Here is a 144179-nt window from a genome sequence, read left to right as displayed (position 1 = left end):
TTTAATTTATTGTTTTTTATTTCTTTTGCTTTGTTTATTTTTCCCTTTTATTAAAATTGGATTCCTTTATCATATAAAGTATTCTGACTACATTTTCTCCTCCCTTTATTTCTTCTAGTCCCTCCTCAACTCCCCTTCTGAATCCACTCCCTTTCTGTCTCTTATTAGAAAATAACAGGCTTCTAAGATACAACAGCAAAACATAACAAAATAAGATATAAGATAAAAACTAAAACCATCACATCTGAGTTGGACAAGGCATCAAACAGAAGAAAAAGAGCCCAAGAAAAGGGACAAAAATCACACACTTACTTGTTCACATACTCATGAGCCCCATAAAAATGATAAACTGAAAGCTATAACATACATGCAGAGCATCTGATGTAAGCCCCTGCAAACCCTGTGCAGGCTGCCTCAGTCTCGGTGAGTTCACATGAGATTTGCTTAGTTAATTTAGAGGGCCTTTTCTCCTGATGTCCACTCTAGCTCTTTTGCTTGTTCTGCCTTTTTTTCCACGGAGTTCCCTGAGTTCTGTGGGGAGGGCCTTGACACAGATATCCTATTGAGAGCTGTGTGGAACATGGTTTTGTGACATAGTCCAGACTGCACTGTAATTCATAGCACTTATATTTAAAATAATATTTATTGTAGCAATTTTAAAAGATTTAAGAAATCTTTACTTTTGTTATTACATCTGTGATTGCTTGTGTTGTTGGCCTGGAAAAATCTGGAATCACAAAGTAAACAAGGAATATACCAATAAGGTTATGTATTATTTATGATTTATTAAGCTTGACTGAGGATTCAGAAAGCAAACTCAGCCACAATCCATAGAGGCCAGGCACACACCTTTAATCCCAACTGCCAGAAGCTAGGGGGTTTGGTACACACCTTTAGTCCCAGGACTCAGGATTAAGAGATAGATGGATCTCTGTGAGTCCAAGACCACCCAGATCTACACAAAAGTGAATGATCTAAATGAGAATTATAGCTCACACATTTAATACCAACATTAGGGAAGTATATAAGGTAGAAGCAAGGTCTCAGAGAGACATTCTTTCTCCAGTCACACTGAGGAGAGGCAGCAGTTTGAGACTTGATGAAGAGCTCATGCATGGATCAGCACTTTCAACCTGAGCAAGAAGTGAGAGATAGTGGCTGGCTACTTTGCTTGTCTGATACTCAGCTTGAAGCTCAAACCACAATATCAGTCTCTGGGTCTTTTATTTTTCATGCTATAAGGCTAGAAGTGGATGCCACTATTCCCTGGGCTTGGACCCTGGACCATAGAAAGAGAGAGCTAGGTGAGTGTGAGCGTTCATGTCCTCTGCTTCCTAGTGGTGATGCAGTATGTTGTTTCAAGATTCTGACACCTCGAATTTCTGGACATGATGGACCATGAGCCAAAATAAAACCCTTATCTCTTAAATTGCTTTAGTCAGAGAATTTTATCACAATAACAAGACAGGAAACTAAAAACAGTTTCTCTTGTAATAGCTCTGGTTTCTTTGGTTAAGAGAATTAGAAGGTGTGGTCACATAGACTTTTGGAGTCAACATTCAGGAGGTAGAGGCAGGGGTCTTTTTCAAGTTTGAGGGCAGAACAGGTTATAAAATAAATATTATTCAAGCCTTGGCTATATAACAAGACCTCTCAAAAAAAGCAAAAGCCAAGCAAGATGTCATGGTGTTAGCTTTTAATCCAAACTACTCTAAAGGCTAAGGCAAGAAGACTACAATTTTAAGCCCTACTTGAGCTATAAAGTAACCCTAAGGCCAGCCTATGTTATAGAATGAGTAAGTTCAAGGCTGGCCCTAGCAAATTAATTAGACCCTTTCTATATACTATAATATATACATATATATATATGTGTATATATATAATATATGTATATATTAAAATATCTGGATATAAGGGCTAGAGATCTGGCTCAGAAGTTAAGATTGGGTACTCACCTTACAGAGGACCCAGGTTCAGTTCCACACACCCAAATGTCCAAGGGATCTTCTGGCCTCTTTGGGCACCTGCACTCACATGCCCTCAGTGCACACACACATACACACACACATACACACACACACACACACACACACACACACACACACACACACACATACATACACAGACACACACACACAATTAAAGGTATAAAATATAAGTATTTTTAATATAAAATATGGGATCATCAGTAGAGCAGTTACAGCATGTATTGTGTATGGTGCTGACTTCAATCTCTAGTATTATATCAAACGACAGAGGAACTGAAGGTAAAAGATTTATTTTTCTAATGAATGCAGCACCATTTACTTGTATAATGTTTCTGATATTAATGTGTCCTTCTACTTAGGTAACAGAACACCTTTTCTCCCAAATCATTGTTAATTGTGGCAATTTATAGCTCCCTTCACTCTACTTTTACGTGCTCTTTGATAGAGGGATCATGAATCTTTGTCACAAAAAATTAGATCACTGTCTAAATTCTATTTTTAAAGTCTGCAGAATGTGGTGAAGAAAATAAACTGTCAGAAGTTAAAGTGTGCAGTAAAGTCTCAGGTCCCGGTTGTTTGGGGAGTGAGAGTGTTAAAATGATAAGGGAGAAACAGTGGAGTTTGAATGAAACTGAACCATTTGGAAAGAATGGCCCTGCAGTGAAGGACCCAGGATAGTGCCTGGCTGTGGTTGGGGTGTTTTGCTCAGAGCATGCCTCTGCAGCATCCGCTTTGTGCTGTTTTGAGATATGCAGAGCTTGGTGGAAACTAATTTAATAGGTCTCCACTGGCATCGGGAGCTGTCAGCACAGACCTACTCACTAGTGAGAATATTTCTGACCTTCTCTCTAGAGAATGAAATGTTTCTGGAATGGCAAAAGGGCACCTATTCCGAAAGAAGCCCTGTCAATTAGAGTCCTCCCCTGACAGTAAGAGGAAGAGTGAAACTCAAGGATGACCCTTCCCTTTATCACGAGCAACTATACCCATACTGTGAGGTCACCTCAGCCAGACAGATGAGAGACTTTAGTTCCTCATTTCCATGTGATCTCTCAGGGAGGGAGAGAAAATTGACCAACAAGACCTGAAATGTCTACCTGCCATCAATTTGAAACAAATTGCCCTTGAGTTTAGCAGTAATGAGAGGACAGAATGGAACACTCCTGAACAGAATTGTGCAGGTGAGTTTGGCATGCTGCTGCTTCCCATTATCAATTAAATGATAGCTTCTTCCTGTTGCCCAGACTGATGCAGATGAAAGGCCTCTGGGTGCTCTATGCTGAATGCCCAGACCTCTTACACAAGAAAAGCATCTACGTTCCTCTGTATTCTGTGCCCACACTGTCTTATACAAGAAATCCTCTTTACTTCTTTTCCCATCCCCCACCAAAATATTATTTTTATCAGAGAGTAGCACTATTTTGTAATATACTATGTATGCCTCCTCCACTTTCTAATGGTATCCCCTCTAGTGAGAGTGTGCTTAAATCCCGAGGACTTAGTCCTTTGTCCAGCTGAAACCTAGAATTACATGATCCATTTTCTGATCTCACACCAACTGCCAACAAACAACAGAGGTTGGATATTTGGCTCACCTTTCTGAATCCCAACACCATTGTTCCTTAACTTTATAGGGTCACCAGGTGACAGTTTCTTTCCTCATCCATAAAAAGATGTCAACAGATGGCTTCATCCACAAAAAAAGTTTCTGTTACTAAATTAGGTACTGCCTATAAGGCATTTATCTCTAGCACCTTCTCCTGATGATTTCATATGTGCTAGATGAGTTCTTCAAATAGAATTGCAAACTCCACCGTGTCAAATCTATGTCTGAGATCTAGCACAGAGGAAAGATACTGCAGACATACTAAACAAATATTGCTTCATTTGTTTTAAATACTGTGATGTTAAAAGTGTGTGCGGGGACTAGCAGGATAAAGATGGTATGAAGGGGGAGAGGCAGAAATGGTGAGAGAGGCTTTAATAGCTTGAGGAGAAGGAAGCCCATACAGAAGAGGGAAGAAAGAGTGCAGTGGTGTGATTAAGAATGGCCTCCACAGGCTCATATATTTGAATATTTGGTCATTAGGGAGTGGTGCTACTTGACAGGGATTAGGAGGTGTGGCCTTGTTGGAAGGAGTGTGTCTCTTCTCAGCAACAGAACACTGTCTAAGGGAAAAGGATAAATAAAACTAAGGATGATTGGAAAAAGCCTTAAGGAATCATAGCATTGTTTATTTACCCAAAATTACACACAAATACCCTAAATGAAGTTATTCCACTTGACAATGCTTCACACAATAGCTGTGACTATGTAACTAAAATCTCTGTACCAGACACAAGAAACCTCATGGGTTGTTACCTAGAGAACCCAAGAGACTCTCAAAATAATATAGGATATTGCTATGGCCCTGGGTTGCTTCCCAGAGGTTGAAGGTTAATCCTATTATTGAAGATACCATGAACATACCTTGGGACCCAAGACTCAGAAGATTAACAATTGGATCTGGCCTGCAAAATGTGTCCCTAAAGTCTAGCTTTCTTAATACCAGAGGTGCTATGCTAGCTACCAAGAGAGGAAAGCAATCAATAGTGGCACTCATGTTTTGGTGGCAGCCGACAGCAGCCTAACTGGACTTAAACCCTGCTAAACAAGAAGGAAATCTTGCCTGGTACTGGGAACCCAGACAACTACCCAGGACTAGTGAGGTCTTAGATCCTAGAAGAGACCCTATCACTGCCATTTTACTAAACAGTGTAATTCCTAACTGCCTTCTAAATACTTTTCAATATACTCACAGATAAGTGTAGCTTTCACCTCTCATCAAAGTAGCTTCTTTTTGAAACAGACTATTACTGAAAATCACTAGTCACAATGCAGAGAACAACTGACCACATGGTGCCCACTCTCAAGGCACACATCTACAATCAATGTCTACACCTAAGACTCAGGAAACAACCATGGAAAAGAGAGTGGAAAGATGTAAGGGTCAGAAGACCAGGAAGTCCACAGTGAGACTGTAACCTAGAAATAACAGAGAAGCTACAGCCATAATAGCACAACATCGATGCCTAAACAAGACCTCAACATTAACAACACCATGCTAAAGTAGAAGGGAGAAATCTCATGAACCCTACCTGTAGACAAAGAACTACAGGCAGCTAGTGACTGCTGCTGCTGAGAGAGGGAGAATTAGTCTCTGGGGATGAGACTTCTAATGAATTACCCAATAGCAAGTGGTCAATCCTGAAATCCTAATGGACTAACAGATTATATTCACATATTTATGTGTGTATACATAATAATCAAAGAAAAAGAGGCCATGAACTCGAGAGGAAGTAGGAGTGGATATATGAAGAGTGGAGGAAGGAAAAGGAATTATCCTTTAATTAAAATAAAGGAATTATCTTTTATTAAGATAAAAATAATTGTAGATTAGAAACGAAACATGTTTACCATGTCCAAATGGAGACTAACAATCTGTGACTTTGAAAATACCCTTGACATTCCTAGGCCGCAAAGTCTCAACTGATAAAAAGCAGAAATAGTCAAAAGTCGTAACATTTGTAGACATACCAAGTCATCTGTGAGAATTAAAGGACTGGCAACAAATCCAGAGAGGGAAGCTGACAGAATTATCATGTTATCTATTCTGTCTAAATTAAAAAGCATATGTTTCTTTTTATATACAATTGGAAAATAAGTGTATATCCTTTTTCTACTTAATAACAAAGAAAAACTAACCTCAGATAGACATGTCACCAGAACAGGTGAATGTTAGGAAGCTCAACATATGTCAAAATGTGTCTTAAAGACTGTCGAGGGGAAGCTGTACAATGTTGTGAGCTCTGATGCTCCAGGCAGCCTCTCACACAGCATGTTCAGCTTATGTGTACCTCATGCATTTTTAAGACTATGCTTCAAATGTAGGTTTATCAATAAAAATGTCACCAGAAAACATCTTTGAAATTTTAATCTCTTCCTGAAATAAAAGCTTTCCTCAAGGCAGGCCTGGCACAGATTGTGTTTGAATGCCATCCACTTTCATTACACAAGGAATTCTCCTATGGCTGCTGAGTCCTCGTTTTGCAAGGCATTAAAAAACTGCACCACTGTACCACCCTTCTTCAAAAGACACTGATTTGAGCCTTTTTTGGGTCAGCCATGAATTGTCTCTGGAAAGCACACAATGCCATAATTTCTAGATTAATAGGGATCCCTACAGCTACAGAGCAGATCATTGCAGTACAAAGCAGAGCCTAAAAAGCCAACCCATGAACCAGGGATAGAGCCTGGCAGGGTCTCACTGCTAGGAGTCCCACAAACAGACCAGGCTACACAACTGTTGCCCACATGCAGTGTAGCGATCACCCTTGACCAGCAAGAATGACGCAACACTGAGGAATCATCTTCTCACAGTTTTACTCGGGAAACTTGATTTACAGGGAGTGGCTCCGGGTCCAGGGTCCTGATATAGCCTACAACTACTAATCACCTAACCCCACGTGGCGCGCCAGGATAGGTTGTCTCCAAGCAGAATTAAGAGGATACGTGGCCTTTACCAAATTAGGAGTTGTTTACCACAGAGAGCACTCGCCGTCGGGCTGGCGGAAGGCAGAAACCGGCGCCATCTTGTAGGCGTGGTACTCTGCAGCTCCCAACAATGCAGAAGGCCTAGTTCTGTCCCATGCAGGCTCCCCAGCTGTTTGCCTAGAGTTCATGAGTTTGGATGCCTTGTTCAACCTTGGTGCAGAGGGAGGGCTTGGTCCTGCTTCAATAGAATGTGACAGGCACTGTTGACTCCCCATAGGTGGCCTTACTCTTTCTGAGGAGTGGATGGGGTAGGCTGGAGGGACAGAAAGCCTTGTTTGAGTTGATTTCTGCTCTTCAACTCATGCTCCATTCTGCTGAAAGAAAAGCTGCCCTTTAAAGATAAGTACACCCATGACACCCCCTATCCTGCCTCCCTCATAGTGTATTCTCCCTCATAGTAACCAAGTTAATATACAAGACTACGATGGTGTTTCACATCTTTCAGAGACCCTGTACTTACACTGCTGTGTGGCATCTCCTTTTCTGTGCGCCTTTATATATAGCCTGTTTCTAACCTGATAAATCTCTACTCCTACACCATTGCTGTTGTGACTCTATCAGTCACTCCAATTTCTCTCACTTTTCCATGACATTGATAGTATTGAATTAAACTGAATGGTATCTAATAATTTTTCTCACAAGTAACCACCTTTCTAAATAAATTACTCCGAGATATATGCAACTTCAAAAATTAACTAAAATTAACTACATAGAAAAAATTTTCCCGAGTTGTAGTGGCCACACATCAAGTACTTAGTATCTATGTATAGCTAATAGCTAATCAACTGAATTATGGGATATTATAAAGATAGACAGGACATAGACTTACCCTTAAGATCTGTTAGTGATTAAATGTACAAAGGAAGTATGTACATGAGCATAATAGATTCCTATCCACACAAAAATATATGGAATCTTATCATCTGCCATAATATGGATGGACCTGAATGACATCGTGGTAACTGAACTACACCACAAAGACAATTCTGAAGGAGCTCACTCATATGTAGAATAGAAAACTTGTTTCATAGAGGTTGAGAATATAATACTAGTTACCAAAATAAAAAGAGAACGAAGGTGGGGAAGGGGACAAGCTTGTTCAGTGGACTTCAGCACAGCTGGGAACATTAAATGGTGGTGAGTGCTACATACCATTAGCTATATTGTATTGTCTAAAGATGATGGCAAGATGAAGAAAGGCTCATGTTCAGTACAGATGCACTTTTTAAAAACTATTAGAATATTATTATAAATTTTTTTTAAAAAGCAAACAAACAAAAACCATCACACAGGGTAATTAACAAGACTCAAAGTCTATATATGTCTTTGGACTTCCATACAATTAAAATAGCCTTTCTGAAGCTGTGGAACCTCATATTGAATTTTATACTTTCACTATCAAATTTACTTTATACACTTTATCCACAACTACTACCCCTCAAAAATAAACCAAGAAAATCTATGACAGAGTTAAAACTAGAAAAACTATTAGCTTTATATTCTCTTTAGTGGATACATTTGTTTGTTTTTTAAGTTTTTATTATTTTTAATTACTCATATTTACATATCCATCCCCCCCATTCCCTCACCCTCCCCTCCTCCCATGTTCCCCACCCAACCCACCTGCCCTGACTCCTCTCCAGGGATAGTGAGGCCCTCTACCAAGGACCTTCAAAGTCATATTGTTTGAGGGAGGGTCTAGACCCTCCTTGCTGCATCTGAGATGCAGTAATACACCTCCATAGGGAATGGGCTCCCAAAGTCCATTTGTGCTCTAGGGATAAAGACTGGCTCTGCTGTCAGAGAAGCCATAGACTGTCTTAAGCTCCTAGCTGTTACCCACATTCAGAGTGTTTGGTTTGGTTCAATGCTGTTTCCCCAGCTTTATGACTAGGGTCTCCATTCTATCATTAGGTCAGGCCCACTGTTTCTGCAGGTCTCTCCATCCCTGTCTTGGTTTCTTTGCTCAACCCTCTTCCCTCTCCACAACTGCATTCCAGTAGTATGGTTCAGTGTTTAGCTATGGGTGTCTGTTTCTGCTTCGAACAGCCACTGGATGAAGACTCTCCTTCCTCTCCCTGTCCCCAGGCTCCAATTTGGTCAGGGGTTCTTGTCCCCATCCCCTTCTTCGAGGGACTATGCAATTTTCTATTGGGGTCCTCCTTGTTTCCTAGCTCATTTGGCAGTGTAGATTGTAGGCTAGTGATCCTTTGCTCTATGTCTAAAAATCAAAAAAACGAGTGAGGTAGTGGATACATTTTTGTGATTGTTATTTATCTCTTTTCCCAACTGGGATAGAAAAATGTCTTGGTGGCTAAGAGCACTCATACTGTTCTTCCAAATGATCCATAGTGAGTTTCCTGAGTTCAAGTCAAAAGTTACCTGCCTGTTACTCCAGCTCCAAAGGATCCAACATGGCCCTCTGTCTTCTACAGGCAACTGTTCTCATGTGCACATGCCCACACACAGACTTACAAAAATACACACATACACATGATTTTAAAAACTTATAAACAAATTTCCAATCCAATTTCAGCTGATATTGGTCAAAAGGAGCCCATGGCCTCAGAATCTCACTGTTTCTTTCCTGAGCAAATAGTTTGGCAGGAGTGTGGACCTGGGAAAATCATCTTTCTTCCCAATTCCCATGTTCAACTTGCCACTGTGTCATGTGAAAATTGATACGGTTCTTTCCAGGGAAGAGACATTTTTCCATGCTCTGAGAAATTTCTTGTCTTCCTCCCAAGCAACTTTAAACTCCCAGGTCTGCTCTGTGGCTGAAGGTGGCTTTCTAAAGCTACAGAAAATTTTAGTTTTGTTGTTGTTTCTTTGTTTTTCCCAAATGGGAATAGAGAAATGGCTCAGTGGCTAAGAGTCCTCACACGGTTCTTCCAGCTGATCCATGGGTCAGTAAGATCCATAGCTTATTGAGGTTTGCATCTTTTTGGTGGTCTTGTGGGTTGGGTGAGAGATGTCCCCCATGGGTTTGTGGGTGTGTTTGGACCCTTGGTTCCAGCTGGTGGTGCTTTTTTAGAAGGTTGGGGGTATTTTAAGAGGTGGAGACACATTGAAGATCACTGTGAGCCCATCTTAGGATTTTACAGCCCAGCCTCATACTTCCTGAAATGGATACTATGTGACTAGATGCCTCCTCGTGTTCCCACAGCCTGCCTCTCCCACCGTAATAGGGCGCATTGCTTCTTAAACTATGGACAAAATAAAGCATCCTTAAGTTGTTTTTCTCAGTTATTTTATCACAGTGATAAGAAAAGTAACTGACAGATGAAAGGAGTGTTATCCTTTCTCTCTAATTCCATATTCTTTCAAAATTTTCTTAGACTGAGTACCATCTCATAGGATGAGTTTTAGTCTCAGAGAAAGTTGTGAGATTTCGAATTCCTACACACTTACAACAGAAGTTATCCAAGCAGTCATGAAGGTGTAAAGATCCTGATTGCACTGCAATGGATATTTACCTGCTATGGAGTTAGGAAAACCCCTGTTTTTGTGTGCTAGTCCCTATTTATGCCATCAGTCCTACTTTTCTCTAAAATGTGAATTAAAACATCCACCGCATTGCTTGTTTCAGGTAAACTACACAGTAATCAGAAAGTATGAAGAATACAGTAGGTTCTTGATGTTTTCTGAGGTACTGTAGTCATTCTTGTTGTTACTGTTGTTGAAAATATAGGACCACCGAGATAACTCATCAAGTAAAGGCACTTACCATCAAGCCTGATGACTTGAGTCCAGTCTCCAGGACCAACACAGTAGAAGGAGAGAACTGACTCCTGGATGCTATCTTCTAACCTCCACTCATGTACTGGGGCAAGTCCACACACATACATCCAAGATGAAGTGTAGTCTTTAAAAAAGAAAAGAAAATTGAGACACCCACCATAGTGATCATGGAAGGAGGTGGATTTTGTAGAAATAAGAACAAAACTGTGTTTGGAAAAATAGGAAAGTCTTCTTAAGTGCATGAGGCAATGCTCTGAATGTTGTTCAATTCCAGAACACAAATATGGGAAGAATTCTAATCTCACCTTATGGATGAGCATTTCCTGAATACACCATAGCATTTAACTCATACTTCAAGCATGATAGATCTCAGAAACCCCTTCCACACAGCAAGAGAATGACATCCCCCAAAATGAAATATGCAATGAATTCATGAGGGCTTTGGGTGTGATTGGGAAATTTGAATCTCAGTTCTACCACCCACCATGTACTTTTTAATCTGTAATTGGCAGTGATATTATTGGAGCTACAGAACTCCCTAATGTTTCAACATATGTATATAGAATCTTTACAGTGTTCCGTGTGTTAGAGGCTCTCAATAAATGGCAGTACTTAAATCACTGTATTACTATACCTGATAGGGTCTACACCAGTTTATAGTCTGAGCACCAAAACTTATGTTGCTATGGTGTTCAGAATGCCATCCTCATCAGATGTTTCCTTCTGGCCAAATGAAAATCACCAGGACAACAGACACTATATGAATCTTACCACCAACTCTGCATCTGACACTTACATGGTAGATGCTAGTGTTAAAACTTTGGGGATATTTGACCATCGGTCTTTCAAAGCATGCTCTGGACAGAGAGAAGCATCCTCAGCAGTGTGGTCATAGAACAAGCTGAAATCAGCACCCTTGTGAATTTCTGTCCATCTTTCACCAGGGGCAGAATGCAGAGATTTCACAGGAAGTAACTGCACATAAATGTCAAAAAAAAGATGAGACCTGGGAGATTCATCTGGCAATGTCAGTGTATACTCTCAGGTACATTTTAGATTTGTTTATAGTCCTTTATTTCTCCCATCTTTCTTCTCTGTGCTTGGGTCTAGCTTGAAAGTTTATCACTTGCAGGACAGCAACATCATGTTTCTGCTTTCAGGGAGGTCCTATGTTCCCTTAGGCATAATTAGCAATCCCACAAAGGAAATGTCTGCTACATAATGGATCATAGGCTTGTGTCTGTGGAGCTGACTGAAAAAGAACTACATTTTAAAACCTACCATACTTGAATACCACTCCTAAATCCAGACTGCATCTTCCACCTGTGGTTCAATGGTCTCCATGGTGATAAAAAAATAAGTGCATGACTTATACGAGAGTGAGCAAGCCCAGCTTGCATGACGGTACCCATTGTGGCTCCTGTTCTGGATTAATTATTCTCCCTATTGTTTTTAAGAGTAATCAAACTATTTTGTATGACACTATTTTTAGTCCACTGCACACAGGGACGTTCATAATCAGGGCTTTTGAAACCCATTCTAACTTATCCCTGCTTCACATCAATATTTTGCCCTCTGCAGTTCCCTTGTAGACCCCCTTCCCCATTTGCGCTCCTCCTCAGTTCTGCCTGTGACATGAACACACAGGAAGACTCAGTTGCCTCCTGATGCCTCAGCATCATCTCTCTGCCCTTCATCCTGTATCCTTTCTCTATGTTCCCTTTCTATGTCCTCTATGTGGACTATTGTTCACAGCATGCTACTCTAGAAGCTCCAGTTGGTATGCAATCCAAAGCAAGTCACATGCTGCTTTGCACTGTTGCCCCACTGTGTCCTTCTGATATTTACAGATTGTCTGTAATGTGCTAATTCGTACATTTTAAACCCTTTTCTATTTCTCCCTTTTTCTCCCTTTGTGTCCTTTCTTCCTCCTCTTTTCTTTCAATCACAGTGTTGATTACTCAGCAAACACAAGCGAAGGATAAGAATAATTAGGGCATTTGAGATTATCAATTTTAGTTCCCTCGAATGAAGAATCCGGGAGGTAATTCCAAGTCCTTTCAAGGTTATCTTTCTATCTTACACATCTCAGAAAAGAGCTACTTTATAACCTTGTTCTTTCCATCTTAAATCAATGTCTTCTCAGTTTTGTAATTCTATGTTTTTTAAAACAGTTAACTAATTTAACTCTAGTGTCCATACTTTTTTATTACTACCTTTTAAGTAGATGTGATGATTTACTTAATCTTGCCCTACTGAGGAATATTTAGAATCCCAGTTTCTGCTCTTATTTTTAGTTCTTTTTCTAATGATGTAAGAAACATGCATTATCACATCACATATAATCCTGAGATCATGAAGAAGATAAACCACTGAGAATATATTCATGTTGGATGTTAGTATATATCCCCTCATATAGATACACTTTATATTTGCATTTATAGGTATGAGAGGAGCCGGTAGCATTGTGTGTGTGTGTGTGTGTGTGTGTGTGTGTGTGTGTGTGTGTGTGTGTGTGTTAGTTTTTTGAGACAAGGTTTCTCTGTAACCACACTGGTTGTCCTGGAACTTGCTCAAACTCACAGAGATCCTCATGTCCCTGCCTCCAGAGTTCTGGGATTAAAAATTTGAGCCTCCATATCCTGTGTGTGTGTATGTGTGTGTGTGTGTGTGTGTGTGTGTGTGTATTGTATCAAAGCATTTCATGTACATGGTACTGGATTATGTAAAGAGATTTTTTCATGTACTTGTCAATGTATTTCATATACATGGTACTTGATTATGTAAAGAGATTTTTTCCTATAAACTTACATTGTACTTTGAATACACTCCTCCAATATTCCCTTGCCCTCTCAATTTTCACCCCCACAACATGCATATTTTTGTATATCAATGTGTGTTACATTACATATTTATGTGGTATGTATTCATGTTGTCTGGATGCAGGGGTAGGCTGATTATTGACAACATGTGTCTTATTCTGTAGCTCTCCAACATGGGCCTCACTATTTCAGCTGTACAGGCTAGACAATAAGCTTCAGAGGCCAGCACTCAGTTTACAGACAAGCACTTCTGGCATCCAGCTTTTACTAGGAAGCTAGGCTTAAATGGCTGATAGTCTACTAAGTCATCTCTCTCATACACCTATGAGACAGAGTTTGTCTTTGGTTTCTCAGAGACCTAATGCATCAAATCCAGGTAGAGGAGACCAGCAGGCCAGGGTCACAGATAAAGTTAATGATACACACTAGCAAGCTGGTACTTTCAGCTCTCATATTATATATCCAGGCACATACTCAAATGCTTCCAGACACTGAGAAGTCTATGTCTTAGAGAAGAGAGAATGCCTGTCAGAAATTAAACTGATTGGATATTTCTTTGCATTTACATGTAGCAATTCTGATTTTTTAAATTATTTACTGAATCTTTGAGAGACTAAACAAAGATGGAAATCAAATAGCACTGGGCTGCTGAGAATGTAGGATGAAAGGAAACAAAGGAACGCAGGAGGGGGCAAAGACTGGACACAGGCATGACAGCACAGTTTTCACAGGGTGCATCTCCGGAGAGAATAATACATAATTCTTAGCAGGAAGTCCTATATTTCCAGGGCAGAGATTCTAGGAGGAGCCTGCTTTCTCCTGCTGCCAGATGGGTTTTATTATGTTTCTAACTCCTTCCCAAAAAAGGAAGAATGCATGAGCTGAAAGTATCTCTTAGGTCCATTTAGAATCAGCCCAGGATGGTCAAACAACAAATTGCCTAAATTTAAGAAAATAAGCAAACATTTCATTTCCATATTTGGAAAGCCCTGTAAAGCAAGTTTCTTGAGGAACAGCATGGGAAAGATTAATGGACATTAGGAGTAGTAGATTTCTGAGATATTTGATAATACATGAAGACAAAGCCACAGAATCTGTATCTTGGAGGGAAAAAATTAAATGATGAGAGAGGGATGAAGAAGCAGACTAAAATTTCACAGAGTGCACTGCGGTTCTAAACCCCTCACACCACCACTTCTCTGTGTTCGGTAGATGTTAGCCTGTGTTTACAGGAAAAGTGTTATGTGAAGGTGAATGAGGTCAGCTCATCTTCAAAAGGTATAAATGATTAATCTAGATCTTGCCCTGACCTATGACCGATTCAAGGTGTGGGTATGTCTGGGCATTTACCAGTGAGACCTGAGGAGACCATTCACGAAGGAGCTCATGTTAAAAATGTTCCTTCCATTCAAACCAGGTAAGTGTTTGAAGACTTTGTGCCTTCCTGCCTGTCTTTGGGCCTGACTTCGAAGATGTGATACTACACTTGATCTTAGTCAAAAAGCCAAGAAGTGATCGTTGATGCTCTGGTATTAAATTTCTCCCTTGAGAAATCTGACTTGGAACAAAGTGATTGACTCTTCTTGGCTCACACTTGCTCTAAAACAACAAAAGCCTTACTAGCAGACACCAATTCTCTGCACATGACCTTCATTGCTTTTCGATTCTCCTGGAAGAAAAGTCAGTGTTTCTCTAACCTGAAAGACCTGACATGGTCTAGACACCTGTCCCTCACACCACACCTCTCTGTACTTCTCTCATCCAATCTAGTGCATCTGGGCAAAGAACCAAGCTGTAGAGCTTCCTTCTCTCTTTTCAACATCCTGTTAGGTGTTCTTCAAATTATTACAACTAACCAGTTTTCTGTCTGTTCTTTTAAACCAGTAAGGTTTTCTCTTTAAAATGCATCATTTCATATCATATATATATATATATATATATATATATATATAATGTACATATATATATGTAATACATATTGTTAGATAGGTAGATAGATGAAAAAGATGATAGATTAGATAGATGATAAATAGACATATATCAGTATATATATATATATATATATATATATATATGGTATTAGTACATAATATACTCATATATATACATAGTATACATGTATACTACCAATAGGTATCAATTATTATTACATATGTATCTATTGCATGTCCTTTTTGTTCATATATATATATATATATATATATATATATATATATAGAGAGAGAGAGAGAGAGAGAGAGAGAGAGGGAAAGAGAGAGAGACAGTGTTTCATGTGTCCTAGGTTGTTCTCAACTTGCTATGTTGCAAGAGTTGTGTTTACTTCTGATTCTCCTCTCTCCACATCTTGAGTATTTTTTTACAAGTGAGCACAACCACCCTCAGTTTTATGTAGTGCTGGAGAATGAACCCAGAGTTTCATACATGTTAGACAAGGAATCTCAACTGAGTCCCACTCCTAGCCTTTTGCACACTGTAATCACACACACTCCTATGTAAAATACACAAGATCAAGGCCTTCACTCACTGGTATTTTTTTTTCCATCACCTAGAATAGTGTATGTCTTAGTAGCTACTGATTAATCTGTTGGCTGAATAAGTTCACAGGAATTATACTATCATTTTTCAAATAATTTGAGGCCAGAGTTTCCTGAGCTGTTATCTAGCTCCTGGGTACTACTGGCCAACTGATAACAACTGTCTTCCCTGCCTTGCTTCACTCATTTCTAAGAAGTGGAAGGGAGGAAGGTTGAAGGGGAAAGCTACTTAGATGATGAACCATAGTCACTGCATAGTTTCACTATAATTACTGGCTTATGGGTCAGAGAAATCTTAGGAAATTTAATTTGTGCTTTGAAGATTTGTCCACAAGTCACATATTTAACCCTCCTCCAGTATCTGTGCCTGTTCTTCTTAATCACCACTAGGTTGCCATGACCTTCTGTGGTTCAATAAGTAGACCCCAACTATATAGGCTCCTTGGTAAAGCCATTGATTCAAGTCCTCATTGATTTAATGAATTCCTGGCTTCAGATTTTACTCATATTATTTCATATGGTTTTAGCATGCAATAAAACTCAGCAGGAGTTATTGGATGAGTTCAAGAAAGGAGCTCAAATATGTCAACATGACTACTGTTCTATGATTGATGTTCAACCATGATATCAAGTTTGGAGAGACTGACCTCACCAGCTTCTTAGTGCCATATTCACTCTAGGTCCGACTGAGCAATCTCATTTGAAGACGTAATTCCCAGGACTATAAATGACAATGTGAGGATAACAGAGATTCTCAGGCAATGGCTCTTCCTGTGTGTATACATAGTCTCTGGAATCAGAACCACTCATCTGGAAAATACCAGAAGTAACTGGAAGTCTTTTTCATTAGAGTCAACAAGTATCTGCTAAGTGAGAAATCCATCCTGGAAAACTTCATCAACACATCCAAGTGATGTTAGATTTGGGTTACATGAAGTCTCTGATTAAGAGGGGATTCAAGCTCTGAGAACTCTTAAAGACCAATAAATCCCATGTTTTAGCTGTCACACAAACACACTTAACCATAAAACACTTTTCTCATGTCACATATGTAAACTACTGTTAAATCACTTTCTTGATTGTTAAAAGTTAATGTAAATAAGTTAATTACCACGTGACAGCTAAGAAGAAAGTGACTGGGGAGCTTTATAATGATTATGCCTTAGAGCTAAAGATGGTAAAGGTGAAGACATAAAACAGAAGCCTTTTCCACTGTGCAATGAAAGTAACTTTTTAAACACCTAAAATCAATCTGTATTTTGAGATCTTTATACTCTTAAAGTTCAACAACAATAGTGATTAAGGGCAAGATGGACTCCAATCACAGTTGTGCTTTAAACATTGGGGTGTTGCTTACTATATCTAAGAGGTATATTAATGTAGAAATGATGCTCATATTTCAGATGTTAGGATGCATGAAAAAATAGGTCAAGAGAAGGTCTAAGATAGGTATTTGTATAGGAAACACCCTCATGTTCTATAGACATTGCCTCAGTACAGAGTTCTAAGTTACACTAATCATTTGTTGTCCCTTTGTATCTAAGCTTGCTTATATATGTTTAACCTTTTTAATCTGCTAAGAAAGAAACATCCAAAAACTCCATGAATGTTTCTGGAGATGCCTTCATTGAAACTGCATCATTGATTGCCGTAGGCTGATGGAATCATATAAAACAGAACAAATATCTAAATTCCCGACAGAGGAAGAGTCGATGATCAATACATGTTGGTAGCTGGTAGGTTTTCACAAGCATTGCTTATTTTTAACACTGAGACTTTCAGTGGTCCTTCACAGTTCCTCAAGAGGCAGTGGGGAACTCACAGAAATGCAAGTGAAGTTTAGATGTTTTTTATGAAGAGGCTGGAGCCAACTCCACAAGATATCCCAACAATTAAATAGAATTCTTGGTTTCTTTTGATTATTAGGCTTACTATTTTCATCATTACTCCAACAGCATTCTCATGAACTTCTTACCTTGTTTGCATCTGTCATAGTATATAAATATCTTCTCAAGCTGCTCCCATCATTTTTAATGTGATTTAGGAAGGGCATAATAACTTTCACTCACATATGGTCTTACTTAACTTGTAGTCATTATTTACACAACACATTTTGTCTAACTGACAAGATTTTAAAATAACGGTTTACTGAATGCTTCAGATGCACTCAGTACTCAGTGCTAAAAAAGCTCAGTGACTTGCATTATCCTTGGGATACAATACAAAAACATAAATACATACAAATACATACATACACCTACACATTCATATATACATGTTCACACTTATACATGTACACCTACACAAATTCACATACATACATCGATATGAATATAAACACACACCTAAAAACATCTATACATATATGTCCACAGATACACACACATCTACACACACACACACACACACACACACACACACACACACAGTTCCAAGAAGGAGAATTTCAAAGAACATTGGCAGAGTAAGTAAATTTATTTTCCTTTATAAATAAGAAAATTGTTCAAGAAGATTAATTGTCTGCACCATGGACAAACCTAGGATCATGATCCAAGTGGGCCTCTGGGCTTTCAGTCTAACACTCACTCTGCTGCTTTTACACTGAGTCAAAATAACATTTAGTGCTTCCTGACACATTTATCATTTATTTATTTATTTATTTATTTATTTATTTATTTATTGGCTTTTCAAGACAGGGTTTCTCTGTGGCTTTGGAGACTGTCCTGGAACTAGCTCTTGTAGACCAGGCTGGTCTTGAACCCATAGAGATCTGCCTGCTTCTGCCTCAAAGTGCTGGGATTAAAGGCGTGTGCCACCAACGCCTGCCTTATCTTTTATTTTTTAAACTATTTTTTCACTCCCAATTATGAAGTACTATAATGGTATGGCCATCCTTTTGCCAACATAATGTTGTTTTCTGAATAAATTAATATAGTTCGTGTCTATTTGTATTTATTAAATAATTCACAGAAAAATCTGAGCACTTTTCCCCCAGAAATATTAATTATATGGATTTTACTACTGCAATATATTTTCTAGTTTGATGCTTAACATTTTTTAATTAAAAATAGTGAGAGCTTTCCAGGGAGCTTGCCTCAAGTATAAGAACTAGATTATATTTGGAGGGTGTGATTAATAATATTTTCTCTGTGGAGGCAGAAATCATGAGGGTCACAACCCAAGGGGAACACAAGACCAACAGTAAAAACTTCTCTTAATCCATTTCCAACAAATGTAAGAAAAAATATATAAACAGAGTAAGAAAAATGTATCTCACAAGAAAGGAATAAAATGAGGATTAATTAACAACTGAATTTTTGGATGTCATGTAGGAAAAAGGAAAGCAAGAAGAAAAGATGGAAACTTCTGGTTGATCTAATCTTGACTGGTTCTGTTTTTGAACAGATCACAGGTCTGTTTCCCTGAGAATCACCTTCATGAGAACTACCATGGAGAAATTGTTAACTACATCCTGTCTAACAATCGAGAGTTTGTCTGTTTCTCTTATTAAGTGGTGTATTGTCTATTGTGGCAGCTCAGGCCTTGAATCCCGGGTTGGGAAGAAGAGGTAGAGGCAAGTCAATCTAAATTTGAGACCAGGCTGAAGAAACAACTCAGCAGTTAGGAGTACATACTATTCTTGAAGAAAACTGGGATTTGGTTCCCAGAATTCATGTCAGGCAGCTCACAACCTCTTAAAACTCCAACTTCATAGGATCTATTTATTGCCTCTAACCTCCTTGGCTTTCTGCACTCACATGAACATACTCACACACTGACACATCTGAGCACAAATAATAAAATTAATAATAGTATTAGGCATTGCTCAGCCCCCTTATTTTGAGTGAACCACATAGCAGACTGAGCAAGCAGCAGAATCTGAAAGGAATTCCATAGCATTCCCTGGGATGAAGAGATCATGTATATGTAAGAAGGATGAAAAGGATGATAAATTTGTGGTTGGGCAGTTTGCCCCTTCTAAAACTCATGTGGCATTTTCTGTTGTCGCAATATGGATCCAAGGGACTTGTAGGCAGCAGTTATCACCCTCGTGGATGTAAGCAGTGAGTGACCCTTGATCTTTCATCATTTCTGTGCCCTTTCATTCTTCTGTCATGTGATAACATAGTAAGAAAGTATCCTGCAGGTGCAACTCGACACTGCTTGCACCAGTATCCATTAGCCAACACAATTTCATTGTCATTAATTAGCCATTTTTTTTTTTTTTTAGTATTCTGTAATGCATCCATAAAGCAGCACTGAGTGTCACTGTATAACCTCAGCTTGTTTCAGACATATAAACACTGGAAGACAAATACCTTGGCTTTTATTCATAACCAACTTTTATTGCCACCATTGTTTGAAGAGTTTTGTTTTGCAGTGTTGAGCAAAGCCAAGGCTCATTTGGCAGAGGGCTTATACTAAGGTCTGGGTTTGATCCTCAGAACCACACAAACTAGGTGTGGTGATACATGTCTGACTTCTTAGAATCCAGGAGGTGGAATGTCGTGAATCAAAATTTGAAAGTCATCCTCATCTTCATAGCAACTTAGAGACATCCTGGGATACATAAGCCCTATCTCAAACTTGAAAAAGAAAGAAAGCAAGAAAGGCTGGGGTGGGTGAACAGGGGAGGGAAGGAAGGAAATAAGGCATGAAGGAAGGAAGGAAGGAAGGAAGGAAGGAAGGAAGGAAGGAAGGAAGGAAGGATGGAAGGAAGGAAGGAGCACAAGGAGAGACCGACCAAGGGAAGGGAGGAAGGGACGATTGATTGGTGACACAGCATTAGGTATCTTTTAAATTTCTGTTTTAAGAACAAAAGTATGAGTTATTGCTCATGGTTCAAAATAAAGAAACAATAAATTGGGTCTTCTTTATGTTCTGTGAGATAAAGGACAATAATTAATTTGTGAATGGAACAAGATTACAGATGTATGAGATAAGGGAAAGACAAAGAGCCTGAGTGAAACATATAGACAGATTAAGATGTACATGAGAGAGCCCAGTAACTAATGAAAGCAGCCTAGAAGCAGATAGTACAAACATCTATCCAACCAACAGAGCACACCTTATACATTATTTTGCAAGTAGATTGTCTTACAAAAAGAACCGCCCCACCAAAATGGCACCCCCCTTAAACAAGCATGAAATAATAGAGCATTTGAATAAAGTTTGCTGATGAAAGTAAAAGCATGAATAGCAACATTAACAGAGCAATACCCATTTTCTTTTTAAAATTTGAATCCAGGGGGAGAGGAAGTAGCTGTGAAAAAATGGTTCAGAAAGAGCCATCCAGCTGAGAGCCAGATGGGGCAGCATTCATTTCTGGGCAGCCCTAGAGGTGCCATTTAATTACAGATCATTAGGCAAATAAAGGCTAGCTGGAGGGAATTATAATGGCAGACATTGATGGGAAGTAGTCAGACACATATCCCATCCAGAGGGATCCCTTTACTCCATCTTTCAACACGACCGTGGAGTATTGTTAAACTAGCAATTACTAGCACTCTTCTAGAAAATTCTTGGACAGAGGATAATAGTACCTGTTTCATCTACATCTTAGGCTGTAACCTGTTGGCCTAATTAAATACTTTAGAAAGTGAATTAGTGAAATATTTAAGGATGTGAGTTTCTAAAACACCAAAAAAAAAAAAAATAGGAGAGGGATCATTGGAGGGGAGGTAGAAATGTAAATTGTGGAATGTTTAGAAAACATGGCATGCAAGAGGAAGGAGGAAATACTGGAAAAGAGGAAGGAAACCAGAAATGGGGGAGGGGAGCAGAGAGGCAATGGGGGAAGGAGAAGAACAAGAATAAAGGATGATAATACCAAGTATGAAAATGCCACAGTGAAACCTGTGTCCTGCCTTAAGATAGTAATAAAACAAAATGAAAATCTGTGTTCTCATTTCATCTGCTGACTTTTGGAGACATGGCTGTTTCTAAAATGACATAATACTCAGTTTTTCACTGTCCCGGAAGCGATTTTAAAGTGTTTGTGAATGTGAACTCATAGTAGATAAGCCCCCAAGATCTGATATGCAATAAACACTGGAGAAATGATAGCTATCACTATAAAAACTCATTTCATTTATGACATCAATGCCTCAGACATTTCAGTAATTCCCTATAATACTTGGGAAATATTCAGAAACCTCGTGTCTCTCTTCTTGTATAATAGGCCAAACACGGACCACCCAGGGTCACATATTGGCAAAATTTCCTCCAGTAAGCCACGGTGTTTTTCTTTCCCTTGTTTGGTATAATAAATGCTTTCACACTCCAGTGTCTTTACACCCTCTGTTCTTCCCAAACCAATTTCTTGCCATTATTTTCTGGGGCGCTCATCCTCACCCTTCGATTCTCATCTAAATATCTTTCTCACATAGAGTCTTTGATTTACTCTGCAGCAATCTGTCCTCACATGTCACAGCTCTTCACACATTTGCCAGTTTCTAAAAATGATTTTAAGGTTTTTATGGTGGGATTATCTTTTTCATTGCATATGCCTTCTGCAAGCTAACACTTGGCTCTCTTGTGCTGAGCAGGAGTTAAGCCAGTTAGTTGAGTGACCCTTGCCCTTTGAATATCACTGAGGGGAACAGAGAGTTCTAACATTTACAGCCTGAAAGAGTTAGGGTGGCCTCCCACATCTCTGAAGATTATTCAGAACCAGGAAAAACAAAGAAGCAGCAAGACAGAATTTTATTGTTTCAAGGGACATTCCGGTCATGCAAATTATTAAAACTTAGGGTTGTATTATGTTTTGGTTTAGTAAATACTGTCAATTTTATTATCTTTCTGCCCTGATAATGTGTTTCTTTTCTCTTATATAATTTTTAGTTTTCCTTCTCAAATACACACACACAATTATATATATGCATATATATATATGCATATATATATATATATATATATATATATATTATGACTGTGTTTGAGAGGTAGTAAGAGAGAGGAGCAGGAAGGAAAGGAAAGGGGATAGGAGAGATGGAGGAAGAATTGTATACATTGAATTTTAAAAGGAACACAGATTTTAAAAGCCAGTGCTTATTTCCTGTCACATGCTTCCTCACTGACAGGTATGAAATTTCTCCTCTGTTTGCTCAGAGGACATGTTGTCTCCCATAAGCACTTACCTAATCAGCGCTGGGATCATATGGCACATGCTAGTCTATAATGGACACTCTATGGCTGCACTCTCTTTGCTTCATATAATTGACCCATTTTGAAAAGGTATCCTGACTTTCCATTACTCAACATGATATATGCTGTAATAAAGAACAGAATTTTGAACACATTTCCAGGAGGGAAGTCTCATTTTGTGTTTTTCTTCTGGTTTAGTTAATCTAAATCACAGACCAAGCTGAACAGTGTCAGTGGTCTACACTATAATTCATTAGCAATGGGAATCCAGGAGTACTGCAAGACACTTTCTTTCAAACAAAGCAGAGCTGTCACCAGGGGACAGAACAGGGCACCAGGAGAGGCAGACATGATACCCTAATAATCTCCACTCCAAGTTGTGCTCAGAGTAAAGCAGTACTCAGATTGCAGAGGAAACAATAGTTAATGGGGACAGAGAAGTGAGCAGTTCACAGGAAGATGTTCCTTAGCACAATACTGTCATAACAACCCCAAGCCCTCACCCTGGGTCAGCTTGGTTCTTGTCAAAACTGAAAATGAAGAGGGCTGTAACCTGCCTTCTCTACCTACCTCAGTGCAGTGCAGGATTGTGTCAGTAAGAATAATTCTCAAAACCCTTCATCTTTCCCAAGCATTGAGTCAGAGACAGGTTACTAGTTGTCAGGGCACAGCCCCTGCATGACCCATTCCTCTAGCATAACCACAGTGCCAGTACATTCATTCCCTCCACACTTCCATTTGGATGTCTCCAGCCACAGAATAAGCAGTGGGCTCAGTGCATAAGAGGGGCAGGCAGACATGTGGACAGATAGGAGTAGTAGTATAGATACATGTATCTGGGTATGCCTATATCTGTGTCTTAATTAAAGTTTATAAGAATCAATCTAATGGAATAGTAATAGACATACCTGTCATTGTCAGGCATGGTGACTCACACATGAAACCACAAAGTATGGGAGGCAGAGGCAGGGAGATTGCTATAGGGTTTGAGTTCAATCTGAGTTACAGAGGAAGACTAAGTTAAACACACACACACACACACACACACACACACACACACACACACACACACACACACACACCTATTCCCCAAAAATGAGAGAAAAGAAATTGGTATCAAAATAACAATTTCCAGGAGGTTTCTTGCCTCATTTGTATGCAGTGTTTACTTTAATTCCCACTTGGCAATGTGTTAGGTTCCAAAAGGCAAGGGCATATTCTGACTTCAAGCACAGATCTCTTTTTTTATTTTATCGAAAGAGACTTACTCACTTTGAAGTGGGGAGAAGTCAATCATTGCAATATCCCTGCACTCAACCAAAGCTCTGTGCGAGTATCAATTAATATTCTATCAAATTTTGTGTCCGTCTTTTATTCTACAATGGCATAAATAAATACCAGCCTGAGAATTGTGTTTCAGGATACGATTTTTTGGCAGTAATTGGATAACAAGATTAATGGATAAAACACATAAGATTATAGTTTAAGTGTAGTGACAAAAATACTAGAAAATAAGACAAAATGTGAGATTAAAAGCAAAAGTTATTTGTTGTGTAAACATGCAGAGGTGTGACAGCTGTGAATGAGAAGGCTGTAGAGAAGTGCTGTGTGATGCTCAGGTGACTGGAGAAGCACTGTGTGATGCTCAGGTAACTGGAGAAGCTCTGTGTGATGCTCAGGTAACTGGAGAAGCACTGTGTGATGCTCAGGTAACTGGAGAAGCTCTGTGTGATGCTCAGGTGACTGGGGAAGCTCTGTGTGATGCTCAGGTGACTGGGGAAGCTCTGTGTGATGCTCAGGTGACTGGGGAAGCTCTGTGTGATGCTCAGGTGACTGGGGAAGCTCTGTGTGATGCTCAGGTGACTGGGGAAGCGCTGTGTGATGCTCAGGTGACTGGGGAAGCTCTGTGTGATGCTCAGGTGACTGGGGAAGCTCTGTGTGATGCTCAGGTGACTGGGGAAGCTCTGTGTGATGCTCAGGTGACTGGGGAAGCTCTGTGTGATGCTCAGGTGACTGGAGAAGGGCTGTGTGATGCTCAGGTGACTGGGGAAGCTCTGTGTGATGCTCAGCTAACTGATCTGACAGGCAGGAAAACTAAATGTGTTTCCAACTTCACACCACACAGAATGCAACACAGGAATGCAGGCTGTGATAACACTTTACTGTGAGACTTAAAGTTGTCCATCTTTGATCAGGAGCTAGAAGAAAGAGAATTACACACATAAAAACACAGTGGACATTAGGAAATGTGTTTCTTTTCAGATAATGCCAGCAGTAACAACTAAAAAAAATGCTTCCATTTTCTGTGCTCAATTTAAAGACAGTAAAAAAGGAGAAGTTGCACTTAAGAATACACATGAATCTACACGATCAACAGATGACTACAATTCTGCACATACCAGAACTTCTCCAGATTTATAATCAATGGATAAACATCCCCCACAAGAAAAAGAAAGAAAACTGGCAAACCTAGCACAGCAGGTGGGGAAATTCTATTAACCCAAGGAAATGAAACCAGGCTTTACTTGCTAGTAATTAATCAGATACTAGCAACAATATTGAGGCACAGTGTAGTACCCACCACAACATTAGAATTTAAAACTTGAGACTGATGAGTTTTATACGACGATATGGCCCATGTTTTAAGAGAAAGTGCTTTGTGTAAATTTCTTGAGGACTGACGTCACAATATTTAGTAAACTTAAGAGTGTGTAAAATCTTTGGTTGTATAAGCCGGTGACTGCACATATATGTTAGAAGCACTCAATGTTGGCAGTGATGTGGTTTATGATTAGAAATATATAAACAGTTAAAAGTCCATGATCAGGACTGGAGAGAAGGAACAGCATTTAAAACATGGATGCTCTTTTAGAGGACTGAAGTTTAGTTTCCATCACCACTGTGTCAGTTCCCAACCATCTGTGATTCCAGTTCCAGGGGATGTGATGCCCTCTTCTGGTCTCTGCAAGTACCAGATACATGTGGTACACAGACATACATGCAGGCAAGACACCTGCATGAATACCATTAAATAAATAAATAGTCAGGCATCATTTAAAATGGGATGATTCAAGATAAGTCCATATGTGTAATATTCTCTGCTCCGTCAACCTAAGTGAGAATTTTGGTCTATTTGTACTTCCTTGTACAACGGTCTGACCCACCCTTCATATATGGCCATCCTCATTAACTTACCAAGTTCCTCATGTCTCACCCTTTCCCAGAAAGTAATGCCACCTTGATTATCAGGATGCTGTTCTATCATGTGCCAGCCATGTTCTTTTGTTCTGCTGCTACTCCTTACTCATTCCTACCTTGACCTCCATTCTGCTCCTTGGCTTTGTGGAGTCCCAAGCCAAGCCTAATCACTACCCCACTACAAATGCCTATCATTGTAGTCCCTCAACTCACTGAGATCTCTAAAACAAAGACTTCCATACTGCATTGAAAAAGCATATAGTCAGCAAGTTTTTCATTAACCAATCGTACATATATGTGCACATACAGATGTATGTAATAAAGTGCTAAACAAAACTTAAAATTAATACAACATAACTTCAAACATGACAACTAAAATTATTGAAATAAAACTTTACATAAGCATATAAGTGGTATCAAAATATGTTAGCAAAGAAAACATGGTACAAGCAATGCATGCATGTATTTGTATAAAATTTTCACAGTCTGTATTTTGACATTTTCTGCAGAGAAACAAATAGGTAAATAGGTTTGGAAATTTATCTTACTAATATTGCAGGGTGTGGGTGTCTACTTAGAAAGTAAAAGATAGGCAGGTCTGTAGAGATTGTACAGCAGTAAAGAACACTTACTGCTCTTCCAGAGAACTGGAGTTCAGTTCCCAGCACACAGGTCAGGTGACTCACAACTGCCTATAACTCCAGCTCCAGGATCTGATATCCTATATAAGACCTTTACAGACACATGTACACACATCACATGGCACACACATGCGTGTGTGCGCGTGTGCGCACACACACACACACACACACACACACACACACACACACACACACACACCTCAGTATAAATAAGACTAAACATTTAAAAATAATAATTTCAAAAAATATGTAAAGCCATAAATCTTACAGATGCTCTATATCTGAAGTGGGTTTTCACTGGCACACAGGGATTGCAAATGCTTCTGGAAACAGTCTGGTTCCTGGGAATCTCTTTTGCAACTGTTGTAAAATATTGAAGCTTGGTAGATCTGATTAGTGTGATTGTGGATGCCAATTTATTATTCTATATGTTTTCCATAAACATTAGATATTGAATATTATAAAGTGGAACTAAGGTTAAAATATAATTAAATCAATTAGATAAATGTTATAATAATATAAAAACTTCTTTATGCTATTAAACATTAAATCATTCAACTTTCATTATGCCTATCTAGCCAGGAAATGTTGTATAAAGAAATGTATCATATAAGATTGAATATAGCACTGTAGGTTTATCTTGTTTCTAGGGAAAATTAACCTTGTTGTAGTTTATCATACATATACTAGTGAAGTACTCATGACTTACTTTATCACAGAAAAATCGATTGTTGTAATGAGGCATACTCAAAATCTATGTGATAAGCTGAAAACACCAAACATAACAGGGCTGGGGAAATGACTCTGTCAAAGCACTTGCTATGCAAATATGAGAACCTGAGTTCAAATCCCCAGAATTCAAGAAGCTGAGGTAGCACAGTTTGCTGTAATCCCAGGACTCTTACAGAGAAAGCAAAGCTAGAGACTGAAGCATCCCTTGGAACTCAGCAGAAAACAATAGAGACAGGTTACAACCAAAGTGGAAGATGAAGACTGACACTCAAGATTGTCCTCAGACCTCCACAGATGTGCCATGGCAAATACATGCACACATTCATGTGTAAACTCTCTCTCTCTCTCTCTCTCTCTCTCTCTCTCTCTCTCTCTCTCTCTCTCTCTCTCTCACACACACACACACACACACACACACACACACACACACACACACACACAGAGTCTTAACAATTCTTGGTGAGCTGGAGGATAACAAATGGATCACATCGTGCTTTTAGTTAGATTCAGCCCTTCTCAACCCTCAGTAATAAACTATTAAAAACACCCCTCTCAGACCTACCTCAGCTCAACCTTTAGATGTTTTACTCATGACATCTAGATCATTCCTTTTCCATATTTTGGATCTCTTTCTACACTCCTCAGCTTTAAAATTAGTAGTCCATTTACCTCTAGCATTATTCATCAGGCATTCATAATATCAAGAATATTTTAAAAGAGCTTCTCTTGAAATGTTCACAGAAGGGGCTTTAAGACAGGTGATCACAGCTCCCCAGAAAGTAATACTCACCTGTCTTATGACAGTGCTCCAGTTTTAGTTTTCAGTTTGAATTTTTAAAGTAATCTTATGTGAGGTACTGAGTAATATCAGTTGTGTCTTTACTGTACACATATTACAAATGGGAATGCAGTGGCTCAGCAATGTTACATGACTTCCTGAAGAAAGGATGGGAGTTCAAGTGAAGAACATTTAATATTCAGTTACCAAAAGTGTTTCCTGCACATCTTATTCCTTAAAAGTAAGGAGAGGCAAACTGTTACAGCAATCCAGGGTTGTGGAAAGTCAAATGTCAAACTAATCATCAATAGATCTGTAGATAATACTAAAACATACTTTTTAAGAGTCCAGTATTTATAACATGGTACTTTCAGATATTTTCTTGTTATATCATAAGCATACACCAAATCTTAATTAAATACAGATGTTACATGAACCTAACTTAGAAATAAAAGCCTGCAAATTATTCTCACATTAAATAATTAAAAAATAAACATTTCTTCCTGAGACTATGAACATGGATGTCATTAAAACCCATCACCATTATATATGAATTGAAACATGGCCATGCTTTGGAGTTGATTAGTTTTCACATAGTAAATCTAGGGTTCATTCTCCTTGTCTGTATATTGCCTATTTTGAGCTTTTCAAGATTTGCGTGTTTTTTTCAAAATTTTAACAATTTCAAATCTTGGCCTGGATAGATCTTTCTCATGGGTTACCTTTACAAAGGGGTCAACAATTCACTTTATTAGAGGTCACCCCTCAAGCACTATGGGAATGCTCATCAAAAAGTAGAAACACTAAACACAAGGACAGACCCACATTTTGTATTTTATTCTACTTTCACTCCATTGCTGTGATAAAACACTGGCCAAGAGCAACTTGGAGATTAAGAGGTTTATTCGGCTTCCACTTCTGGATCACAATACATCACTGAGAGAAGTCAGAGGGAATGCAAGGCAAGCAACTGGAGGGATTGCTTGCCAGCTCCTTATGGCTGACACACAAGCTTAGGTTCATCTTACTTCCTTATACAGTCAGGACCAAGTTTATCTAGGGAATGGTCCTATGCACAGTGTATATCATTTAACAGCCAAGACAATCCCTCATAACCTGATGAAGAAAATCACTCAACTGAAGCTTTTTAGCAGGTGTTTCTAGACTGTATCCAGCAGAGAGCTAATGCTCATTGAATTTGTGTATCACTAAAATTCTCTCAAGAAAAGCCTGTATATTACCATTGATACTGAATTTTCAAGCAAGACGAAACATTTTTAAGCCTTATAAATTTAAGCCTTATAAAATTCAACATTTTTCAGGTCAAGATACTTGAATAAAAATGTGTATAAAAACATTCATTTTATTTGAATAAAGGACGCATAAAGTGATCTGAAGAAAATCAATCATCAAATTTTATATCAATATTTTATTAAGACAATGTATCTAAATACATGTATTGATAGAAATTTAACAGTGATATCAGATGTCCATTCCCTCTTTGTGAAGCATAAAAGGGTCCAAACACCATAAAACTTGCATATCCAATTTGTCTAGGGACCCTGACTAGCCCTGCTCTTTGGAAGTATGCTTGTTGAAAATCAAACATTGCTCTGAAATGTCTTCTTAAATGCTTTGTCTGTGCTGGGGGTGTAAGTCAGTGGTGAACATTTGTTTGGCACGATCAAGGCCCTACCTTACATCCCAGTACTGTGAAGAAAAAAATGTTTTTCCACATATCTTCCTTTAGGTAACATTCATTAGTTCTAGCTTTCCTGTGTTTTGTGAAAGTCATTGGGTTTTCATATTCATTGCTAGGTGTGGGGGATAGGACATAGATGAAATGAAAGTGGAGATGGGGTATGGTAATGGTAGAAAAGTTCAAACATGTAGTGGAGTGATAGCAATATGCTTAATCTAAATGAAGTGTACATGAAGAGACTGCTTGGATACTTATGATGCTACAGCCCAAGTTAAATATATATATGTCCAGTTAAGATCACTGGTTGGTCTTCTGGAGGACCCAGGTTGGATTCCCAGCACCTTCAGGGTGGCTCACAATTGTGAGTAACTCCCGTTCCACAGAGCTATGCCATCCTCTTCTGGCTTCCATGTGCACCAGTCATGCTTGTGCTACACAGAGATACATAAAAGCAAACACTTGCAAACATAAAATAATAAAAGTGAATTAAATATTTTTAAAAATCCTTTCCTCAAAATTTAGAAAGCTTACATTTCTATCATATTTAGAGAATGAAGAAAAAACTGCATGCTACCGCTTAATAATGCAGCATCGAATATGGATTTTTCCCTACATTTTAACAAAGTAAAACATTGTGAGATTTCAGTACAGGCATAACCGGGTTTGTCAACTTTTCCACAGGCCCACATGGGTCATTTTGTTTCCAACTTTATCTTCAGAATTTTGCTGTCTCTTGTGACTTCAGTCACATAACTCACGAAGAAAAAATTGAGCTCAATTAATCTATCTTCTAGAAATTGCTCACAAGCCATTACGTAACTGAAAAGGAAGATGGAAAAACTGAGACGTGGAACAAAGGAATAATGAGTTTTTTTTCATCATCTGAGCTCCTGTCCCACAAAGCAGAATCCAAGGGCCTCAGGCTGCGTGAAGGTTGAGAGCTTCCTATACCACACTACAAGGGTAGAAAACATCTAGCTTCCTTCAACTAAGTCATAGAAAAAAAATGTTTGTAGTCCTGAAGTAGAGAGAACTTATATATACCCTTTTTGCTATGAAAATGCCAGGGCTCTGACTTCATGAATTCCATACTATCAGCCACAGATGCTTAAGGAATTCGGCCTTGCATCTTTAAGTTTTCATTTTTTACATTAAGGTAAATCAGGTGGGGAAACATTAAAGAGACCATTTCTGACACTTACTGATTGCAGGAAACACTTTCATGTTATTTAATAGAAATGTCATCTTAAACTAGGAATTGAATACTTCAATTCCTCATCCAGAGCTCTTCTTTTGTTCGGGTCTCTACACAGAAAAGCAACAAGAACAACCAGTACTTGTGCTTAGTTTCAAATGGTAGCTATTGTTACCACTAACAAGGCTATTTAAACTCAGACCTGAGTTTGATATTTACAAGTGAATTGTCAAGAAAGTTTATCACCAAAGATCCTCGGTTCTTTGATCTGTTTCAGAATGAAGAAAATAACTAGAAAATGAAACTATTTGATTTTTACTAGAGTTTACACACAATATTTCCGTTGATTTGAAACTTGGCCAATCATGCAAAATGCCCTAAGATGACTGCGAGGGAAGTTTGTGTAGCTAACCCAAAGGGAACAAATTGTCAAGGTTGTTCCAAGCAAGTTCTTAATGTGAGTGAGGAGGAGGTGGAAATCTGGAAACTGTTAGTTGTCAGCATGGTAGTACAACCCCTAACCCTAGTGCTTGCAAGATGGAAAAAAAAGGACCAAGCTAAAAAAGCTAAATCATTTTTGGCCCTATGATAAGCTCAAGAGGCTATCCTTGGCTACATGAGTACCTTCTTAAAATGCCCCATTCCCGCTAAAACTAAACCGATGAAAGATTATGATGATACACCTAGCAAATTAGTGGGCCATTATCCTGGAATCAACACTTCACTCTGTGTTGCTGAAGTCAGAGATGTTCCTTAAGTCTCTGCCACCTTGAGCAAAGGAAAAGATAGATCCTTGATAAATGCTTGTCTTGAGGGATTGGTGTAGTAACCTGAGCCACCTACAATGGAGTCATTTCATTTATTCTTTTCCATAATCTCATAACTGTACAGCAAGAGATATCAGCTAATGTTCAGTAATACCCACATTAAAATTTGTTTAAACATTCTGTGTGTGTGTGTGTGTGTGTGTGTGTGTGTGTGTGTGTGTGTGTGTGTGGTGTCCATGTGCATAACATGGCTCCTGTGTACAGGCCAGAGGATGACTTGTTGGAGTTGGTTCTCTCACTTCCTAAAGTAGGTCCAGGATTGAACATAGGTCTTCAGGCTAGTGGCAAGCAAGCATGTTATTATCTTTATCACTGAGCTATCTCTCAGGCCTAATACCCTGCACTTGATTATGTTTCATCTCTCCCCCCCTGTCATCACCATTTACAAAGATGGCCTATGTGCTAACTCTATTTGGAATACTGCAGAAAGAACAGGTATTTTGAGAAAGTCACACATCATCAATATTGCATCTCTCAGTTATAAATTGGGGGTTCTCTCCGTATCATGGAGCACGGAAGGATGAGTTTAGAGTTACTAGTGTTAGCAGTGTGTCTCCATGTCCACCCTTATCTGGGTCACTTGCAAATATTCTTAAGTACCTTATTCCTAAGTAATTATAAAATATAAATAAAATAAAATTTCCCTTTATAATTTTGTATTATAGGCTCAAAGAATGGGTGTTCCTTTCAGTCCCCAAGTTTTGATTTCTTATAAGATATTGTTCTGTAATTATTACCCTTTATCAAAACTGTGTCCTGGGTGGGGTGTGCTGGCACAACAGGTGAGACAGGAGGATTATTGCAAGTTCTGTTAGTTGCAGCACCTTGTCTAAAAACTATTGCAAAGAAGGAAAGCAGTAAAAAAACAAACCAAGTTGTATGTCCAAAAGCAGTGGAAACTGCTTCACCATCCATCCTAACGCTACTGAAACTGTTCCAGGTTAGAGCTCAGGTCTCAGATGTGTCCATGCTTCTCTGGTTAGATGCCATTGTTAAATGGAGATAGAAGTGAATCTAAAACTCCATGGGAGCAAAAGTTTACAGAGTAGCTTGACTACTGCCATTTTTGTACAAAGTCTGAAAAAAACATTTGTTTATTTTGTTTCTTAATCAAACCTCTAGATAGAAAATCTCACACAATTTTATGACATTTCATAAAAACAAAGCTATTCTATTTAAAATTATAATTTCTAGAACTCTGTGTGGAAAACAGGAAAGATTTCTAGACATAAAAATCATCTTTATGAATGACTGATTAAAAAATGTTTATGAAACATAGGAGTAAGTAAATTCTGCCTTTTAGTCAAGCAAAGTCTAAAGTGAAGATAATCTTTCAAAAATATTAATTGAGATTTTATGAGTATTTATTAACAGTTGAGCATTAAATTAGAGCTATTATAGAAACCCTTGATAATAACACTCAGATCAAAGAAATGTAAGAAAAAAGAAATCCCAAATTTGGTGGCACCCCAGAATAATCAGTTACTAAAATGACATTTTAAACAGCACATGGAGTCTGCTCAGAAATGGAAGCAGCATTTGGAGCTAAAGGGCAACCTGCTTGCTGCAGATGCTCTGTGTGCCTCTCCTGAGAGAGCCTGGAATTAGTGCTTCCCAAAGAGACATCTGGCTTAACTTTCTTAGTTTCTGAAGACATGGTTTCTCAGTGCCAAGGGAGAGAGAAAGCAAGTTCCTAGCCTCCAGTGTCCAGCACTAGGCAAAGGTGAGAAGCAAATTGTCAGAGCAATTGCAGCAGGCTCCCGGTATTTGCTGACAGATCTGTAGCATCTTCGATCAAGGTCACAGTGAGTGGAAACAGACTTAAGAGCTGATCTTCTGAGAAGGAGCCCTGTTCCTTTTTGAGACTGCACATTGGGTCCTCATGGTGCATGCTAAAGGGTGACCTTGTTGATGTACATCACAGGTAGCTGTAGAGCAGTGACCTGTGAGTTCCCAGTATTTGCAGGAATATCAGATGGGGACTAGCACTGTAAGGACCTGGATGTGTCTAAAGGTGATGAGCCACTGCTATGACTGCTTCAGGCTCTGTCCTCCTTTATAGACACACAGAAAAATGAATAGAACTATCTCTGTCAGTCGTGTGATTGACTTCACATGCAAATGTCTGGCTCATCATCCTAATTTTTCAATAATAATCCCTGAGACACCATTGTTAAATTTGAATAGTATGTCATTTATTTTCCTTTTTACAAGCCAGAAGCCACTCTGGGCCTCCACCACTTGATGCTCTGCCCAAGTCAGCCCTGCATCATCATCATTCCTCTTTCAAACTGCAGCTGGATCCTTTATTCAAATTCAGCTGAAGACAGATCCTGAGGATATATTAGCATCATAGTGCTGGAAAGAGGCATGTGTTTGGTCTACATTTCGATGAAATGAGAATGAGCATATTAATTCTTTGAGTTAAAGAAAAAAAGAATAGATTTAGAATAACAGAAAGAAGGATATTCATCCCATAAAAGCTAATTTCTAATTACTGCTGTGTATATGCATGGGCAAACAGGCAAGCAGATAAGATTTTCAGTGACAGTCTGAGAAATAAGACAATTCTGATAAATCAGAAGACATCTGGGGAACAGCAGTCACCATTTAGAAAACATGTGTGACATTTGGTGTTTTTGCTTTTGTTAGCAATTCCAAAATACTTTAAAACATATACCTTAATTCAAACCTCAATATGTCCTAAAATCCAGGAAGACACAATGTAAAATTCCATGTCATATTCTTTGGAGTGGCCTTTACCACACAACATCTTAACCATAGTGCTGGGCAGATGGAAATATGTAAGCACCTCTAAGATGACAGGTAATATTCCCATGTTTGGAGACTGGGCTGTTTCTTTCCTTAATACTGTGACTGTTTATCTGCCAGAAGTAAGATGAGAAAGTGTTTATTCTGGCTCACAGTTTGAAGAAATAATCCATCATGCCAAGAGAAGGTGTGGGGAAGAGAGTGGCCCTTGGCTGTGACAATGGGCACAAGAGACTGTGTCCTCCAGGCTGGATGGATCAGGAAACAGAGAGAAGACAATAATCTCACAGTCACCCCACACCCCACACCCCAGACCCCCACTGCTTCATGCAAAGCTTTGCTCTCTAAATATTTTCCACCCTCCCCATACAGTATCACCAGCAGGGGATTAAATCTTCAATATACATGAGCCTGTGGGAATATTTCACAAACTATAATACAAACTATTCATAAGCTACTAGCAAACTGTAGCAGAGTCTTTTTTGCTTAGACCATGGAAGTATTTTCTTCAATGTCAGGTTGTTGCAAACTTTTTAAAATTTCTTTCCCATCTCCCTTCTTTCTTTTTCTTTCTTTCTTGATTTTTGGAGCCAGTTTAGTCTTAACTGGATTAATTTGGCCATCTTAGTGGTCAATTACTGTGCTTAGGAGTAAATATCCCCAAACACATCAAACCTCTTTACAGTGCTAAATGTGGTTACTACACTAGTTCATGTGTATTGAGTGATTGAGCAAAAACAAACCTTCTCCCAATCCTTTCTCTTGTCACACAAAAGGATTCTCAGAGAGGGACAATGCCTAGAACATAGACCTGCAAAGGAGTGGGAATCCTTGTGCTAGAGCATCACATCAAGATTTATAGAAGAAGGGAAGAGGCTCCCACACACTGTCTTCCACTGCATGTGTACTTACATAACCACACAGACATGCAAATCAATAAATGTTTTGATTTGGAAATAAAGGGTTTTCTTTTCATCAAAGTGACAGCACATTCAGAAAACGGTATTTGTTTCAAGACGATGTGTACATGTATATGTACAGTTGAGTAGGTACACATGGGTATATGTGTATATGTAGAGGTCATAGGTTGATGTTGGGTCTCCTCCCCACTAGTGGTTCTGGTGGTAAAGGTCACCAGCTCGTGCCAGAGAGAGATCCCCTAACTAGGACACCTGAAGGCCAGGATTGCAAACCCTGCACTATACTCTCCCAGCTTCTGTGTAGATGTTGGGAATCCTAACTCCAGGCCTAATCCCAGTCCTCACACATTCTTGGAGGTGCTTTATCTACTGAGCCATCTCCCAGGATTCCCAACCATAATTTTTCTAACATCAAATGCTTTTCTTTTATGGATTTAAATTCCTTAGTTGGAAACTGACTTTCAGAGACTGACCTTACAGCCTTCCTGTTTTTTTAATTTCCTATTTTTAGCATTCATTCATTCAATCTATTTAACATTCAATTACTACCCACAAAGTATTTTGAATTACTCTTCAGAATTAGTGTAGAGTAAAATATTCCTATCTTTGAAATATCACAAATTCTGTGACACTCTGTACAGTTGCCAAATTGAGAAGGAATACATTTGAATCACCAGGGAAAGAAAACAGTAAGATGTCATTTTTCACAGAATCAAATAAGTCAAATGTCCAAGGAGATAATTCACAGTGTATTTAGTTATAAGGACTGAATGCAAGGAAAGTGAAGTAGATGCATTTATAAAACTATCCAAAATGAGACAAGGAAACCAGTTGTTTGAGACAAATAAAATTAATTGTAGTCTTCTAGAAAAGTGGTTGAATTTATTAAATACATCTTCTTTGCAAAGAATTCTTCATTCACTGAGAGACTTAATAGTAGTAAGGTCTCCAGTAAACTGAGTCCCATTAGCAAAATAAACATAATTCTTTTTTAAAAGGTAACTTTAAATTCTTCCCCACATCTAACAACTTCTCCCAAATCCAAGTCATCTTAATCTTTAATGTCTACTTAAAGCGAAAAGATTTGCCACAGGGAAGTGCTAGACTGTATATGAAACGAAAGATTAATGACATAGGACTTTAAACATTTCACAGTCTATATGACTCAATAAAAGTGCAACATTGGAGAACTTACAAGGCCTGAGGTTTCTGGGTGTGGAACAATCATTATTAGTTACTGGCAAAGATTTCTCTCAGCACAGGGACATTTGAGGCACTGCTTAAAGATCTGTAGAAGGGTTTTTTCTTCTGTCATACAAATCACATAGAGCAGCACAACTGTGTAAGTTACACCCCAGATGGATATCTCACACTGAAGGAGTAGCTGTCCGTAACCTTGAAGAGAGAGAGTTATGTAAAGCTAACCCTTTTATCAAATGAATTCTCCAAACAGAGGGAGATTTGCACATCTAACTTAAACTATTCATGTTCAACAAAACTAAAGAACCCAAACCCTAGGAAAATCATGGATAAGCTGGGGCAAAGGAGAGAAGATAATTAAAGAAACCTAGGTTCTCACAGTCAGACCAGGTACTTTGATCATGCCAAGTCTGTAGTAGGAGAGATTTGCAGCCCAAGAGCCTGCAGAAACATACCTTGTAACTGTGGTGATTTAAAATGACAGATGCAGTACCTCACCATCCATTTAAAGTTCATTTCTGTTTGGTTTTGTCTCTGATTTACTTTTTGATTACAAACTATAATATAACCCAATACCAACCCCACCAAAGAATAGTCACAAGCAAAGAAACCAAAGCACAATTGTCCCAAACTAGAGTATACAAAGATACCAACTTAACATCAATCAAAAATAAAGAAACTATAACAAAACACCCATCAAGGTCACCATAGGTTGTTGTCCTTTTTAAATGACTTCATATAAGTATGCATTACAGTTTGAGGAAGAGTTTGTTTTATTTATAATTAAATAATTATACAGTTTATAATATTTATAGAATTTTCATAATTACTGTAACATAGATTTACTTTTTCTATTCTCCAAATTTAGAAACAAAGTGTGGCTAACAGCAACCTGTTATTTATTAGCTTAGCAACCCTGTCCTTCAGGGTGCTGAAGTTTCATGGCCAACAACTACCTGTAGAAGAAGCTATTCTAAACTAAGGCAGTTCTCTGGTCCTAAATCTCCCTCTCTCTCCACCTCCTCTTCATCCTTTTCTCTTTTGTCTCAGTCTTGTCTCACTCCCTCTCCCCTTCCTTGTGCATCTCAGCTGCAGAGACTTCAGTAAGTCACATTTGCAGCTGGTCATGAGACACAACAGCAGGGACTCTCCATGGGTGTGAATCATGGGCTTTAAGAATTTGTACTTGTAACACAAAAAAACTGAAAGACCCAGAGACAGATATTAGGGTTCAAACTTAAAGCTGGAGATCAGAAAAACATAGCAAGTGGCCATTAGCTCTTACTTCCAGCTCAGGTAACCCTGGCTCCACCAAACCTCAGACTGCTGCCTCTCCTCAGGGTGACTGGAGAATCCTGAGACTTCAGTATCTTCTTACCCTCAATGTAACTGGAGAATGAATGCCTGATACTGACTGGTGAAGACCCCTCTTTTATAACCCTCTTGTCCTGGGATTAAAGGTATGTGATCCCAGAAGCTGAGGTCATCTTTGTGCTATTTCTCTTTAGAACTGGATAAATCTTTTGTGAATCTGGGTGGCCTTGGATTAACAGAGATTAAAAACCCCAAATCTACAAAAAGTTGCTGGTGGCCCTGTAAAAGTTGCAGCATGTGGCAATTGAAGTTACAGAGGTTGGCCCACCAGGAATCAAAGAATTGAGGGCTTTGCCTCCAGGATGTCTCTTGCTACTGCTCTGCCTTTACATATTTACAATCTCAATTTTTCTCTGGTATCTGGTATGGTGTGAATGGGTGTGGGGAGATCCCCACTGCCTTTAATGCAGTGGGATTATATCATGGAAATATCCTGTTCTACTGGGAATTTTTGCCTGTGGAATATTATTATTATTATTATTATTATTATTATTATTATTATTGGTTTTTCAAGAAAGGTTTCTCTGTATACCTTTGGAGGCTATCCTGGCACTCACTCTGTAGACCAGGCTGGCCTTGAACTCACAGAGATTCACCTGCCTCTGCCTCCTGAGTGATGTGATTAAAGATGTGCGCCACCAATGCCCAGCCCTACGGATAATTATTAAGATAATTTTCTCTTAAGTTGTACTGTTTAACTGAAACAGTGGTTTTATATAATAATAGTGTTAGTTTAAATATGATTTAAATAGTTTAAATAGGATTGTGATGATTGAGGGTTTTTAATAAATATAATAAGGGATTATGATAGAGGTTAGTTTAGAGGAAAAACTAATATAGGTAAAAGCAAGATATGGTGTTGCTTCTGTCTATGATAAAACAGAGGCTACAAGGGATAAAAAAATAAGAACAAGGAAGTAGAACTTGTGAGTTTCTCTTGAGATGTCATGTAGACTGTGACTTGGGATAATGATTAAGGGAAGTAATCAAATCCCAGAAGCCCAGCTAGCTCAAGTTCTTTTAATTTTAACGTTGGAGATGTTGCAGGTTACCCCGCTCAGACACCCCTTGGGGGAGGGGATGAGAAGACACAGTACCAATGACTCAGGCACTGGGAATCAGTGAGAGCAGAGTGTGCTGCAGACTCCTTTATTAAAAAGTTAGACCTGTCTTTATACCTGCTCCCAAGGTCCTATTGGCTCAGGTAGCTGACTCTGCTGCATTGTCCTGTCCTCACTAGTGTGTCTGGGTCAGGTGTCTCTTGGTCAGCAGTCTCTGTGTGTAGAGGCAGGCATGGCTCATGGAGGAAGTAACTGCCACGAATGCTCATGCAGGCTGGTCTGGGCACCTGGGGAGAGTAACTGTTGCAGCTTGGGTAGACTGGCCAGCAGTTTCCCTGACAGGGAGATGTGTTCAAAGGATTTGGTGTGCTTCATAGATAAAACAAAGCTTCAAATAATGACTTAAGGTTAGGTTATGATATTTTTGTTAATAGCTTTGAGGTAAGAATATTGTCAAACAATTTAAAGGCATACCTTTAATAGCTGAGCAAGGGATTCATTGTGGTCAAAGAGCAGGAATAATGATAGCCTGGCTACTGCTGGCTGACATGCTTTTCTTGCTAGGATGGGTTGTGACCAAAAGTGATGATTAATTCCTTATACCCACTTTTGCATATATATATATATATATATATATATATATATATATATATATATATATATATGCAAAGTCCTCAGGTATGCACCTGAGGATTTAAAATAGAGCTGACTAGTTGTTTATCATATATATATATGTGTGTGTGTGTGTGTGTGTGTGTGTGTGTGTGTGTGTGTGATTCCTTTAAGATTTCTTATAATATTACCTTTTGAAATAAATAATAAAATGATTGGTCCTTTCTTTGTAACCAAAAAATGCAGTCTGTAAGCAAAAGGATGGACTGAGAAAAATTACTTGCTTGCTCACACTCTGTTAATCTCTAACAAATTTCCCGGGTGTAAATGTATGTGGGTTATTAGAACAACTTGTCTTTCACCTGTAATATGTAAAAGTGCTATTTGATGAGACCAAATAACTGTGGACTGAGACAAAGAGAAGTTATAAGTTAACAAAAAATAAGAAAGTTCAGAAATTCAGGAACTGAACATAAGGCAAAAGTCACTGAGTGGACGGTTGCCTGTAAAACTTCTCATTTGAAAGAAATGAGTCAGGGAAAAAGTCACCATAGAAGCAGCTTTGCACCAGATTCCTCCTGATAGAGCATTCTCTGAGAATGCCAAGTTAGAGACTCACACACATCAGATAGTTGATGCTGAAAAGGCACTGGGTGATGCCTGAAACACTCAAAGCTTGCTTGGACCTGGGTAACTTTAGCCACAGTGAAGTATGGGTCAAGCCCCCAAAGTAGAACACAGAGTGTCAAATAGAAACTCAGTGGAGTTGAGAGCAGTTGGCTTCTGAGCATGAAATTAAAAGGAAGACAATATGGGCTTTTAAAAATTGTGTTTCCTAATGTACAAATTGACTTAGTGGAACCCATTCTATGTGGAGAGATACCATGCCCAGCCTAGACACAGTAGTGTTAGGGTGGAGAGGTTCCTTGGTCCTGCCTCAACTAGATAATGAGACAGACTTAGTAGACTTCCTTTGGCAGGCCTTACCCTGTCCGTGGAGCAGATGGGAAGAGGGGGGAGTGGAGGGAGTGGGAGAAAAGGAGGGAGGGGGAACTTGGATTGGAATGTAAAAAATAAATTGATAAAAAAGAATTGTGTTTCAAAAAGCTTTATGTAACAATAGTCTAGAGGCTACCTTAAATGCCCTTCTCTGATAATGAGATTGATGACTACCTTATATGCCAACCTAGATTCTTCATCCAGTAGCTGATGGAAGCAGAAGCAAATACCCACAGCTAAACACTGAGATGAACTCTGGAATCCAGTTGCAGAGAGGGAGGAGTGATGAGCAAACGGGTCAAGATTAGGCTGGAGAAACCCACAGAAACAGTTTACCTGAACAAGGGGGGACCTCATGGACTCCAGACTGATAGCTGGGAAACCAGCATAGGACTGTTCCAGAACCTCTGAAAGAGGATCTCAGTTTGAAGGTCTGATTAATCTATAGTGCCTCTGGTAGTGGATCAGTATTTATGCCTAGTACATGAATGGACTTTGGGAGCCCACTCCACATAGAGGGATACTCTCTCAGTGTAGACACATGGGGGAGGGTCTAGGCCCTGCTCCAAATGATATAACAGACTTTGAAGATTTCCCCCATGGAAGGTCTCACCCTTCTGGGGAGCAGAAAGGGGATGGGATAGGGGGTCAGTGGGGGACAAGGAGGAAGGGAAGGAGAGGGAACTGGTATGGACATGTAAAACAAGCTTGTTTCTAATTTAATTATTTTAAAAGGAAAAAAAAGAAGCAGAAAAAAGCTTTATGTAAGCTGCTGACACAAAACTGTCTAGGAATGGATCAGAAACCTACTGAGTATCTAAGCAAAAATACATTACTTTTGCCAACAAAATATCAACAATCCTTGTTAAAAAGAAAAAGTCATTTTGAGGGCTTGAAAACTGAAATCACCACTAGACTGCCCAAAGTCCACAATGGGAAAACAAGCTGAGAAACTTGTATAACTTGTGGGATGATCAGAATCACATGTTGCCTGGGAAGATGATAAAAAAGGAAGAGCACCTGGGAGGGCAGATCCAGGGGTGCCTTGCTACAGGATGAACAGGGAGCATGTACAGACAGATGAAAAGGATATGACATAGTGCTTCCCTTACCAAGAAAGGCTCTTCATATTACAGTTGAATGGGATTGGTAATTGCCATCTCACTCTTCCCAGTGTGAGTTCTACTACAATTCTCAGCTGTGTTTAACACTAGTCTCAGGGGTGGGCATTGGTGTTCTAGTTTCATTGCCATTAGTGTGATGAAATTCCCCCAATACAACTAGGGGTGTTTATTTGCCTTATGATTCCAGGGTAGAGTTTATCATTACCAAAAAGTCACAGAGGCCAGAGCTTATGACAGATGTCCATACAACACAGTCAAGGACAGAAAGACACAAGGACACCTACGCTGTCTGCTTGCAGTGTGAATCTTGAAACAACAAGAATGAAAGAATCACACTTAGCTATTGAATTTCCTCACTGAAGTGAGAGCTTCCACCATCTGCCTATCTCTTATCTACCCAATTATTCCATGTATCTGTATTTCATTCAGACCTTAGTCAAAGACCAAATCTTTGTGAAGCCTGACAATCTCAGTCATGTATGAGTTGATACTGTACATTGCTAGAGTGAAAACTTGACAATGGACGGATGTGTAATTCTATTCCTCACACCCTTTCCCCTTAGAAGGATTTGACCTCCTGCTCAAGTTCCCCACAGGATCATTTAGTCTAAACCAAGAGAAGGAAACTCCAGCTAGGCAATTAAAAACCTATTCATGACAGGATATTGAGTAGCATGTGGGTGACCTTAGAGGAGACAGGGAACAAGTGTGGAAGCAGTGCAGCCAGGAATAATGACTACATTGCGGCTATGACCTTAAGCAGAGACCCCTGGGTTTCTATTGCGAAGACAGACAATCACAGGCAAATAGAGGTGCAACTGGAGGCTGCTGCTGTGGAATTCAGTTATAGCTGCCATGACTTGGAAAGTGCCTAGTTTCTGAATTCACTACCTTCCTCTTCAAAATATAGTCTGCTTCATAACTAAAGAGCAAGGCAGGGGCCAAAAGGATGGCTTAGTGGGGATAGGCACTAACTGCCGAGACAAATTAACTGAATTTTTTCTCTAAACCCTCATGTGGGAAGGACAGAACTGACCCCCACAAGTTGTCCTCTAACCTCTACACAAGTCCACACATAAATACAACATAAATAAATAAATAAGTTAATAAATACTGATAAAAATAAAATAAAAACCAAAACAGGAGGCCTGGGGAGATAGTTCAACAGTTAAGAGGTCTTGCTCATCTTTTGGAAGACTTGAATTCTGTTGCTAGCATCCACCTCAGACAACTCATCACCATCTGTAATTTCAATTCCAGGAGATCAGATGCCCTTATCTATACTTTCTGGGCATTACACTCATGTGCACAAGCCTGTGCACACATGCACACACAAACAGAGCATCATATACACATAATTTAAGACTTAATAAAATAAATCTTTAAAGTAAAGCTATTTTAAAAACTGCTGAACATGATAGCACATACGTGTGTGTGTGTGTGTGTGTGTGTGTGTGTGTGTGTGTGTGTGTGTGTGTGTGTATACACCTTTGAGGCCAGTACTTGGTAGGCAGAGGCAGGTGGATCTCTGTGACCTTTTGTCCAACCTGGTCAACATAGTGAGACACCATCTCAAAAAGAAAAGGCTATTTAATAAAAGGATCAAAAGTCTACCTAGGGAAGACTTTCAAGCAAACATTCAGGAAGTTTTCTAAACACATGAAATATGTTTTGGAGCTTGATATCCAAAAGCAATGGTCAATGCCTGTCACAATCCTGGGTGCTAAGGAAATTTCTCTGTAAAATGACAGACTAGAGAAACATGAGAGAGATAGGCAAGTTTGGTTACTCCTGTTCATTGACCCAGGGTCATGTAAATGACACAGGGTACCTGTAGAATGCTGTGCCACTCCCTGGAGTCCATCACAATCATTATCTCAGTCTGTCCCAGTTTAGCAGAAGTCACAGTCAGAGTTACTGAGAATGAGCTCTGATACACACTCTCAACCTAGCCAAACAGCAGAACAAGAAGCTTAGAGCTACGTAAGATGATGAGGAAAACTGACTAGGCCTCCACTATCAAAGGGAAATGGGCAATTAGAGCAATTTCCCTGATACTCCAGGCAAAAGTAGGCAGTTTTCCAGGCTCATCCAGGCCACTGCTTCAAACTCAGTCTCATTTTGCCCATGGAGAACTGTCCTATTAGCTCCAGTTCCCAGTGAGTAACTAACTCAGCAATGTGCCCAGGGTAGAAGTAGCCTTGTTTCTAACAAGTCCCTTTTTAACTATGTCTAAGTATCCATGATTTTTTTATCTTATTGATCCAGGCTGCATTTAAAAGAATAACCTTCGGAGATGGATAACCAATGCCATACACCTTAAATTGCTATTATGTTTAAAGCAGAAGGTGTCAAACCAAATGATGAAAAATGAGCATTGGGCTCTCTCTCTGGCTCACTCACAAAAGTCCCATTGACTACAGTAGGAATGAATCACCTGCAGTGACATTTAGTTAGTGATGCCATTATGATTAATGTGTCATTTAGGCTGCTCCTTGTTATGAAGGCTTGTCACATACCCACCTGTGCCTCCGACTTCTCAGTTTTGCCCCTGTGGTTTAGTAGGCACCATTATTTGGTATAGTTAGGAGGAAAGACTGATTTACAGGGCCCAGAGGAGATGCTGAGGAGGGTTTACAAACCCATTCCTTCCTAATAGCCAGATTCTTCCTTGTATACCAGAGCAAAGTAAGGGTGGTTCAGAAGCAACATGTCTCTACAAATAAAAATAGCATTCATTTTCTTTTCACCTGTTGGAATCATATACCACTTTAAGCAATGATTTCTTTCTTCTTGGGGGATACAACCTGGAATGCCTGACTCTCCCTTTCATCCATTTGATTTTTGTTTTTGTTTTGTTTTCCTTTGTTTTCTGATGCCATCAAAAAAGCATCCCAACACTGTAGCATGGAAAGCCAAAGTACTTTGGCAAATGGCTTTTTCTTATTTAGTTAAGAGGAAAGATACAAGAAAAGCCACACATTTTCACAGCTGTATAAGGAATATTCGTGTCAATTGCTATTAAGTGAAGTTTGCTTCTGAGACTCCAACAGCACCCGGGCCTTCTAGCTCTCTGGAGAAATTATTATTTACCAAACAACCACTTGATCCATCTAGCTTAACATCTCAACCACGGAAAGCAAGAAGCCTGGAATTAAGGGATGGTTGTTTACATGCTGAAACAGAGAACAAAACCAGATCCACACATCTGTGCTGATTTGAGTTCTCTAAGTCTTGCATCTCTTCCTGAGAGCTCAGCACTATGGAAGCACTAACTGGGATAATTATACGGTGCTCTGAACACCAAGCATAAGAACACTGCGAACGTCCAAGGGTTTCAACAATTCAGACTGATTTTGAATAGCATCTAATTGACAGTGAGGGTTTAGAGAGCTGCCTTCTCTAAAGAGCAGCCTTCAGCCGTTAACTTGAGATCATTATACACAGAGACAAATATCCACAGTCAACTCTGATACAGCTAAATCAGAACATCTGCAAAAATAAAATAATGGTATTGACATTTATCTGGGATTATCCCTATAAAGGTTTTCGTTTGTCATCAAGAGAGACAGAGAAGTTAAGCTAAAGAGACCCAAGGATAAAAGTATTTGTACAATGAGAAGACTGACATGAAGACTTTAAAATATTTAAGTTGGTTCGAATATAAAAGAGAAAGGTCATCAAACGTACATGTAGGAACAAAAATAAGATCAAATACATAAACCATTAAAATGAATTGCACAGTGAGTTTTAAAAATGATTTATTTTGTATTTTGTGTATGAATGTTTGAATGAATATATAGGCATGTAGTGCTTGTACCCAGGGAGGCCAGAAGACAGTGTCAGCTCCCTGGGAGCTGGAGTTAAAGATGGCTGTGAGCACCCACTACAAGCACTAGGAACTAAGCTCTGGTGCTATGGAAGAGCAGAAAGCACTCTACACTACTAAACTGTCTCTCCAGATCAATTTAAATGAGTGTGTGAGTCAACTGTTTATAGGCCAGTCCAAAAGAGAACATGATGAAGATTTGATTCATTTTCTTTTGTGTATCTGTGTATGTATGTGCTTACATGTAGATCAGATGACAACTTGCAGTGTCAGTTCTCTCCAGACATCTGACTCGGATCATTAGGCGTGGTGGCAGACACTTTTAACTCCTGAGCCATTACACTGGCCCAAAGTTAATATTCTTAAAGTTTCATTTTAGTAAAATTCCACTCTTTTCCATTTGATATGTCTTTCAAATAAACAGCCTTTTGTTATGGGGAAAGGGCTAATTTGAAGATCCAGAGACATTGTGGTTGCAAAATATTTCCTTGTCCCCACAAAACTATTAAATTAGGGCATAAAAGAAAAAAAAGTAGTAGCAATCATTTTTTTCTAGAATGAAACATAATTTTATCTCTTTTTAAGAAAGTTTATATCAATTCTAATTTTAAATAGGAAAGCTTAAGAAGGAAGCCGAAGTTATCTTGAAAACACATTAAACAGCTCAGCATGAAACACATACTTATAATCCCAGTCCTTGGGAGGTCCAGTGGAAGAGTGTGAGTTTAAGGCTGGCCTGAGCTACATCATGAGATCCTGTCTCTGAAAGAGAGAAAAAAAGGGGGGAAAGGAAGGGAAGGACAGGAAAACAAAGTGAGAAAAAAGAGAGAGAATAAGGAAGCAGAGGAAAAGGAAAGGAAGGGGAATAAATAATATGTGAAAATTGGCAAGAAATTACAATGTGCATGTTGAAACTAGCATACTGTTACTTTTATAGATTATATTGAATGTTTCAATAATCTAGTCTTCCTAAGAAAGAAATAACTTGCCAGAAATTCTTAAATCATTTAAATGAATTTCCTTACATTTAACAATTGAAAAGATTCTTCACATGGGATTATCATTTCAGTTTAATCTAGATTAAAATTTTAGTTGCTTCTTTCTTTCTTGACCTCAAAATGACTTCCTTAAATAATACCATTATAAGTCTTAGAAATAATCTACACAAATATTTGTGCAATCAAAAGCTATTTGACAATTTCCAACATAGAATCCTGCATTGAGGTTTTTTATTGGAGATTACTCATAGAGCAATGGAAGACCACAGATATTTGCATGGAGCCTCTCCTCTGAAACAGCCTCAGCCTTCCTCACTAAGCCCTTTTTTAAATAATATTTTTTCATTTATTTTACATACAACTGCCGTTTCTCCTCCCTCTTCCAGTCCCTCCCCTTCCCACGTACCCACCTCCACATCCACTCCTCCTCCATCTACAGTCAGAAAGGGACAGGCCTTCCACGGGCTAGAACAAAGCATGGCACATCAAGTTGAGGCAGGACAAGCTCCTCTCCTTGTGTCAAAGCTGGGAGAGGTAATCCAGCATGAGGAACAGGTTCCCAAAGCCAATTAAACTGCATGGTCTTTTTATATGATGTTGGTAATATCCCCAATGGCTACCATTCAAGAACATATGTTTAAAACTCTATCTTAAGAAGGACACGAGGGAAGTATCTGCTTTTTTTTTAATTGAAAATAGAGTCTCTCTCATACAATATATCCAGACAACAGTTTCTCCTCCCTCATAACTAGCTTCATCCCACATCCCCTTTCCCTTGACCTCTAATCTGTCTTACCTGTAGAATGTGCTGGTGCAATAATGACTCCGAACTTGTAGTTGTGTTTGCCCAATGTACAGTTTAACTTCAGGCCCATACCTCGAGAGGAAGCCAATGCTTCCAGGAAATGGAAACTGGATAGCCCAGAGACCTGGGGTAGAACCAAACATAATTGGCAAAAAAAAAAACAACAACAATGAAATAAGTCCTAATGATATTCTCCTGCACTCAGAGATCAGTGCCTTGTCAGTCACCATCAGACTTCCTCCAATAGCAGATGAGAGAAGGTGCAGAGACCCACAGCCAGACACTATGCTGAGAGAGAGTCTAAATTGGAGGTTTCTGCTGTGGCCCTCCCAGCTGAACTCAAGGAACCCCTGGGAAGAGGAAGGGGAGATTGGAGGAGTCAGAGGGGTTGGAGGGCTCCAGGACAACATGGCCCATTGAATCAACTAAATACATCTTGTATGGGCTCAAAGAGACTGAAGTGGCAAGGACAGGTCCTTGCATATATGTTATAGCTGTTAGCATAGTGGTTCTGTGGGACTCTTAACAGTGGGAGCAGATGTGTCTGGCTCTTTTACCTGCTCTTGAGGCTCTTTTCCTCCTATTGGGTTGCCTCTTGCAGCCTCCATACAAGGGCTTTTGTTTTATTGTATCTTGTTTTGTCATGTTTGGTTGTTGTCTCTTGGAGGCCTGCTTCCTTTTGGAGGGAAGTATCTTGATCTGCCTTATAAAGATCACCTTGTGGATTACGGCCCACTGACTTGTAGACACTTGCTCAACTTGTGTAAAGTGCTATATTAAGTTCCTAACAATGTCAAAAGATCCCAATTTATACCCAAGATATCCTTTAAAAATATTGTGAAAAACAATAACTAAAATGATAATTACATCCCTATCTATGTGCTTTGCTTCTTTTTGTGTAGGATTTGAGTGCTTTTACTGAATTGAAAAAACAAAACAAAACAAGAACGAAGTGTGTACCACTAACAGCTCAGTTTAGTTTCATACAGCAGAAAATAAAGTTCAGGGAACTCAGGACAGGTTGCCAGCTAGTAGAGAACAGGGAACAGCTGTCATTTATGTGTTCTATAGTTAATCAACATCCTATATCATTCTGCTATTTGTTAGCCAGCAATTAACATGGAGCTTCAACAAAAGGAAATTTATCTCATATTATTTCCCACATAGTGGGTAGTTTATTTTTCTCCTTCAAGTTCTCTGAAATGTAGCGTCCTCCACATCTTTGGAGATTGGTGAGGATCTCACCACAGAAACAAAAGGCTGGAGAGACCTAAGTTTCTTGCATAAAATGGGGTCACTTCTGCATGTAACCTGAACACACCCTCGCCTATAGTATTCATTGTCTCTGGAATTCTTACAACATCTAGTTCAAGGTAAATGCTCTATCTGTACTTGTTGTTCAGGGAGCAGTGACCAAGAAGAAATTCTACACATTCTCAGCCCAGGTGCAATTTTTTAAATAATTTAAATCCATGATTGGTTGAGTCTTGGGATACAGAACCAATTTACAGATCCATTGGACCAATGGTTGGTGTGCCAATCTGAGATGAAGCAAAGTGTGGTATACAGACAGTGAACATGCCTTTTGCAATACTGATGTAGATGGCTAGTCTACAGTTTAAAAGAATCAGAATTCCTCCTCTGGGGATTACAACCATTTCATCATCTTATTTTACATGAATATTAATCCATCAATTTGGTACCGCAAATCAAAAGGAGAGCACTTCCATCTCAACAGATTTATGACAATGGAATAGAACAGCCAAGCACTCACCAAATGTCCGTAAGAGGCTATGGTAAATGTTTTCGGCAAGTGATTTTGAAACCTATGTGAAGCAAGTGAGGAGGCAGTTAAGGCATGGAGGTGGGGAGTACCACATGTCCCTTTTCATTCCCTCGACTAGTGAGTCCCAAGGGAGGAGAGTCATTTCTTCAATGCTGTAGCCACTGATGAGTTGCCCAGACTTCAGTAAATAATCCCTCACCCTGGCTCATACCAGCAACCCTAATTAAACTCAGTGAGTCACATACACAAAGGATGGGGGGAAAATGCTGAGAAGGAAAGTTTCAAAGAGGGTCAGCAGAGGGTTTATTGAAGTGATAAAAAAGGAAGGCAATTTAGCAGAACTCAAAGAAAGTAACTCAAAGAAGACAATCTTCAAAACTATGTTTGTGAAATAAGCAATCATATCCAGAGGGCAGGGTGACTATAAGGGCCTGACTTGCCTGAAACACAAAGCAAACAGGTTTGCAGAGAAACAGCCTTTATCCTAAGATATAAAAATACACTGTCATGTACACAGTTGTCTTCCCTAAGATGAGTCATGGCTGCTGAGAAAAGAATATCCACCTTAGAAAGAAAGAAAAAAAAAACAGCATGCTTTGTCCTGAAAGGTTCTGACATATGTATTCGAAGAATATTTGGAAAAGACTTTTTTTGGAATTGTGAACTTTAAGGGAGAAGTCGAGTAGTTCTATATCCTGTATTTAGAGATGAGCATTTCATGACTGAAGTCATGCTAAGTATTAATGATCCTTCCCTTCAATGTGCTTGATACACATTGTCGTTGTGTTAATCCTGTGTACAGGTATAAAATGAAAAGCAAATTCACAGACCAACATAGGCACAGGCTAAGAAGTAAGATCATAGCATTTAGTTCAGTGAAGGTAGCAAAGAATGAGCAGGAGAGCTGGAGAATAAGAACATGTGTTTCCTTTGAATGTTGGGAAAGCTTTCAGATTTGTCCATGAAGTGCTGTCTAGTACTATTTCCTTAGACAATCTCAGCTAAGCCTCCATATTACATTTGAAAAGAACACCGAAAATAGCAACCAACTGAGTTTTAGTGAAAGCATACCTCTAGATTTTCAGAAACTTTTATTTAGAAAATACTTATGCCCTTGTATCTGATCATTTGTCATTTATCTTAATTCTAGAAGCTTACCTTACCAGCTTACATAAAAACTGCTTAGGACATGGATTTTGGATGGGTGAATGGCAAGAAATTCCATCTTCTTATGCAACAAGAACACTTTTATGCTACAAGGTAAATTAAAATCTGAATTTCAGTAAAATGAACAAATCAAAGAAGCAGTGGTGATCTCTTTTTCAATACCATTTGAACTCTCGTTTCATAAAATCTGATCCTCTCTTCTGACTTCCACAACAACAAGCATGCATGTGGTGTGCATATATACATACAGAAAACACTCATACATAAAATAAAATAAAATGATCTAAAAGTTTAGAAAATGAATATTGATAATTAGCTTAAATTTTGCAGTTGGCAGAAATACTTGGGTCTATATTTAGAAGAAATCCTGGACAATTATGTTTTTGTTCAGCAAAAATGTGTTCTCATTGGTAAATTGGAAAACAATACAAAAATTAACTAAGTTTCCATATGGATAGTTACTCTATATAAAAGGTTAATTAGCCTCTCCAAGAGATGACCCTTCTTATTGCTAATCCTAAACAAAGTGATCAGCCCTAAAGCATATATATACACCACCAACAAAAATGGACTCAGCATGCTGTATTTATATATTATGCATACAAATACATATATAGTACATATGAGTACAGTTGTGTGCATGTATGTGTGAAACAATAAAAATCAAAGGAAGAGAAAAAATAAGCTGTCAGTTTGAGAGGGTGAAGTGAGAAGTGGACTGAGAAGTGTTGGCAGGAGGGTGCCTTTGAGGGTCTAGGAGAATGAAAGAGAAGAAAAGGGGGGATATAATTCTATTTTAACTAAACTGTATTTGGGAGGTCTCTTTATTGAAAATAGGTTCTTCTCTCATACAATACATCCTAATCACAGTTTTCCCTCCCTTCACTCCTCCAAGTCCAAGTCCCCTCATCTCTCCTCTCCCCTTGATCTTATCCCTCTCCATTTCCTCTTCAGAAAAAAGCAGGCCTCCAAAAGACCACAGCCAAACAGAACAAAACAAGAAACAGTAAGACAAAGCAAAGCCCTCATGTGAAGGCTGAACAAGGCAATACAATTAGATGAAAAGAGCCCCAAGAGAAGGCAGAAGAGTCAGAGACACACCTGTTAATGCTATTAGAAGTCCCACAAACACACCAAGGTATCAGTTATAACATATATGCAGAAGACCTGATACAGAGCCATGCAAGCCCTATCCTTGCTGCTTCTGTCTTTGTGACTCATATGAGCCCTGATTAGTTGAATCACTGGGCCATGTTCTTCAGGTGTCCTATATTCCCTCTGACTCCTACAATCTTTCTTTCACTTCTCCTAAGGGGTTCCCTGATCTCTGTGGTGAAATGTCAAGAAATGTTTTGGTTGAATTTGCCTCAAAATATACATTTGAAAGGTGAAAAATGTTCAGAAGACCAACAGCTTCACCTGAAACATTCCTATATTTTTTAATAAAAGTATTTTTGAATGCTAAAACTCCTTTTTGGCATGAGGATGTTGGTTCATATTTTATGAATACTCATTGAAAAGGTTTTAGAATTCTATTATTGATTTCATATAGTCTACGATTATGTCCAAGAAGGATAACCAGACTTTTCTCAATGTTAATAGCATCATGAAATAGAGGTTTACAAAACAGAGAGAAAGAAGGCCTCATCGCATTCTACACATGCTAAAGTCAGAGTGCTATTTCCTTCTTTCACTGACTGGTCCCATATTTAAATATCTCTATCAGTAAAATATTATGTAAGACACAACAGAAGCTAAAATTCTTACTCAGACATAACCTTTTTCAGTAGTTAATATCTTAGTGAAATAATAAAAACCAAGAAAATATAATTTAAATTGAGGGGCTCATTTTTTTGTCAAAATGGATGTAAATGAGTTCTAATCACTGTCCCAGAGGATTGACAGGAGCTATTTTAATGTCTTGAGTACAGAACCGGCTGGCTTTTGGAGGCTACTGACAGATTTAAGTCAAGGTGACTTTTAGTAGAGGAGGACGAGCTTTTACCATATCTTCAAGGAAAATTTTACAGCAGAATAAACTAAAGAGAGGAGATAATAAAATGTTTGACAGCAATATCTTCCTGTGGACAGGAGAGTGGCTGACCTTCCCTCTCAAGGACTGAGTCATTTTCAGAATAACCATGGGCCAACTTTGAGGCAGATCTGCTGGAAGCCACCTATCATGCTGCTTTTCTTGAATCTATCTTCCCCAAGACTTAGAGAGTGAGGCAGACTAAAGGAAAGATTCAACCCAATCAAGTTTAGGAATCCAAGTGTTTACTATGGCACCTTACAAGAACATTGGTGGAGGCTCCTTACAGGAGCATAGGTAATGGATTCTTATAGGAGCATGGTGGGTTTTGGCTACTGTAGAATCTAAAAGCCTAACCTTGTCAGGGTAGACTAGCAAACTTACAGGCAACACACCACTGAAGATTCTGCTCTCTCTCAGGAGTTGTTTGCTCTTTAAACACCTGTGTGTCTTGTGAGATTTGTCATCCCTGTGAGCCTATCCTAACCCTTGATGAAGGAATATTAATTGACCCAATCCTATGGAGGTCTCATGTATGTAATCATAGTTGCTCTGATAGCCATGGTAATATCCAACCCAGAGGAAATAGCTATAAACCCAGTGGCCCCCATTAAAAGCCAGAACAAGGAAAAGGGAAAGGAAAAAGAGCACTCTAGCAAGTGATCCTTTGGATACTGCCTTAGTTCTCCTGAGTCATTTGAAGAGCTTAGTCAATCCTCTAGAAATATTCTGTCTTTAGATTCTCCAACAGACTGTATCTTTCACATTTTTCCTACAAGGATAGCAACAGCTAAAATCCATCCCTTGGCATCCTTGACACTATCCAGATTGCTAATACAAAGTGGAAGTTCCAATGGCAAGTCTTGATTGAAATACTCTACTCAGAAACAAAGTATATGAAAACTCTTTGGACAAGTTGGGAGAAAAAAAATCAACCCATCGGATTTTCTTTCTTATTTTAGACTACCCTGTAGGGAGACAATATAACCACGCCTCCTAAGGGCTGGCAACAGGTGTGCCTGACCATGCCTGTCAGGATGTGGTCAAGGTGATGTCAGGATGATGCGTGATAGGTTTTTTAGGGGCTGCAGGGCACATGTGGTCCCTTCTCTCTGGCCTTCCTGCCTTGCTGTCCCTGGCATGCTCTGGCTTGTGTTTGGCTGCTGTTTTTCTGAAGAAAGATATCTTAACCTTAAGGACTATAGGTCATCTCAAAATACTACCCCTTTATACTATGATCCTACATTGGAGGGCACATCTCAGAGGCAACTCTGGAGCTGATTTTGAAGTACATGCAAAGGGAAACTACATGATTTAGTGAGAAATTCAGTGTGGAGATGTTCATGTGCAAAGGCACAATAAGTCTGAAATCACAGAGATCATCTGGTAGGCAATTTGGACTGTGGGGAGGCTGGAAGGGTAATGGCAACAGAAGTCACTCTGGAGTTGTCCTAATATCCTAGAGCTGGGCTTTCTCCAGAGACTTTAGAGGTTTTGTGAAAGATATAACCAGGAGGAGTTACAAACAACCTTCATCAAGATCATGAAAGCCCTAATAAATATTGGCATTGAAGTCATTTTGAATAAATTAGTGAATGATAAAAGCTGTACCTAAGCCAGTGACAACAGACAAGCAATGAAAATAATAAAAGTATGTATTTATGAACCTTAAAAAAAACTGAGTGTAGGTTGGTGAGCTAGAGAAGTCAAACACATTTATATGAGAAAGCAAACAAAACAACCACCCTGGGCTTCTCGCTGCAGCTTTGCAACCATTTCACCCATGAGAATGAACTTTTGAGTATGCACTTGACGATGCTTTTCTCCCATCTATGGTGTTTATTGGAGCACCAGGGAGACAGTGGGTATGTGGGATTTGTTTAATATAACCTAGAGAGGACTCCTGCCACTTTTTGGATAGAGTTCCTCATTAAAATCAGGCCCTTAAAATTTATAGAAAAATTGGCATACTGTCTCAGCAAAAACAGCTGCTTTGACTCAAACAAGTTCATATAAAAACAGCAATTCAAGTTTCACCATGACACGAAAGTAAGAAGAAAAACCACAAGCATCCCACAAATGATAAAACAAGCTCCTTTGTGTTTTTTAAATTGTGTTTTAATAGCAATAGCAACACATGTTTAAGCAAATATTATTCATGTTCCTGAGTTACTTTCAAATGCAAATTTGTAAAAACACTGAGGCAAGTCTTGGGAGTCTCTCAACTTAATAAACTCAAGCTGGCAAAGGAAGGTTTGAGTTTGCACTGCTTTATGGAACCTCCTCTGATCTAAGGTAGGACTGAATGTGATAGAAGGACTCTAAGAGGGTTTGGGGAAAGGGAGGGTAAAGTACTTAAAATTGCTTTAGTTCATTTGGAGAACAGCCACACAAGACTCTGATGCTGTCATACCAGTGAACTCTGAGCAATCTTCTCACTGAATTTTTGAAAAGTAGGGCAAAAAAAGAAAACTCCTAACATAATCCACTTTTAATCTTGGAGGAGATGGGATAACAACAGGTTTAATTAGTGTTTAAACTGTTTTTAAGTATGTAACTGTTAATATGGAAAGTTGGCCAGATTTCTTGTAAGGAAGTGCAGAATATTAAATCTGTATGTAGGATAAATACAAATTATATCCTGTCAGAGAAACACTGTAATGTTCACAGACAGATTTCTGTGCTCTTCAGTCATACCCCTTGTTTGTCTTGTTCATATTTTCTGTTTCTGGAAACTTTACAGTTTGAAATGAGGTTATATTTACATAACATTACAAAAATGCCACAGGGAGTTCCCTAAAGTCCATCAGATTGCTTCACAGGATGCTGGCTTTCATATAACAATAGCAAAACTAGTAAGAAGCAAATCGTATTGCTACAGTTACTAGATTGCAATCCTTTTAAGCCTTCACCAAATTTTCCAATAATGTCTTTTTCTGATCCTGGTATCTCATTTTGCCTTCATTTGTAAGAATCATCAGTACAATATGTCAACATTAGGTTTAATGATGCACTGAAACACAGTATTTTCCTGTGATGTTCTTGACAAGATGCATAACTCCTATCCAACTGTGAGACAGCATCCATCTAACCATGGCTGAGGCACAGATGAATCAGTAACTCACCAGTTGTCTTCAAAGGCACTGAGGTCATGACACTGTAAATAGCTGTTTAAACTGGATGACACTGAGAGGGAAAGGACACACTCTTTTGCCATTGTTACTGTTGTTTTTATTCTTCTGGCATTGTAGTAAAGGGAGAATAAGGAGTAATGAAGAAACTGAATGCAGCACCATCATAACAAACCAGTAGAGAGGGTCACTAAAAGAGCAGGTTTCTCTTCATCACCCTTGAGGTACCGGGATTTATGGTGACCTTCCTGACTCTCAGGAATGTACTATAGGCAGAAAAGTGCCAGTCTCTTAAAATTCACACCCCAGTCAGAGTAGCTAAGACAGTGCAGTATATTCCACCCTGGAGAGGTGGGGGAGGACCCTGGAATTCAGGATGTCCATAAAACCCCCCAGGCTCAGAAGCTCACAAAACTTAAAAGAGTTGGCGGCTTATCAAGTTGTCCCAATCATCTTGTTCTTCCCTTCAGCACATAACCAGTAAGAAAATGGGTGACACTAGGACACTGTCTTTGGTAGAACTATCTACCAATTAGAAAAGTAGCTCCAGGCACATGGTTTTGTGGAGTGAGCTTTTTGGTGCTCCAGCTGCCTTTGAGTTTCCCAGGTTCTTGTAAGTATCCCCAAATATACTCACTGGATTACCAAGCAGTAGTAGGTTACACTAGGTTGGAATTATTTCTTTTGTCCATCAGTGCCCTTTTTAGGATTAAATGGATATTTCTTCATTTTCCCAGGGGAAAAATGCATACAACTGATAGATCAGGTCAAATCACTGTGGGACTGCAGATTCTGCAGATGATTACTGAATACAAAGAAAAATAAAATGATATAGTGATTACTATTTGTGTGTGTGTGTGTGTGTGTGTGTGTGTGTGTGTGTGTGTGTCCTATAAATATTTAAATGTGGAAGAAGTCTTGGTAGTGGTATTCAAGAAATTATATGTACTTTTTAATCATTTATTTATTTATTTTCCTCAAATGGCGTTAGGTAAGGTGAGTATAGAAAAAAATGAAAGTTAAAATCAGAGTGTGTGATCAGAATATGCAGGGAAAGTAGATTTGCAGGATCCTGGGGTGGGGTAAAAGTTCAAGGTATTTAAAAAAAAAAATCGGGCTCCAAATCAGAGAGTTCCACAGGCTGTGTGTACTCACGAGTCCTCCTGTACTAGAATAACCACTAACCTAGAATATTTCCTTAGTCAGAATGTTCTGTGGCACCATCTTCCAAATGCACTTTGAAGCACAATACACTAAAATGAAGGGACTTATGTGTAGATTGAGGGGGGCAAATAATGAAGTATAGGGCATATTGTGCACGATTTTCAGTCTGAATATGTGCTCAGCTTTCTGGGTCAAGAGTTAAAGCATCCTCAGAACTCAGTAACCCACCCCAGGGAAAGAGAAGACATGAGGCATCGAGTTACACCAGACTTTTGTCAATAGAAATAAACAATTCATCTTTCCATAACCTTGTACCATAACCTTTCCAAGGGAGTTTCACATATCTTTTTACCTAATTCTGATGGAAACCTTTTTTGAACAATTAAAGATAAAAAAAATGCTCAATTTCCTTCCTGAACCACAATGTTAGCAATAGGAAATGGCAGAATGAATGGCAGCTGTATCTACAAGATCCTTAAACCTAGAAGTTTTAAACCATATCAAGCCAGTATTTGACAGTGAATATTTTGTTGCACATGAACTTTTATAAATAAAAAGAAAACACAATCCTTTTCAATATGATAAAGGGTTAGCTTCCATCGCCCTAGTAAATCTATGGAAACTGTCTGTTTACCTAGTAGCTAGGAAGTCTTTAGAAACACATTTTAGCAGTCAGTCTTAAAGAAAATTGAAAAGTTTTCATGGTTATAAATTTCCCAGCTTTCTCCTCTGAAATGCTCACATACTCCTTTGCTTCCCAAATATTCTGTCATACAATTTCCATTGCCGTAACGATTTAAGATGGACCACTAATCTCACTGAAGCTAACAAACTGACTGTGCCACTGGAGCTCTGTACATGGTTTTGCCTGCAGAGTGCTCTATTGAATTTATGTAAACTCATACATCTTCCTACTGCATCACTAAAAGCTTATAGTTATAGTGGAATGCCTTTAAAATTTGCTATAAGAATATAGTGGCCTGCCTTAAAATTCACTATATATATATATATATATATATATATATATATATATGTATATATATATATATATATATATATTTGAAGATTGATGAGATGGTAGATACAAAAGAGAAAAACTCATATATGAATTTACTGTGCAAGCTGGGACTGCTCAGTCACAAAGTCTTTCCCTATAAGCCTGAGAATGTGCATTCTATCTTCAGGAAACACCTTTTTTAAAAAAAGGTGTGTTAGACCAAGCTAGGCAGAACCCTGGGGCTCACTAGCCAGGCAACCTAATGTAGGTGGAAAGCCCCAGGCAAGTTGTCCTCTGACTTCCATATTCAGCCACACGAGTTTATCTATATGCACATAAACACACACACACACACACACACACACACACACACACACACACACACACACACACAGAGAGAGAGAGAGAGAGAGAGAGAGAGAGAGAGAGAGAGAGAGAGAGAAACGAGGAAATCAGTATGTATAATCATCTAACTTCTAAAACAAGCCAGTATTCATTTAACCAATGTTCTAATTAATAACTTCTTTGTTATAAAATTGCCTTCAGTTCAAACCCAAATTGAGAGAAGATTCTATGGTCCCTGTTATCACATCTGTAGCATTTCCCACACTATAGAACAGTGACAAGGTTCCTGCTTGATGCCATGCATTCGAAGGGGGTTTAACATACATGGAGAAGCATGTTCCCAGAAACATAATATCCCATACAATAGATTCCTTGCTAAGACACCATCACTTCCTCCTTTCCAACCTCTAATGCCCATTTTGTATGCTCTTTTGCCTTTTTCTGGAAGACATCTAGGCCGAACTTTATAGAGTAAATTCTCATTTTCCTTGGGAAGAGGCTTTTAGTTTATTCCATACTATTTCATAACTTGATACGTCCAATATTTAGGACTGGTAAATATTCCATTTCAGAATCTGCTGACCTGGCCTGTCACCTGGAAGAATGCACTCAGGCAGTACTCTGGTCAGCCCAGGTGCAAAGGGACCCCTTTAAAAAAAGACCTCCTTCCACTTATGCTCTCTTTCTCCTCTCTTTCCTGCTGGTCCCCTGGAGCAGTGAGTGCTCTTAGCAGCTGAGTCATTGCTCCAACCTAGGTTTTGCCATTTTAAAATAAAGCTGCTATAAATATCCCTGTTTAGGACTTAACCATGGCTGTACATTTTTACTCAAGTAAGTAAATACCAATAAATGTAACAGCTAGATTTTATAAAGAGGTTATGCTCGGCTTCATGAGATCTCACTTAATTCTCTACTAAAGTAGCCTTGACCATAATATCAAAGACACCAGTGCTCTAAGGTAATTAGTAATTGAAAAAAATCTAAATAATTATTTTAGCATTATAAATCATACACTGCAGTCTTTTTTCAAGTCAGAGTTTAAAATGTATGGAATGGCCAACTCCACTTTGGTAAAGTGATCTATATTAAGTTCTAGTTTTATTATATTGCTAGGATTGAGAGCATGAATTCAGGTTACCTTGGCTGTCACCTAAAATCCCACCATCCATATTGTTATGATAAAGCTTGAGAGGGACCTTGGTGGATCCCATGGCAGGCAAGGGTGACAGAAGGTGGGGGAACATGCCAGGCAGACAGAGGTTAGTGAGAAGTTATATTAGAAAGGGAGGGGGAGGAAAGAGAAAAGAGGTAAAGAGATACAGAGACACAGAGAGGACAGAAGAGAAGAGGGAGACAAGAAAGGTCCTATCTGCCCCAGGGGAACAGCAGGAAAGAGAGTAGAAAGAGCGCATAAGTGGGAGGAGGTCTTTCTTTTAAAGGGGTCCCTTTGCACCTGGGCTGACCAGGGTACTGCCTGAGTGCATTCTTCCAGGTGACAGGGGGGCAGGCCAGCATAATGCCTGAATCCTTGCACACATGATTGCAGTGTGACCCTTGCACTAGTGTACCTGTTTTGCACTTATCACAAATAATGTCAATAATATCACATTTAACTTCATGTATCAGCAGATGCCACTGTCATCAACCACCCCATTCAGTTGTCAAAATAATGACTAAATAGCCACCCATACAACTCCCATTCCTTTTCTAGTCTTAAAAAGCAGTTACTTAACAATTTAATGAATATTTACCTAAACTGTGTTCTTAGGAGCAATATTGTGATTTAACAAATGTCTTTTAAAATTATTCTTGTTATCACAAAAACTACCCAAGGTAAATATATTCCCTCCTTCTTGCAGGAATTTGTCACAGAAAACTTCCTGCTTGATCATGTATGTGGCTTTAGCTTCCTGAGAACTCCAAGTGTCTTACAGGTCAACAGGGATGTATGGTTTCCTGGAAAGCAAGATACTTTCGTTGTGGACAAGCATCATTTCCCATATTAAGCTGATGATAATCTTAATATCAGGTTTCTACTTTTCCTTGTTTAGAAGTAATATTTTAAACTCTATCATGTTTCACTGCTAGGACTAGAGAAAGCTTCTGTACCATTCCCAGTTGTGTGCCACTCAAGATTGAGTAACATCATCCTAATGAAAGAAACATTAACTTCTTGTAATTCTCTGCAACTGAGAGAAACAATGGCAACCATTCCCAGGAGCTCAAATTTAACAAGCTGACTGTGGCTGAATTGTTTCCCAATCAGCCGCTTGGCACATAGAGAGTTTAAGCATCACAGCTGAGTTCTCTAAGTACTGCTGTCATTTGTGTAAACCTTCCCCATACAAAGCAGAACCACTATCAACAGCCAATGTGTGTTTTTACCAAATGCATCAGCCCCACCCAATCTTGGTCATTCACCACAACCCAGTTTTTTAAGCACTGCTTAGACTCCTGCTTCAACCTCGTGTTCTCATTTTGGCTGACTTCTCCAACAATTAAAGAATGTCTGGAGGCAACAAGCAAGTAAACTTGGATACCCACAGACCACTATCCCAAGTCTAAATTACCCTGTCTGTTTACTTCACCTCAAGTGAGAGCAAAGCCATCAATATCCCTAATGCGGGCATCCAATCCCCACCATGCTGGGAATGCGCTGTGTTATGTGCTAACACATGCAAAACACACATTCCAAATGTGAGGATGCTGACATGAGGTGAAGATAAAGCGGGCTATAGGAATATGGGCACTGTTATGCCATGTTTAAAAGTTCTTCATCAGCTTCAAGTTCTAACCTGCTTTTGCCTTTCTTGGACAACCTGGGATAGATAGAAATGATGAGATGGAAACATGAGATTCATGGCTTTGCTCTCCTTTAAATGAGACTTGAAGCAAATACAAGAGAAGTGGCATAGACACAGACCCAGGTTAAATGTTTAGGACCTCAGAACAGAGGACCTTAGATCAGAAAAGTGTATTCCATCTCTCTGTACTATTTTAGACTTCATAGAATCCTCTGGGAGCAAGTGGAGAACATCTTGCTTTGCTGTGGTGTAGAACACTGTAATTGGCACAGTTTACATCTCAAACTAATTCACACACATCAGCTGCTCCCTCTGACTCCATTACATAGCCAAGTTTAGAAAGCTCAACTCCAGGTTCAATCTTTCCTCTTGAATTATCACCATGCCTCAGAAACTTCAAGTTAGTTGCTAAAATGGCTACATGCCTTATACACCCCAGTTTCTAACAATACGGTTAAGTGAAGAATTTGCATTCATAACAAGCCAGTAGAGTACATCAAGGTTGCTGATCTATGGACTATACTTAAAGGACCAGAATGCCAAGGAATTCTAGGCTCCCCTAAAGGCCCATAGAGAAGACTTCAACTTAGACCTCATTGTCAACAGTTAAGATGCTAGGATTTCTGTATGAAGAGAAGCAGTATACTAAACCACTTTACCAAAAAAATATCATGCATAAACTGTCCCAAAAAAATTATATCCTACATGTGAAAAAAAGCAGGAAGAGGGGAGAGCCAGGAAGTTAACACTTTCCAGCACATCTCATTAGTGTCAGGTGAAGACAAAACGATAGTATACTATTCCTCCTTATTCATCAGTTTCTGTCATTTTAGTTGTATACTGTCAACCATGGAAAATGAAAATTTCCAGAAACAAGCTGTTGGTAAGGTTAAAGTTGCAGGCTGTTCACAGTAGGATGCATTCTTTCAGTGTCCAACTGTTGTTCATAGGGGTGTCAATGATCCATTTCTCTAGTATATCTAAGTAATACATGTTAGTCATCCTTTACACACTTGGGAGTTATATTTTTATCATATCAATTGCCATGGTATCTTGCTGTTTCTCTTCAAGCAGACCTTATTTTACTTAATATGGGTCCTTAAAGCTTAAGAGCTGTGGGAGGCCCAGGGAGAAGCTGTGAAGTTTTTAAAGGATGGGCTTGGTACTATTCATGATGTCAGGCAGCCACTGGGAATATAGAATAGACCCCCAGTGATAAGAAGCAGCTGTAATATGATCTTTACACTGAAGGCTAGGTGGAAGACATTATCTGGCTGAATGCCTCAGCCACTGCACTGTTGGTGCAACCTGAGAGTAGAAAGGAGACAAGCCTAGAGGCCTTAGCAGGTTCTGCTGCAGACAAGAGTCAAAGAAGGTTACTATTATCTCATTATATTGAGATTACATTCTCTAAAGAATAGAAAAGTTTCATGTCAGCAACTCCACCCAGAGTTTGTTAAGTGGGCACAAGCATGTGAGCTCAACAAACTTTCTTCAGGGGGTCCTCAGTAAGTTATCTGTGACAAAGGGAGACAGGCATAAGTTAGGACTCTCATTGCATCTGTCTTGAGCCTTTCTTTCTCAAATGTCAATTCCTTCTGACTTTTTCCCTGTGACAAGATCTCACACAATTCTTGGCTCTCACATGAGCTTTAGGGTTTAGAATTACTGCCAGTAGATTAGCTGAGTGACTGACTGAGGGAGCGCATACCAGCATAAAGTGCTCTAATACCCCTAATTCTCCTCTTGCCTTCTGCACACTGTGCCCATTTGGAATGATTGTAGTGCTTCCCATTTTTGTAATGGTTAGTTCTGAAAGGGAAGCGAGCCCTGAAACGCCTTGGTGCAGAGCAATTTGAAAAGATTTGAAAGCTTTTTCCTTGAAGCTGCAAAGTACGCTGAAAGCTTCTGATGGCTGGACTCTATTCCATCCCATATGGGCATCACCAAGCTCATACTCTGTCAGCTACCCAGAAACAGAGAAATATCTGTCTATAATCATGAAGTCATTCCTACCACTTCAAATGACTCTATTGCACCTGTAAAAGCTGAAATTATTTTCACTTGAGGAAGTTCAGGCCTGTGATTTCTTCTACTAAAACACTGGAGGCCACCAGTAAAATATTTCCTAAAAGCATTGGTTTGCATCTAAAAATGTGTCTTGTTGTATATAAATAAAATGTGAGGCCTTAATATATGTATTTATATGTGTATGTGCATTTTATATGTATATATGTATGTGTACACATACACATATATGTATATATACATATATATGGGTTTTTTGTTTGTGAACAAAAACAAAAGGTACAGCAGTCACCACAATCTTGAGGACAATATTGCTTTTGTCTCTAAATAATAGTGGAATGGGGTCCTGTGGTGGGTGCTGGAGACTCAGGTGGGTCTGGGCTGAGTCTGGGTGCTGCCCTGCTGCCCAACCTCCCCCATAAACCCCTGCTTCATTCTGCCTAAGCCCACCTGGGCAAGAGTGGACCTGCTCAGACCGGGAAGGCCCACCCTGAGTCTGGTCACACCCCACCCTTATCCACCCACCACCCACTGCCATCCTGCTGCCACCAGAGGCTGAGCTCTCTGCCTGCCACAGGAGAGAGGGAGAGACCCCACCTGCACTCACTGGAAGAAGGGATGGGAAGAAGACAGAGTAAGAACACACTCAACAACAGAAAAATCAATATGACACCACCAGAATCTAGGGACTCCACACCAGCAAGATCTGAAAAGCCCAACACAGAGGATGAAGAAGAGATGGACCTCAAAAATTATCTTAGGAAGATGGTAGAGACATTTAAAGAGGAAACAAGAAAATCCCTTAAAGAAATAGAATAAAAAAAAACAAGCAAAAAATTACATGAAAAGGAGGAAAAGACAGAATAAAAAAATTCAAGAAGTAAAAAAATCTCTTAAAGAATCTAAAGAAAGCCAAGAAAAAACAACGAAACAAGTGAAGGAAGTACTTGAAACAGTTCAAGGCATGAAAGCTGACACAATAAATAAACACAATAAAGAAAACACAAAAAGAGGGGATGCTGGACATAGAAAGGCTGGATAAATGATCAGATGTGAGCATAACCAATAGAATTCAAGAGATGGAAGAGAGAATCTCATTTGTTGAAGACTCGCTAGAGGATATACAGTCATCGACCAAAGAAAATCTCAAGTCCAACAAATCCCTAACACAAAATATCAAGGAAAAATGGGACACTGTGAAAAGGCAGAATCTAAGAATAATAGGTATAGAAGAATGTGAAGAAATGCAGCTCAAGGGTACAGAAAACATATTCAACAAAATCATAGGAGAAAACTTCTCCAGCCTACAGAAGGATATGCCTATGAAAGTACAAGAAGCTTACAGAACACCAAACAGACTGGACCACAAAAGAAGTCCCTTTGACACATATTAGTCAAAATACCAAACCTACAGAATAAAGAGAAAATATTAATATCAGGAAAGGAAAAAGGCCAAAAGGAAGACCTATCAGAATCACACCTGACTTCTCAATGGAAGCTTTGAAAGCCAGAGGGTCCTGGATAGATATCCTACAAACACTAAGGGAGCATGGATGCCAGCCCAGACTACTGTGCCCAGAAAAACTTTCAATCACTATAGACAGAGAAAACAAGATATTCCATGACAAAACCAGACTTAAACAATGCATATCCATAAATCCAGCACTACAGAAAGTTCTGGAAGGAAAACTCCAACCTAACGAAGATAACTACACTCACAAAAACATAGGCAATAGATAATCCAAATTTACAAAGCACAAAAAGAAACAGGAGGGTGAAATACACACACAATGACACCACCAACAATAGATCCAAAACAAACAAGAACCAACAATCAATGGACATTAATATCCCTCAATGTCAATGGTCTTAACCTGCCCATATAAAGATACAGGCTAACAGAATGGATATGAAGAGAGAATTCATCCTTCTGCTGTATACAAGAAACACACCCCAACTTCAAAGACAGGCGTTACCTCAGAGTAAAGTGTTGGGAAAAGATTTTCCAAGCAAATGGGCCCAAGAAACAAGCTGGTGTAGCAATCCTAATATCTAACAAATTAGACTTCAAACTAAAATCAATCAAAAGAAATGAAGAAGGGCATTTCATACTCATCACAGGAAAAGTCCATCAAGATGAATCTCAATCCTGAACATCTATGCCCCAAATACAAAGGCACCCACATTTGTAAAAGAAATGTTACTAAAGTTCAAACCACACATAAAACCATACACACTAACAGTAGGAGAGACTTCAACACCCTGCTTTCACCACTAGACAGGACCACTAGAGAGAAACTTAAAAAGAAACAAAGGATCTAACTGGAGTTATTACCCAACTGGGTTTAACAGATATCTATAGAACATTCCATCCAAACGCAAAAGAATATACCTTCTTCTCAGCGCCACATGGAACCTTCTCTAAAATTGATCACATAGTTGGCAACAAAGCAAACCTCCACAGATACAAAAGAATTGAAATAACCTCCTGAATCTTATCAGATCACCATGCTTTAAAGCTAGAATTCAACAGCAATACAAATTGCAGAAAACCTACAAACTCGTGGAAATTGAATAACACCCAATTGCACCATTCCTGGGTTGAGGAAGAAATAATAAAAGAAATTAAAGACTTCCTAGAATTTAATGAGAATGTAGACACAGCATACCCAAATTTATGGGACACTCTGAACGCAGTGCTAAGAGGAAAGTTCATAGCAATAAGTGCCCACATGAAGAAACTGGAGAAAAGTCACCCTAGAGAATTGGTAGAACAACTGAAAGCTTCAGAGCAAAAAGAAGCAAACTCACCACGGAGGAGTAGACACCAGGAAATAATCAAACTGATATCTGAAATCACTAAAGTAGAAACTAGAAAAACATTACAAAGAATCAATGAAACAAAGAGTTGGTTCTTTGAGAAGATCAACAAGATAAACAAAATTTTATCCAAACTTGCCAAACAGCAGAGGGAGAACATGCAAATTAACAAAATCAGAAATGAAAGGGGATATAACAACAGACACAGAAGAAATCCAGAGAATCATCAGGTCATACTTTGAAAACATGTACTTCACAAAATTCAAAAATCTAAAGGAAATGGACAATTTTCTGGATAGATATCACTTAACAAAATTTAATCAAGAACAGATAAGCATTTTAAATTGAACTATCACCCCTAATGAAATAGAAGCAGTCATCAAAAGCCTCCCAACCAAAAAAAAGCCCAGGGCCAGATGGCTTCACTGCAGAATTCTACCAGAAATTCACAAAGAGCTAATACCATTACTCCTCAAATTGTTCTACACAATAGAAGTAGAAGAGACATTGTCAAACTCTTTTTACGAGGCTACAATCACATTAATACCCAAGCCACACAAAGATCTTGCTAGATGCTGAAAAAGCCTTTGACAAAATCCAACACCCTTTTATGATAAAGGTCTTGGAGACATCGGGAATAACAAGAACATACCTAAACATGATAAAAGCAACATGCAGCAAACAAACAGCCAACATCAAACTAAATGGAGAGAAACTCAAGGTTATTCCTCTAAAAGCAGGAACAAGACAAGGCTGTCCACTCTCTCCATATCTCTTCAATATTGTACTTGAAGTTCTAGCTAGAACAATAAGACAAGAAAAGCAGATCAAAGGGATACAAATTGGAAAGGAAGAAGTCAAACTTTCACTATTTGCAGATGGTCTACATGAGTGACCTGAAAAACTCTACCAGGGAAATCTTACAGCTGATAAACACCTTCAGCAAAGTAGCAGGATACAAAATTAACTCAAACAAATCAGTAGCCCTACTTTATACAGATGATAAATGCAATGAGAAAGAAATCAGAGAAACAACATCCTTCACAATATCCACAAGCAACAGAAAATATCTTGGGGTAACACTAAACAAAAAAGTGAAAGAACTGTACAGTAAGAACTTTGAGTCTTTAAAGAAAGAAATTAAAGAAGATATCAGAAAATGGAAAGATCTCCCATGCTCTTGGATAGGTAGAATCAACATAGTAAAAATGGCAATCTTGCCAAAAGTAATCTACAGATTCAATGCAATCCCCATCAAAATCCCAACACAGTTCTTCACAGACCTTGAAAGAACAATACTCAACTTTACATGGAAAAATAAAAAACCAGGATAGCCAAAACAACTCTGCACAATAAGGATCTTCTGGAGGCATCACCATCCCTGACTTCAAGCTCTATTACAGAGCCATATTTCTGAAAACAGCTTGGCATTAGCACAAAAATTGATAGATAGAACAATGGAATCAAATTGAAAACCCTGATATTAACCCACACACCTATGAACACCTTATTTTTTACAAAGATGCTAAATCTATACAATGGAAGAAAGATAGCATTTTCAACAAATGGTGCTGGCACAACTGGATTCAGACACAGAGAAGATTGCAGATAGATCCATATCTGTCACGATGCACAAAACTTAAGTGCAAATGGATCAAAGATCTCAACATAAATCCAGCCACACTGAGTCTTCTCGAAGAGAAAGTGGGAGATACCCTTGAATGAATTGGCACAGGAGACTGCTTTCTGAACATTACACCAGTATCACAGACATTGATATCTGCAATTAATAAATGGGACCTCCTGAAACTGAGAAATTTCTGTAAGGCAAAGGACAGTCAGTAAGAGAAAACTGCAGCCCACAGAATGGGAAAAGATCTTCACCAACCCCACATCTGACAGAGGGCTGATTTCCAAAATATACAATGAACTCAAGAAGCTAGTCACCAAAACCCGAACAATGAAATTAAAAAGTGGGGTACAGAACTAAATAGAGAATTCTCAACAGATGAATCTGAAATGGCTGAAAGAAACTTAGAAAGTGCTCAAAATCCTTGGCCATCAGAGATATGCAACTCAAACAACTCTGAGATACCACCTCACACCTGTCAGAATAGCTAAAATCAAAAACACCAATGAGAATCTATGCTGGAGAGGATGTGGAGATCCTCTGTGCTGGTGGGAGCGCAAACTTGTAAGACCACTTTGGAAATCAGTATGGTGGTTGCTCAGAAAAATGTGAATCAGTCTACCTCAAGAACCAGCAATTCCTCTCTTGGGCATATACCCAAATAATGCATGTCCATACAACAAGGACATATGTTCAACCATGTTCATAACAGCATTGTTTGTAATAGCCAGAACTTAGAAGCAACCTACATGGCCCTCAACTGAAGAATGAATAGAGAAAATGAGGTACATTTATACAATGGAGTAATACTCAGCAGAAAAAAAAATGGAATCTTGAAATTCACAGGCAAATGGATGGAACTAGAAGATAGCACCCTCAATGAGGTAACCCAGTCACTAAAAGACAAACATGGTATGCACTTATTCATATATGAATTTTAGACAGAGCAAAGGATTACCAACCTACACTCCTCTTCACCAAAGAAATTAGGAAACAAGAAAGACTCTAAGGGAAAAATGCATGGACCCCAGGAAGGGGAAGGGGCAGGAACTCCTGAGATAATTGGGAACATGAGGGTAGGGGAGAGGGAGCTGCCAGAATGAGAGGAAAAGAAGAAGAGAGGAGAGGAGGAAATGGAGGAGCAGAAATATTGATTTTGGGGAAGAATAGAGGAGAGCAGGATGAGAGACACCATATTAGAGGGAGCCATTATAGGTTTGAGGAGAGATCTGGCACTAGGGAGATTTCCAGAGACCTACAAGAATGACAGGAACTGCCAATCTAGGCAGTGGTGGAGATGATAGCCTAAATGCTCTTCCCCTATAATGAGACTGATAGCTACTTTTTATGCCATCCTAGAGCCCTCATCCAGTGGCTGATAGAAGCAGAGGCAGATGCCCACAGTATCTAATATACACTGAACTGAACTCTGGAACTTTGTTGCAGATAGGGAGGAATGAAGATCAAAGGGGTCGGTACCAGGCTGGTGAAACCCACAGAATCAACTGGCCTGTATAATGAGGAGCACATGGATCCCAGACTGCTGTCTGGGAGGCCAGTACAAGACTGATCCCAACCCCTGAACATGGATGTCAATTAGGAGGCCTCAGTACTCTAGGGGTCCACTGGTAGTGGATTAGTATTTTTCCCTGGTGTAAGAAGGGACTTTGAGAGCCCATCCCATGTGAAGGGATGCACTCTCGGCCTGGACACATAGGGGAGGGCCTAGGCCCTGCCCAGGATGATGTGGTGGACTTTGGTGAGCCCCAGTAGAGGGCCCTACCCTGCCTGGGGATTGGAGGGTGAATGGGATGGGGAGTAGGTTGGGGTAGGGAAGTAGGGGTGAGGGGGAGGGGTGGGAGAGTGAGAAGGGATTAACATGTGAAACAAGCTTGTTCCTAATTTGAACTAATAAAACAAATTACAAAATGAAAGAGGGGAATGGTTATTGTTGAGATGAGGGATGATAGACAGCCACAATAAACACTCACTACCCTTTGGTATAAGATAGTAGCTGCAATTTCTTTGTTGCTCTGCCTTCTAAAGCCTTTATTCAGAATCATTCATCCTGGTTGTGACTTCATCTACATATGTTCATATATCTGCTGTGGTCTCTAAGTCATGAATTTTAGGATAATTATTTGAAAAGAGTGCACACTGTATTGCCCTCCTTATGTTGTAAAGCTCAAGTTGAAATTTGTCTTTTGTTCTCCATGAATTAGTCTAATGCTTGGATATACATTGTAATATACATGTAATACAGACATTCCATATTACATCTGTGACCTAATAATTGTTATAGAGAACATTGTATGATTTCAGCTAGAACCGTTTTCCATTAATTCATTTAGCAGCCACTCTGGAACATTGTTGACCATCCACTGCATGTTGGGCTCTGTGATCATTGAAGTGGATATAATATCAAACAAAGTAGCCATAGCTTCATGCTTCTATGAACTAACATCTATCCAGTAGATTGACTTTCAGACAGCATATCTGATCATCTACATTTCTTAATTAGACTCTCCTGCTAATGTGATTATTTTTTCAGTTATTATCTAACTTTGGTGATGAAGGTTAAGCAATTAGAAATTCTTTCTTTAGTATCCAGGATGTGCCCCCTCCTCTAAGTCTTCTTTGCTTTGTCCTTATTTATTATGTAGATTTAGTATTTCTTCACTTTTTGACATTTGGTCACAAACCAACAAATGTAGCAAATATCAGTTGTTTATTTATTCTTATCCTCTCAGTATGTTGAGAGTTCTGCTCTTGAGCACAGATAAACGGGTTTTCATGTGAAATGAAATGGTATTCCTACCTATGCACTTATCAAGTGCAGAGATGTCTGCAATATATTAAAGCATGATGGATAGATGGGTGGATGGAGTGACAGATGAGTAAATAGAAAGATTGATAGAAAATAGGTTTGTGGAGGAATGGAGGTAGTCTTGCTAAAACAACAAAACAAAACAAAAAATAAAATGCTACTACACTCTCACTTTATTAATATCACTGGCACAGCTTAGTGTGTATGGTGTCCTAATGAGTCTAAACTGATCTACACTTCCATTAATGAAGTGTTTCAGTCAAGACAGAGCATGTGTTCCCTGTTTCAATCCACAGAGGATTCGAGGTAGGGGATACTTTTCTATGAAGGAAAACTTGTCTATCATAGAATCTAGAAAGCATCTCAGGAAACATTCAGTTTACTTCATGCTTTTCAAAGAAGTCATCATGAGAAATAAAATATTTTCCAAGCATTCTTTGAACCTATCCCAGACCTCCTTCACATGTGCAGTAGGGATCACATTTATAAATAAGAAAACATAAGGGAACATGATGAACTTCTTTGATAATTAGCTAAATATACCAGTGGGAAGATGGTTCTCCAGATCTCTTGGAGGCAGGCCAATGGTCTGGAAAGATTAGTGGAGCACCTTGAATTTATATTTCTTAAGAGGCTGGAGAATGCTTCTCCAGAACATGTGCCTGATGCTGCATTTCCCCACCTGCCTTGGACTGAGATTATGCAGCCAGCCTCAACACAAGAACTTCAGTGTATTAGGAGAAAAAAATTAAAATAATCAACAAAATACCAAGATCTGGGAACATCCAACATGTTACTGGAACCATCAAAGATGCCTAACTTGTAAAATAAGTGTAATATGTAAAGTAGCATAGCACCAGGGGACAGGTTAAATAGTGCCAAAAAGCATTGTAGAGAAGTAATGCATGCTAAAGGAGTGATTGTCTCTTTTCTTACTTCAATCAGTGTTGAAATTGTGTTTTTCCTTTCTCTAGACAAGTACCACATATAGGTAAATGAGTTTATATGATTTTAGAAGCAAAGTGACTCTTCTTCATGACCTAAAATTCATAGATACTAATTGCAATATAAGGATTGTATAAATCTGGTTTGGCATATTCTATAGGTTTGCTATTTCTTTCCTCAGAAAATTATTAGATTTCCTTAAAAGAATCTCTAAATTAAGCTGTCTTCATGAATCTGTGTTCATCTTAGTTATGATCTTCATAAGATAAAGAGTGATATAAGCTTCAAGTGTAGTTTGCTTCTTACTGTTTCTGGGTAGAGCATGACATTTAGGGAACAGAAAATCTAAACTTCCATCATAAACTAAAACTGACTTAACTTTCTTCAAGTCATTCAGTTTCTCAGAACACTGGAGGTAACTCTTCTCAAACAGGAGTATTAATGCCTTACCTGACTTAATGCTAAGAAATGAATAAGATGCTCTTCCCTAGTCCCTATAGACTGAAAAGCTCTGTGATTCTTTGGGAAAAGTCAACAAATAACACTTGAGAATGACATGATAATAATCCTGTGATATTTCAAAATGTTAGCATTAACATAAATGGACGACTGGTCTATTCATTGAGAGTAAACAAATTGTCACTGCAACACAAGCCAGAAGAAGGGCATCTTTCACTCAAAATTCCATATTTTGTGTCTCAATCAATCATTGCATATTGGTGAGATTAGATTGAATGAGAATGTTTATGAGATACATGAGTTTATAAGGAACAAGGTATAGATATTCGTAGCTCTAAATAATTATACACAAACAATTATACTCTACAAATGCATTAGATATTTAATATGAATATGCAGGGACATTGTTATCAACTTGATTATGCTGTTAAAAAAAACTGATTTTTTTAACTGATTATTAAGTTGTTTGTTTTGTTGTGTTAAACATATATTTAACATTAGGAGCTGTTCTAATAGCCATGATTTTAAAATCATTTATTTTGTTTATTTATTTTTTAAAACAGAAGCTTCTAGATAGAGAAGACTAAAGACAAAAGAATAAATGAGTCTGCTCAGGAATGAGTCTACTGAAAGTATTTGCACTAAACGCTGACCCATAGAAGGGGATTATGCAGATAAGCTTTCACTCATACATGGATATCTATGGATTCTATCAGCTTCAAAGAGTAATGGGGATATTTTCATGGCAGTACAAAGTAAGGTATAACTGTGTTACATAAACACACACAGGGAAACTGCAGATTTGGGCATCCTCTGTGTATTCACAATAGTGACAGCTAACAATTCCCAGGGTAATGAAGAACAGAACAATAAGAAAAGATATAGACTATAGAGGAAGTCCTACATTTTAAGAGTTAGGTGGAAAAGGAGTTAGGAAAAATAAAAAAAAAATATGATCCAACAGATACAAAAAGAATCAGAAGGAATGCCCTTTCCAGCATGAAGAGAGTTTGAAAATTGAATCACTTTACATAAAAATATCTGGTAGATTAATTACATTAATTATTGGGAGCTACCATTCAAGTGGCTCTTGCCTTGTTATAGTAGTTATCATACTGGTGGCCATTCTAAGAGGATCACAGTAAAAGAGGCCATCACAGCCTTCTAAGACCAGTGGATTTACTGTACTACACATAATGGAAGGAATGAGGCAGTGATTTTGCTAGCAAAGTCATAAAGTGCATGACTGCTTCTCACACAGAACCTTTGGCACACTTGAAAATAAGCCATATGAATTTTGCTGCTGGATAGAGCCTAAGAAGGTAGAGAAATGTTCTCCCCTATGTCAATATGAAACTGCCCTTGTACCTTTTCTATGGGCCTTGTTTGTGGCAGTTTAGAGGCCAGCTATACCACTAGGAAAGAGGGAACAAGAGGTGTTTTTCTGACAATAGATTGTCTGTATCACAAAGATGCCCAATTATTACTATCCCTGTATATAAACTTCTCATACGGTAAAATATATTCATCCTTATAACAAAAATCCCATGTAGTTACTTTATGTTATAGAAGTTTTATATTATTAATGGATATTTCAACCCCCTCTACTTGACTATAGTTCCCAATATACAAAACTGGTTCAATAAAATCATCCTTTCAAAGAAACTGAGTAAGGAAAATTGCAATAGGTTAATGAGACATTTCAATCCTGAGGAGCAGGGTTCACAAACAATCCCTGCACATCTGTGATTCATGGTGGCCTGATAGGCAGCCTTGGGAAAGGTTCTGAAGATAAATAGTGGTGCTTAACAGTTTGGTGAAAACATCATAGCCTTTTTCCAGCATGTAGAACTCTTAAATTGTACATGCTCTTGATTTTTTTATACCAAGCCACAAAATCATGGCTTGACTTTTTCTTTCTTATATTTCCTTCATATAATCCACAAGTGTGTGCTACCAACAGAACATGAAGCTTTACTAGAGCCAAGGTATTGAACTACTATCTACCATCTAAGTTATTGAAGAGGATTTTCTTAAATAATATATCACAGAAGTCACCACCCTTGTAGCCTGTCATGTGTGTGTCCTTAACTAATAGCTAGTTAAGGACATTGCTAGGAGGTTTGTTGCACCATTTTAAATCTCATCTTCTCAGTTTTCTTATTAGTCCTAGTACCTATCAATTGCTCCACAAAAGACATTGCAAATTAATCTAGTACATTAAGAAAGTTAGAAGTCTATTTTTATCACAATAACTAAACACAAAATTCCTAAGTGAGTGGTAGGTCTATTCCATGCAGAAAGTGATGAATGTGGGTAGTATCCAATTTGTACCTCTGCACTCAAAATACCTTAGATAAATAACTTGCATTGTTTATATCAATAAGCCAAACATATTTGTTTAGCCCTTCTCCCTTTGGCCTTAGATGAGACAGCTCATCATGGTAGGGAGCACATGGTGGAGCAAAAATGCCCATCTCATGGAGGCCAGGAAGCTAAAGGACAAAGGAAGAAGACACTGTCAGCACAGAATTGTTTTCAAAGGCATAGCCCAATAACCTCATTTCCTCCCACTGGGTCCTGGTATTCTCTATGGACAAAAGTTTCTATTCTGCCCTGTTCTCCAGCCATTCAGTCCAAAATAAACTGTTTGGCCTATTGCTCAGGCTTATTACTATCAAGCTCTTACAACTTAAATTAGCCCATAATTCCTATCTATGGTTAGCCATGTGGCTTGGTACCTTTTCTTAGTAAGGAATTCTTATCATGCTTCCTCTGCATCTGGCTGGCAACTGCATCTAAGTCCTTCCTCTTCACAGAATTTTCTTAGTTTGACAGCCCCACCTATACTCCCTGATTGGCTAGTGGCCAATCAGCATTTTATTAAACCAATATGAATGACAAATATCTACAATGTACAAGAGTATTTTCCCACATCACTTCCTAGTCAACCAGCATACATTAAAAAAGTCTCTAGAACTGGGTGGGACTTTAGAGCATGCATAATCCAAAATACAACAAAGACCTGCAAATTCATATAACTATGAAGCTGAAATTCCACCTGAAGGCATTGGACACACATAGCCACCATACGAGGACTGTTACAGGATCCTACTTGACACTGAAATCTATAGATATTCCAGTCTTACCTAAAAAGATGAAGCATTTGCATATAAGCTACAACAATCCTCTGCAATACTCTAATCTCTCTTAGATTCCTTATACTATCTAACACAATGTAAATACCATGAGCATAGTTATTAGGTCATATACTGTTTGGGTATTAGGGCAAGAAAAGAATATCTTTGCAAATTCAATGCAATTGCAATATTCCCAGGATTTTTATTCCTTTCTTGGGAAAGAGTTCCTATATTGCCCAGGGTATCACCTGTTTGTTCTTCAGTTTCCTTATTTCTTACAAACTCATAGCCCACCCTAATTAGCTGCTTTTTTTCTTCTGTGAAGAAAAATGACAGTTTCTCATGTATGCTCTGCAGCCCTCCCTACTACAGAACACACAAAATTTGATTAGTAGAAGAGGTAAGAAGTAGAGTCATGGCAAAGCTTCATAATGATTAGCAATGCTTAGTTCACAGCTCCATAAAATGGATTCAAGTCATTCTGTTAGTATAAGGGTGATATTTATATTCTTTGTGAACATCCTTACTTCCTGTTTCATTCATAGAGGTATTTTTAATGTATTTCCCGGGGTGGGGGGCTAGGCAATGAATATAACCAACACCGGTGGAGGAAAGATCAAATTGTTATCTATAAAAGCAGAGGGTAAAGGAGAGAGAATCAAAATGAACAGTTGTGTAACCAGCAGAGTGTTTCTGTGTGGTTTGAGCACAGGCTGACTTTCCCAGATCTGTCTGAGAGGAGAGCTGCAATAGGAGACGGACATACTTAGCGCTCTATCCTTTCTACAAGCACAACATGCAGCTGTCGCATCCACTCTCCTGTATATTAAATTTGGCTCTGAATTCTGTTTTGTCCTTTGAGAAGAAATAGTCAACTTACTTGGGGCATTTCATGAGAAGGAATAAAGGTGACTTGATTTTTCTTTCAATGAACAATTCCTTATATGTGAGATGGGATCCCACCATGCTTCACTCACGTAGGCTCTCCTTACATGGCTACGAATGGGTGATACTCTCACTTCCCTCTGCTTGCCATGAGGGCTTCCTTGCTATGAGTCAGCTAACAGTAGTTTGGGCTTCAGTTCATTCTTTTTGGGTTGAGTAATCATGACTTTATCTTGTGTGACATAGAAACCTGGTTTGGGAACAAGGTGGTCTTTCACACTTGGGCCTCCTAAGGTCACCTCAACTCAGTATCTGCCAAGCTCAATGCTTTTCTCCACCACCCCAACATACAACTAGAACATTCAAACTCTACTGCCATGCTTTAAGTTAGATACTCGGTTTCTCAACACAATGTCTCCTATCCTGGAATCTTCAAACAGAAGTCTTAATATACTTAGTGACCTGCAAACATATGAATTTGGTCCTAGAGGATCATATATCTACATCCTTTCTGCCATCAGTACTGAATGTTGTACCTAAGGCTCCACACATGCAAGACAAACATGCTTCACCCTTGTCTCTCTTTAAATTATTTCTAAATTCAAGAAAGGTTCTGCCAAAATTGCTCCCACTGACACACCTTGCACTAACTTTACAACCCAAAAAGGTATAGATATTTAGATCCTCCAGTCTCAAGTTCCCAAGTAGATGGGATTATAGGCTAGTAGCACCTGGCCCAATATGTTGAGAACTCTTAACTATCATAACAAAATATATATAACATATACACATCTGCTTAAATTAAATTAAATTAAACTTGAACATAATATGCAACATTTTCCTTCTCACATATTTGAAAAGACAGTGTCACATTCAACAGTGCATCAAAGCCATCGAAGTACACTTCTAATGCAAAACTGATGTTAAAATTAAAAATCCAGAAGATAAAAATACTAAAACTATAAATATGATCCTCAGACGAGGCTGTGGAAGTCACACAGCCTAAGCTTTTCTCGTTTGTTTTCCATTCTTCACCTGCTGTATAACATGTTCACACTTCCAATTTTAGTCTTTATTTTAAATTCATTTTCTCTATCTTGTAACACGTGGTTTTTCTCAGATAATTTTTATCCACATTAATCAATCAATTAATCAACCAATCAATCAGTGGATCTCTTTACAAAGTTTCAGCTTTTAAATAGGGCATCACAGGACAGAAACCACTATACCCCAGAAACACTACTCCTACACTCAAGATGTGCTTTAGGTTGTTGGAGAGTTCAGTTATAAACACACCACTGTCTCATGTCTCACCCACATACTGCAGATGCTCAAGAAATTCGTATTGTATGATAAAAATTTTACTGACAAATAATGACAGCAGAAACATTTATGCTAGTGGTGAAATGCCCATGGTGGTATCTCCTAGTCTGTGCTTCTCACAGAGTTATAGACCTTACCATAAGGAAGAATTTATCTGGGTGATTTCACCTGGGCTGCAGATAATCCGTAATTCTCTCCCTGCCTATTTAAAAACAGCTCTACTTCCCTCTATACTGTTGATATGTCAAAGAAACCATTAGCAGGTTTTAGCTCCTTTCCCATAAGCTAGCCAAAGCTCTTGCTTGGGAAACAACCTGAACAACTGTATATGGCACCTTTGAGTGTGAAGAAACTTAAGGCTACAAAGGTACTTAGAAGTTCTCTGATTAATGTTTGATTTTTCAAGTTCCATGCCTTTCCTACCACAGTCATAGCTCTGTCTTACTTAGAAAATTATATCCATTCATGGTTAGATCTATCCTATATGTGACCCAATAATAAGCTTTACAATTTATTTTTTATTTTGATGTTATCTTTTGCCTTATCTTTTTTTTTCTTTTGCATCCATGATTTAAACAGCAAATGTCTTGACAGAAGAATATACCATAAACCGGCTATCAGGGAGCAAGCCTGTAATCCAAGCTCTTGGAAGGCAAAGGCAGAAGGCTAGTCTCCACTTCAGAGAGAATGAAGGCTAGCCTGATCTACATGAACTACTGCCTCAAAAGAATCACAAGAGCACAGAATCATCGTAAACATGTGTGCTCAGAGGCCTTTTCTGACTGCATCCATGGTCAGCATTCTCTTCCTCAATCTTTGCTGTTGTTTGTTTGTTTCTTTGAGACAGAGTTTCTCTGTCTTAGTCTTAACAACCCTGTGTTGGCTAGAAAAGACTAAGAATTCTGCTTTACATGTGAGAAAGGTATGAACATATATTGTCACATACCTTGGCTTTTGCAGTATGAAAACCAGGCCTGGATTTGAATGTCAAGCCTCTACATTCAAATTCCTGAATAAAAATAAATTGTTTCCTGTCTTCACTTTCAACCTCCCAGTTCTTAAGGTATTCATCAAATAAATATTGAATGAAAATGCAATTCATTTTGAACTTATTCTGAGGAACTGCCATGAGAGATATGTAACCACAGATGCTATAGAGATGTGAGAAAAACTAACTCTCCCCAAAACTCGTATAGCTTGAGCTCTAGAAGGGAGATAGGCAGCCAGAGAATCAATATGAGTGATGGTTAATTTTGATTGATACTTTAATTAGATTAATAAACTCCTAGGGGATTAGTCAGGCCAGTCTCTGGGAGGATCTTGGGGAGTGTTTCCATAGAGGATTAACCCTATTGAGGAAGACCTGGCATGAATATGAGCAATCCTGATTGGGGACCTAATAAAAGGGGGTAGGGAGTTCTGCACACCCACCTACCTACCCAACCAACCACATGCATGTAATCACAGACCACATGCACAACTATTTAGGCTTCTTTGATGAAGTTTCTCATATCCTAGCCTGACCTAGAACTTGCAATGTAACTAAGGAGAACCTTGAACTTCCAATTTGTTTTTCTCTGAAATGTTCTGTGTGGTGGATAAATATATTTTAATTTCCCTCCTATGGAAAGACTGAACAGTGCTTTTGAAAGAATGTGGTTGTGTATATTCTTATTTCTTTATTAAGGTGACATGCTGGAGTTTGAGAATTCAGTGTCTAACCACTCTGTTTATTTACCTTAGCTTTCCTAAACATTGTCTGAAAAAAGGATATTTGGGTGTTCACATGGTCACTAATAGATAGCATACTAAAACATGAAATTATTGGTGTAGAAAGAATTTCAGTGAACATGTAATACAATGTTTCTCAATTACTTTTAATCCACAACAGTGTCATGGCTAAGTCATGATTATGTGACCTGGGAGATGAAGAGCACTTTCTTTTTTTCCCCCATTTTTTATTTGAATTAGAAACAAGATTGTTTTACATGTCAATCCCAGATTACTCTCCATATCCTCCCCCCATGTCCCCCGCAACTAACACCCTACCTATCCCATATCCTTTCTGCTCCCCAGGGAGAGTGAGGCCTTCCATAGTGGGTCTTCAGAGTCTGGAAGAGCACTTTCTTTTTTTATTTTTATATCTATCTATCTATTTATTTATTTATTTATTTATTTAGAAAGAAAATTGTTTTACATGTCAATCCCAGGTCCCTCTCCCTCCCCTCCTACCCTGCCACCCCCTAACTAACACCCTACCTATCCCATATCCTTTCTGCACTCCACTTTCTAAAACTACATGATTAAAAAATCCCAGCACTATAGGTTTCACTATGAAAAAAGCAATAATAAAGTAATGCAATATATTTTTCCTCAAATTGACTTTTGTTGTTACATCCATTCACTAAATCATGTATTCAAAAAAATGATAGCATATAGTACCATAGAAAGCCACAATATATATTCTTAGAGTGAAAATAGAAAAAACTAAAGTCTAGTTTTGAATCCCTCTATAGCAGGGCATACAAAATGTAAGTAAGTCAAAAACCTTCCTCTTAGGATGGTCACCCTCTAATGATGTCACACCTAAACGGTGTCAATATCACACAGAAAACAGAAATTTGAGTCTTTGCTGTTCTTCACATAGAAATGAGGGAAAATATTCATTTATGTGTCTATGTAAAAGCATGTGGTCCACCTATTCAAAGATTCAAAACATCAGTGTTTTTATACACACTTCACAAATATAGTTTCAGGAAGGAGAGATGTGTCTGTCAGTAAAGCAATTTTGATCCCCAGAACTCAGGAAAAAAAAAACATGTATCATAATTGACATTTCACTAGATTTAGAATCATCTAGAAGATAAACTTCTGGCTTTGCTTGAAAGTATTTCCAGAGACTGTTTAGCTGAGAAGGGGAGACCCACCCCCAATTAGTCTTACCGTTCCTTGGGCCAAGGTCTCAGATGAAATTCAAAGAAGGGCATGAGCTGGGTAATAGTATTCATCCCTCCTTGCTTTCTGACTAGGGACACAGTGACATTGTCACATTCTCACTGCCATGCCTTGCTTCCTGTGATGGACTGTATCCTCTTAAATCTTGAACCAAAATAAAATCTTTCTTCCTTAAGTTGGTTTTGTCAGGTATTTTGTCACGACAAAGAAAAAAATGGACTATCATGTTATCCAAACTTCTGAACCCTAAATAATTCATTTAAAAATGTAGGTCAGTGGTACATGTGTCGATTCCTAGCACTGAGGAAGTAGAAGTAGACTCAGAAGTTGAACCATTTTTAGCTATATAGCAAGACTGATTTAAGTCTAGGCTATATGAGATGATACAGTTAAAACAAAACACAGTAAGTAAGACAGACAAAAAAACCCACAATAAATAACTTCAGCATTCAACTCATCAAACAAAGATTTAAAATAAATGAATGAACACACACCTCAAGAAAGACTTTTTATTCCAGAAGTAAATGTCTACATTAACCATCCTCCCAGTAAACAATCTTTCACATAAATGCCTATTATTATCTTTCAGGCTGCAGAATGCCAGACAAGTTGCCAGTTTGTTCTTTACAAGAAGTTGGGAAGAGCTTTCCTGGCACACTGTGTACTGTCTGGAAGCTTGTGGAGGAAGAATACAATTTGACAAAGCCAAGCCAGGGAAACACTGCTCCTTGGCAAGCCAGAGGTCAGGCTACAATTTAAGCATCAGTTTGCTTGTCAAGAGCTTGAAGCAGGGAGAAAACCAATCCTCCAGAAATCTTTTCATGGAAAATTTAAGTCAGAATAGAAATAATGGACTTGATTTGATTTTCTCTTTGAGTGGCCAGAGCACCACTTTGTAATTGTGGTTCTGACTGCATAAGCTTTTTGTGACTTACCCTTCTTTTTGCTCCCTCACTCTCTCTCTCTTTCTCTCTCTCTCTCTCTCTCTCTCTCTCTCTCTCTCTCTCTCTCTCTCTCTCTCTCACTCTCTCTTCGGTCTCAAATTATATGGAAGACTGATTGAATAATAGACCTTAGAAATCTTTCTCCTGGGGGCTGCTTTGATAGTTGTTTTAATAGTTAAAAAATCAAAGACAACCTGAATAGTTTGCATACAAAATTAACACTCACAGATTCTATATAAAGATTTTATGTCAAATGCCCAGTTTTGAGTTAGGATCCAAGGACTTTGATCTGTGTATCTTTGGGAACAAGATATACTTTCAGTAAAGTACTTTATGATGATTAGAAGACAAGTGGCTAAGTGCTCTGAGTTCCCTCTCTGTTCTCTTGAAAGAGTTTAATCTTCAGTTCTAACCCATCTATGTAAAAAGAGTTCTATCTTTTGAACAAGGAAAATGTTGATTATGCATTTGTTATTAGGATGTATTCTGGTTACATTTTTTTTATAAAGTTTTCTTTATACACTACTGATCTGATGTAATTAGCCATAATTTCTAGATGTATAGAAATAATATATTATTGTTGATTTTTTAACCTGAGTTATAAAAACTATACACCCCTATGGCAAAGCAAACAACTGAGGAATAATGAACAGTATAGAAAAGACAAAACCACAGCATCAATTCTAATATGTGTTAACTAACTCTTGTCTCAATGACTGCTCCAACAGCTCCCTACCTGTCTCCCAGTCTCCTTACCTTCTCATATGTTTTTTTCTTCATGACAAAGTATCACAAGGTGGCTTCAATTTGCTCAAAACAATGGAAATCCACCTGCCCCAGCTTTCGAAGTATAAGCCACAAGTATAAGTATAAGAACTCTGGTGGCTGCTCTAACATTTTTCTGTCCTACACAGCAACCAGAGAAATCCTGTTAAATAAGAAAAAGAAATCACACCACCCAACATTTATTCTCCAAACTCACCCATGGCTTCCAGTTGCACTTAAATGGAATTTCAGCCTTTCCTAACACTGACAAGTCCTTATCCCCTCACTGCTCCAGACACTGCAACTGTTTGCCTTCCCTAGTTCGGAATTTTTGTGGTTTCTTAGGCCTTTCATGGGCATTCCCCACATGGCTAGTCTGTCCTTCCACCCTTCTACAGGCTCACCTGTAGGAAATAGCAGTTTCCTTCTCTCCCTAGTCTCTTAATTAGCTTAATATTTTTTCTAATAGCATATTATTGATGCTGAATTTTGTATCTTTTTTGCATTATGTAATCTGAATTACATAATGGGCAGAACATGTTCACAAATGTTTTCTCAAAGTGTGATTAGATTGTGTCTAACCAACAGTGAGCATTCATTATGCACCCCACAAACGGTACCACAGTGATGCCTTTAATATATAGTCTTCAATATTCCTCTATATACCCTCTACATAAAAGCAAATTATATGTCAGAAATAAAATGATTACAATAATACTGCTGTCATAATGTCACTCTTTGCATTTACATACATGCATGAACGTCTATCTGCTATTCCCACATCCTTTCTTTTTTTTAACCAGAAAACGTGTAATGTAATGTATTTCATCAATATATCCAAGCATTTATCCCATAGTTACCAGGTCTTGCTCAAATCCAAGGTCACAAAAACATCAGAGCACAATGCACAGACACTGAAGAAAGAATGGGGAATTGTTATTGTGAGTTTGGTCACTTTGTTGTTCGCAAGGTACTTGATGGTGGTGGCCAGCCAAGAGATGAGCATGCACAACACACCTTCCAGCAGCAGCAGCAGCAGCAGCAACAACAACAACAACAGCATGTGTACATATACAACACAAAAGAGCAGGGGCCTTGCGCTCAGAATAGTACTAACCAATGTCTGTTGGACACACAGTGCTGGTCTTCAGACTGATTTGCTTTGTTTTACCACCTTCGGTGAAATAGAATTGATTGTAACCCTCTTCCCCATCAGTCCTTACTTTCACTTTTTCTCAGGACAAAATCCTTGTGACCAACTCAAATACCAACACTGAATTGTTTCCCAAAGCTATATGGGTTACATTATTCTCATTCCAATTAAAAAGCCCCATGATAAAGATTCCTCCAGTTCAGACCTTGTGGACTATTGGAGTCATTTTGTGAGTCTCATTATGGAGTCCAGTTGTGAGCCTTATTTTGTGTCCTAATCACCCTATACACTCATATTTGCTTTATCCATGTTGTTCCTGTTCCCTATGGAAATGGACTCTCTTCCCTTCCTGGATGTTACACTGTAACTGGATCTCACTTCCACCATCATGTGATACTTGACTTTATTCTGTGATTATCAGTCTGTACACATTAAACATTTCTACATAAGGGCTTCCTTTGAACCCTGGGTGCTTATACATTTTCAAACTTCCCGCTACTCTGAGTGGTCCTTCAGTATGCAGAATATGGTTATATCCTTTTTGCATAGATAATACTTAAATATAGTTAACCTATAATATAGATAACATTTAAAATGTGGTACTAAGTAGGTACTTATAAATTAGTGAACTGGAAGGATCCAGCCTTGCTTCTGTTTTGTCTCTGCTTTTTAGCCTCTCCCTCCACACAGCAAACAACACCTCATTGTCAGTGCTGTCTTTGCACTCACTTCCTTTTCCTGGGTATGTTACCATTTCTGTTCCCCATATGCACTACAGTCAGCTTCATGTGGGGGACCTCTAATGCATTGAACTGCTGGTTTTCTTTTATTCACAGTACCAATAGCAAGAAAGGATCAGCCCATTGCAAATGGCAATGGGGGAAAGGATATCTTCTTGCACCACTGGTGGAAGTATGTAGTGCTTTGGTTATTGAAAGCAAGATGATAGAATCAATCCTTATTAAAATCTATCAATTCTTCAAGAAAAACATTCCATTATGTAGATCTTTGCCATAGAAACAAAAGTTACCTAAGATGTTTACATATGAGGATATTAATTACAGCATTATGTATTGGGATCATCAAAAGAAAAGACAAAAGATTTAGCAAAAACCCATACATCAACATCACAAACTCATGAAAGGATTCATCAATGAAGGAAGAAATATGTAGAAAATATTGCAGATATGCTTTTGAAGTAATACTACTCCATGTCATACCTGAATATCTAGCTTTTCTGTCATGTACATGCTCATGCTACATTTCACAGGTCATACATGAGGCTAAGTAGATGGCTATTGCAGAATCAGGCAAAGACTAGGTGTAAAAATAGCTGCACAAGTTACTGTGGTGTGAATGAAATTCCCATTGATGGAATCACAGGAAGAAAGTAGGAATGAAAGAAAAAAGAAACCTTTTGCAAAGAAAGCATATGTTTCTTGTAAAGAAATTATCATGTCCCCACGTCTAGATAAAATGAATAGCAAGCAGATCATTTTCACTGTTCAATAGTGAATCGTGACTATTCACTCAGTGTTGTTCCACTGCTCCTATATAATGAGCCTGTCTGGCAGGAATGGGCTTATTCTAAAGAGACACAGCACTCCCCTCTTTGACTAGGAGGTTACTGAAAGAATGAACCTCAAGAAATTAGAATTTTCCCCAGGAAATTCCTGTGGGAGAAGAAAAGTCTGAATCCCAGTGGACAGCCAGAGGAGAAACTTGCTTAGCCAGAAGAAGAACTTGTCTCCTGGGAAAAGATACCAGATGATCTTGTTGGAGAGAGCCGAGAAAATGGTGGGCAAGCTGGATTCCTCAGCTATACATATTTCTTGTCGTCCATTGAAATCTTACCCTCATATTGGGAGCCCCTAAGGAGGACTGATGGACGGGGTGCTGAGGAGGGCTAGTTCTCTTTGTTTCTTCCAAATACAGCATCTGCTTTTCACTAATAATTTGAATCTTTTAATTGGCTTTGTCAAGGATGGGCTACTGAATGTGTTTTTTGGGGGTACAGACTGTGATTTGTAAACTCAGTAGTGTGTGTGTGTGTGTGTGTGTGTGTGTGTGTGTGTGTGTGTGTTTGTGTGTGTGTGTGTGTGTGTGTGTGTGCGTGCGCGCACGCGTGCGTGCATGATTTCATTTTCCAGTAACTCCATGAAGTCACAAAGTGTATAATGTTATAACGCCCATTTTTTTACAGATGATAAAATTCAGACATATAGAAGTTAAGCTACCAAGTAAAGTCACATAGCAAGGAAGTAGCCACCCATATTCTAATCCAGACAGTATGACTCCAGAGACAATTCTTTTACCCATGCACTTGCTGACTCTTGGAGCACAACACCTAATAAAAGAAATTAAAAGCAGTTCTTAAACCACCAACATAGCACAGAGAGTAAAGGTGATTGCGACCAAGCCTGATCTGATTGACATCCATACAATCCACATGGTGAAAGCAGAGAAATGGCTTCCACAAGCTGTCCTATGACATCCACATGACCACTTCCCCTTGGCATGTTTTAATACATATTAAATACATACATTAAATTTGAAAACCCACTAAGCAAATAAATGTAGAGTGAAAAATTCAGTTCTTAAAATTTTACACACACTGTGATAATGGACAAGTAGAATTTCTTTTGAATTGGGCATCTTACTAAGCTAGACTAATTTCTCCCTATAATTTGAGACAATTGCATTTCTTTCAATTACTTGATTTAACTATAGTCAATGTGTGTTAACAGTACTCTAATTCCTGACTCCTGTTCTGAAGGGGTTAAATTCTGAGGCATTTAATCTGTCACACCTGAAGTGACCTGTCCCCATAGTCACCAAAACATCAAGGATCAAGGGCCTCATTTCAAGAGCTCTTGATGGAAGCGACTGTTAACTGCTTTTGCACAGGCTCTCAACGTGTGATTCTCTTCTTCAGTGAAATTAGAATCATTAAAAGGTTTCTCTACCTCTGCAATGAAAGAAGTCTCCTATGACTAGTGAGGGACACTGAGTGGGCTCCAGAGTCCTTTCCACACCACCTTTCATTTAGTGACAAGGAGCAGGTGGAGGGAATGATTCTATTTGAAATTCAAGTCAGCAAAGAGCAACAGGAAGGAAGGAAGAAAGGAAGGAAGGAAGGAAGGAAGGAAGGAAGGAAGGAAGGAAGGAAGGAAGGAAGGACTTATTATAGCAAGAAAAGAAGAAAAATATGGGTTGTGGGTGTGAGGGCAGGTTTGAGCAGACTCTGAAGTTGATCTGGGTTGAGCCTGAGACCTTCCACGAGAGTCGGCTGCATCCTGACACTGCTTGGGGCCTCATTCCTCTACCAGCCTTCAGTTCTGCTTTTCTGCTGAATTCACCTCAGCAACAGTTTCTTCCTTACCCAATAGAGTTGCTGATTATGTGAGAGGTTTGGCAGAAATGAAGATACTCAAAAACAGTGGTTCTCAACCTTCCTAATGCTGCAGCCCTTTAATACAGTTCCTCGTTGTTGTAGTGACCATAAAATCATTTTCACTGCTACTTCCTAACTGTAACTTTGCTACTATTATGAATCATAAGGTAAACATCTGTATTGCAGGATATCTGACCCCAAGGGGGTTATGACCCACAAGTTTAGAGCCACTCCTCTAAACATATACCTGTGTCTCTCAATTTTATTATCAGATATTGAAACAATGGACCCCAAAGAAATGGGATTTTTCCCAGGAACCTCATACTGAGAAAACAAAAAAGCACCAGCTAACAGGAAAATGTGTCTCCTGCTCAGAGATTTCACACAGTTAAAACAACTTCCCAAATGACCTCACAGGATGGGACTGAAGTGTGCTGAAGCATGGACAATGGTGGGGCAGTGGTGGGCAGGGCCACACCTTGACTAGGACTACTAAAATGTGTGTACTCTTCACCCTCTACTTGACTGAACTCTCACTTCAGGATCCCAAAGATGGACTTGGAGCAGGAGCTGCTCCATCCTTTTTGTCCCTATTTCCAATGTGACCACATTGAATACATGTCTTTTTGTGCTTGCCACTATTAATTTGTTCATTTTAGTTGTTTTGTTTGGAAGGGTGCAAGACCTGAATTGGGACCCTTGTTCTGACCTCTGACTTTGATCACAATTCTGTCCATCTTCCACACTCAATCCACCCTCTGACATGCTACCTTCCAAACAAGGCTTTTGTGAACCTGGCTTAAAAAAAAACACATCCGCCAAAGCTCCCATCTCCCGGAATATGCTGATAAAATAGATAATGTGGGCTCACTAAGTGGAGGAAATTCTACCGTGTTTTCTCCTAGGTCTAGCTGGGGATCCAGCCTTCCCTACCCCCACTGTGACATCTGTGAACAGTGTCTCTCAGTGAAAGGCCTCTGCCCATGAAACTGCCTGTCTTGAAAGATTCATCTGTATCTTGACATGCATCAGAATGCATATTGGGGCTTCAGAAGAGTGATGCCTGAGGTGATTCTGAGTGAGGGGACAGGAGACCAGTGCAATGAAAGGATCTTTCATTCCTAAACCGATCCCGCCTGCATTTGAATGCCTGGAGGGGAACTCTGATTGACAGAGGAGAGATAGATTGGGACAGAGGTTAAGGGTGGCAAGGGAGGTTTCAGAATAGTCAATGTAGTCATTGTCACTGAAGCATTCAGCCAAAAGAGGCCACTAAGAAATGGCGAGAAAGGGAAGGAAGCATATGGGTCAAGGACAGCCTTTCCTGAAAGAACTGGGAAGGGGTGGTAAGAGAGAGCAAAAGGGGGCGAATAGAAAAGAAGCACATGGGCGATGAATGTATGCCACCAAGGAGAAGGGCTTGCAACTAACTGAAGAGTGGATGGACTGACATTAGGTGGGAATCCATGGCTCTTAATTAATGCCACTCCAAAGAGTAAGGATAATGGGGGTAGAAAAATGAATGAGTGTAAAAACAGGGTCATTCTGACCTAAATCGTTTATGCTCCCATAGATGCTCAGGGACACTCTGCTGATCTAAAAATTAAAATGAAGAGAAAGGAAGGAAGGGAAAGGAAAATAAAAAAAGCAGAGAAAATACTGAGTCTATGAGTGGTGAGACATGCGCACAGGACAGCAGCTCCTCACTTCAAGCCAAGTAGTCCAGTTTCATAAACTAAGTAATTACTGTTACTACACATCAGGGGATGGAGGGTTAGGTAATGTGTATGCCATGACATATGATGTATAGCATGGCTCCATCCTCAACCCACACATGACATTGATCCTACAATCATATAAAAATAACTCTGTAACAGTTCAAAATTCCATAGGGCTGAAATATTAACATACCAATTTTGAAAGAAAGGTTTATCCTATTATAAAAGAGAACTAGTGAAGATTTTATTTTTAAAATCTTGCAAGTGCAAGAGATAAAAGCTAACTAGATCTTCATGAGGAACAGTCCTGAGGGGTATAAGAAATGGAAAGGAATACCAGCTTCAGACACGAGCAATGCCCATACCCTAGCAGTTTAGGGGCTCAGATGGCAATATGGGGTATATATTAATAAAATAACGACTCTGATGGTGTCATCTAAGGGTGACCATAACAAAATGAAACAAGGGAAGAGAAAAATGACACTGCCTCCAGTCATACAGTATTCTTGTTTTCTGTCATCCAAAAAGAGATGCCAGAGTGCTAAATGCCCCAGGAAGACACCATAAAGTAGGAATTCTCACTGCCCATCAGTGTTACAGTATATTCTGATATAGTATGACTTTTCTTAGGGAGATGTAAACAGACATCTCTACACCCCAGAGAGGGCACTGATGAAAAACAAGGAAATGATTTCACTAGGCTAACTTGGTGGAGTAGTGAATTTACTAGAGTTACTTAGAGAAGCATGAGGCAGCAGCATCTCCTAACCATGCATGGGTGATCACTATAAGACTGCTTCCTTGGAGTTCTCAGCATGCCTTGCAAGCAGCTCCATGCCACAGAAGGGCCACTCCCCAGCAATTGTAAGACTTTTTTTTTTTTACAACTTTGGGGAGGCATTTTATGAATAGTACAACTTTCCTGAGATTCCTCCATCTTATGGCCCCTCTTCTCCCTCTAGAGGGAAGTGGCCAAATTTAAAGGAAATAACCACATAAGCATTTTAATTTTGAAGTTCTTTTAAGGATGGTTAGAAAAGTCAATATTGGGGCTAGATAGATGGCTCATCACTTAAGCATACCTGTTGTTCATGCAGAGGACCCGAATTTGGTTCCTAGAACCCACATAGTAGCTCACAACCTCACATCCATCTGTAACTCTTATTCCAGGTGATTTGATGTCATCTTCTGGCCTCTACAGATACCATGCATGCACACAGTATCCTAATACATAAAATAAAGTAAATCTTTTCAAAAAGTAAATATTTAGTCATATAAGTTTACTAACTTAAACCTTAAATACTATTACAATATTAATATGAAAACCTGATGTAGTTTTTGTTCTCATCTCAGCATCCAGGAAGCTGAAGCAAGAGAATATCCCCTGAGTTCCAGAATGGTCTGTCTATACTGTTATTTCTGGGCCAGTCTGGACTACAATGTGAGATACTATCTCAACAAATAAACAAACTAGAATTGGATTAACTTGACTACTAACTGATGACCAAGGGAAATTTTGTTCTATGTCTCATCCTTACACTATTTTACACTCATTTCTCCTTAATAAAGTTAGTTGGTTAGTCTACACACAATTGACAAGCTGAAGGGTTGTAATATTACTTCTAGCACTTTGACAGTTGAGTATAAGCTTTAAAAAGTTGGTCGTGTGTAGAAAGTTTACCTTTCCATGGTTTTTTGACCCTTTTTCTGTTAGATTTTATGTTCATTATTTCATTTATTGACTGCTGGATTGAGCCTCACCTTTACTCAGTGTCCCCTACTGCTAAATCCTGCTTACTACCAATACTAACATGATCATCTTCTACCTTTACATATGTATAGTCAGGAAGAAGTGATCAAATTCTAAGCAGTAGATCTCATATTTCCTAGCTGAGGGCAATTATACTCTAGTAGTATAATTGCAATGAATATTAGTATTAGAAACCCTTAGTAAAGAAACTGTAAGAAAACATCAACCATGTCTTTGTCTCTATAAGATGAGCCATTATTGCAAAGAAACAACTATGTGTATTATAACATACCAAGGGCAACTCACTCTTCAGCCATGATTCTCTATTTGTCTTTGCATGATCTTCTTTTGAAGTAGACTTGGAGGTGAAGATTGTCCTGGTACAGGTTCACTTGGCCATGCAGTTTAAAATACCAGAGTAGGAGAGAGTGGAAGAGATGACTGCAGTGCAGGTTAGCCAGAGGCCTCACTGAATCCTCTGTGCAGTGCTCAGTCTGTAGAGATGCTCTTAATCCAGGGAATTCACACCACGAATGGCTTCATGCAACAGCCAATAGTCACAAGTAAGACACATGGCAGCTTTACACCTATGGTAGCTTCTGAGACTGTCTTTCTCAGACTGTCTTTCTCAGATGTTTGAGTCTCATCCCTAAGTCTTCTCCTGTAGCTTTTCCACTGTCCATTTGCCTTAACATTCATTTGGGAGATGCTATTAAATGCTCTATCCATTACTTTGGTTTCAAACCTAGTCCCTCTTGCTCTTATTGTGTACTAGCAGCCCTATCTTTTCCTAATGAGTTGTGTCAATTTAACCCATGTACATCTTTCAGAATAAGTGCCAGAAAGACTAGATTAACATTTAGCATATCTTTTTTGTACTTTTATTCATTTTTGTAGTGTGCATGTGTGTGCATATGTGTATGACTCTCTGTGTGTGTGTGTGTGTGTGTGTGTGTGTGTGTTGTGTTGTGTGTGTGTGTGTGTGTGTGTGTGTGTGTGTGTGTTGGTCCAGAACCAGAATAGACAGAATACAACAATTTAGGTTGGGCTGGCTGACCAGTAATGCCCGGCCATCACAAGCTTGTAGATTATTCATGGCTTTTTTTGCACAGGATCTGGTCCCTTGATTGTGCAGCAGGCACTTTACCAATTGAGCTAATTCTTCATCCCTTAATGTGACCCAGTGCATTGCCATAGCAAAGTTATTTCTGAGAGCCAAGACCTTCTCCTCAGAGAATAATTATTGAGACTTGAATGGGAAGGATTTCTCAAATGTATCACTAATGCAGATGAGAAACAAGGTCCTCTACTGACTCCAGATTCATAGACTCATATTGTTTACTGAGGACACAGCTCTCCCTCACCCACCCTTTCATGATCAGGCTGTCATCCCATCTATAGTACACATTCAAAATGATATTTCATCACTCTGCCAGACAAATGGCTTCCAGTTGCTTTGGTGTGTAACAGAAGCAGTGGATCACATAGTCAGCTGTCCACTGTCCCTCCTCCTTTTGTATATAGTGGATTACTTGATTCAAGGCACTTCTGTAGGATCCATTTTTAAAAGAAATTCTCACTAGTAAGGCTCTTTGAGCAGTCAACACAAATTTATATTCACAATATGGGCCAAGGTAAGTCAAGATGCAAACCTATTTCTAATGGGAAAGAGTCTAGTATCAACTGACTGCCAAATGGTTGGAGAGTCCCCTCAATAAATGATATCAACTCAGAGGCTTTATTTGCCAGCTGAGATGTTGAGGGAACCCTTGTCTTATGCCTCCCTCTCATTTAACGAGCTCTAGATGTTAAAACTGGCCTGACTTTCCACTGGTGTGGTTGCCCAAGGCTGTTTATTATCTGCCTTCTATTTCTTCTGATTTTGTGCATTAGGAATTGGTATTAGAGAGTCACTGTAAACTTTGATTTTGGAAAGGCTATGTTCTACTAAGTAGCCCCACAGGTCTCTGCAGGCCAGGGCCTCATAGATCCCAGTACAGTTTCAGTACCTCCTATGAATAACGACATCCATGTAAATGCAGTTATTCAAGACTTTGATGGTAAATACTATTACCTGCCTATTTATTTCAGGATCTTACCTTGTCCAAGAGCCTACTTCCTTTACAGCATCATCTCCTTTTATAGCAGTCAGAAAATTATCTCTGAGCCTCTGAGCTTCTTGGTAATGTTGATGTCATTTGGGGAAGTAGATTCTAAGGACCCCTCCTATGAAGCATATCCATCTGATGGATTTCCACATTGTGTGCTATTTATAAAGAGCACTTGCAGCTCCTCTCAGTCTTTTTTTTAACCTTCTACTACAACAGTACTGGACATTTTAATTTAATGATTGCTTCAGAAGTCAGTCCCATTATGTGTCCAGATTCTTTACTGGAATTCCTGTCTAGGTGTGGCTTACTTAAGATTTCTATTACTGTGAAGAGACATCATAACAATAGCAACTTTTAAAAGGAAAACAGTTAATTGAGATTGCAGGTTATATTTCAGGGGTTCAGTCCAATATCATCATGGCAGGGAGCATGGTAGCATGCAGGCAGACTTGACATTGGCTACATCTTGATCAGAGTTAACAGGAAGTTGACTGTGACTCTGAGAAGCCTGTTCATACAGTGACACACTTCCTTCAACAGGGCCGTACCTACTTCAACAAAGCCAATAGTGACACTCCCTTGAGCTTATGGGGGCCAATTATTTTCAAACTAGCATAAGACATCATCTTATCTCAAGAGAGAGGACTTGATTTGATCAGGTACATTCACCATACAACTCTACATACATTCTTCTGGCTTTTGCTGAGTTATCCTAAGTTTGTTTTGCATTTCCTTCAGAGAATTAACTTCTTAGAATAGCCCTTCATCAGCCAAAAATTAGTGACTTACCTTAGTTAATAATGTAATGGCCAAAAGTACTACAGTCCTTGGGACTGAGTCTGAATTAATTGTCATACCTTGTCCTGAATGACAATATTCTGCACTGTTATCAAACACAGAGGCACAGGCATCTTTAACAAAGAGGATTGGGCTACTTCTATTGATTTATAGGAGTCATAAATGGCTAAAGACACCAGTATTTTGTTTACTTTGAAATTTGTATTCTCATTCTAAGCCTCAGGTGACTCTTTGTAAGTTAGAATGCTCACCTTGTCGTACTGACTTTTGTGGTTTAGAATCCAGCCTTAACTAGAGCTCAGTTATCCTTTTAAGTTTGTATTGAAACTGCTTTGCAGTTTGTTTGACCTCCCACTACAGAAGATGAGGAATTTTATTTTCCACTCTGTTTTACTCTGCTCTGCATTGGTTAATCTCCCAAAGAAGGAAATGTAAGTGTAGTTACCAAATAATAGAGAAAGAATCCCAACTGGGCATCTCTCATAACCAATTTAAGCCTCCAGTTCTAGGAGCGGGTAACATCTAATTTAGTTGTTTGCAAATGGGGCCCATATTTCCAAGACTATTACTTACTTCTAACAGAATGATGGTAAGGCCTTATTCCTGAAGACAACTTACTGAACACAGAGAAGTCAAGCTGATGCCTACCTAGAGCTTTCATCACTATTGAAGAGTAATTGAGATACTGGAAGGTACTCTGTATGCTACTAAAGGAGAAAGTAAATGTTCAGCAGGCTACAATCCCTCCCATTATGGTTTCCAGTATTGTGTTGTTATGGGATTCCTTTGTGTATGATCCTGTGTGTTGCTGTATCTAAATGCTTCTTTTCTTCTCTGTTTCATACTATTCCAATTTGTTGGTTTTGTTTTATTACTACATTTTAGGCATCTGTTGCTTTCTAACAGGAGAAGATAGAAAGAGCGTGGATTTGGATGGGAGGGAATGTGGGAAGATCTGGGAAGAGGGAAAATCTATAATAAGAATGTACTGCATGAAAAATTATTTTCAATAAAAATATAAAATTTCTCTGCATACATGCTGTTCCAATGTATTAGTATGACCCAGGAACAATCATCTAATACTGTAGGTTCTACTTCCCCAGAACTGTCCAGGACTTGGAATGTCTACATGGCTGTGCATTTCTCCAAGCTTTTCATTAATGAAAGCATTTCTAATACAGCATCACCTTCCAGGGGTTATCACTTCTATGTCTGCTGAGAGTGACAGGGCCTGATGTTACCAAACTAAGGACCTACCTCAAACCCATCTTCATATTCTGCATCCTAGGACTACTTCTGACAGTAAGTGTTTTAAGTTGATGTCTTCAGAAACAAATACTAAGATGGGTATTGACCTTTAGAAAATGTAGTTGGGCTACTCTGAAAATCACAATAAACGAAAGGAGAGCCAATGTTGTAGCTGGAGTGGTTACTCAAAGCTGCAACTGTAACACAGGCCTCAGTAACTACAAAGATAGCCTGGCAGCTGAGAGAGTCTAATAGAGATGCCTGTAGTAGAGCATTCAGGCCCCAAATTAACTCCGCTCATTGAGTTGTCATTGGCTGCAGCCTGCCGCATGCTATTATAATAGCATAGAATATGCTTCCTCCTCCTTTTAGCTGAAGCAGTGCCTGGTGTGGGAGGCTTGTACTGTCACCACATACCATTGCTTAATATCTAGGAAAAGGAACATCTTAGACCTGAAGAGTAGATCTACACGGAGCAGCCATGGCACCCAATGTGTCCCAGCCTCTTAAAATGTGCAGTCATGTGACTGAATGAATTGTCACCAAAGAGCTGGCCACAGGAAAATGTTTCTGAATGTACAACCACCAAGAGTAAAGCAAAATTAAATGCATAATGACTCACTGATGTTTATGAGTGATTACCTGTGCCATACCACACACCTGAACTACAGGCTTAGTATGCACACAGGACTTGTGAACTTCTGCACTGCATGCTGTCATACCACACAATACCTTGGATAGTACATAAAATTCCACATATAGATCCAAGTCTATTTTACACTATGAATTCCAAAGCACTTGTTGTACATTTTATGTTTCTCTAGAAGCATAATGGTTTCATTGTGGAAAACAGACATAATATTTTCCTACCAGGATCCCTCATTCGAGTTACAAGTTAGTACATTTTTGGATTGGATTGTGTTAAAATATTTGGTTTTAAAAATAAATGTTTTGGTTGCCGACTAAAATTCATTTAAAAATCATTAAATTTTGGCTTGAGATTGTGATAGAATTATGAACAATTTCTGAAGTAGCCTTAGACGTACTTCTGTATTTGTGTATGCTTTTGTATTGATGCCAAATGGCAGTCTCAACAGTGATGATTTTAAAATCAAAATATCAACCAACTCTGTAAAACTTTGAAGATGTTCTCTGTCTTGCAGTATCAAATATTCATTCAATATTTAATTCCTTATGTTAAAATAAGTAAGTACATTCATCTCATTTGTATGTACATTTACTTTCATCTTAAATAACTTGTAAAATGGTAGGCCAAAGAATTGTTTTAAAACAAATTCACTTGTGACTTATTATTATGGTCAATTTTAATGTCAACATGTACAATTAGAAACACCTGAATAGAAAGCCTCATCAGAAAAACTGTCCTCACTGCTTTGATTGATGTAGGAAGACCCACCCCAATTGTGAGTGGCACCTGCAGGGAACAGCCCAGATTTAAAAGATGTGTCAGTCAGAAGGAAGATCATCTCTGCATTGGCTTTCTTGGCCTTTTCTCTTGCTGTCATGTTGATTTGTGCTATTGTTGCTGCTGCTACAGCTACTGCTGTTGCTGAACCTGATCCCTTTGCTGAGAGCAGAGCCAGTGTTTCCCAAGCTTCCATCATGGACCAGGGGACCAGCAGCTCTCCAGGAATAATCCCAGGTTTTAAGAGCCAGGTTAGAATTACAGAGGTGTCCCACCTGGGGACTTAGTAAGAAGTAGTTTTTTTGAGACTACACCAACTGTTGAGGAACCAAGGCTCAAGGACCAGGTATTTATTGGCTTCGCAGCAGCTCAGGTGTGATTTGGTTGGTTGTCCTTCCAATTTTAAATATTATATATTCACCCCCTTTGTTCTATTCCCCTAGAGAACTCTGACTAAAACACCGTTGATTAATAAATTATGACACATATGCCTTTTATATACCTAAATACAAAGATCCATTCCAGATTTCTAGGAGAAACTGGTTGTGAGCAGAAAATGTTTACAAAGTCTTGCACTTTGAAATCAAGGCAAAGGTGAGAGAATTGGGCCATCTGCCACAACTGTGCCTCACCGTGAGGATTGCAATGCAGCAGACCTGCCCTTCCTAATCATCCAGGAAAAGGTGCCTTCACCTATACCTTTCCACAGAAGATATTACCAAAAACTTGTCAGAGACACATCTATAGTCTTCCAAAGTGAAGGCCCTCCATAAAAATTAAAATCAAAACTGCATGTCACCTCCAACATGGCTCTGAGCATGCTTCTTGTACTTCTTGTACTCTGAGTTACAACAAGGTGGGTTACAGTATTCCTCAGCTCCTGCATTTTCTTTTCTTTTCTTCTTAATTTTGGATGTGAAAAGTGTCACACATCTCAAAGGTTCCAGTGAATTTGTGAATCTTCAGCAAGGCAAATGCTCCATGTGGGATGCAGTTAGGGAGAGCCTGCCTGAGGATCAGATTGAAAAAGTGTAACAGGTCCAGGGTCACTTTTGAAAGAAGACTCATTGAAATCATGAAGTCTGTGACATCCCAGGAAATTTCCAGGTTAAAACTCTGTGTTGCAAAGATGACCTAAAGTTTTATTGTTGATTTAAAAATCCCCCTCCTGTTCCATACAAGCTTCAGATATCAATTCGTGAAATCCAAAATTTGAGATTCAAATAATAGAAAGATGCTACAAGCCGTAAGATCACACAGCCACTGTATCATGAGATAACTCAGAAGAATTAAGGATTTTCCTGATGGCTGATACCAGTACAAAGTTGTACTTGGCATAATAATCTTGTGAATGAATTGACTATTTCTTTCTGTAGATTCTTCCTGTAGCTTATTCTTTTCTGTAACAAACTTGAGATTTACTTACCACAGTTTAGTATTATCTGATCATTTACTGGGAACAAATTTCTCCCATGCATGTGGAGTTTTACTGATTACACTCCCTAGGTATATGTAAAACCTGTTCTCCATTAACAGGTCCTAGTTTACTGATTACATTCCTTAGCTATGTGTGCAACCAATTTCCCATTATGAAGTCCTTGTTCCCCTATTTGTTGCAATTGCAGAGATCTGCCCTCCTGCAAATATCTTTATTGACAGGCATTTGGTCAGTGCTTAGGACCCCGGCAAAAACCTCCTATCTAAGATGTTCCTAGATATCCAAGGACAAATAATTACTACATATCCAAAGCTGTTGATTCACAGCTGCCTAGATAGATAGAAAAATAAGCATGCCCCTAGCTTTACCTCACTGACAGATAGAGAAGCATTAACCTAAACTAACCCTGTACTAAAAGATAATCAAACTTCGTGTATTAACTCAAGATTTTAGCTCAGAGATTTACTGCTGTCTCCTATATCCCCTGAGAAGATAAAGACAAAGGTAATCAGCACATTTGCACATCTTCAGGGAAAAGTAAACTTTCCTGAAGGCCTGTGTCACCACTGAGGCTAGAGCTCTGGAAGGCACCAGGTTTTGTTTCTTGTGCAAGTTAAACTTAGACCCCCTCTTTTACCTACATCCTTAAGCAATTGATCCTAAAAGTTTATCCTAGAAGTTTTAGTTTATTGCTCTGTGTGTGAATCTTATCTGCCTTGCTGACCCTGAGAACCTCAAGCCTCACATTGTATTGTAAAAAGAACTAAGAACTGTAGCTATAGACTGAAACAGAGAAAAGGAGAAACAGAGAACACCAAGAGAGATAGAGGAAAAGAAGAATAAAAGAACATGCAGAGGAGCAATTGTGTGTGAATCAATTCCTTTTTCCCTCAGATTTCAGTTCCTTCACTTATTTATAGTTCCTTTTTTTTTTTTTTTTTTTGAGCCCTGAGCAAAAACCCCAGAAGCTGGACTTCTAGAGTTTTCAATACAAAGACATACTTAACTCACCTGGCACCTGTTGCATGCTTTTTCTCATCTAAGACAGGTCATCAGTGACACAGTCAAGCCAAGCTCTGTGAACTGATGAGTTTATTGGAGTTGCTTACACAAGTGAGAGGTTAGTTATAGAAACTTGGGTGGTTCAAAGTTAGCCCCTGATTCTAGCACATTTCCTTATTTTTTTTTTTTTTTTGCATCTTCCCAGCCCCCCTCCTCTCTCCAGGAGGGCTGTCAAAATTTGGAGGAAAAAGCTACACAACATGACCTTTCTCTGAATAACAGGTAAGCAGATAAGGACAAAGCAAAATCTTTCAGACTTCAAGAGAGGGCTTTCAGGTAGGTAGCTTTCCTCACCCACAACAAGCTTGTCATCATTCTGTCACTGAAACACACACCTAAGACAAATAAACTTATAAAGAAGAAAGTTTATTTTTATTCACAGCTCTGGTAGATTTATAAAATTACAACTAGTACTATTCCTTGGGATTGTACTGGTGCATGATGGTGGGTGCGTGTACCAGACAGGGCAAGGCCATTTGCTCAAGGATGTGAATGAAGGAGAAAGGTCTCACAATCCCCTTCAAGGGTAAGCCCCCAATCACCAAGACACTTCCCATCAGGCCCCACCTCCTAAAGGTCTATCATTTCCCAATAGTGCTAATCTAGGGACTAGGCTTCAAACTGGGGGAAAGTCTAGATGCCAAGTACAGCACCCTTTCGGCCAGGTAAAATGGGAAGCCTTTGTCTTCTTAGGGCTGAAGTCTCTGCATTTCCTAGTCCCTTATATGATATGGATCTACCAAACATCATATGTGGTTGGTCTTTGTTCCTGCTTCCTAGTGTAACCAGGCTGGCAGAAATGAAGTATTCTAAAAAGACACTTGTCTTGTGCTCCTCAATATGACTAATTGAAATATTCAAACTCAAGAAAACAAAAAACAAAAACAAAAACAACACGAATTTCCTCAGGAGTCTCACGCTGAGAAAAGGGAAAGAGCTAAGCCAAAGGGAAAAGTTGTCTCCTGGAAAAACATTTCACACAGTTCTAATAACTTGCCAGACCACCTTACATCATGAGACTGAAGCCCAGTCAATGATAGACCAAAGGTGGACTTGAACCACACCTGGACCAGACATAGTTAAATGTGCATAGCTTCTGCCATCTATTTAAACTTTACTCTCACTTTGGGACCCCAAAGATGTACTTGAAGTTCTCACTGGGTCTCCTTGTCCCTCTTCCAAATGTGAACACGATGGATGAATCACCTTTTTACTGTTAATGTGACTGTTTTATGTGGCTTCTCCAGGACTGATAGCCAAATGTGGCTTCTTGGGATACAGACTGTAACTCCAAGTTCTGTTGAACTAACACAAAGTTCTGCCAAGTGCTGAGAGTGTCTTTTGTATGCTAATGATTTCACTGGCAGGTTCTTTTATGCCAGATGTGGGAATGGCTTCATGGACAGCCAGAGTATGATAAGAAAGTGGAAACTTTTATCTGCAGTTCCCAATCCAATCTGTAAACGTTTCTAATCTCAGGGTTTGCCCCCTATAAACTCCCCCCTTGGCTATTGTTTGAGTCCCATGTCTTAGATGGCTACTGCTTCATTAAACACTGTGACAAATATCTGTAACCTCCATCCTGGGTGTGCTTTTGTTTGTCAGTCAGTGGTAAGCAGTTTGTGTCCTGACTTGGTCTCCATCAGTCCATGCTACTCACTTCAGTGTGCTAGCTGCTGACCAAGGGTAGGAAGCCTTGGGAGACTAGAGAAACCACTCCTGTATAAGCCTGTCTTAAGACTCCAGGTCACATTTTCTAGCATACCATTAGTCAAAGCAAGCATGTAAAGCCCAAAGTTTGAGAACATATTTCTTCTTGGAAGTGGAGAGAGGAGGAAGTAGACACTTTAAGAAGGGTCTTATATGCTTTGTTAGTTATATATGCATGATGAGTGACATAATACGCATATTGTGATGATGAACCCATATGTCCTTGCCATAGCTTCATTGGACCTTCTCAGTGAGCCTTTCTTTCTCTGAATTCATTCTTCAATTATTCTAAATGTTCTTCTGTTTCTCTAAAGATATTTTCCCCTTCGAGTCTTTTATTCTTTTGGAATCATTTTTTCCTGAACTTTTTAGTTCTTTATTATTCTTTTCACCAATCTTTTGGTCAGTATATGAAGAGACAGTCTTTCTTGTGATGTTTTCACACACATATATGTCATTGTACTTTGTTCTTTATTTATAGTTTACCACTTACAGGTCATCTGAAAATCACCCCCTCTCTTTCAATGTCCCTTAGTATTGTGCATTTCTTAAAGACACAAAGGGAAATGGTGACTAAAGAAACAATTTAGTCATTTCCTTTCCTACTATCTCTGATTATCTGTATCCCACTGCTAGGTATAAAGTCTTGGCAGGTGAGGATGGATTCTTGTTTGTTTCTATATCACTAATGTCTTGCGGACAGTTCCTGGAGAGTCAGTAAGTATTAATTATTTCATATGTGAAAAGAATGATTAGCATAGAGAACATCAGAGTTTTAAAAGTCTTCAATGTGCCTTAAAGTATATCCCCTAACCCTCAATCTTATCTTGAGATCTGTTGGAATCCTTCATCCATCTAATTCCAAGCAATTTACAGAAATTTCTTGGTGTTATTTAATCATTCTGCTGCAAAATTGGAGGGCAGAGCAGCTGCATTATTTTGTTTTCTTGTACTGCAAAAGCAGGAAGTCTATGCTTTCACAGAACTTACAGTTAAAAATCTACTTCATAAACATCAGTCATTAAACCCATGGTATTTTTGAAAATAAGCAATATTCCTCTATGAGATAAATGAAAGGTAATATCATTTAATAAATGAATGAGAACATGAATAATAAAGAGTAGTAATGCTGAATAAGAGAATGTAAAATCAAACCAAAAACAGAGAGATCAAAACACAATTAAAAAAAAAAACAGGTTTCATATGACACAAAGATCTCTTAAAACTTATTTCAAAATCCCAGTTTAAAAATGGGCAAAATATTTCGAATTTCCCCAAAACTTAATGTGAGAGACCAAAGCACAGCTTTGAGAAACTGAGACAACATCGATAAGGACAAATGCAAACTAATAAAAATCTAACCACACACGTATGCAGTGCTCAAACTGTAGAGAAATGAAGATAAAGAAAAAGTCTGAATGAAAACTGTGTGCCATTTATATCAAGGGCAATAATTATATCTAATTCATTGAAATCACCCAAAACTTAAAAGTAAATGTTTTAGAACTAATAGAAAAACAACCAAACAAATAAAAATTTGACTTGCAATTTTATACCATGTGACTTTTTGAAGTAAGGGAGATATAAAATATTTTGGGGACAAAAGTTGAAGAGGTCTATTTCTGGGAGGATTGACAATAAAAATATCTAAAAGAAGTTCACTAAAGAAAAGACGATGCTGTGGATGAGTGTTCATATGAAGAAAGGAAGGCATGAGAGAAGGAGTGTGCAGGTGAAACACATGCATTTTTTCATTTTTGTGCTTGAACAGCAGTATGTTCATGTACAGTGTACATGTGTGTGCACATGAGGACATATATGAATAAGAACAAAGGATGGCAGCAGTGATTTATTAGATGAACAGGAAAAAACAGGAACACTTTACCAAAAGACACATTGCACACCAGAATTGTGCTATGCAAAAGTTCAATCACAGCCAATGTTTTTTTTTTTTTTTGTAGCCTCTAGACAGCCATTAACTAAATCAGGTTTTTATTTTTGTTTTGTATAACTCACACAAATAAGGGAGAGAAAATGGGATCCTATGTGTCTTAGATAGGCTTTCTATTTCTGTGAAGAAACACTATGACCACAGCAACTCTTTTCAAGGAAAACATTCAATTGGGTGGCTGATAGTTCAGAGGTTTAGTGCATTATTATCATGGTGGGACATGGTCAAGTGCACGCAGACATGTGCTGAAGAAGGAACTGATAATTCTTCATCTTTGATCCACAGGCAACAGGAAGTTATCAGAGACACAGGAAGTGGCATGCTTTCTCCAACAAGACTACACCTCCAAATAATGTCACTTACTTTGGCACTATTTTCTTTCAAACAACACATTATGAAATGTTCAACTAATACAAAAAATACAAAGAAAAGGATTATAAAAATAAAAGAAAAAGAAAAAGACAGAAACAACAGCACAGGCAACAATTAGAAAGCAGAAATGTGGTAGATATTCATCAGACAGCAGCAGCAATCACAGTGAGAGTGGTTCATGGTAGCAATTCAGAACACAAATTGTCAGACTGGACCAACAGACAGAACCCAGACATGTGCCTTCCACAACAAAACTTGACTTTAAGGACTCTGAGATTATAAGTAAATGGTTGAAGAAAAATACATGATGCCAACAATACTCACAGTAGTTCTGCTAACTTTACACAAAGCAAATTTTTAAATGAGCAACATTGTTAGGTATTAAGACACATAATGCACAAAGACAAAGGTATCTGTTCACAAGATGTAACATGATTTTGCCATGTGTGCTCAGCGACAGAACTTTTAGGTGAGCTAGATCAACCTGCGGCCATGGGTAGAGACTTCAGTGCTCTGCTATCGGGAATGGGCAGATCCATCTCTCTCCCTTCTTGACACCTTGCCCTTCCCTCCTTCCTTCCTTTCCATCAATTGCTGCTCCTACTGATAATATAGCTCCCCACAGGACCTCAGAGCTCTGTGATGGGGATTTTGACCTCCATATTACTGTGGGACAAAGAATTGGACAAGTTCAAGAAGCCTGGCACTACCCCACCCCAGGACCTCCAGGATACTCTTGCATGACACCCTCAAATCTATTCTGTTCACACAAAACCTGTCTTCAGTGTATGAATAGGGTTGTATGAATAGGGTTTCAGAGCTTGGTACCATAGACTGTTTCTGTTAGTATCTATTGCGTTAGGATCTGCTGCTGAGTGCCGTGAATCACCCAGTCTGAGAACTGAACCAGGAACCCATGAAAAGACTCAGGCAGCCAGACTCCAACTGAATGAGGATTGGAATAATGCTGCCTCCACTTCTGTAAGGAGTGAAGTCCTGTGAGTCCCTTTCTGCATCCTTTTTATGTGTTCTTCACTTCCTGCTTTGCAATCACTCAGCTTACCATCAACACACATTTCAGCCTCAGCCTTTTTTGAGCCCACCTATTCTTTATGTCCTACTTGGCACATCAGGCAGTGGTGTTAAATTGATTCTGAATTGGCAGGACATCCCAGTGGTCTCATAGTTGGAATATAGCTTTGTCTCATGGGTCTCTGGGATGCTGCATTTCCAGAAGCTTTTCAGTAACCAACTGTTTTCTGGGAAGAATGTGACCCCTTTGCCCCCCCTTCAGTGCTCTGTCATCAAAGAGCTTTTGAGTAGAAATGTCCCTTTGAAAACTGGCAATGGGGAAGAGTCAAGCCTTCTAAGTGGTTCAAGGTTCTGGCCCCTACTTTTCAACTTGTCTACCTGTGTGTATCCATTGCATGTGAGTGTAGTATTGACTATGCAGAGAGTCTATGCCTGCAGGTTTGCTTAGCTTTCAAACTTAGTCTCCCAGACTGGCTGCTCTGACAATGCACCTGAGGATCTTCTAACAGATTTTTAACAAGGGCACTAAGCAGCCTGTAGAGCCTTCGGTCTTCTCTCTGCATCATGGTTTCCTTCAATGTCAAATGCTAACATGTTTTTCACTTCACATTCACAAGAAGAAATGTGGTATTCTAGGAGTAGCTAACTTACACCAACCTCCCAAAGAATAAGGCCTGGCTTGGCATTTTGTACAAAATTATTCACAAATGTTATGCTTAAAAAATACATGCTGGGAGGCAAGTTAGTCATCAGTTCAGGTACAAAGCTTTGACTATGTTGACTTACCAGTCCATTGGGTAAAATGGTGCCATTCACTTAGAAGTGTAGGGTGTGATACTGGTGAGATAACCAAGGTGGCATGAGAGCTCTTTCAGACAGAGGAACATTTCTGCCAAGTAAGCTTAGTCTAGGCTTCACTGAATCAGGCAGTTGCTACCCTATGTCCAACAGATGGTCTAGTTATTCATAAATCTGCCCTGGGCTGACATCTTTGGCTCTTTGCTTGCTTCCTCACTTTGGAGAGTTACCTAAGATGTGTGAGCAATTATTTTGGAAACTTACTCCTTTTTGTAAAAAGTGTCACTCCAAAGCCAACAATCAGATTGAACATGTGAATCATAAATGAATGGAAAATTCTTTATAAACTATCCAACCTTACTTTATGTTGAAATCATGTAAAATGGGAACTGAATGAAAGAGAATACTGTGACACTAAGCTGTTAGAGAGGCACTTCAGATGTCCCCGATTTATATAAAGCTCTTTAAATTTGTGTGTCCTCCTCAGGTGCACAGGCAACTCAATCTACAGCTGTGTCCTCTGGTACTGTTACGATAAATCTTTTTGCCAAAAGCCGCCTGAGCCCCACCGCCACTGCGAGCTTTACGCCAGCCGCCCGCCCAAGTTGGGCCCAAATGAATACACAGAGAGACTTGTATTAGTTTCAAAGCTGCTTGGCCAATGACTAGGATTCTCATTTGTTAGCGCAGTCTCAATTACCATACATCTATATATTTTATGGGACTTATCTTATCAGACGCCTTACTGGCGTCCCTCCTTGCTGGTGAATCACATCGTGCAGGAGCCGAAGGGAAAAGAGAGCCCTTCCTGTTTCTCTTTCGCTTAAATATGAGTCTCCTTGCTATGTCACTTCCTGCCTGGATCAGCACTTCTCTACTACATTTCCCAGAATCCTCTTTGACTCTTAGTTCTGTCTAACTTGCTGTCTCATTGGCCAAACAGTATTTTATTCAATAATCAATAAGATAAACATACACAGTAGTACATTCCCCATCATGGTACCACTGAAATTACATTATTTGGTGCATCAGTAAATACTGATGGATAAAGCAAACAAGAAATAAAAACCAAAATGGTAACAATAAAAGAGTAGACAGAGTCCGAAGGTACAAAGTCAGAGTACAATTGGTTTAAACTGAATTACCTGTCAGTTGCATGTAATTAATGGCTGTGTCTCATTCACCCATTAACAACAGAAAATACCTTCTTCTCAAGCTCCCTGGGAAAAATCACCAAGGCAAGCAACATTTGACCACACACTACACTTAGACAAATTTAAAAGTGTGGAGGTCATCCTGTGTGTGATCTAGACTCCAGTGGACGGACGTGAACCAGCCAGTGAAAGAAAACTGGGCTTTCTGCACCATGTGGCGATGAGAGAACACATGTGGAAATACCACAAGGACTAGGGAAGAAGAGCCACAAACAAACAGAATGTCAGGTAAAAACATCCACTATATCTACATGTGTGAAAGTGAGTGAATGTATTAGAAAACTACGATTTTTACCATTCAAATACATAAAATAATCTTTAATTTTCAAATAATTTTAGACTATACTGAAATTTTAATCACTAATTAACAATAAAATCTTACATATACTTGCTATCCTTTCTCCTACTGCTAACTTGTTACATAACATTTCTTGGTATGTTTCTGTTAACTAAATTCTAGACTTTATAGAGAAAAAAGTGAAACATGGAAATATTAAACAAATGAAAATATCATATATTGAAATTAATATGGTTAGGCTAAAGCAGAGTGGAGAGGGAAATTTGTAGCAGCCAATTAACAGAATAGGAGAGGAAAATCCAGCATCCTCTACAAAAATAGCAAAGGAGAAGTGTTAATCCTCTCCCAAAGAAGAGAATATGAAACCCAAAAGAATCAGGATGACAGAAACAATGTTAGAAGAGACGTGAACGAGACAAGAGCAGGAGGAAAAAAGACAGTAAAAGCTGGGTCACAGAAAAATATAACAAAAATAATAAATAAAAGAATGACTCTCTAGTGATCAAGAAAAGCAGATAGAGGACATAAATTACCCACACAGCAGAGATAACTGGGGCTGTCATTACTGCTCATGTGGCCCTAACCCCAGGATAATGACTGCACACCTTTGCATCTGCATGTTTGCTAACCAAAATGAAACTGGGCAACCCTCAAAGAACACAACCTGTCAAAACTCACACAAGAATAAATGCACAATCCAGAAAACAGATATGGACCTTAAACTTTGGATCTATAATGTAGCTTTCCTAAACAGAAATCTCCAGGAAAGATGAGTTCGCCAATAGATTACATTAAACAATTGGGGTTTTGTTCATTTGTTTAGTGAGGGGTGGGGCACAGGTGCCACAGCTGTGTGTGGAGGTAAGAAGGTAGCCTGATGGAGTTGCTTCTCGCCTTCCATCATGTGGGAGGATGGACGTCAGATCGCCAGGTTTGTAGGCAAGCACCTTTACTCTCTGAGTCATCTTGCTGGTTGATATCAGATAATTAATCAGTTCTCTGTGTTCTCTTGCAAATCACACACAGATTTACTTCCCAACACATCCTCTGAGGCTCGACTTATTTTAACATCCCAAAGAAACAAACTCACTTATGATCTGCTCAGCCTAGAAACGGACTTAACTGGTGCCTAGAGTGATGAAAAACGAAGAAACAATGATAACACATATAATCAGGTGGGGTGTGTGCTCTAATGGAAGCTTACTAGCAGCAGCTTAGAAACTCAGTATGTTTAGTTTATATACTTAAATCAAGGTGACAGGCTTATTGTAAAAGCTGAATGAGGAAATTGGCTAATGTTGCTAGGAGTTCTCTGTAGGGAGGAGTCTCAGGTTGTAAACAGCAGGATTTGGAGTCCCTGGCATGGCTGTGCTCTTATCAATAACACACAGTTACTCAGGCCTCTCTTTGCTCTCCATTGTGACAATGAGAAAAGAAAACAGCAGACCAATGTCTTTTATGAAGTACAAATGAGTTTCATAAGCTGGATTTATTTTGAGTCACAGTCTTTAACTGTGGATGTGAAATAGCCTGGAAATAATAAATGTCATAAAAAGAAGTTATTTACAAACAGAGGTAGTATCGCCTGTATGCTCTGTTGTTGGCAAATAGACAACACCACCATGAGCTGACCCTCATTACTTTTTAGATGGTAACTGAGTTTTTCAGTAGCACTCTCTAACTGACTACTCCTCTTTTACTGAATTCCTTTGTAAGATGGGCACCGGAAGGTCTGCAGCTGTGCTTGGGGGTCAGAAAGCAGCTTTGTGAGTCTGTCTCCTGTGAAATGAATATAAACAGGGTTATAGAAGCTGCAGTTCTTGCACCCGGGGGCATGTACTGGGAATGCTGTAATGGCTACCACCTGATATGTGCCTAGGGAAAGCAAAAAAGAAAAATGTTCCGTATACCTCATGCCTTTTTGAAAGAAAGGGGAAAAAAAGGTGTGGGGGTATCATTTTCCCACAAGACATATGGAAACAACTGCTTTCCTGAATATGTAATGTCTCAGGGCACAGACCAAACCAGTCAGTTTGACAGATAGCAGAAAGAAGAGAAATGTATGAACATTTCTCTTTGGGCCAAGAAGCAATAATGTGTCTTACTAGAATTACAGCCTCTATTAAAACTAGATACAGGATATTAATTGTGTTACCTAGGAGTTGGGAATGAGGGCTAGAACACACTCCAAAACAGCATGGAAACTGTCACTTCTCAGCTCAGCCTTCCCTAATTAAGTCCCAATGGGGTCCCCTGTTCATTTTGGTAATGTGTACTTCTCAGGATAAATGATATTTAAATGCATAGACGAATTCCTACATTTAAATTGGTCACCAATTAAATTCTTCCCAGATAGCAGTAACTGCAAATTGCTAGCCATGCCTCCAACACCCATTTGTTTACCAGTGTGCAATGGTGAGTGGAAGGATCCTCTCCGCACCTTCAGAGCAAACCATCACTGTAGTGAACACAAGCATCCTCAAAGGGTTTCTCAGGACCAAGTGCCTAAATTCAGTATGAGGTCAGGTAATTTGACACCTATCAGCCTTCCCAGAATTCTGGAGGCAGGAGTAAGAAGATGCCTTTAAGTTCAACAATGGCCTGATTGACATAGTAACTTCCACACAAGTCAGGGTTCCATAGAGAGAACTTTCAAAAACAAAAATAGAAATTCCATCTCATGAGAACAAGATCCAGGATAGTAACTATTTTAAATCCACATCTGGAATTTTCAGTTTACATAGCTTGAAAAGGATTTCTTTGCCTTCAATATTTTCATCTGAGTTTGGCAGGGCATTGTTTGCCTTCAAATATAAAGATTTCCTATCTATAGACCCAACAAGTTATGGGCAGGTTTATTAGAAAACTCACTGTGCCTGAACTGGCAAAGCACAGTGTGGTACTTTAAATGTAATTGGCCCCCATAAGCTCATAGGGAGTGGCACTATTAGGAGATGTGGCTTTGTTTGAGTGGGTTCAGCCTTGTTGGAGGAAGTGTGTTACTGTGGGGGCAGGGTTTGATATTTCCTATATTCAAGATACTGGCCAGTGTCTCAGTTGACTTCCTGTGGCCTGCATTTCAAGATGTAGGCAGCACCAAGACTGCCTGTATGCTGCCATACTCAGCACCATGATAATTGACAGAACCTCTGAAACTGTGAAAAAAGCCATCCCAATTGAATGTTTTCTTTACAAGAGTTGCTGTGGTCATGGTGTCTCTTCACAGTAATAGAAACCCTAAGATTTTTATTTCTTGTCATTATTTCCTAAACAATACAGAGTAACAACTGTTTACATATCACTTACATTTTTTATTATATGTAATCCAGAAATAAGTTCAAAAGGATTTTCTGAAAATTTCAGCAGACCCTGCAACCAATCCCCTGTAGACCCTGAGGTTCTCCCTATAGACGAACCCCTTCAGAGAGTGAAGCCCTGTAGGCAATCTCCGACAGACCTTGAAGTCCTGCACCCAATATCCTGTATTTCCTGAGATATGGCACTTCTTAAAGCACTCCCAACCTTGACAGGCTGCTCACTACAAATAGTGTGTCCTATGGGGCTCCTTTGTCTTAGCTGAATCTGTATTCCTGTGATTTGTTACACTTCTGTTTACCTCCCATTGGGAATTTTATTTTCATCCTAAAGGTTGTAATTGCATCTTTTTCATAAAATAAAAAATTATGAATTCAGATACAGAATTAAAATTAACTAAATTATAAATAAAGGCTGTCCGTTGATGTCCATCACAGGTACACACACACACACACACACACATACACACACACACACACACACACACACACACACACACACACACACAGAGCTACAGAAACAGTAGACCCTTGATAAAACAGATATGACTTTGTAATTTTTGTGTATATTTGGGATGCTGATATGCTGTCTAACTTAAACCAGAAGAGATAACCCCCACACACAAAGCAAAGCTTCACCCAACATTAAGTTGGCCATTTTAATCCTCCAGGGCCTTGCAGGCCTTCCTGCCTTGCTATTAATAAAACAAGCAAGTCCTAAGCATACATCTATTTTATACGAATATTCCACAGGGTGCTGTCCTGGGTTAATAAAGCCTCATTAGCAATTGCTAGCAGAGCCCCTCAAGCTCCTAAGAATTCATTTTACAACAATGGAAAGAGACTCATCATCCCTCCCCATTCCAATTTCAAGTGCCCTAAAGTGAGGAACAAGAAGTTGGGAATACAGAAAGGTAAACAGGTCAAAAACAGTCATCCAACAGGCTACTGTTAGTAATGACAGTTACTATTAGTTACTGAGCAACATATGTGGATTCAAAGAGCTACCATGGTAAAATGCATTCTATTATTGTTGACCTGTGGAGTGCAATAGTTTGTCAAGTAGGAAGGGTCTACTGATTTTACTTCCTTTTGTTTTTTGTTCATTTGTTTATCTTTTTATCAAATTAGCTCCCTGGAAAGTTCTGGGAGTTCTCCATAGGAGCTATGAGGTTAAATTTTTAAAAATTAAGATTTCATTTTGAATTAAATACATATGTATGTGTATATAGAAATATTCACGTGAGTGCAGTGCCCAGGGAAGCCAAAAGAGGGCAAAAGATTCCAGATCCAGAGTTTTAAGGCAGTTGTGAGCCTCCTAAAAACTGAACACTGGTTCTATGAAAAAGCAGTATGAGCTCTTAACCACTAGACCATTTCTCTAGCCCTGGAGGGCTGGGATTATAGATGCTTGTGTGTTCTACAACATCCAGTTTTACATAGGTTCTGGGCATTATAACTCAGGTCATCATGTTGGCACTGCAAGCCAGTAGGTAGTTACTTCTTGAAGTCATCTAGCATAGGCATCAATGGTCATTGCTCCCTATTTTGTTTATTTTGTTGTTGCTGTAACTTTAATGCTGGGTCCTATTTATTCAGGTGAACACAATGTGATTCTGCCTGGCACTTACTTAAAGCATTTTCTTTGAGAGAGGTTTATGATTATGACTGTGTGCTCTCTCAATAATTAAGAGATAACTAGGTCATTAAGAACTCATTAATCCTCAGAATTTGTTATCCCATGGGGGTGATGTGAGATGTGCAGGGGTGGAGGTTTTGCTTTTCCATTGGAAATGAAATAAAACCAGTATGATAATGAGCCAGAAAATGTACCAAATCCAGTTTATATTTCAACTGCAAAGCTCCCTATTAATTTGAGCTCTTTCTTTTTGTTTAAAAAGATGACCATCTTATAACAGTGATCTAGGTATGAAGGTTTTTGTTGAATTTATATTGAAGTTGGCCAAGAACATTATAACTTTCCACTGTAGATTTATAGACAGTTAAGTACTAAAACTATCCTGATTTTATTATCAATTCCCCATCATTCTTTTCACATGTACATTTCTTATTCCTTCTCTTTTCTCCTGATGGAATTATTTGGTCTCCACTATATCTAAAAATTTATCTGGCTAGCTCCCATTCCTCCAAGACACAAAGCTATTCTGTTGTGTTAAAGCACAAAATTAATTTCCTTAAGGGCTGAAAGTCAAAAATGTCTTAGCATCAAGAGTGAAGACTTTTCATTGTGTGAAATAGTCACCATGGAGTGATATCTTTCTTACAGAGTTGTGAATTTCTGAATCTTATGGAAGGATCAAAGGCACTCAAAGAAACTCCCAGAATTTTCCTACACAATGTATTTAATGAAATAATAATCTTGCAAGATGTGTGCCTGACCATACAAGAGAGATTTTTTTTCTGATTAACCATGGGGTGAAAGTAGGTTGGGTCAGCAGCAGGACAACAGTTTCTACTCGTGACTTGAACAAATCAGCCAGCGCGCAAAATGAGCTGCCTCTTCTCTCTGCTGAGCAGGCAACACAGCTCTGGATAGCACCAGCTCAGAGGATGCCAGGGTTGATGAAGAGTCTAACTTGAAGCTGGAAACTCACCAGCCTGCTCCCAGGAAGCACCATTAGCCTTCAAACTCTCCATGTCTCCACCACCCTAATCAAGGCCAAATCAAAAGCATATCCAGGAGCACATTATATATTCCCAGTCATTTCTTTGGCTCAGCATCAGTAGTAAAACTACAAATCAAGTCTGCCTTATGTCATACTTACACACATACACACACACACACACACACACACACACACACACACACACACACACAGAGAGAGAGAGAGAGAGAGAGAGAGAGAGNACACACACACACACACACACACACACACACACACACACACACACACAGAGAGAGAGAGAGAGAGAGAGAGAGAGAGAGAGAGAGAGAGAGAACCTTTATCTCTTGTATTTCCTAGCTCAAGGTTGTGGGCTCACTGCTGCAGGAAACATTTCTTATAAAGACTATTTATGAATAAGTGTGATGTTTGCTTAGTACTGAACTTGTGTGGGAATCCAATGGGAAGATGTATGGTAACAGTCAAATACAAGATCAATATTTTTACAGTCAGCCATGCCACCAGCAACACTGTATACATTAGCAGTTGGCAAGATTCCAGCATTAGAGCAATTTTAATAACCCCATTGTCTAATTATTGTGAAAGTAATTGGTATTAGCAGTGTATTAGCTACTTTCTTCTTGTTGCGATAAAAAGCCATGACCAAATGCAACTTATGTAAGAAGGGGTTTAAATTGGCATATAGTTCTGGAGGGCTAAATTGTCTATCATGGAGAAGAAGTATTGCAGCAGGCAGCCAGAGCAAGAAGTTTAAAGGTCACACCTTCAACATAAGCAGGTAGCACAGAGAGAAAACTGAATGTACTCTCAAATCCCATTGCCAGTGATGTGCTTCCTCCAGTAAGGCTACACTACCTGCCCATTCAGGGTCACTAACAGGGAACCAAGTATCCATATACTTGAGCTAAGTGGGGGACATTCAAAGCACCAAAAGCATTAAGTAGCCAATGAGAATATCTCCCTTGAAAGAAAGCCCAAGTCTCTATCAGGATGCCTGACAAAACTCTTGTGTTTGTGAAAGTCATTGCAAGCCACCCAACAAAACCACCATAAATGTAGGTAAGCTTATTGCCCCTCCAAAAAATAAAAATAAAAACCCACAGCCCCCATAACCAACCATATAAGAAAAAAATGAGTTGTCCTAGTTTGCTTTTCTATTGCTATGGTAAACTACTGACCAGGAGGAAGGAGAGGTTTTATTTCATAATACAAATTATAGTACATGGTTGAGACAAGTCTGAGCAGGAGCTCAAGCAGCAACCTGGAATCAAGAACTGGAGCCAAGCCCACCAAGAATGCTGCATACTGGCTTGCTTTTGATGTTGGCTCAGCCTGTTGCCTTAGACAAATCGAAACCACCTGCCCAGGGCTGGTGCTGCCCAAAGTGGGCTGGGATCTCCAATATCCATTAACACATCAAGAAAATGCACCCACAGACCAATGCACCCACCCAAGAAAATGCAGCTCACAAGCCAATCTATGGAGGCAATATCTCAACTGAGAGTTCTTCTCCCCAGGGCACTCTAGTGTTTGTCAAAACACTAATCCACACAGGGATAGAAGGAGATTCAGAAAAGGAGTATCCTAATTTCACAAATTTTCGATTGATACGTAACTGTCTTAGGGTCACTATTGCTATGATAAAACATCATGAGCAAAAGAAACTTGGGGAGGAGGGAAACTATTTCAGCATACATTCAGGTCATACTCTGTCACTGAGGAATGTCAGGGTAAAAACTCAAGGCAGGAACGTGGACTCAAGAACTTATGCAGAGACCATGGAGGAGTGCTGTTTACTGGATTGTTCCTCATAAATTCAGTCTGCTTTTCTATGACACTCAAGACCACTAGCCTGGGGGTGGCACTCCCAAAACAGTGAGCTGGATCTTCCCATATCAAGAAAATGCACAACAAATTTGCCTACAGGCTAGTCTAGTTGGGGTATTTGCTCAACTGAGATTCCTTCTTCCAAAATGACTCAGTTTGTGTCAAGTTGACACAAAACTGGTCAACACAATGGCCATGGTGACAAGTTTATGTGGTATTTCCACAAAAGATGTTGAGATTAGAGATCATTTAATTATTGTGTGTATTTGCATCTTTTTCTACTTATAAGGAGATAATTACAGAAACATCACTCTAACCATGAGAGATCTGTTTCCTTCTCAAGAGTGCCATGTCTTGATGAGAAGTTATTTATCTTTAGAATTTAAATCTAGTAGAAGCAATTATGTAATGCATCCAAAAATCAGCTCTCATGGGCTAATTCTCACTCTATCAGAGGGAACTTAGGAACATCACCAGCTGTGAAAAAAAAAAAGGCTGACCTGTCACTGAAGAGCTAGAGGTCATCTGACCATTCTGTAGAAAAGATGTAAGAGAGAAGTTCATACTTGTTTTTCAGAAAATCATCAGCTTACAGAATCTCCTAAAACAGAGGACCTTAGAGATTAACCAGCATCTAGGTGGGGAATCTATTAATGGCTAATGTCTTCTCAGCACAAAGGGACATGGAATCCAGTGAACCTGTTAGAATAGCTAAGAACTGGCTGTAAAATGGCAAATGTGAGCTCTGAACTTCACAGGTTCTTTGACAAAGGCAGTAAGTCTAACACAGAAAAGTAGATGAAAGCCTGTGAACAGAACGGGAACACATCACAAATGTGGAAGCTGGGGCATTCATTTTCCCTCTGTGCTATCTCACCGGACCACCATTTATGTGTCCATATCTGAATCTCTGCCGCAGAAGCCCATATAGCATCTTATTTACACAGCTACCCTGGACATGAGGGCCTAACTTGGTGCTGCTAATTCATTTAGTAATCAATTTATATATGTAAGGTATGAAAATGTTGCCATGGCAGACAGTGAGCTATTTAGACAGTTACTACTAATCATTGGAGTTTATATTTCAGTGAAAGGCATAAAAGATAAGTAAACAGAATAAACATGTCAGATTTTCATCAGTGAGTACCATGAAAACAAAGATCTTTAGTAAGTTTTATTATCAGACTATCTTTGGATTTCCTGCCCCAAATAACAACATGGAGACTTATTGTTAATTATACAAGCTTTGCCTTAGCTTAGGCTTTTTCACAACTAGCTCTTATAACTTAAAATTAACCTGTTTATATCAATTTACATTCTGGCATCTGACTTGGTTTTACCTCTCCTCTGTAGCCATGCTTGACTTCTTTGATGTCTTGCTGGCATCTTTGCCTCTCTTCTTCCTAGAGTCCTCTCTTTCCTCAGAGGTCCTGCTTAGTCTCTCCTGTCTAATTATTAGCCATTCAGTACTTTATTAGACGAATCAGAAAGTGCCTTAGGTAGAGATACATCTTTGTAGTGTATACAAATATTTCACAACATTTCTCCATTTTGGTCTAAATAAAAAGGAAATAGTTCAACTCTAGCAAAGTAAATCCTTATATAGAAGGAGAAGAATTATTAGGTACAGGTATTAGGTAGGAATTATATTTACAATGTCCAGTCCATTTGTATTTGGAATATTCATAAAAATACTCTATTATCTATCCTAACTAGTTGAATCTAAAATTTTATATCTAAACCACTTTCTATCATAACTTGGGTTACCACCATAAAACATAAAACTATCTCTTTAGGCCTTAAAATATTTTCTTTTTTTTTTTGAGAAAAGCATTTGAAATGTTTATTCAAAGACCTACATAAGAACACATTTTGTGCTTGGGCTTGATGAAAAATAGGCAGCAATGTATAAATATCTTTTTGTTTTGTTTTGTTTTGTTTCCAACTTTTTAAAATTTGAATTAGAAACAGGATTGTTTTACATGACAATCGCAGTTCACTTCTCCCACTTGTCCTCCCCTACCTGCCTTCCCAACTAAAACCTTATCTGTCACATATCTTTTCTGCTCCCTCTGGATGGTGAGGCCTTCCATAGGGTGTCATCAGAGTCTTTCATATCCTTTGGGATAGGGCCTAAGGCCCACCCCCTTGTGTCTTGGCTCAGGGGGTATTCCTCTATATGGAATGGGCTCCCAAAGTCCACACCCATGCTAGGGATAAATACTGGGCTTCTACAGGAGGTCCCATAGATTTCTGAGGTTTCCTCAGAGTAACCCGTGTTCCTTGGGTCTGGATCATTCCCATGCTGGTATTCCAGCTATCAGACTGGGGATCAAGAGTTCCTGGATGTTCAGGTCAGCTGTTTCTGTGTGTTTCACCAGTGTGGCTGTTTCTGTGCGTTTCACCAGTGTGGTCTAGACTTCTGTGCTCTTCACTGGTTCTTCTCTGCATCGGGGTTCCAGTTCAGATCGGTGATTAGTTATGGGTGTCTGCTTCTACTTCCACCAGCTACTGGATGAAGGCATGTAAGTCATTCATCAATCTCATAATCAGGGGAGGGCATTTAAGGTAGCATCTCCTCCATTGCTGAGATAGTTAGCTGGTGTCATCTTTGTAGATCTCCAGACATTTCCCTAGTGCCTGATTTCTCTGTAAACCAAAAATGTCTCCCTCTATTACGATATCTCCATTCTTGTTATCGTGTATTCTTCCCCTGACTCATATTTTCTGCTCCCTCATGTCCTCAACATCCTTCTTCTTCTCCCCTTCTCATTCTCCTAGCTCCCTCCCCCCTCTTCCGGTGCTCCCAATTTGCTCAGCAGATCTTGAACCTCTCCCCTTCTCCAGGGGACCATGTATGTCTCTCTTAAGGACCTCCATGTTTATTAGCTTCTTTGGCTATGTGGATTGTAGGTTGGTAATCCTTACTCTATGTCTAAAATCCACATATGAGTGAGTACATATCATGTTTGTCTTTTTGTGATTGGGTTACCTCGCTCAGAATGGTTTCTTCTAGATCCATCCATTTTCCTGCAAATTTCAAGATTCCATTGTATTTTTCCGCTGAGTAGTACTCCATTGTGTAAATGTACCACATTTTCTCTATCCATTCTTCGGTTGAGGGGCATCTAGGCTGCCTCCAGTTTATGGCTATTACAAATAGTGCTGCTATGAACATCGTTGAACATATGTCCTTGATGTATGAATGTGCTTCTTTTGGGTTTATGCTTAGGAGTGGAATTGCTGGATCTTGTGGTAGACTGATTCCCATTTTTTTGAGGAGTCACCATATTGATTTCCAAAGTGGCTGTACAAGTTGGCACTTCCACCAGCAGTAGAGAAGTGGTCCCCATTCTCCATAGCCTCTCCAACATGAACAGTCATTGGTGTTTTTGATTTTGGCCATTCTGACAGGAGTAAGATGGTATCTTAGAGTTGTTTTGATTTGCATTTCCCTGATGGCTAAGGATCTTGAACACCTTCTTATGTGTCTTTCAGCCATTTGATATTCCTCTATTGAGAATTGTCTATTTAGTTCTGTACCCCACTTTTTAATTGGATTGTTTGGTGTTTTGGAAACTAGCTTCTTGAGTTGTTTGTATATTTTGGAGATCAGCCCTCTGTCAGATGTGAGGTTGATGAATATCTTTTCCCAGTCTGCAGGCTGCTGTTTTGTCTTGCTGACTGTCTCCTTTGCCTTACAGAAGCTTCTCAGTTTCAGGAGGTACCATTTATAAATTGTTGACCTCAGAGTCTGTGCTACTGGTGTAATGTTCAGTAAGCGGTTTCCTGTACCAATTAATTCAAGGGTATTTCCCACTTTGTCTTCTAATAGGTTCAGTGTAGCTGGATTTACTTTGAGATCTTTGATCCATTTTGACTTAAGTTTTGTGCAAGGCGATAGTGTTGGGTCTAACTGCAGTCTTCTACATGTCTGCAACCAGTTATGCCAAAACCATTTGTTGAAGATGTTCTCTTTGTTCCATCATATAAATTTGGATTGTTTGTCAAAACTCAGGTGTTCATAGGTGTGTGTGGGTAATATCAGGGTTTTCATTTCTATTCCCTTGGTCTACCAGTCTATTTTTGTGCCAATACCAAGCTGTTTTCAGGAGTATAGCTCTGTAATAGAGCTTGAATTCAGGGATGGTGCTGCCTCCAGAAGTTCCTTTATTGGGATGTTTGGGCTATCCTGGGTCTTTTGTTTCTCCATATATAGTTGAGAATTGTTCTTTCAAGGTCAGTGAAGAATTGTATTGAGATTTTGATGGGGATTGCATTGAATCTGTAGATTGCTTTTGGCAAGATTGCCATTTTTACTATGCTGATTCTACCTATCCAAGAGCATGGGAGATCTTTCCATTTTCGGGTATTTTCTTTAATTTCTTTCTTTAGAGACTCAAAATTCTTAAGGTACAGGTCTTTCAAATTTTTGGTTAGTGTTACCCCAAGGTCTTTTATGTTGTTTGTGGAAATTGTAAAGGATGATGTTTCTCTGATATTTTTCTCCACCAATGTGTCATCGGTGTAGAGTAGGGCTACGGATTTTTTGAGTAATCTTGTATCCTGACACTTTACTGAAGGTGTTTATCAGCTGTAGCAGTTCCCTGGTAGAGTTTTTTGGGTCACTAATGTAGACTATCAAATCATCTGCAAATAGTGAGAGTTTGACTTCTTCCTTTCCGATTTGTATTCCCTTGATCTCTTTTTGTTGTCTTATTGCTCTAGCTAGGACTTCAAGGACAATATTGAAGAAGTATGGAGAGAGTGGACAGCCTTGTCTTGTCCCCCATTTTAGAGGAATTGGATCGAGTTTCTCTCCATTTAATTTAATGTTGGCTGTTGGCTTACTGTATATTGCTTTTATTATGTTGAGGTATGTTCTTGTTATCCCTGATTTCTCCAAGACCTTTGTCATGAAGGGGTGTTGGATTTTGTCAAAGGCTTTTTCGGCATCTAGTGAGATGATCATGTGTTGTTTTTTTTTTTCCTAACTCTGTTTATATGGTGGATTACATTGATAGATTTTCGTATGTTGAACCATCTTTGCAACCCTGGGATGAAGCCTACTTGATCATGGTGGATGATTTCTCTGATATGATCTTGTATTCGATTTGCCAGGATTTTTATTTTATTTTATTTTATTTTATTTTATTAGTTCAAATTAGGAACAAGCTTTCTTCAGATGTCAATCCCTTCTCCCTCTCCCTCTCCCTCTCCCTCTCCCTCTCCCTCCCCTCCTGCCCCAAGCCATCTGGTCTGTAGTTCTCTTTCTTAGTTGTGTCTTTGTGTGGCTTGGGTATCAAGGTTATTGTAGCCTCGTAAAAAGAGTTTGGCAATGTCCCTTCTGCTTCTATTTTGTGGAACAATTTGAGGAATATTGGTATTAACACTTCTTTGAATTTCTGGTAGAATTCTGCAGTGAATCCATCTGGCCCCGGGATTTTTTTGGTTGGGAGACTTTTGATGACTGCTTCTATTTCCTTAGAGTTTATAGGTCTGTTTAAGTTGCTTATCTGTTCTTGATTCAGTTCTTAGATAAACAACTTAAGCTTTTGTGTCTCTTAACCTTTATATACTTTATATCTCTTTTGTGAGTTTCCTGTTTTAATTGGGTTAAAAAGAAAATGGTATAACTATCTAATTTTCAACCCCCATCAGAGACCCAAGAAGGATAAAATTTTACCTGAGGAAATAAGAAATGCTGAGCATGCAGTCTCCAAAACTGCAGAAATGACTGAAATATGATTACCTGGACAGTCACCCAAGATTCCTTTGCAACATTGTGCCATCAATCTTCAGCCTACAGACCTAGAATATCTGACAAACCTTTCTGTAAAGCAAACATTTTGAAGGACTGTCCTACCTTGTCTTGGCAGAGTTCAGAATTTGCCTTCTTTTGTGTTCTTGTCAGCAGTAGAGGCAAGGGCAGTTTCTTGCCCAGCAGGTTAATTTTCCACATTGAAAGCAAATTCTATGTGGAGATTCTTTGATGCTATCATCCTTTTTTTGAAGTAAACTGGTGATGCAAGAAGCAAACATGTCTCACTGTCATGAAAAGTCCTATGTTATTAAAACATCTTAAATGCCATAATATTTATGTCTCTGAAGTATTTAAAGACTACCTGTCTGTCTAAAATATATCTCTTTGATCTTGAAAACATAACAATTATGGTCACATATTTGATTGTTAGATGACTAATTAATAACCTGTATTTCTTAATTATCCTAAATAGTTTGTAATAATAACTTTCAAGTACTAGAAATTTAATTACATTGGTAAATGAGCTGCATAGGTACAATGCCTTAAACAAGACTAGAAACATAAAAAAAACTTAAGTTTGTATCTATATATAAAAATCCATACAATTTAAACTATTTAAGCCTAGTAGTTGCTTTTTTATTTTAAAAGTAGATTCAATAATCTTCCTTTTATCCTATCATTCCTATATCCCCTTTTTTCCTTCTTTTCAGAAAGAGATCCCTGAATCCAACCTACTTTATTTAGTTTTTTCTGAACATAACCAATAACAATTTGCATCCATAACCCACTGAATGACCAAAAACTATGCACCTCAACTCTTGGGAATATGAGCATCATGTTCTCTAGACTGCCCCCTGTTGTATGGGGGTTATAACATCTTTAGGGGACCCTGAGAAAATTGAAATGGTCAAGTCCTGGGAGACTAGCTGTAATAATACTATAATTATTATTTTAGTCTCTGTGTGATGCACATTTTAAGCCAAGTCTGGAACACTGAAAAAAAAAAAACAAAAACAAAAAACAAGACAATCAAAGGCCTGAGTGTTTCAGACACAGTAACCAGCAAATGTAAAAGCTTTAGGGACTTGTCATGTCTCTGGGATAATCATAGGCTGTATATTAATGAATGAGGTATGAATTGAGAGAGGGAAATATAGAGAAGGCCATGAGATATAAGATTCTAGACATTTTAGAGAACAACCCAAGAGTAGGTAATTTCTTTCAATTTTCAATGAAATTATAGCAAGCATGAAGGAAGAGAAATGGTAGAATCCTTTTTATTCACACACACACACACACACACACACACACACACACACACACACACACACAAATCAGAATCTCAGTTTTTGTATTCCCCGTGTGTGTGGTTGTGTCTCTTGATCTTCACTATAATTTTCTAAATATCATTCAACCTGGTCAGTCACTTATCCTGTGGACCAAGTTCTCTCTGTACTAGATTGTATCCTTATGCAAATGAAGCCAGCTCTAATATGACAGGATTCCTGGGAGCCCAAGGAGTCACTGAACAAAGAGGAACTCTGCCATCCTGTACAGTGTCTGCCTTACTGCACACAAATGTGTACTCACGTGCAACACACACACACACACACACACACACACACACACAGAGAGGGGGGGTGGGGGAGGGGCTTAAAAACACAGCAAAAAAGGGCATTAAAGTATGATACATGTTATTTCATATTTTATTATAAAAGTATCTACATATGGTACAGTCAAAGGTAGATATGAATATTAACATCAGTGTCAAAGTAGTGTTTGGGTCCCAAATAATACACAAATAGTTCAGGGCCTTTGGAATAACAAGAGCAAGCCAAGTACATATTCAGCATTTGTGTAAGTAACTGAGCTCCCCCAGACTCCTCTAGGATGCATGGCATTAGAAGGTCTGCTAATGACTATAATGGGAGAAATGGAATTTTCTAATTTACAAAGTGCTTAGTGAAATAAAAGTATTTGAAAATACTTAAGCACAGTGTAATCTTAATAAAATATAAGTGTAAGAGACCCCATTTACTGCATAGCAACTAAATATAAAACTCGTGCCAGAGTAGAACATTCAATAGTAACTCACAGAAACTCCAAACCAGATTAGAGCTGAAGGCCCATGAGATGAAATGCTCCTCCCTAAAGCCGGAATGGTGTATTGAGTGAAACAATGTACATAAAAAACCTTGATGTCTTATACCTTCCCCACAGCCAGTCAATCCTATAAGGAGTAAGTATTGACTTGCTCTTCACATCTACCTTTCTTGGCTCCTGTCAAATTTAATGAATGATGATGCAGTTATTGATTTTTCCAGCAAAGGGAAATTAACAGCACATTGTCCAGTTTGACCTTTACCTAATGAGCCATGTATACATCAAAAGCCTTTTTAGGACAAATTGTTTTTATAGAGCTTTAAAATCAGCCTAATGTGCACACACACACACACACACACACACACACACACACACACACACACACACACACACACAAAATCACATTTTTAATGCTTCCCCCAAACTCAAAACAGGGATCCATAGAAATAAAAATGGGCCCATTCTCTTGCTAGTGGAGGGTGTGAAATTCCACAATGGCAGCTTGAAAATTGTGGGAAATGGGATATGTCTACTTATAATTCAAATACAACCTTTTGCAAGGCCCTGGAGGGAGTTTAGCTAATAGCAATCTTGAGTAAAACGTCTGGCTGTGCACCTTTGTGTGGAAAGCTAAGTCTCAGAACATGATTGTTTAAATTGTGGATACTGGCAAAAGCCTAGCCTAGATATCCATGTGCTGTTGGAAAACAATTCAGTTTCCAGAGAGAGTGAGATGGCTCGGTAGGTAAAGACACTTGCTGCCAAGTCTGAGAACCTCAATTTGATACCCAGCAACAATGTGCTTGGAGATGAGAACTGACTTCTAAACGCAGTTCTCTGACCACCACATGTACACCATAGCATATGCATGCGCATCCACAAGATTAAGAACCAATTTAATTTCCCTATCACCGAATAAAACATCACAAAATAAACTGAAAACAAAACCAAGAAGATGCCCTGAATATCTACACATATTTTTCCCTGATCTGATACAGGATGCTGTGAAATGTGCTAGGTAGGCACTGGGAACTGAGCACCGGTCCTGTGCAAGAATGTTGCACTCTCTTAACTGTTTGGCCTCTGCTACAATAAGGATTTTTTAAAGTTAATAGCTTCACAAGGAAATAAAATCTTGAGGCATCATAAAATGACCCAAAATATAGAGTCATATGAAGCAATGTGAAGCAGAGCACATGCAGGAAATGGACCATAAAGTAAAAGAAGGAAAGCCAGTGTCTGCTTGGAAGAGACATGCAAATGATTTCTTTCATGACTGACTGATTTGGGTTTCTTTAAATATATAAACATAAAAATATCCCCAAAACTAAATTATAGACTGATGTCAGATAGCCATCACTCCCAGATAATACACAGCTATCAATACTAAACCCACAGCAATTTATTTCCTTAGATGAATCTATTGGTTCTGTTTTTTAGCATTTTTCTGAATGTCATGCAATGGTAGAAAGTGTGCTGGTCCATTTATAATGAATATTTGTAGTCAATCATCATAATTACACTCAAGCAAACATGGAATGAGTGTGAGCTTTCTGAAGCTTCCTTTGAAAAGTTCCTTATCCTATAGCTCATGGGCAGTCATGACTTCATTTTAAAATCTGATTTGGGGGCTGGAATGGCTTAATATTTAGGAGCCCTTGCTCCTCTTGCAGGGAGCTGAGGTTCATTTCCCTGCACTCACATCTGGCAGATTACAACCTTCTGTATCTCTGCTCCAGAGGATCTGAAACCATCTCTGTCCTTTCTGTGCATTTTTATACACACATAAATACAGATAGATATACATACTCATACAATCAAAAATTAATTTAAAACCCAAATCTGATATTTTGTCTATAATCCATATGACAAATACCAACACACTTGAAAGCAGAATGGGAGAGATGAATTCTTTTCTACTTCCTTGTGACAAAGAGAACTTTAAGATTTTGTAAGGAACTTACTGCAAATGAAAGCTTTGTCACACAAAAATGGACCTGAGTTCAGGGTCAAATACAACTTTGCTACCACCCATTTACACAGTACTAACCTTAGCTGTGCAAAGCATTGGAGGGCAGCAATTTGTAACTGATTCCAGACTCTATCTGTCATCATATTCTCTTCAGATTGAAAGGACATAATCGTGAGGCCAAAAGATATGAAGTGATAGAAGCAAATTATGGAATCAATTTTGGAATTGTTTCTACAGAGAAATAGATTGGTAATTTATATGAGATTGAGGAATCATAGTCTCCCCTGAGGCATAGAAAGGATCCTCTCAAGTCTTGAGATGGCTTCCAGTTTAGCAAGGAGTCTATAATTGTATTTCTTAAATGTGCTAGCAGCCTGTTAAGACCTTTAAGAGCTATGGGGTTAGGGATGGCTTTATTTTTACACTAATGATACATTGTAGTCACATGGTGTTCTTCCCTCAGAGGATCCTGGAGAGCTTTCTTGACATTTTCTAATTAACTTTCCTTGCAAGACTCAGAAGCACTCATGAGGCAGAGGAGATTATCAACACTGTAAGCTCAGCAAGGCAGTGAGTCTGCTCTTCCACTCATCAATGTTCAAATTAACAGAAGATTGGCTGTGCAGAACTCACTGAGAAGATAGCCACACACAATTCAGGATTTTTAGAAATGAAATGCAAAAACACTTAACATATTAAGGGCAGTTTGTCATGCCCAGTGGGTGCTAACTTATCATCTGTACCACTGTAAACTCCAAGGGGGATTCTGAAGGAAGTGTTTAGGGGAAAAACCTAAATGAAAATCCATGGATGACTGTGCATTACAATACATTCCAGAAGGATGGCAAGTTCATGATCAACCTGGGCATCATAGTAAGACACTATCCACAAACAAATAAACAAACAAAAGCACAATCCAACTTACATGTATTGTGGGTCTGTTTCAAAATTGACCTATTTTCATTTTGTTTCTTTGTTTAAAATATGCTAATCAAAAATTGACTTAAAAATGAAACAGGTTATAGTGGATCATTTCAGTGAAGTCAAGGCAGCAGGCAGTCACATTCCACCTAAAGTCAAGAGCAGAGAGAAAAGTATGCAAGGGTGCTAAGTTCTCATCTCCTACCCAGATGCCAGGTGTCAACATCACAGGATCCCTCGTGTAGTGAGAAAACAGGCTCAAAAAGTCAAACAGTTCCACGAAGAACATGCATACTTATCACAGGAGATTTAAGGTTCAATTTTATTTGGAACTCTAAAATCTAACTTAAAATTTTCAGATTATTTATCAGTGGATTTACAATCATGGAGAAATATATAACTTTAGTCATATTTCATTCCCTGTTGGAATAAAAACTTCATAAAACATAGGACAAATAAGAATGTCTCCTAACCTTTCTTTTGTGTAATTCATTTTACTCATGATTTTAATAGATAGTACAAGATTGAGGAAATATTACATCCTCGGCAGGTTAGGTTTTTCTAAAATTCAATTATGTGAGATAATGGGGATTTTTTGCATTTAATGTCACAAAGGTTTGTTTTTGTATTTTCATAGTTGTGGGAGAAGATACACACATACATATGTACACATATATATTTATAATTATATAGAGGTGACAGAGACAAAGTAAGACAAAAAGATGAAAGGGGCAGATAAGGGTTAGTAGAAAAGGGTAGACTCAATCCTGCTACAGAAAATACTCATTAACTGGATGGGGTCCTTACAATCCCTGTTCTTTACCTGGTGAGATATGAGCAGATGAGAAAGAAGGTGCAGGAAAATGGAGGAGGAGGAGGAAGAGGAGGAGGAGGAGGAGGAGGAAAGAGAAAGAAGAGGGTGAAGGAGGAGAAAGAAGTACAGGGTAAAATAGGGCATTTCTATGATGGGTACCCAGCAGATAACAATGCTTCAGCAAGCAGTAGCAGGCTCCAGTTGTGGTTGCAACAGTTGGGATCCCCAGTGTGATAGTCACATTTAGGCATTGTATACAGTGACACTTAGATGTATAGTGTTAAGGTCACAACTGTTGTTTAGTTCTGGCATCCTGAGACTGTTAGCCCTATGGTATGAATATTATAAATTTTGCTTATGCTTAGGAAGTCAGTGTTCACTAGACTTTGCTAGCAGCTTCTGTTGCCTCTTTGGGACCTAGAATATATAAGAGCTTGACCTTTGTGGCTGCAGTTGGCACCTCTATACTGACAGTGGTGGTGACACATCCCTCCTGCAGCCATTTCAGTCTTGCTATGCTATTATCTGTTGCCAATATCACTATCAATATTTCTTCTCTGTGCTAATTTATAGCTTAGCCTCAGCCTCTGTCAAGGTTCTACCTCTTCTGGAGCTTAGCTGGCCCCTCTCCTGCCATCACTCTTTCCACATAGCTTCTCCTTATCTGGAGAATTATCTGGCTCAGCCAACTTTAGTAAAGGGAAGCAAGAATGTATAACCTGAGATAAGCTTCTTGTTAGGTGCAAGGGTGAGATACCAGAAGGTCAGGACAGCTCTTAAGCAACTCCCAAGTGAGCCAAATAGCTTGGGATTCAATCAGAGAGTGGTATTTGTACCAAACACAGTGGACCCTCATGATTTTGAAAGTTGTGCTGCACCAGTCACAATAGTCTAGCAGCTGAGCTATCATGGGAAGTACTCTCCTTCTAGCCAGAGAGGAAATGGTTGTAGAAGAATTCATATACAAAGTGTTTGAAACAGTAATGGGGAGGGACTCCCTTTTAAAAACTAGGGTGTGTTTCAACAGCAAACATCTACAATTTCCATGTAGCTTCTTCAGAACATCTAGGTGTTGATATAGGCAAAAGGGTAGTCAATGTAGCTCTTTGATTAAAAGTCCCTTGATCATGGCAGTTAGGGTATCAAGAAGAGGCCAATAAATTCCAATCCATGTTGTAAGCACGGGCATTCATTGCACCCTACCTCTTGACTGCAGATGCAATGTTACTAGCTGCCTCAAGCTTCTTCTGTGACTTCACCAGAGCCTTGAACTGTGAGATGTAATAAACCCCTTTCTCACTCAAGTAACTTCTTTCAGAGGATTTTTCACAGTAACAAAGACAACATAAAAAAAATACAGACAGTTTAAATGCCAATCTTTACATTAGTAATGCTATTATTGTAAGTATTCTTTCCAATGTTTATTTTTTCTAAAAATAACCAAAAATACTAAAAAGAAAGATTCAGAGAGAGGGGAATTCTCATGCTTTGTGTATACAATCTGCCTATGGATGGCTGAGTTATGTGAGACCCATGAATGATCCAATACACATATTGTACAAACTGTAATCAATCCTAGGAAGGAAGAACAAATGAAATTTAAATTGGTTTCACTTCAAAAGGGTGAAAGTTCAGGGAAACTGAGAGTTAACAAAACAACACAAAGTTCTTCAGAGAAGCACAGTAGGTCTAGGGTTCTCATGTAGTGTGATTGGCAAAGGACAGAATTCTATCTCAAAGGACTCAAAATAATAGAGAGATGGAAGGACAAGCCATTTTGTGCAACAATATAGAACAAACATTGAATTATTAAGAGGAGGATTAAATGGTAGAATTAGCACAGTAGTAGTTATTAGTAACATAATCAAGATCATTCAACAAAATCTCACAATGGAAAATATCAGCAGGGAAATTAGAAACAATACTATCATGGGAATGGGAAAACTGAAATATATGTGGAAGAATTCACAAGATGTGATAAGGACAGGATATAGAAGACAGGGATAAATCCGTGGGTTTAAACATGATTCAACAGAAATAAAAAGTATGCAAGAATTATTTAAAAATTGCCAAATATAACTAAACACATCTTTAAGCTTGCTTTCTATTGCACCAACAAAAACCATGGCCAAAAGAAACTTGAGGAGGAAAGTGTTTATTTCATCTTACAATTTTAGATAATGGTCCATGACTGAGCAAAGTCAGGACAGAAACTCAAGAAGGGCAGGCACCTAGAGTCAGGAACTGAAGCAGAGACCACAAGGGAGTCCTGTTAACTGGCTTGCTCCTTCTAGCTTATACAGCCTGTTTTCCTGTATGGCCCAGGATCACTTGCCCAAGGTTGGCATTGCCCACACTGAGTTAGACCCTCCCCGGGTCAATCAATTAAGAAAAGACCCCCAAAGGGTTGGCAACATGCCAATCTGATGGAGACAATTGCTCAATTGATATAACTCTTCCCAGAAATGTCTAGGTTTGGTCCAAGTTGATAAAACTAATCAGACACAAAATTTAAAATTTAGTTCTTTTGTTTGTTTGGTTTTGTGTTTTTTGTTTGTAAATACCAAACAGAATAATTAATGTAAAAAATCAGATATTGGCACACTATTATCTCATGACTGTGTTTGTTTTCTTATGATTTATAAAAGTAGTCTGTTGATTTTTAAGAAGAAAAAGAATGAGGAGAAGAGGGAGAGGAGGAGGAGGAAAAGAAGAGAAGGAGGAAATGAAGAAGAAGAAGAAGAAGAAGAAGAAGAAGAAGAAGAAGAAGAAGAAGAAGAAGAAGAAGAAATTCAGCAGCTACTGTGATATTGGTTGGGATTACCTTGAATATTTAGAGAAATTTTTAAAAATATGTAATCATTTGGGGTTCTATTATATGAACAAAGCACATAAATTCACTTTCTTATATGCTCTTCTATTTTGTTTTTCAGAATTTTTCAGAATTGAGCACCAGTAAAGGTTTTTGATTGAATGTTGTGTGCAGAACTTAAACTCTTTCATATTGTTACAAACATGTTCCCACAGATAGATTTTTAAGTGTTTTTCTTTCTGTAAGAAATAAAATATTTCCGGGCAGATTAGATGGTTTAGGAGACAATGGCAAGTTAGACTTGATTTTGATCCCTACATTGTACAAATAAAAAACTGGCTCCTTAGGGTTGTCTTCTGATTTCCACTGATTTCCACATGCACTGAAACAAATGTCCTACTTTCCAAAAAATAAATGTTGAAAAAGTTATATTTCTCCTTTCCTAAATGGGTGCTTTTTATGTCTTTTCTTTATATTTTTCTTTTTAACATGGCATCCCTAATAAGATGTTGAGTGGATTGAGATCCTACTTTGTTCTAGGTTTAAGGAAAAAGAGAGGCAGTTATTCAACATTGAATATGAGGACTTTCTCTGGTGTTGGCCATAGAGTGCTTCATCAGACTAGAGTATGTCTTCTCCATTCCTGTCTTTTAAGGGCTACTGGCTTTCTCATCACCCATGGATATTGACTTTCATTAAATATTTTTCCTGGCCGGGTGTTGGTGGCACACGCCTTTAATCGCAGCACTCGGGAGGCACTGGTCTACCAGAGCTAGTTCCAGGACAGCCTCCAAAGCCACAGAGAAACCCTGTCTCGAAAGAAAAAAAAAAAAAACAATATATTTTTTCTGTCATTTTAGAATTACTTTTCCTTAGTATGCAAATATGATGAACTAGATCGATTGATTTTCACAAATTAACTGTATTTTTGGAAGTAAATTCTATTTAAACATAAGAACTTTGGTTCTTAACACCATTGTCCAGCAGCTCACAACCACCATAAACTCCAGCTCCAGGGGATCCAAAGTCCTCCATAGATAACTACATTCATACACATACACACACACACACACACACACACACACACACACACACACACACACACCACATTCATAATTTAAAATAAAACTAAGTACATAAAATGAAGTTATACTATCTACTTTTATGTTTTACTCTATAAAAACATTGTGTAGGGTTGTTGGGAGCTGCAGAGTACCGCGCCTACAAGATGGCGCCGGTTTCTGCCTTCTGCCAGCCCGATGGCGAGTGCTCTCTGTGGTAAACAACTCCTAATTTGGTAAAGGCCACATATCCTCTTAATTCTGCTTGGAGACAACCTATCCTGGTGCGCCACGTGGGGTTAGGGGTTAGGGGTTGGTAGTTGTAGGCTATATCAGGCCCCGTCTTCCTGGACCCGGGGCCACTCCCTGTAAATCAAGTTTCCTGAGTAAAACTGTGAGAAGAAGATTCCTCGGTGTTGCGTCATTCTTGCTGGTCAAGGGTGGTCGTGACATAGGGTGAGAATTATTTATTGCCAATTTTAAGTGAAATTTAAAAGTGAATTAATATGACCTAAATTTTTATTAGTTAAAGAAATAATGTATGCTACAAATCTATTTCATTGATTTAAGCCTATTTAGGCAATTTGTTTCTTCATGTGTAAGCTTTCACTTTTCATTTTTTAATGATTTGCCATTTTCATCTACACTGTGAAACCTTTCTTAATATTGTTTATGATGATCAAGTGTCATCCTTTATCATCTGTATTAACTGTAGTAACCACTTTAATTCTCAATTTTGGCTATTTATAACTTCTTCCTTTGTTGTTCTTGATTTTCCTGGAGAGCAATTTCCAATTGTATCATTTTGACAAAGTTTTCCAGCTTTGATTTTTTTCTCTGTTCTACACATTCTATTTCATTTAGGGTTAATATTACCTTTATTATTGATTCCTTCCAACATAATTTGGCTTTAATTGTTCTTCTTTTGCAAACTTATAAAGACATTATTTGAGATATTATATTGGAAATCTTTCTTCTTATCTAATATAAACATTTAGTATTTGAAATTCCCCTCAAGTCACTTCTTTGGCTATACTCTAGAAACCCTAATGTTAAATTTTCTTGTGGTTCAAAGTATTTTCTGCTGTGTTCTGACATTAATGTATATTTACATGTACACAGCATTGTATGTTTTAAATGATCTTGGTCATGCTGGTTATTTCACAGGTAATTTGTTTAATGTCTTGGTCATGGACTTTGAAACTTCTAGAAGGCTCAGAATAAATTTATATTTATTCATATGATACCCAAACTGCCTTCTGATTTCAGCTCTTTGATGCACAAAATAATGAATTTTTAAAATTAGGGACCTCTTCTTGTTGCTAGAAAATAAATATATTTTTGTAGTTGTCTATATCTTTTTATAGTAAAAGTGTCATCACCATCATTATTATCTATTGATTGGCCTTTGGATTTTGTGGTTTTTTTTTTTTTTTTTTTGAGACAGGATTTCACTGTGTAGCTCTGGCTGTCTTATAACTCACTCTGTAGACGCAGCTTGCTGGACTTCCAGAGATCTGCCTGCCTCTGCCTTCCCAGTGCTAGGACGAAAGACATGCACCACCACTACTGGGTTTATATTTTATTTTTCAATGATTTAAATTGAAATCAAATTATTTCTCTTCCCCTTACTTTTCCTTCTCCTACCCTCCCAATTACCTTCCCACAAACCCCTCTCATGTCTAAGCCTTTGATGGAAGTAGAAACCTATGCACATTGTTAGTAAGAGGACCAAACAGACCATTACAGTGCTCAGTCTTCTCTCAGATACAAGGCCTCAATTTCAGTTTTCTGAGACTAAGCAAGCAATTTCTGCCAGAAGAGCCATGAACAAAGAACAGTAAATCTCAAATCCCCCAGAAAGCAAGGACCAGGAGGTCTGGTATATGCAGTGCCAAATCCCCACAGTCAGAATTTACTAGGCCAGTCAGACTCCACAATTACTAAGCTCAAGGTAATAACCAAATAAGGACAAATCCTGTGACTTGTCCAGGCCTGCCCTTCAAAAATGGAAAACTGTAGCCCTAACCAGCCCTACCCAATTAGAAAGCACTAACATGATTGCCATGATTGCCATCAATTATAGATAAAATGACCTAACTGCTTTAGGACCTCCCCTTGGCTATGGTTAAAAGGAGCCTGTGAGCTCCTCTCCAGGTCATTGCCATTTTGCTTTATGTGGGATGGATGACCCCAGCATGGTAGAATAATAAACACTCTTGTTTATTGCATATGTGGATGTTGGCCTTCTATGGGACTTCTCTAGGACCCTAGCAGTTAGCAAACACATGTAAGCTTAGATTGTTTTCTTATTTGCAAACAAAAAATAGTTTGTCTCTTTCAATAAGAATGGGCTAAACTTAGCCTCCTGTTTTTGTGAACAAGCATGTGTCTCTGCATCTATATGTGTTTCTCATGTTTTTTCTTTGGCTCTTTTTTATCTGCTTATTCTGTCTTATTCTGATTTGTTTATTTTTGTTTTACCTTATTTATTTTATTGTTATTCCTTAGATACATGTTTATTTTCTAAGGAGGGATGAAAAGGGTGCCGATCTGTATGGGAGAGAAGATGGGGGGATTGGGGGAGGGGAAATTGTAGTTAGAATATGTTATATGAGGGAAAATCTATTTCCAATAAAAGAAGAATAAAGTCTTTTTAATCTATGGGGCCTCTGGTAGTGGATCAATATTTTATCCCTGGTACACAAAAGGACTTTGGGAGCCTACTCCACATAGAGAGATATTCTTTCAGCTTAGACACACAGGGAGGGTCTAGGCCCTGCTCCAAATGATATGAAAGACTTTGAAAATCCGCCATGGAAGGCCTTGCCCTCCCTGGAGAGCAGAAAGGGCATGGGATAGGGAGTTGGTGGGGAACAGGGGAGGAGGAGAGGGAGAAGGAACTGGGATTGACACGTAAAACAAGCTTGTTTCTAATTTAAATTTTTAAAAGGGGAGAAAGAACTGGAAATGCAGTTCAGTGTTTATCATATGCAAGACCTTATATCCAATACCTAAAATTAATAAATACAAAAATAGATAAATAAACCCTTGTGTTTGAATGCAAAAAAGAACCTCCAATACTGCATGTTCATGTTAAAAAGTAACAAACATGCAAATATGGTCAGATTATTTTCAAACTAGGATTGACACTGACTCAACTATCTCCACATAAAACTTGTCATTTTTTTCAACAACAGAATTCAGTGAATTGAAGACTGAATGGGAAAGTAGATATTATCTTCACCTCTGGAGAACAAAACAATGGTTTTCTTTTCAAGAATTTTTTATGTTTTCTTAAATCTTCAGGTACTTCTGAAACTACACCTAAAAATGATAGTGAATTGTGGTGTTAGAGTGAGAATGTCTTCCTAGGTTTGGGTATTTGAGTACCTGATCCCCAGTGGGTTGTACAGTTTGAGAAAATTTAGAGGATATGGTCTTACTGGATGAAGGAAGTCACAGGAGGTTTAGTTTGAGAGCTTAAAGCCTTGTGCTACTTCAGGTTTTCTCAGTGTGTTTCATGATTGTGATTTGAAGATTTGAGCTCTCAGCTTCATGTTCCTTCTGTCATTCCTACCACTTTCTGTCATGTTTTCCCATGTCCCATGTTTGCTTTCTGTTGCTGTGGTAAGACACTGGGCCAAAGATCCCTGGAGGAATAAAGCATTTAATCAGCTGATATATTACCAGTCATCATTGAAGGAGTCAAGGCAGAAAATCAAGGCAGGAAGCAGAGGCAGAAACTAAAGCAGAAGCATGGAGGATTACTGCTTACTGATTTGTTCCTGGGCTTGCTTGGAGGGATTTCTTATGTAAGTCAAGACTTCCTGTCAACTGGTGAGGCACTGTCCACAGTGAGATGGGTTTATTTATTAATTAGATTAGGAAAATGCCTCATAGACTTGGTTACAACCCAGTTTGATAGAGGCCATTCCTCAATTAAGTTCCTCTTTCCCAAATGACTCTAGTTTGTGTCAAGTTGGCAACATGCCTTGATGACACTTATAGTATTTTTCTTCCATGGTCACTTTTGATTATGAAATTTTTCACAGCAACAGAAAAGTAAGAAATATATCAAATTTTGGTGCCTGTAAAGATTTATTAAAGATTCCTGCCCAGGGCTTAAAGAGATATCTGTGATCTTGAGTTGACAAGTAGAAATATAGGTGCTAGCTCCCAATGGACTTTGTTTTCAGCAAATGCTCAGCAGAAGCAATCAAAGATTCAGGTCAGAAAACCTTCATAGTTCAAGCCTTTAATCATAGCACTTGGGACACTGAGGCAGGAAGATTGTTTTACATGTCAGGCAAGCAAGTACTACATCAAGGTACACAGTCACCAAAAAGAAAAAAAATATTTAAATACATGTATAATTTGCTTTGATTTCATTCCCATGCTTACTTATTCATTCCTATTCTTCCATTTATAATTCATTTTGGCAGATCCCCAGAGATAAACTGGGCTCCTATAAAGGATCAGTCATCTAAGTTAGAGATAGCAGACACCCCCTGGCAGCAAGGCCATTGAACTCCATCTGCAGTGAGTCTCCACAGAAGTCATTGTAACAATTTTCTTGAGCTTCTTGAAGGTCAGCTCTTTCTTCTGCAAGAGCCTTTTAGTCCTTATCTAGAGGGATGTACTTGGACTCCAGAAGACATTTTCACTAAAACATTATCTTCCTTACTTAGAATAATGCAAACCATTTTTGTTTATTTAATTGCTTAGTTTGGGTTTAGAGGTAGCTACTGGACCAAAGTTCTCCTGCATCCTAAGCATATATGCTACTTCACTGCATCCCCAGGTAATAAGCCAGTTTTGAATGGTGCTTTGAGACTTCATGAAAGTCTTAGCATTCATGTTCTGATTTGATTTTCAAAGCACTATGCATTAAGTCTACAAAGTATTCACCTTTCATGCATGAGGAAACATAAACACAACAGGCCGGATGTGGTCTGAAATCACTCTTGTGAGGATAATTGATTACTTGCATGTTACACAAAAGTAGAAGAGGGGTTAGGTGGGGAGAGGAAGGGACAAATAATACAGGGAAGAGGGATGGGGTGACTGAGGAAAGAGAATGAATAACAACGATGATGTGGCCCAGCTGGTGGAGCACTTCCTTAACCACGCATGAAGCCCTAGGCTTGACCCCAGCATTTGTCAAAGTAGAGTAGACTTGTGGTTCTAGCCCTCAGAAGGTAGAAGCAGGAAGATCAGAAGTTCAAGGTCATCTTTATCTACCTAGCATACATGAAACAGTTTGGGCTACATGCACAACAGAGAAGAAAGCATGCATGAAAAGATCATAATGAAACTCATCACTTTATATGTTAATATAAAAAATGATTTTAACATCAAAAATAGCAATTGCTTTCTTTGAAAAAAACACTCCTAATTCAAGCTGTATTTTTCCAAGTTCTTATTATACTGGAATCTTGATGTTAAATATTTGAAAGAATATTTCTGTCTGGAAGAAGAGTTATGGATATTACAGCTTTACACAGCTTTAATATGTGAGGTCATTAAGCCTCATTAGAACTTATCACAAACAATATGAAATTATATCATATATGTAATACATACATGTATGTATGTTTTAAATAAAAATACTATTTAGTCAATGCCATTTACCTCTCTAGAAACACAAAACATCACCTCAGAGATCCCTCCCTTCAACTGAAGGCCCCAACGTAGAGCAGATCCCATGGCCATTGAAGAATATTCTCCTCTACCCATGTGATTCCATCTCTGGCCTTTGATAAGGAGGTTGTGTTGGTTATGGTTTATTGTTGAGAAGAGACACCATGACCACATCAGCCCTTATAATGGAAAGCATTTCACTGGGGCTGGCTTACAGTTCAGAGATTTAGTGAATTATCCATTATCATCATGGCAGGAAGTATAGTGGCATGTAGATAGAGATGGTGCTGGAAAAGGAACTGGGAGTTCTTTATCTTGATCCACAGGCAGCAGGAAGAGACTACTACACTGAGCATGGCTTGAGCAACTGAAATCCCAAAGCCCACACCCAGTGACACACTTCCTCCCACAAGGCCATACCTCCAAATAGTGCGCTTTCTTATTGACCTATGGGAGCCATTTTATTCAAACCAACACAGAAGTTAAGCTTGTAAGTAGGCACAGATTTGCAAATCTTTCACAAAACTGAATCAGAACATTTTGGTTAATCAGATGGGCTCTGAAAAATCAGCAGTCTCTTACATATCACAATGTTTCGGTTTAAATTAATTCAATTATTTTATGTTTTTAGCCTCTTAAAACAAACATGCCAAGATTTAGCCCCAGAAGAGCAAGGTATGCAGTATTCTGCCACTGGTGTTTTAAGGACTTACATTTTTCCCCCATAGGGTTTGTAACTTCTAAAAAATAGCTCCCTAACCCCATTCATTGTTTTCTTTCTACCTATAAACAAGAGGTTTATAGCTAAGAAACTGGAACATACAACTGTGTGTTTTCACAGTGGTTGTTGTAGGACAGGAAACACTGCTTTTTCTGTTTCAGTGTTTATGTGTTGAATTTCTGGCAGGATAATTCTGGCATTGAAATAAAAAGAATTCCATGTATAGATATTATTTTCAGCAATTATCAGTGCTAGACATGGTTTTAAGTTACATTTTAACAGTGACGTGGGGAGCCAATGCCCCAGATGGTGAATGTAAAATGTGCCATAAATTTTAATGAAGCAAAGAAGTCACTAATAACCCCCCTGCTAACACCGCCATGTTTAGGGTAGGCCTTAATAAAGGAAAATTAAATAGGCCCATGTAACACTTCAGCCAGTACTGAAGATGCCCAGTGTGCTTTACTAATTCTGCTGTTCACACTGATTGCACAGTCCATGGTCAGCTGCTTAACTACAGTTGCTTTGTGTAAAATGAATGAATGAATGAATGAATGAATGAATAAATAAATAAATAAATAAATAAATAAATAGTTTACTGGCCACCAGATATCCCATCCTGTAATGTGTACTGGCAGATTTCAGGTCACCCGAAGTTCAAGCAGATGCCGTATTTGATAGTAACTTACTATAAACTCTTTGTGTATGTGTGTGTGTGTGTGTGTGTGTGTGTGTGTGTGTGTGTGTGTGTGTGTACTAAAGTAACAGGCATATCCTTGATTATGGTTTCTGGGAGAAGCTTTATGGGACTTGTTCATTTTTCATTAAAAACCTGGCAGAAGGTTCTTGAAGTTAAGGATCATTAAGTGTTTATGAAGCCAAACTATTAACTTGGATATGGTAAGTGAGCATCATTTTCTACATGAGATAACAGATATCTAGGAGGTCACATGACTCATCAGTAACACACAGATGAGAACCAGATATCAACTCGTTCCTCTTAGACCACATTATACAAAATGCATATAAATATATAAGGAGCTATTATACATACACATTATTAAGTTGACAAAAAGTATGAAAAGTGTGAAGGATGGGGCAAAGTGCAGTGGATATTACTGCTAAATTTTAAATCCCTTGCTGTGATAGCTGTTCTTAACTGGTATCCCACTGCATAAGATGTAGTTAATGCAAAGCTTGTCATGAATCATGGTGGATCTCAATCTATGCTTCAAATAATCTCCTTTTAATATTAATTCTAGCATGCCAATTGCTACTCAAATCTCATATCATTTTTCCCTCATCCTGGAGAAGATGATAATGAGCTCGTTGGAGCCAGACAAGTATCAGCCCCACAGTATCTTGGTTTTGACAGTGATTGTGTGATTTGTTTTATCTTTGACCCTGAATTATTCTTTAGGACCAAACCCCTTGCCCACTTCATGACTAGTTAGTTAGTTAAAAGAAGATAACAGTACTTAAAATCCAAGTTAATTAGAGCATGCAGATTACATTCTCTCAAACAGTTTTAAAGCCTTTAGGGTGAAGATAGCAAGTACAGAATCTCTGTGTGGCAGGTGCCCAGGCACCACACCTCACACACTTCTAATAAACACGGTGTGCAACAGATGGACGACACCAGGGATGTAATCTCTGAGGGTTAAGTGTTTGGTCCTGTGCCTCACCTACTTACAGCACAAGAGTGCCCAGTAGACAGAGGGTTGTCTTCTGAGCAAATACTTCACATATTATGCACATATCACTTGTTTCATTTCCTTGTTTCATAAAAATGAATACAAATTAAAAATGTATGCACTTAGCATCATCAAAATACCCATAATCCTCTATGCCAATGGTTTTCAACCTTTCTAATGCTGAGACCCTTTAAAACAGTTCCTCATGTTGTGGTAAACTCCAACCACAAATTTTTTCATTGCTACTTCATAAATGTAATTTTGCTGTTATAAATATTAATAATATAAATCTGTCTATTTTCTGGTAGTCTTAGGCAAACCCTATTAGAGGGTCTTTCAAATCCCCCAAAGGGGTCATGACCCATAGGTTGAGAACCACTGCTTTACACAATGTCTCACTTCTAACAGTATTGTCCTAATAAAGTGCTCTTGCTTCCAAACTGACATTTATGATAACTGGAAAGCTAAAGAAACTCTGTGACCCTATAAGTGCCAATACAAATAAGAACTGTGTACTCCTCAAAGCAAAGCAGAGCTTATCCAATTTTTGTCATATATACATATACATATATATTACAGTATGTATAATACATACATACATACATATTACACTGAGATTTTAGTTAGAGTCTGGAGACATGGTTCAGTGGTTACAAGCTGAGGGGTTTTTTTTTTTATTGTTCTTCTTGTTTTTTTGTTTTTTGGGTTTTTGGTTTTTTTGGTTTTTCAGGATCCTAGTTTGTTTCCCAGAGCTCATACTGGGCTCCTCAAAACCACCATCACCTGTACCTCCAGTTCCAAGGGATCCAACTCTCTTGTACCATGCCAATTCAATGTGGCATTTTTTCACTTGCCCCCCTCATATGCAAACATGCACACATACACTGAAATAAAAGCAAACATTTATAAAGAAGACATTATTTGAAACTATGGCAATCTTTGGGGGTTTTCTACCCAGTCTCCCTGAATTTTCTCCCACAATATTCCAATTAAATGCAAAGTCCTGTGTTCCTTGGGATCATATGATTACCTATTTACAGGGAGAAATGCTTATTTTCCTCTACTATACACTGGGGGAAAGTCCGAGAAAATGATTGGCTTATCTAAAATATTTATTTCAATCTCAATATTTGAGAAAATCAAAGACTACCATTTATGTTATATTTTGGTATAAAGGCAATGTTAATGTCAAAGTCATTTCAAAATAGTTTTGATGGAATTAAATTTAAATCAAGGTGAGTGGGGAGAGTCGGAGTGCAGGTTACAGGGAACACTTCGGTTTAGAGATGTAAATTTTCTCCCTCAGGGTCTCAGTAAATGAAGTAGTCTAACATTTGTCTGTCTTCTCCCTAGTCAAAGAAAACAGGGAGCACACCACGTTGTGAATCAATGCTGTACCAAGCACAGTTACATCATCTAGATTTCAGCCTCGCTGCTGTCATAGCTGCAGGAATGGGAGGGTTTAACATGCTTTTATCTACTTTTATTCATGTCTGAGTTTGGGGCCAGGTGAAGATAAATCCATGGCACTGGTAGAGAGAATGAACTCCCTTATCCATGGTTTCTCATACTTTCCCCCTAGACATGTGTAATCACCCGGGCCCTGTGGTGTTTATTTGCAAGATTTGGATACAAATGGATAAAAGGGTCTTTTCATCTCTTTTGTTATCAGCAGTGTCTCAAAGCCAAGGCAGGTGTCTGTGGGATTAAACATAATTACAAAGGGAGAGAGGAGACCAGAGCTAGATCATAATTCCCAGCAGAGCTGGGATTTGAGAGTCTGAGCAGGTGCTGTAGGAGGCCCAGCTAATTTGAGCCATGAGAGTGTGCAAGGGCCCACATACTGAACCTTGTGATGGGGAGGACACTGGCTGTCTGGGAGCAGACGGGATGCCAGGATGGGCCCTGTCAACTCCATGGCTACTGGGGTGACCAGACTCTGTTTCTCACTGCTGCCTTTGTGGGATGGCAGCCTGAGGAAACAAAGTGCTACTTCTTGCCATTGTGCAGGCACTTGCATAATCCCCTCCCTTTGGCTAATCATCATGAATTAGCAATTGCTCTATTCTTAGATGGACGAGTGGCAGCAGGTGACAGGGTCCTGCAACTCCTAGTTTATAGTTCTGAGCCTTTTCTTTGGGTTTTCAGTTTTGGATGGCCCTCTTCAGCCAGAGTATTCCTATTGTGAAGAAAATTCTATGATCTATTTTGAAAAGAAAAATGCAAATGAACGTGGTTTACTTTATAAAAGTGATTTTCTTTCTTCATTTGTACAGTATGACCCATGGTTGACTAGAGGTGTGTGTGTGTGTGTGTGTGTGTGTGTGTGTGTGTGTGCGTGTGTGTGTGTAAGTACTAAGAAATTTTGCCCTTCTTTGGCACAGAGAACACCTGGAATACAGCAAGTGCTGCAGGCTTCAGTGATCACACAACCCAGTGCTTCTGGGCCCCTCCCTCTGCAGATGGAGCTGCTGACCTGGGCTGCATCTGCAGTGAGGACCCCTTGCTGAATGGAATTCAGAAGATAATGCTACTGTTTATCTGGTCCCAGTCATGGTTCTCCAGCCATAAGGGAATGACAGGGACCAGAGATGCCTTTGTTTTTCTGATGCCACTGTGCTTTCTAAACCCAAAGAATGGAGAAGAACTTGAACAGCAAAGAAAGAATCGGATTGAATCTTAAAAGAAAGAAATTGTGTTGTTCTTCAGACCTTAGAAAGAAAGCTTTTACAACTGCATTGGTTTTCCTTAACCCCAGAACTTGCAGGAAAACAAATGGTAGCATTCTCCATTAAATTTTTAAACACAGAACAAGTTACCCAGTATGTCAGGGTATCATCTATGACATACTTGTTCATTCCAGTGTATAATGTTTATATAGCTAGAGTCTACTTTAATATATTCTGTACTGTCAAGTAGGAGAAATAAAGCTACTAGCATTCTAGATACACAAAATTATAAACGAGTCTATTGTGAAGTTACACATTTCATTTAAGTATCTAGGAAAGACTTCTCCTTATGTACCATTACCTACTTTGTAAAATACCTGGGGACAAACTCTGTTGCTACTCAAGGCACAGCAATGACTTCCCAGGATCTTTGTTTTTAGTTCTTTAATTACTACTCATATTTACATATCCATCCCCCCATTTCCTCATGTTCCCCCAACCCCTCAACCCACCCCCCAACTTCTCCCCAGGGATAATGAGTCCCTCCTCAGGGGACTGTCAAAGTCCCTTGTATCCTTTGAGAGAGACCTAGGCCTTCCTTGCTGTATCTAGGCTGCAATAGTATCCCTCCAAAATCCATCTGTGCTCTAGGGTTAAAGACTGGCTCCATTGTTAGAGGTCCCATAGACTGTCTTCGCCACCTAGCTGGCACCCACATTCAGAGGGCTTGGTTCGGTCCAATGCTGTTTCCCCAGCTTTATGATTAGGGTCTCCAAGCTCCCAGTAGGTCAGGTCAACTGTTTCTGTGGGTTTCTCCAGCACTGTCTTGGCTCCTTTGCTCATCCCTCCTCCCTCTCCACAACTGGATTCCAGGAGCATGGTTCAGGGCTTAGCTGTGGGTGCCTGTTTCTGCTTCAAACAGCAACTGGATGAAGGCTCATGTTTGTCTTTTTGTGACTGGGTTACCTCACTCAGGATGGTTTCTTCTAGTTGCATCCATTTGCCTGCAAATTTCAAGATTCTAACCTTTTTTCCCCCACTGAGTAGTACTCCATTGTGTAGTTGAGGGTCATCTAGGTTGCTTCCAGGTTCTGGCTATTACAAATGCACATTCATACAATAAGGACATATCTTCAACTATGTTTATAGCAGCATTATTTGTAATAGGCTTCCCAGGATCTTAAGACATGTGTTGATAGCAAACATTAAAAAAGCTAGAATGGAGTCTTAAAATGAACTCACAAGGACTGTGGAGACAGCTCCATTGGTAAAGTGCCTTATGTCACCCAGGAATGGTGACATGGAACTGTGAACCCACAGTTCACACAGATCATGGGTATTACCTCACTGGCAATCTATCTACCTAAACTGGAGTGTAGCGAAACATATTAAGACACATGGGACTAGGTTAAATATATGTTAATTTTATATGGGGAAAAGTCACTTACATAAGAAACTGATGAACCACAAGTTCCTGCTCCAAGTTCATGACCTGACTGGAACCAAGAGAGAGCAAGCCTGTCCCAGACCCTAGACCAAATACCACATGCTCATGTATGCACCACCATTTCGTAATGGTCAGTGCCACAGGTGAGGCTAGTTAGATCTCTCACTACACTGTAGGGCTCTACACTCAGTGCTACTTCCTGTCTCAAAATAGAAGGTCAAAGAGCAATTGAAGGAGACATCTGGATGTCTACCTCTTGCCTCCACATAAACCTACACAAGTGAGAGCAACTTCCACCCTCTACCCCATGCATACACATACACACATGCAATGAGTTCATTGTTCATATTTGACTATATCATAGTAGGTCAGGGCATGCCAGAGGAAACATAAATAAAAAGTCATCCACAAAGACAAGTTGGATACATGATTATATGGTTGCAATAATGTATGAGTGCACACCGATATATATATATATATATATATATAATATATATATATATATATATATATTTCCATGCAAGGGAAATGAACATGAAAGTTCATTAAGCTGGCATCACCTACCAATCATCTGAGTAATGGGCAAATATGGTTTCAGTTGTCTGAGGTATAACATATATACATGAATTTTACTATACTCTTTGTCAATTAAGCATGCTTAAAAGGACTGTGTTAAATTGGAAGGGATATTTAGTATGTCAGCTTGGAAGATGGAAAAACATGTGTTGTGATGCTTTTCTCTCCAGTGTTAGGTGAGATGTGGAGAGAACATTAGGCAAGATTAGGCTGCTCCTTCATGTGGATATATGCCTTATAGTGAAACAAAACCATGACAACCACAATGTGGTCAAGCACTAATCCAAAACGATTATTTGAGATATATGTTCTAAGAAAGTTCCAATTCTGTCTTTAAAAACAGATTAACTGAACTTTTAGCTATTTCCTCAAAATTGAAATACACCCTATTAGAGGGAAGCAGAAGGCTCATAAAAGCTTTCTTGCTTAGGAATTTCACAAGGCTGAAAAAAATGACAAGATTTACAAGACCCTTCCCTAAAGCAGTTGCTGGGGAGAAGGGACCCTCCAGTGGAGTTGCCTGTATATTGGACAGAGTGCTCTAGGAAGGCAGATTTCATGAATCACCATGACCTATGCTGGAGTGGACTTTTTGGTGATAGAGTTGCCTTTGGGTCACACATCATCCCTTCCAATAACCCCAAAAACTGTTGGTTCTCTAAACTAGACTTGGGTGGGATCACTTCTTTGATGTGTCATCAATGACCTCTCCCGGGTGATTACTTGTTTATTAACGCCTCCACAGGAACAACATGTATGCTAATCTTGCAAATTGTTACAAAGACACTTTTAAGAGGGACAAGGTATATGGTTCATGCTATATATAGGGACAGCATCATAAGCACAGGCTGCCCCAGGCAAATGGGCATTCCTATAGTAACAATCAGTTGCAATCCACATAGCTTGTTGGGTAGTATTTACCTCGTAAGAGTTGGAGCCAGGAAACAAGCTGTTCCATGCAACTCATATATTTACTTTTTTCCACAGCCATTGTCTGTATTATCTCTGAAGCTAGCATGCTCCCTTTCTCCATTTCCCCCCATCATTTGCATTTGTATCTACCTTAATTTATTTTTAAATTTCTTTATTCCCAGTTTTAAAATGTTAGGGATTTTTTATCTCCATATTTCCACAAATTCAATTTACTACTCCATCTCTCCAGGTATTATTTCAAGATAGGACTGAGACCCTCAGGTTGAATATTTTATCATGTGATGCATAAATTTATGTTTTAAGGAGCAGATATAAATTCAGAATCTTTCTTCCCAGGTATAAAATGAAGAGGAATATTAACAATCCCCAACTGCTTGCTATCCTAAGATCTGTATTTCTTATGGAAGAATACTTTTGGAACTAAAAAATCCTTAGAAAACATCTTTCATTGCACCAGTTTTCAATTTTTCAGTTATTATCTATAAAAATTAATGGAAAAGGAATCCAAGATTTAAGACAGCAGCTTTTAACTGATGATATGGAATATTTTGTAGCATGCTCAGTTTTGTAACATGCATTGTTTTCTTGGGATTTTTCTGTGCTTGCTATACAGAAAATCACTCACTCAGATTAGAACTAAAGCACAGTGTCAGGTATGGTGATGTGTGTCTGCAGTAGCAGCATTCAGGGTGCTGGGGCAGGATCATTGTGAGTTCAAGGCAATCCTGAGCTATATAGTGATACCTTGCCTCAACAGAAAACAACAGGCATAGTTACATGATCAGATTTCTTAATCTTTAAAATTAAAGCTAGGAGTGACATGAATGAATGGTAGAAGTGAATGGTGAAATACAGGAACATACCTGTGCAAAGTGTCAGAAAGTATGGCAGTCTATCTTTCCTACCATGGAAATTTTCTATAGCAGAGTACTTTAGCTACCCTGTGATGTGTGGTCACAATATGTTAAAGATGTCACCACCAAGGACTTCAGCATCTGTTGGTAATGTTTCTCTTTAAAGAACATAGCAGTACACACTTCACCCCAAGTACTGTGGATATGTTTTGTTCTTTTTAATGGATTAACTTTATCTGTTAATAGCTTACAAGGTCTTTAATTTTCATGCTTAATGACTCTATTTATGTAGATATCTATCATCTTTTATCAGTCATCTATTTACCATCTATCTATCTATCTATGTATCATCTATCTATCATTTTCTGTCTAGCAATGCTAGACTGTCTGTCTATCTACTATCTTACAACTGACCTATCAATTATCTGTTGCTCTATAATCTATTTGTCTATCTATCATCAATTTTTTTTCACATCCAAATCCAACTTGTGTCTTTGTTGATGTGTTAGAAATTGCCATTCTCACAAGAACTAAATGAAGTTCTGTGAAATTCAGAATGCCTGAGTTGGCTTTGATTATCACAAAGATCAATGATCTCTTTCCATCAACTACAGATAGCGCTTGCTGTAAACTGGTATATAGTCACACTGATATGTCCCACTGTTTCATAATTTAAGGATTTAATGGTGCAGTTTAGATTTACTTGTAACATTGAAAAATGAACTTGAGATGTGTGTTTCACAACATCTTGCTATTGGTAACTCATTCAACAGAGAATAGCATAATTGCACACACACACACACACACACACACACAAACACACACACACACTTTTGTTGCAGCATTCCTATCTTATCCCAACCCTGGAAAGAAAAAAATCTTTTTTCCCCAGTGAATTGCTGGTTCTTTCCATTGTAGAATATCATTCATAAGCTGCTGCACCATTTTTATGTATATTTCTGTATTTTTTGCCTTGATCCAATGTTGTTTTAATTCCTACACCAACACAAAATTATGGTAATTATAGACTTTATGGCATAGTTTATTTCTGTTAGGCTGAGATGCCCTCCACCTATTGACCGTTTTAACTTTTTAAGAAATTATTTAAGTAGCCTTGCTTTAAAATTATATTTCCAATGTATATCTTCTTTAAAAACAATTGTATTTTACCAGGATGGTATTAAATTAACTAATTTA

The sequence above is a fragment of the Cricetulus griseus genome, chromosome 3, assembly GCF_003668045.3.
Source record: "Cricetulus griseus strain 17A/GY chromosome 3, alternate assembly CriGri-PICRH-1.0, whole genome shotgun sequence".
NCBI lineage: Eukaryota > Metazoa > Chordata > Mammalia > Rodentia > Cricetidae > Cricetulus > Cricetulus griseus.
This window is presented reverse-complemented; position numbering follows the sequence as displayed.